Raw genomic sequence first — 144179 nt, forward strand, 5'->3', positions numbered from 1 at the left:
AGGAACTGATATAGCCCTGAATGACGCTGTGATTCACAACCTATTTCCACCATCATAGATTGGATTTTAAAGGGATGAGAAACTCTACTCACTAAAGACATGAAAGTTGAATTTCAACTCCCAGCTTGTCACTAGAGCCTAGGTTCTTCTGTCACCACGTCAGCATTTTATCCATACCTAATACATCACTCCACAGCCTGATGATGTGGAACTTCCTGGGATTCACCTAAACTCCAAACCTGACTATTCAATTGTCTTTGATACTTCTCCTTAGAGATAGCAAACACCTGTACTTTCATAAAAGACATATCTTAAACTTAACACCTCAAAGATTCCTAACAAGGCTCTACATGAAGTGCACCCACCTTTCTGCAGCAGGTTAAAAGGAAGTTTCACTCTTTTGGTGCATAAGAGAAAAATCATCTTACAGTTGACCTGTTCTTGAGGTTCTTGATGCATTTCTTGAGGGCTGGAGAGGAGGTTCATAGGTTAAACACATCAATTGCTCTGAGTTTGGTTCCCAGAACCCACATCAGGTGATGCATATCTACCTGTAACTCCAGCTCAGGCATCCAATGATCTCTTTTCTACAGCTACATCCCTAAACAGCTACACGTACTTAAAAGTAAAAATGTTAAAGACTTTTTTTTTTTTCAAAACAAGATGAGATTCATTTTTGAGTCTGAATTTGACCTTTCTAGTAACACTACGAAACTGTATCTTTGAAATACATAAAGAATTTAATTATCTCCCAAGTCCAACTGCTTCTTCAGGTCCTCTTCACTTCTACATTCAGTCACTGGTGCATTCCTACCTGGATCAAACAAGGCTGTAAGTGCATTTCTACCTTGGTTCTTGTTGCCTTTAAACATACCCTACGTGCAAGAGTGGGAGTGATCCATTTAAAATAGAAGCCATGTGATTATACTTCTCAGCTTTCTGAATGTTTCCCTTGGTGTGGATGGAATCCTCGCTAGGGCCTCCAGGTCCTTTGTGCTGAGGTCTTTGTTTCTTCCCAAGTTCCCAAGATCTTTGATACTTTTTGGTGGTGGTGGTAGTCGTGATATATGTGTGTGTGTGTGTGTGTGTGTGTGTGTGCTCTGTGTATATGTGCCTTTCATCACATTCAGATTCTAAGTACAGCCAGGAAGGAAGGAAGGAGTGGGACCTGCCACTTGACTCCTAACTGTCAGGAGCTAAGTCACTTAGCTTTCTTGCGTCTCAGTATTCTTATTCCCTAAGGTTCTGGAAATAATGCTTCTCACATTGGAACCATGGGTGTCATAGGTGGATCTTTAGTGTCCCGCCAAAGGCGCGTATTATTTCCGATGTGAGTCTAGTGGGGCTCATTGCAGGAGTGCCCTTAATGTGATGAGACTCCCGGGGCTTTGATGTTCCTCATTCCTTCTTCACTTCATCTAGTCGTTCAGTCACTTCATTCACTCATTTGTTCATTCACGTCCTTCCTTCCTTCCTTCCTTCCTTCCTTCCTTCCTTCCTTCCTTCCTTCCTTCCTTCCATCCTTCCTTTCATTCCTTCTTTGCTTCATCCTCTCATTGATTCACTTCATTCATTTATTTTTTCACTTCATTCATTTGTTCTTCATTCCTTCTTTGCTTCTTAGCCCCCTTCAGGCAATCCTAATTGTTTAGATTCCCACCGTGACCTGCTCCCATGCAGGACCCACTTCCCTAAAAGCAGACTGAAGTCCCCAAAGCTCTGAGCTTAACAAACCTTTCTGATTTACAAACTACTAACAGGAAGCTCCAAATTCATATCACCTTCATCTCCTTTTTCATCCTCATCACCACCACCATCGCCATCATCATCACTACACTTGTTTGCCATTTCTAAATCATTGTAGTTTGATAGAAATACAGTATTAAAGAATGGTTCTGGGCTGAAATCACTGGTTTAAGATTTGGTCTACTTGTGTGAACTTGTGCAATGTATCTAGAGTTTTAAGGTATAAGTATTTAATGAGATGGTAGACAATGCTTGAAAACTTGCCTGCCTCAGGGTGTACTCTCCTTATATATTACTTTTGCTAGAATTCTATCATGTTTTGCAGCTTTCAAGGGCTAGGTATACCTGATACATCTTTATATTTCATACAGGAATGAATACTTCCAACATAGAAGGTTCTAAATGTATTAAATTTGGAGTTATATGACTAACTTGAGGGAAGGGTGAACCGAAGAAATGACAAACAAAATACAAAGAGGACATGCTAAATTATAATCAATGTTGCTGTTCTTTGGGCTTTAATGTCAAGTCTGTGAAGAGTTTGAGTTCAGAGGTTCCAGGGCAGTGCAGGCTGAAGGTTTTATCTAGTGTCTCCTTTTCTCTAATGATTAGCCATCTCACAGAAACCTTCTTGTCTGAGCCATCTCAAGGTGATCTTTACTCAACATGATCTGCACAAACATACATTCAGAATGAACTTAGTGAACTCAAAAAACATTTGAAGTTTCAGTTGAAGAGCAAGTAGGAACTAAACAGAGGTAAGGAAATGAAAACTGGACCCTGTGTGTGTTTGTGCATATATGTGTAAGTGTGTGTGTGAATGTGTGTGTGCATGTGTGTTTGTATATGTCTGAGTATGTGTATGAATGTGTATAATTGTGTGTGTTTGTTTCTATGTGTACGTGAGTATATGTGACTGTGTGGGTACACATGTGTGCTTGTTTTTATGTGTGAATGTGTGTGTGTGTTTTTCTATGTGTGAGAGTGAATGTATGTCCACATGCATATGTTTGTTTTTATGTGTATGAGTATGTGTGTGTGAGTGTGTGTGTGCACGCGCGCATCTGTGTGCTTGTTTCTATATATGTATATGTATGAATGTGTGTGTGCATGTGTGTGTGAATGTGTGTGCATGCATGTGTTTGTTTCTATGTGTGTGTGAATGTGTGTGTCCACATGCATGTGTTTGCTTTATGTGTATGAGTATGTGTGTGTGAATGTGTGTATATGTGTGTGTTTATTTCTATCTATGTCTATGTGTGAATGTGTGTGTGTGCTTGCTTCTGTGTGTATGAATGTGTGTGTTCCTGAGGACTTAAGGACTGAAACCACAGCCTTGCTCACAGTAGGCAAGCACTCTATCATTGAGCTACACCTCCAAAACTCCCTTGTAACTTTTTATTTCCAGATAAAATCTCACTAAGTTGCTTAGAGTGGCCTTCAACTTCCATCCCCCTGCCTCAGACTTCCATAGCTGAAATTACTGACTTTATCACTGGGACTGGCTTTAAGGACTGATGTGTTTTAAATTGTATGGTCCCTGTGCTCTCTGTTCTGTCTCTAGGATTGTGTTTGTAAGGATCTTTGGTTTTTTTTTTTTTTGTTTGTTTGTTTGGGTTTGGTTTGGTTGCTATAACACAATGACTCAGTCTAGAATTGATAATGAGTAGGTCATTATTCTTGCTGCTTTGAAGTAATGCAGAGAGCAACACTGATGAGACAGAACAAGTGTGCCAGAAGGAGCTCACCTCTCACAATGCCCGCTCCTGAGGCAGCCGGATGACATCTTACTCTATGCATGGAACAGCCTGTTAATGGCAGTGGGTGGGGCTTCTTGATCTAATCACCTACCCAACATCTTGCCTCTCAGAGCTGGTCACCTGAGTATGGACTCTCCAAATCATGAACTTCCAAGGGACGCAAACCACAGCAGTTTGATCATGTTTGTGATGTGCTAGCAGCTGGTTAGATTGTAGGCCAGCAGGCAGGGTACCTGTGTGTCAAGAATCGCTTTGTTTTCCACTGCTGTTTCAGAAATATGTTTATCATGAGCCACCGAGGCTTCCTCATTTGTCCAAAGACACAGAGTGTTTTAATTGCAGGTGACCGACAAATAGAGAGAGACTAAATATTTGGTGAGTTGGTGAGGGATGCGCCTTCGTGTGCTTAGGTGGTACTGAAGGTCTCCGTGTTGCATCTCTTAGTTCAGGTGATGTATGCGGAGGTAAGGAGCAGGAAGCACCCCTCCTGTCACAGGGAATCTCACAGTTCCTGGAAGGAGATGGGCCGTGATGAGGCATGTGTTTGCCGTTACATAGTTCCACTGTATATGAACATAGTTACACTGTGACATAGTTTACATGCCACAGTCTTTCTCCAAGTCCCCTGTTTTAAGAAGGATGAGCAGAACACAGAGTAATTTAGAGCTCGAATAACTGATGTAATTTCTTTGGTTACCCACATGGTCCTTTGTGAACTCAGTGTGAAAATATCATTTTTACTTGTGAACTCAAGTCTGCAGAAGGCAGTTTCGATTAAGAAGTTGAGTGAAAGACATAGCTTTAGTAAAAAAAAATAGGTGTGCGGTTAATTTTATTCACATTAATTAAAAGTTCACACAGTGGGAAGGCTTTAGATAAGGCTGAGTTTCTGCTGACTTGGTCTCCATCTATTTATTTACTGTCCTATTCACAAATTTCTTTGTTGACACAGGGTCTTACTTTGTAGATAAAGTTAGCCTTTAACCTGGCATCCTTGTGCTTCAGCTTACAGGTGCACACCACCATTCGTCAGACCAAGTTTCTTAAGACAGACTTGAAACTGAGTGTGGTCCTACACACCTACCATTCCAGCAGTCCTGAGAATGAGGGAGGGACATCCTGAGTCTCTCTCTCTCTCTCTCTCTCTCTCTCTCTCTCTCTCTCTCTCACACACACACACACACACACACACACACACACGCCAGTTTATAGTTCAGTAAGTGTTAACTATGACCGTGAAATCATCACCAGTCACAATATGAGTATCAGTTTTTGCAGATAAAGATTTTGAATTGAAAGATCATGACAAGGCTAAGGTTTACATGTCCGATTATGTACATTTCAAAGAAAGGAGACTTTACAATGTGACCATTTCACAAATAGCAAGGTGTCTTAACATGTCAAGTAAGTCATTAGGTTTTGTGGACAGCATGGTTGAATGTCTATTTAAAAATCTATAACATGAAACCCTACAAAATCTGTAGCTTTTTGAATGCTGACAAGATTGTACGAGTGGAAAACTGACCCAATATAAAGGATTGCAGTGACAGCACAAACATACCAAACAACATATTACATTCATGCAAGTATCCCCAAGTATGGGTGGAAGAATCCCAAACTCCAATGCTTTAGGTCCTAGGTATTGTGGAATGCAAACGCGAAGCCAGCACCATCTAGTGTAGAGTCATTCTCGGGTTCCTGTCCAGCAATCAGCACAGGCTATGCTGATTTCGTATACCTACACTAGGACTGTCCTGTAAGGAGAGCACTGGCGCCCTGCTGTGGTACCAGGGGACCACTACCACTCACAAGCACTCCGTATCCCATTCATCTCAGGGAGAGTGATGACACACTCAGCCCTCTAGAATTCTTGCAGAGTGATTTGCACAATTGGTAGGGTATGGAGCCCCAGGCTGTTTCTTCACATGAAAGATCTAGGTACCCAACTCTTCCCCCACCCAAACTCTGCATGGCTGTTAACCTAGGCATCCTCCAGAGGTCGCTGAAACAGAGGCTGGGGTATAAGACTAATTTTTTGTTGTTCTTGTTTTGTTGGTTTGTTTGTCTTTTAATGTTTGATAATGGCTCTAATCTCAACACTATTATTTTTGTGGGCACCTTTTCTCTGGATAATTTAGGATTATTTTCCTAGCTGCTTTCTCTTGTATCTAGAAACTGTACTAAATGCCTTGCCATTTCCATCTTTCAATAGTCCCAGGACTCTGGCCTGCTTGAAGGCTGTAGAAGTGATTCTTGTCAATGACCTCTACTAACTGCACTGACGTTGCAACAGACCAGTAGGGGTGAAGAGGTGATGGAGTCGTGCATCACTGAGAAGAATTGTAAGCACTTTGGTGTTACTCGAGGGAAAGAGTCTCAAACCTGTGATTATAATTCCTGGAAATATCTAGAGTTCTTCTAGTGTTGTCAGATCCTCACAACATCTTGGAAGGGAAGGATAGAGACATGAAGCCCTCAGTATGAGTCAGAAAGCACTAGACAGAAATGTGTCATGGGGAGCCGGAGAGACCTTGTGTCTATCTCATGTGTGAGGGTGCCCACCATGAGGAAGAACTGAATCCTCATGGCTTCTTGTCAAACTATACTTGTATTGATCCAGACGTGCATGATAATCTACTGTTCTTCACACTGTGCTTGGAGCCAAGAGTAAATTACATCAAACAGATCAACCACCTGTCAACACTTTTACACGAGCCATGTAGTGTGGGAAAATACAGTGATCAATCACTGAGAAGTTACAAGAGATATATCTAAGTGTGTTAAAGCAGGTGTGAGGTAAGATTTCCTGGAGTTAGTTACCTTTGAGTTGAGTCCTCCAAAAAGACTCAGCAAAGTGTGAGGCGATGGTGAGCAAAAGCTGCTTTGTACCAGTAACAGAATGAGCAAAGGCCCTGTGGTAGGAGCAAATGAGACTGTTCATAAAGCATGGGGGTGATAGAAGGAGACTGGGAGGAAAAAACACAGGCCACACTGGGAAAACCATTGTAAGATTGTGGTCTTTTTAAATGGTACTGAAAAAGCCGCTAACAGGTTTTAAGTTAGTTCAGACAATATCTGACTGTTGCTTTCAGTCATTCTGTGGAAACAACTGAAAGCAGAGGTCTCAGGGGCTGAGCTCCTCCATAGGACCCTTTGAAGAAATGGCCAAGCCAATGGTAACATAGGTGCCATGTTAACTTTCCTCACTGAGGCAAACATCATAGCAAGGAAAAGGATAAAGGATAAAAGTTTTTTTTAGCCTTCGATGAAGAGCATTCAGTCTGTGGAGTCTGTGGTTAGTTGATGCCATTGCTTTGTGGCCTGTGCCAAAGCAGCAGGATGCAGGATAGAGAAAACTATATATCTCACAGTGGCCAGGAAGTGACAGAGAGATGTGCCAGGGTCCCAAAATGCCCTTCAAGGTTTTGCCATCAATGACCTAACTTCTTACCCTTAGGGCTCACCTACTAAGGGTCTGCAGCCTTATAACCAGCTTAGTGACCAGCTTTCAGTTTATGGAGACTGATTTAAGATATAAGCATAACAGGATATGTGTAATTGCTTTAGGGAAAAGATGGAAGTGTGTGTGTGTGTGCCTGTGTGTGCCCTTGGTGCAAGGTTGAAGTTCACAGGACAGCCTCCAGTGTTTGCTGGTCCTCACCTTGTCCCTTGTTTGACAGGGGTCTATTCTGTTCACTGGTGTATATGACAGTCTCTCTGGCCTGGGGATACCTGAGGATTCTCCTGTCTATGTTCTTTCTCCAGAGGAGCACTGCGCTCACAATGTGTGGTATTGCACCTGGCTCCACATGGATTCTCAGATTGAAACTCAGGTCTACATGCTGGCTCTACATGGCCTGAGCCATTTCCCCAGCCCCAGAAGGTTGCTCTTTAACTCACCTCTTTCCCTCAGCATTTGTCAGGCACTAGCAGAGCCTCCCAGGTGGTAGCTAAATCCAGCTCCAGTCAGCCAGCACTTAATGGGCATCCACAATAGTGTCTGGGTTTTGAACAACAATATGAGTCACCCAGTACTCCCAGAGCTCCCAGGGACAAAAACCCGTCAACCAACGAACACACGGAATTACCCATGGCTCCAGTCTTATATCTTGTTAGACACCAAAGGGAGGAGAGGCCCTTGGTCCTGGAAAGACTTGATGCCCTAGTGTAGAGAAATACTAGGACAGGGAAGCAGGGGAGGGTAGATTGGAGAAGGGGAGATCGCTTATGGGATTTTCGAGGGAGGGGGAACCAGGAAAGGGGGCAACATTTGAAATGTAAATAAAGAATATATCTAGTTAAAAAAAAAAAAACCTCCCCTCTTTCACCCACACAACTGAATAAAATGATTTTCCCAAGTTTTACAAAAATCTTTGCAGTAGCAGAGTTTATAGAGAATAGTGAGTCCAGCATCTGTGACCTGTGTAGACACTCTAGACAGTGGTGTACAATGCCATTTATCCTGTGATGCACAGTCGTTCTCAACAGCTCATGTCTGTGGGCTTGCCTTCCTGTGATGCCACATGGCCAAGGAATAACTGGGTGTGTGCTTGCCCTCCGGTGATGTCACAACACCTAGGAATAACTGCTTGACCGTGTGCTTGGCTCCTGTGGCATCGCCATCCTGCAGAAACTGGCTGCTTACTCCGCAGAACTTCATCCTATTAAGAGTTATGTTTTTAAACAACCGTTAAACATTGTCCTATTTGATAAATAATCTAGAATTGGTAGAGTGGGGTGGAACCAGCTTTGGCAAGGTCGGGCCTGGGTGTGGATACCTTCTAGATATTTAATCTAGAAGGGTGTTCCTCTGTGTGTTCCTGTGTGTGTGTGTGTGTGTGTGTGTGTGTGTGTTCGCGCTCAGGCAGTGCTTCACCTGTAAAACAGATACAGTTTCTCCCTCCCAACTTCCCCACTTCGGTATTTGTGATAACCAAAAATTCAAGTGAAAATGCTTTCCTGGCACCTTTTCTGGAGAGACAGACAATGGGGAAAGAAAGCACCTACTTAACAAGTCCTTTCTTAGAACGGGTGAGAGATCAACATTGATATGCAAATGCCCAGCAGGGAGGAAAAGGGTTGAGCTCTGCCTGTTTTGGTGAATCTTTACCAGAAAATAGAAATATCTTCACAGCCAGTTCCACTTCAAAGCTGAAAAACTGATACATCAACAGCGACATTGTGTCTCGATTCCGTATCAACCCTGAGATTCACTCCGTTTCGGGCTAGAATGGTCCCTGCCTTTCCAAGACTCAAATGTTCCTTGCTCGCCTCTCCTCAGGTGGCGTCTGCTGACAGACATCTCACAGATTCTGTTAGAACTTTCTGTGTCGGACTGAGGGGGTGTAAACAAACGCCGGAACCATGTGAAAAAGATAAGAATTTTATTTCATAAATTTAGGGGAAACCTTGTGGGTTAACTGGGAGGCAGATGGCTTGTTTTCTGTTCCTTTCAGTTTCTCACCGTGAGGACACCGGGACCGTGGGATCACTGGCAGGGCACCTGGCAAGGCCCCTGCGGAAGGTCGGGCTCCGGAGAAGGGCCAGTTGGCTCTGGGAGAATCCCGCTTTTCCAAACCGCAGTCAGTCCTGTAATTAGCCGAACAAGTCCGTCTAAGCTAGGCAAATCACTGGTTTTTCACGAAATAGTTATGTTTCTTATGATCTCAGACAGATTCACCTCGAAGCCTAAAATCAGAGACTTTTTCTTCCCCAAAGCTGGGGGAGGGAAGAAACGTGGAGTCCACACTGATACAAAGAGTGGAAAAGGGTTCCGGGAGAGCGTGGGAGCGCTGAGATCTCAACCGGGAGTTTCGGTGTGCAGAGAACAGGCTGTGTTCAATGTGCTTTTCTCCCGAGAGGAGCGAAGCGCAGCTCTTCTCATCTTTCCGAGGACCCGAGCGAGCGGCTCGGCTGGCTCGGTGAGTCGGGCTCTGCAGACCCGGCAGTGGCGAAGGCTCCCCAGTTCCGCCGCGCCCGGCGTCGCCTCCCTGCCTGAGCCCGCGGCGCCTCCTCGCGTGCCAGCGCCCCGGGGTGTCTCCTTGCAGGAGCCTGCGGGGGGAGGGGGCAGGGCGCGACGCGTGGGTCGCGTCGGTCCCGGCCCTGATGGACAGCCGACGCTGCCTCCGGGGCGGGGACAGCTCAGGCCACCGTGCGCACCGCGCACCTAGTGCACCCACAACTCCCGGGCTCCCAGGGGCAGCGGCCCTTGGTCCGCGGTGCAGGCTGGAGAGCGGCGCGACCTTCGCCCCCGCGTTGACCGTGGGCTGCGGCAGGTGCGCGTCGCACCCGGTTCCCGCGTCCTCCCGCCCCGCCACCCGGGCGCCGCGCCCGCCCCGCCCCCGTCCCCGTCCCCGCCCGCCCTCGGGCCGCCCCGGGCAGGGCCTGTAGCTGCCAGGCATGGGAGGGCGGCCGGCGGCGGAGGGACCGCGCAGTGGCCTCCCGTCGCTGCGCGCTCCCCTCCGGGCCCTGCGAGGTTCACAACCACGGAGCTTGCTGGCGGCAGGGCCCCGACCCAGTGGAGGCGGTGGTCTGGTACTTTCGCCGTCCCGTTGAGTTAGTAGTGCTGTCCACCCCCCCATCCCCCGCGATGCGCTGAGGGAATCCAGATCCCTACACCGGCGTCCTCTGCTGCGCCCATAGCCGCCGACCCCATGGGCCCCCCGGGCACCGCGCACAGCATGCGGGCGCCACTGTCTTGGCTGCTGCTGCTGCTGCTGTCTCTGCAGGTGGCAGTGCCGGCGGGCGCGCTGGCCGAGACCCTGCTGGACGCGCCCAGGGACAGGGGAGCCAGCTCCAACCCGCCAAGCCCTGCCAGTGTGGTGGCCCCGGGAACGACACCGTTCGAGGAAAGTCGGTTGCCCGTGTTCACCCTGGATTATCCCCACGTGCAAATCCCTTTCGAGATCACTTTGTGGATCCTACTGGCCTCCTTGGCCAAGATTGGTAAGGAACTGTACCCGTGGGTGGGGGCGGGGACGATCGGACTGGGGATCCTGGTGGGTGACCTGCCAAGTAGGCAAGTAGTTGGTCTCAGATAGTGGCCAGCTCCTCCTGCACCAAGGCAGCCTTGGACAGACAGATTAGCTTCTGTGGTTGAAAGATCTCCTGTTTTTAATCCTACACTGGCCTTGGAAAGCTGGGGAAGACTGGCCCATAGCATAGAGACCCAATGGGGACTTCTGCTTTGAATGTCAAGTTTGACAGCTCTGTGCCAACAACGTTGAGGGGGACTTGCTTGCTGAATGACGACGCAGTGCACAGCTAGATTGTATATCATTTACAAGTAGAGAGGAGAGCGGAAATGGGCAAGATCTCGGAAGGGAGAGGGTGCATTGGTGGGACATAGACCCTCCTCACGGCCCTGACTGATGAGGTGCTTAAACAGGGACTGTGGACACCTGAATGCTTGCCGCTACAATACCAGCGCCCTGTTCCTTCTCTATGGTCTCTCTGGGCTCGTTGCTCTCTAGAAAGCCTTTTCCTTGGAGCCAGAGAAACCAACTATTCACAAATAATTAACCTGTCCCCAAGCTCAGTCCCTGTTTTCTCATGTTAGCCTGATCACTCCATCATAACGCACGCTCACAATTTTACTCTGTATGTAGTATTAACGTACATTCACTATCGCTGTGCTGTTCAAAATGTATGAGGTCAGAAGAACATGGTGTTTTCTATATTTCTGTATTTACCTTGTGGGATGAACGTTTCCATACATCTCAGCTTTTGTAGGGAACCTTTCTGATGAGCAGGGAGAGGCACGGATGGTTACAACGCAGAAAATGCTCCTTGAACAGAGGAGTAGAGCGAATGCTATCTGGTTGTGGAGAGATGCAGGGGTCCCATCCTGGCCGGACTTATACAGACTGTTTTCAAGGATGACTGGAGTATGGCTAGTGTAAGCTGCTCATCAGAAACAACATTCTAGAGAGAAACGAAAAACCTGACTGGAGAAGGAGTGGGTCTTAGCAGGTGGCAGGGATGGATTGTGAGAGGGTAGAACTTGCAAGCTAAGCCTGGAATTGACTTCCGAGGTTAGATTAAATCTATTAGCCTGTAATGGTGGTAAGCAAAGGTGTCCTATGCTACATAATGACTCTGCAGTCTGGAATTGCTGGCTTTGGCATGACTGACTAGCTGTGCGTGTTTTAATTCCATCTGAGCAGTGGGCATGGACTTCCCTATCAAGCAAACGGCCACGTAAGCTCATGGTCTCTAATAATAGCCTGAGATGCTCTCTCTTCACATTATCCTTCACAGCATCCCTGCCCTGTAGGGATGTGCAGGTGTGAATACGCTCACCTGAGAGAGGTGGAAGCCAAAGCTTTGGAAAGTTCACAGTACGACCGACAAAGTCAGACTCACTAAATGCACACAGGTAGTTTGGCTCTGGTCCCTCCCTGTGCCTGAGTCAGAGCCCAGGAGGGCTGCATTTGTGACCTTCTCCATCACTGCTTTGCCACTCTGACATCGTTCTTCTGTTCTTCACCCCTGATTATTTTAATCAGATTAATTACACTAATAACAGCCGCTAGTGGGCACTTAAACTCATTATCCCTCATTTTCACAGCCTTCATCCTGGGTAGATAGGATGGCCCTGCTTTGGGGAGGAAGCTGAGACAGGAGGAAGCTTTGCTGGTGGCTGAGGAGACCCGGCTCTAGGCAGGAAGAGGGCCTGGTGCCGCCTTTGGTGCTCCCCTGAAGGCCTGTTCTGGAGTAAGGATTAGAGGAGAGTGGATTTGTCCATGAATCCAGATCGTCAAGGCAGGCATGCTGCTGGTGACAATGGCGACCTTGCTCCAGAGAGCCACCGTGCCAGCTGGCACTTTCCTGCTGCCTCTGTGCTTCTTGTCTTCCATCTTAGTCTCTGAGCTCTTGTTCTCTTGGGTGGCCTTCGGGAGTCTCTCAACCCAGCGGTGGTATTCCAGTCATCTTAATGGACATCATCATCCTAACTGTGTGGAACTTGGTCAAAAGTGTCCGCGCTTGTGTGAGTCAAAGTTCGCACACAGGCAGGCACCTTCACGGCTCTGTTAAGCATGGTCTTAGCTCCCTTCCGTTTCACAGGCCACTATGACCTCGCAGCCCAGCTCTGACCATCGTCACAGGACAAGCACCCTCCCAGTCCTTTCGCTTTCCTTGGATTCTGTACTTCTCTGGCCACTGCAGCAGGGCAGAGATGACAACACTCCATTCTTGTCTCTTTCTCAGAGAGAAGTTCAAGTTGTCAGGTGCTGGCTCCCTGATGTAAAGGGAAAGAGACAGATATCAGAACTGCAAGTGGAGTTTTCAAGTTAAAAAGGAAACCTGTTGTTTGGAGTATTTTGCTATTTTTCTTTCTATTTTGCAACCCAGACTTCCCTTGCCTTCTTGACTGCTTCTGAAGGGATGTGCAAATACCCAGATATACTGAGGTCTCCTTTCCACATCTTACCTATCTCCAAGACCAAGGTATCCATGCAGAATTAGAACAACAACAACAACGATGACGACAACAACAACAAAACCAAAACCATTCCTGTAGTAACTGCTCAGCTTCCGCATCTAATGCCAATTCTAACTGTATATAAGTTTATTAAGCTGTATAGTCTTTGGTCTGGTTAATGTCAGTGAATGATGCTTTTATTTATTTACAGGATTTTATTTTTAAATAGCAAGGCTTATTTTAAGATTAGCCAGGTTCTGTTTTAGCTTGAGGGTGGCCCACTACATAGGTAGCTGAAGTTGCTCACATTTGGGAAAGGTGGTGGATTTCCACACACATGAAGATTTGGAGTTACCGGGCTCCACAGATGCCAGCTCATATAGAAATCACGGCTTCTGTTTGGGGCATTTTAATGGAAGTACCTGGTGTGCCAGGACTTACCTGTTCAGAGAACAGGGAGAAACATTCCCAGTGATTAATCTAAACAAGGATGAACAGGTTGCACCTAAGAACATTTGTAGGAGGTTTAAATACCAGTGGTGAACTTAGAATAGCTATCTAGATTGCAGTGCTTCAGGTCTTGGAGATATTCTCAGAAATCAGAAAGCACGCCTGTTCGTCTTGTTCCACAGAAGGCCTAAGTCAGCTTATCTTCTCCTTGCTTTATCTGGCTACTGGGAGCGGGGAAAGTCAACGTCCTCAGTATTTGGCTAGAGATGTAGTTCTGCGGTTATAGAATGTCCTGCAAGCCTGATCGTAGAACTGATGAGGTGGGTGTGTGTAGCACCATTTAACTGAATGAAAAAGAGAGCTTATTGATTTCAGCCCACCTTGGGGCAAAGCAGTTCCTCAGGATCTTTTTCCTTAGGGCCTCATGTCTATACACTCTAGAGTCTCACTGGGCATGCGTTGATTCTTTTTATTTGTACAGAAAACTCCGCACACCTTGCCTACTGAATCTAGTTTGTCCCAAGCTTATGTGCCATCTGGAGAGGGGCATGGATGAAGTTCACGGTCTTTGCACCTTGTTCTGTACATACCGTGTGCCTGCCACCATGCGCTCTGACCTAATAAAGACAACAGAATAGCCCGGGCTCTTTTCTCTTGAAAGCATGTTCAGGGTCACCCAGACATTTTCAGTCTGAAAAAGGAAGACGAGAGATTTTTCATTTCCTTCCAAAGATGACTTCAGGCATCATAAAGATGGTGTCAGGACATCAAAGTCACAGCATCCTCATCTTTACAATAACAACAGATTTTAGGGGGTTTGTTTTCCATGATGTTTGCCAATTGAAAATCTTACTGTTTATCAACTTTAACAAGGATAACTTTATTTACCATTAGTGAGGTGCTTCATTCTTGTAGAATTCTCATGTGCTTTGAAGCCTCCAAAACATACCACACACACACACATTTTCTTTGTAGGTCTATAAAAACTTACCTGGAAGTTTGGTAGTTTTGCTATATGGATACATTAGATTTTGGCTGATGATTCTGTTATTTTAATATCTATAGTCATAGTACTATTTGGTTTATCTGTGCATTTTTGAATCACATATATGTTTATATCATTTGAACTTTTGCTATTGCTTAAAGAAATATTTTTTTAGAGACCTTAAAGTTCTCCTTCTGTATTCATATGCCCCTTTTATTCTTTTTTTTCTTTTCTTTCTTTCTTTCTTTCTTTCTTTCTTTCTTTCTTTCTTTTTTTTTTTTTTTTTTTTTGTTCTTTGGATTTGTTTTTTTCCAAACAGGGTTTCTCTGTATAGCCCTGGCTGTCCTGGAACTCACTCCATAGACCAGGCTGACCTCCAACTCAGAAATCCTCCTGCCTCTGCCTCCCAGAGTGCTGGGATTACAGGCGTGTGCCACTACCGCCAAAATTAACGTGTACTTGTGCTGAAACAACCCAATAAAATGGGCAAAATACGCTTCTTACCTTAGTTATTGGAACTCCTAAATAGTTCTTTTGTCTTCATTCTCTCTAAAATATTAACGTTTTCTTGAGCTCATCAAAGCTAGGACATAGGGATTCACGGTGCTTTACCTTTATATGTATTAACCTTCATTATGAATAAAGCATAGTTCAGAATTTATTCATATCATTGACCATATCACAGCATGTTTATCCCCCAGAGTCAAAGAAATACCTTCTAAAGTAAAATTATTAAATGTCAGTCTCCCTGCCAGCTATAATGATCCAAAAGGGTATCTCCTGGCATGGTGGCAGTACACACACTGAGAGGCGCCCTCCTTTCTGTCCTGCTTCAGGCTCACCGTCATCTTTGATATACATACGGTCACTGTCATCTTCCCACAGTAAAAAAAGTCATATCAATAAACATAACGAGACTGTTTTGTCCAAGATTTACTTACTTTTTATTACATTTATTCACTTTATTTTATGTGTAAATGTTTTGTCTGCACGTATGTATGTGTACCATGTGCGTCTTGGTGCCTGTGGAGGTCAGAGGAGGGCACTGGAGCTTCTGAACAGTCTCCTAGTTGCTAATCTCTATGTGCACGCTGGGAATCCAACCCAGCCCTCTTCAAGAAAATCAAGCCCCCTTAACCACTGACCCGTCCCTCCAGCCCCACAGCTGTGTTTTATTTTGATTTTTAAATTCATACAGCATTAATTACATTTTGATTGGAATGGTATGCTGATGACTTCTACAAAAGTCTCAATTTGTATGAACAAGTCTAACTTCTTCATACAAAATGGTTGTCAGTGTTTTGTTTCAGTGTGTATTTCCCAGTTCTCCCTGGCCTAGAGCCACAGAGAATTGTCCTCTTTCCTTTTTCCCTGGCTACAGGCATTTTTTTTTTTTTTTGAAAAAGTAGTTCTTTGAGAGTCAAGAATTTAGGCAAGAATCCTTCTACTATTAGTTTAAGTCTTATTACGTCTTTTCTTTCTTCTTTTTTTTGGGTTTTTTTTTTTTTTTTTTTTTGAGACAGGGTTTCTCTGTGTAGCCCTGGCTGTCCTGGAACTCACTCGGTAGACCAGACTGGCCTCGAACTCAGAAATCTGCCTGCCTCTGCCTCCCAGAGTGCTGGGATTACAGGTGTGCGCCACCACCGCCCGGCTACATCTTTTCAATAGGTGTTAAAAATACCAGGTGCCAGCACAGGGGGCCTGGATGTAGCTCTGTCTGGGATTCCCCTGGTGACCTAAACACCCACTGCCATCTCCTGCTTTGATTATGTCCTTATTTCTGTTCTCCTAGGTATTATCTTCTATGTTGACCCAGGCAACTGGGCATTGATATTATAATCTATATTAAGAGGAGGATTTCTTTACATCTATATTGTTTGATATTATGATGATTGTTTGTATGAGATTTTAAAAAAGAAATAGCTTTTTAAAAATTGTAATTAACTGATTCACTAATTTATGTGTATGTGCACATGTGCACGCGTGTGTGCATGTATGTGTGTGTGTGTTTGATTTGTATGTGTTGTGACAAGATTCATTGTACATGTGTGGAATTCAGAGGACGAGTTTATGGAGTGCCTCTGTCCACCCAAGTTTAAATGAGTTCCAATGGCTCAGGTTAGTTCGATTTGCATCTTAAGGCAGCAAGCGCCTTCACCCCCTGAGACATTTTGCCTTTATAGAAAGATTTTCATACATTGTTTAGAGTTAATGGCTACGCTGTGATGATTTCTCACGTTTAAGAAGAAATACCTGTTCTTTTCTCACTTAAAACAGTTGGGCCTGCAAAATGTGATTTGCTGCCTTTGTTTTAGTATCTATCTTTCCTTGCTTATGCTAGCTCAGGAGCGGAAGATGTGTCAGAGGAGAATATACCCTGAAGGACATTAGAAGTAGGGCAACCCAGTTCTGTGTTCCTGTTCTGGTCTTAGATCTCTGTTGTGTCTTCACCTCCTGGGTCTTCCATCTGATTGGTCAAAGTCGGGCCGTATGTCTGTCTCTTATGCTTACCAGGTCTGTTTGGATAACGTGAAGATATTGTGGGTAACACAAAGCTTTCGAGTTTTAACAAAGCAATAGGAACTGAAGCCAAGAGAAATGTGTGTTTATTTGCTGAAAGCAGTGCGTGGCCATGGGTGGGTTGTCATTGTGAATGGTGCCTACTCAATTGCAGCTTACTCACTGGCAATTAAGTCTTCTTAAAGTAATGAATCATAATTGAGGGGCTTCCTGAAATAATTCCTTCCTCTCTCCATCGCTGTCATGGGCTTTCTCATCTTGATGTATGAAGTTCATTCCTTGTTTGGAGATGTCTTTATCTTCTTTGACCTCTCCATTCATCTCACAAGCAGAGATGGTGATTCTCTAAGCTCTCATCACAACTGTGCCTGACTCACACTTGACAGGCCAGTGCCTTCGTATTTCTTCGTGTCAGCATATAGAAGCTTACATGGAAAAGAGAGGTAGGTAAAGGAAGGCATGATTGATTTGGAAACTTATTCTGAAGGGTTCAGGGTATGTGGCTTGCTGGTAAATACTTCATTCATTCATTCATTCATTCATTCATGTATTTATTTGTCTAGTCATTAATAAGGACCTGGGTTTTATCTTTTTTGAAAACCTCTTTAGAAATATGTACAGGTTTTCTTTTGTTGCTTTTATTGTTTGAGTCTCATGTAATTCAGGCCTTCTGTCCTTGACTCTTCTATAGACACAAAGGACTCTCTATTCTCCTGCCTCTGCCTCCAGCCGGGATTACAGACATGTGCTACCACGCCCTGACAAGATTTACTTATCCATGTAAAGTACCTTAGGCAACCACGGGGTGTGAAATAGTTCCATTTCCATATTTCTGTGTTTCCGTCACTGATAATTCTGCTACTCCCAATTCCTGAACTGGTTTCCTGGGATCCCAAGGCTGGGAACCTGAGCACTATAGTGAGACCAGCCTTGTCTTTTCTTGCCCCATCGCAGGGAAGAAATGGAAGAGACTCTCATAGTTTCTTTCATAAGATAATAATAGCTGAGCAGACACAACATTAGTTCCGCCAGCTACTGGCTACATGCTTAGTTAAATGGTCCCTATGTTACTCAATTCTCAAGTAATGCAGAAATGTCATCCTAAGTTTCAAAACACAGAAGAAAGCACGAGGTTCAGGGAGCTTATCTACATTCCCCCAGACAGCCCAGCTGCCGAGTGGTTGGCCTGGGGCTACAATTAGTTCATCATTCATCTCTGTGTGGTGGTACCTGCCCACTTCTTGGAAGAAAAAGCATATTGGATTCCTGGTAGGTCTCTGTCTGCGGGGCCAGCTTCTGTGCAGAAACAATAGATCAGAAATACCACAGAAGTACTGCATCTATATCAAACACTTGGATATGAATTGATGTCTTGTTATCATTACACTATAGTATAGTTTAAATGACATTTACATTTCTCATGGGTTATAAGCCATCTAGAGATGGCTTAGCGTGTGCAGGGAGGAGGTGCCCGAGTGTATGTAAATGCTATACGAACGCACGAGTGTATGTAAATGCTGTAGGAACGCACGAGTGTATGTAAATGCTGTATGAACACATGAGTGTATGTAAATGCTGTACGAACGCACTTGATCACTCTCAGCCTTTGCTGCTGGAGAGGGATTCTGGAGCCAGTGTCCAGAAACCTCGAAGACCAAGAGTGTCATATGATGACCTGTGGTCTCCAGAGCGTCTTGGTGGATGTGACCTACCCATTCTTTCCTTGGAGACAAAGAGCTGTCCTTGAGACTCATGCTTGACCCTTTCATCTCTTTTGACCAGGTTAGACAATCAGTGTAAAACCAGACCACAGTGGTCATTCCATCTGCTTCCTTCACACGGCCATTGTGGAAGCCAACTGGATTAATACACAGAAACAGCTGGTGCACTAAAGTGAAGAGTGATATGGTTTCCTAGCAACACTCGAAGTTGGGTGGGATGGAAAGAGCAAAGAGGGAGAGTGCATTATCAGCACCAAAGCTGGAGCACACATGTAGAATTTCAGAATCTTGATGATGCAGCCTTTTCTTTCTTGTGTGGTATAGAATGTTTATGCGTTGAGATATAGCAATCCTCCCTGCTCTGTGATTTAAATCCCACAATTCCATTTACCTGTGGTCACACATAGTCAGGGGTGAATCATATCATTAATTTCACTGTCTTATTTCTTTCAAGAGAGAATAATTGCATCAACCTAACGACTCAAGCAAATTCCTGTAGCATTCTGTTTATTGGTAGCAATTGTTGCTGAACTCGTACCTTGTCTAATTTATAAGCTCAAAACCGGCGAGAATGTGCGTGTGAAACATAATAGCCATGTAGGGCTTCCTGCTACTTTTGGTTTCAGACAGACCTGGGAATATGTCCCTGGGGATCAGAGGGGGGATGCTGAACAAAGTTAATACATTAAGGAGTCACAGTGAGAGGAATATGGGCTGCTGTCTTCGTCAGGGCTTCTATTCCTGCACAAACATCATGACCAAGAAGCAAACTGGCGATGAAAGGGTTTATTCAGCTTACACTTCCACATTGCTGTTCATCATCAAAGGAAGTCAGGACTTGAACTCAAGCAGGCCAGGAAGCAGGAGCTGATGCAGAGGCCATATAGGGATGTTCCTCACTGACTTGCTTCCCCTGGCTTGCTCAGCCTGCTCTCTTATAGAACCCAGGACTACCAGCCCAGAGATGGCACCACCCACAATGGACCCTCCCCGCCTCAATCACTAACTGAGAAAATGCCCCACAGCTGGATCTCATGGAGGCATTTCCTCACCTGAAGCTCCTTTCGCTGTGATAAATCCAGCCTGTATCAAGTTGACACACAAAACCAGCCAGGACAGCTACTATATGAATTCTAATGAATATTTAATGTGGAAAATTCTAAATACGCTTTTTGTTGCCATTGCATACATGCATCCTATGTGACAGACCCCCGTGCACATTCAGGCACATAAGCACAGACAAGTGGCATGCATTCAACGGTGTGGTCATTATGAAGGAAGGGACAGTGTCAATTTAACTCACGGTCTGGGACTGCATATGTTACATAGTAAAGCGCCAACAAATAATTATTAAGTAAGTGAATAATAATGAGAAAACCTTTTTGTTTCTCCACAACCACATTGTACAGTAATTAAGGTAACAACACACCCTGTATGACACCTGTGGTTTGAATTTATTGTCCTGGCACATATATTATTCATTTGTCATTTCACTCTCCAAGATCTTAGCCTATCTCCTTGCATATGATGGCCACTCTATTCTTGAATGTACCTGTCCTCTAAACTCTGGTGCCCAGAGACCTAGCCCTGCCACTCAGCCAGGAATCTGATGTCACGGGATCGCCCTCACTTGCCTCTGGTATTTCTCCTGCGAAGCAGGATACTGATGATGGCAGCTTCGTCGCTCATCTGTGGTTACAGCGGAGTCACGACATTTCCAACTTGCTGTCTTAAAGACCTCAGACACGTGGCTAGCCTCCGGAAGAACAGATGCTTTTCTCCCTTTCCAAAACATAACAGCACACCACAGAAATCCATCCTGTCTGCTCGTACCACGGGAAGTTGTTCGCTTATTTAGATGTTCTGGCCTCCTGCTGCTGGTGTTATGAATAGGAGTCTATCCAAGTCATACATATGTCAGGTTCCAAGGTTGCATAAGAGAAAATGAGGGAATTCTGGGGCGGGTGTGTGTGTGTGTGTGTGTTAGTTTTTATGATTGTTGAGACAGGATTCTGTATCCTAGGATAGCCTAGAACTCATGATCTTTCTGCCTTCGACTCCCAGTAGGTGGGATAGCTGCTGTCCATTAATGAACTCAGCTGTATCTTTTCCATGTGGCTTTCACTCCTAGTTTTCATGATCAGCAAGAATGCATTGCTAATGTCAACCCTTAGGAGAGTGACAACCAACTTCCAGTCTGGAAGATGGTGCTCACTGCAGCTAAAGGGACTCAAGAGTTTCCAAGAAAATCAGAAAACGTCCTGTCAGTGGGAGACAGCTCTGGCCCCTGTCATCTGTGTTCTGCTGCCCAGGACAACCTTCTCAGCTTAAGACGCCTGCCCATAGTTGGCCAGTGTGTGAGTGAGCGACAGTCAGCTGCCTCCACAGAGGCTCTGCACACAGGCCTCTTATTTTCTTCTGGCTACAGTGTTACAGTTAAGAAGAGAACTTCCTCTTCTGCTCAGTTATTTCACAGCTACAATCTCTGTTCCTCAGGATAGAAGAGACTTTCTCTTGTCTTGTGTTCCTGCTGATATTCATTCATGTACAGACACTCTAATGCAATGTTTCTAACCTTCCTAACCCTATGACCCTTTTATAGAGATCCGCCTGTTGTGGTGACCCCAATCATAAAACTGTTTCGTTGCTACATCATAGCTGTTATTTTGCTACTGTTATAAATCATAATGTAAATATCTGATATGCAACCCCTGCAAAAGGGTGGTTTAACTCCCAAAAGGTTACATCCTCAAACAGTTCCACCAACTGGAGACCTAGAATTCAAATGTATTGGTCTCTGGGGCCATTCTCTAACCACCACCTTCCACTCCCTGGCCTCCAAAGAGTCACAAGAGTACAAAAATCTCCCCTGCCCCTGCAGTGGCTGCTGTTGAGGGCTTGCAACCACTTAATTGAGAAGTGAGATTCGGCGGCAATTACTGGCAATTGTGGGTTCCTTTCCTAGACTTCCACCTATTTATTTTAAGTAACTAGTCACTTTACTTAGCAGCCAGCCTCCTGGAGGAATAAAACTCAGCCATAAAAGAAAGTTTCCACCCAAGGTGGTTACAGGGGTGGGATGGCCTCCTTGGAAAAACTTGTATAACCTACAAGGTCATCAGGATACAAACAAGGAAACCCATCAATCATTTGGTAACACGTGGTCTGAAAGAAAGGCAAGTCCCAGGTTTAACCTCTGCCCCAGAGCAATACAGTAAGAGCGACCTTGAAATGTTAGCCTTTGTGGAAGGTTTTAAATTCAACTCAAAGCATACCTAGGTCCTGTTCCTACCGGTTGAGCTCCTTCCCTTGGATAAACTGCAAAGGGAGGATTCAGAAAGAATAGCTGGAATTTAAGGACATCAGAGCTCTATCATCCCATCCAAAAAATGCCTCTGCACTGGCAAGGGTCACCTGGCAGGAATCTTTTCAGGTTGAACTCTCTTTTCTTAAGCTCCTTTATCAAATGGTATTTCTAAAATTCGTGGAGTTGGGTGGGGATGCAAAATACACACCGTGGGGGACCGAGAACAGGAGGAGAAACTTTGATAATATAAAAATGCCTCAACAGGTTCCCCACACGGTGACCTCTTCTCGGACTTCTCCCATGAAACATGAGACCCGCTACTTTTCTAAGTAAGAACACTTAGCATGCCCAAGGGCAGCACTCTCCGTTCTAACAGCAGGATCTCATTTCCCACCTGGCTATATGAGAAATTCCCCTGGCACCGTGGATTGCCTTTCTCCTCTTGAAGAGGTGCACATTTCACACCCAGAGAGGATATGTACAGAAAACTTTGCAGACTGTCCAGGGTCATTACTGTTATTTTCTGGAGCTGAACTAGAGTGTGACAGCACTCAGCTGTTTTTAATTACCAGGCTTTCTTAAAGGTACCTCTTCTGTATTTTGCTTTCCCTGTGCTGTGCTCCCAGAGGATTGTGCATAGTTCCCAGGATGGCAAGAGAATCGATGCTCTTCTGCTCAATGCTGAGGTCTGAGTATGCTAGTGGAAAGCACTGGCAGCCTTCCAAAGCAGAGGATGGCCTTTACAGCCTTCCTCACCCCTGACTCACAAGTAGATTAATTTGAGATGATGCCCATCAGCAGGAAGTGGCTACCCTGTCTAGGTACTTAATTGGTTTGCATTTCATATAAAGTTCAGAACTATTAATTACCTTAAATCAAAAATGAGTATGTGGTTGACAGAAAAGCCAAATGCTCCATTGTTTATACATTTCTGTCTCCCACCTCCTCTCTCCTTCAGTGGGAAGCTCAGCTTGTTTTCGTAGTTTGAAAGGTAAGAAATCAGTTTACTTTGTACAAGATCGAGATACAAAATAAACCAGTACCTGTGGAGAGATGTTTATTAACTGCTCCTTTACATGTTATCCTAAGGGGGTAGGAAGAACTTAATGAGGGAAGGGCTTTTGGGATCATCATTTGGAGCAGGGGGCATAGTCTGTGCTGGTAGGGAAGCAATGCAGTGGGGTGGAGGTGCCCGGTCATGCTGTGGCCACTGCCAGGAAGGCTGGGACGTGGACATTCCTATGCAGCTAGCTTCCTCCTTCTGTCTTTCACATTTTTACTTAGACTGTGTTCCCAGCCCATGATATTGTGTCATTCCCATCCAGGGTGGGCTTTTCCCTTCGAGTGACACCTCTCTGGAAATGTCCTCACAGACATGCCCAGAGCCATGTCTTCTAGGTGATTCTAAATCTGGCCAATCTGGCAATGAAGATTAAATGTTAGAAGTCGACCCTTTCTCAACTTTACACAAAAGCACATCACTTCAAATCATAACACTCCCTCTCTACTCAGTCCCTATGGGCTATTTATCTTATAATTCAAAAATCTCTAAAAGTTTCTATAATCGTGAGCAGCTCTTTTCAAAATCCCTGTGTCAATAAATTCTGACACCGAAACTCAAGACAATCTCTTAACTGTAAGCCCCCACAATACAAAGCAAAGCAAAACATCTAGTATATAATGGCAAAGGGCTTTATTTTTGGGTTATTGTTTGTGGGCCTTGACAGAGACAGAGAAGGCATGGTAGCAAGATGGCTACCCATATAATGTCCACAGGAAGCAGAAAGAGATGAATGGTCCTGAACTTGATTTCTCTTTTCTTTCTTTTTCTAGTATTCTAGGACCCCAGCCTGCAACCATCAGGTTTGCTTCCTGAGTTAATCTTCTCAAGTACTCACAGACATCCCCAGAATTCATCTCCTAGGTCATTTCAAACCCAGGCAACCTGATAATAAAGATTAACTGTCATGGCTGCTATGGAGCATGCCTAGAAATCAGCTCTGATGCTGCCTGGAAACTGTAGTTGTCACTTCATTGAAACACATTTAGGTTTGAACTAGTGTGACGCCTTGCATTATGTTACAAGAGAAGGACTCCAGCAAAGGAACTGTTCCTTTTGCAGTGTGCTTTGTGTAGGTTCAGCAGGCTTTGTTCATAGGGGAGCTTCGTCTGGAACTTCTTACCCAGATTGACTTGAGCAGTAGGTGCCAGAAGATGCCCTGGCCCTGGGGGTCCTGCTTAAGTCCTCTATGAGCTGATGTATTCAGTATCAGGTGTTATACCCAGCCCCCTTCTCCTGTTACAACTCAAAATTTCAAAAGATCTCAGTGTGTGAATGAGAGCTCCCTGTTATTAGAGGGCAAATGGAGCATGTTTTCAGTATCAGTTATGAATTCAGGGAATTGCATGAAGCTTATGAACCAGAGAGGTGTAAGGCTTTATAATTTTTTCTTTCTCTCCCCAACTACTTCCCTGCTTCCCTGTGTGTATGTATGTGTGTGTAAGTGCACATATGTGTGCGTAACTGCATATATATGTCTTTATATGTTCCATATTCAAAAGATTTTGATTCTCTGAAGAGAATTACCAAATTTATCTTTGAAATTCTAAGTATAAAGTTTCTAATTATAGATATTGGAGGAAATCTACTGAAAATTTTTTTTGACTCATTTTATAGATGCTTAATCCATTGGACCAAGCTCTTTGTAAACAAAAGAAAATCCTTCTGAGATTTGATCTAATTTTTTCTAATTACCTTGACTGCAAATAATAGTTTGAGATTGAAGAAGGGATTAAATGTAGCCAATAATTAAACAGGGGCATGAGTCAAACTCTGTTTCCAGCCTTGACTCTGTGATCCAGTCAGGTTTCTGCTGTTGTACATGGAGAGGGGGTGCCAGGATGGCTGTTCGCTGAAGAAGTCCTCTAATCTCACGGATGTAAATTTCAACAACTGTGTCATGCCCTGGATCTGCAGTGGCCTCATCCATTGATAGAGAGCAATCAGTTACAGATGCAGACCTGAGAGAGACACCCAGGGCTAGGATCAGCCAGACCTTCCCTCACATGGCCAAGGTGCTGAGAGGGAAGTCTGTCTGATAAGTCATGGAACAGCAGAGATTAAGCATCACTCCTGTTGAAATGAAGATTAGGATTCTCAAAAGAACAGAGAGAAAAATGGAAGGCTTTGCCCAATATCAGCTCGGATCACAGTCAGAGCAGAGTTTGTGGTGCTTGGTTTTCTCAAACTTCAGTTTAGACACAAATCAACCAGCGGGAGCCTCCTAGGTGTCTCTCTCTGTTCTCTTCAGGATGGGAGAGAGGACAAAGGAGTGGGAGCAGATGATCTGCAGCACCGTCTCAACCCTAACCTGGCTAAAGGGCACCCTTGCTCAGTCTTGATGGTTGACATCTTGCAGAAGTTAGCATGGAGTGTGTGATAGAAGACTGGTCCAACAGCTGATTTTTTTTTTCAGGGACATGTAGGAAATTCTCAGTTAGAAATCTCTCCATTTCTAAAGGTGAGCTCCTTTGTAGAACTTCATCAAGTCTGCGACTTCGTACACAGTTATATCTGAGGAGTCTAAGCCTATTCTGTGGGATGTGAGTGCCCTCAAGATGAGTGGAAATTTATTTGACATCAAGGCTAACACAGATGAAAAATAATGCATTTTCTTGCATGCAATTAAAAAGATAGAAGCTGTTCCTTTACTCTTACTAAAAAGAGGCAGATGCCTTTGGCTAGGAACAAACATCAATGAATTTTGTATTTGTAAGATTCTTATGTTGTAGCTATTCTTATGTTCTTTTTCATTGAACATTTTTATAAACTTAAGCAAGAGCGAGAGAATCAGTACTGAAGCTGTGGGAGGCGGGGCTATCATGGCAGCTTATTGTAATCCACTCAAACATTTCCCTCTTTCTTTCCATTTTGCTTTGCATATTTTTATAAATTATGTGTTCCTTTGAATTGCCAACAGTTCTTGTGTTTTCTTTCCCTCTTTTAAATAGTCCGTGCTCCTGCTGCACACATTGCAAAATGGACTCCAAAGTGCCTTAAAGAGGCTCAGCTCATGTGGTCAGATCAGTCAGGGTGAATTTTTTTTTTTTTTTTTTGGTTTAGCACATCTTCCTGCTTACCATCCGAGCAAAGCACCCTCTCTTCTGCCTGCTTGTTTAGCAGCATTTACACAGTTAAATCAATATTTAATGTTGTATTTACACCATTATTTTATAACGATGGGAAGGAGGAATACAAATGAAAGTCAAGATTATTTTCTTCATGATGATATACCATAAAAAATTGGCCTTCTTGATGTTAATGAAATAATTTGATGACAGGGTCAGCAGTCATCTCTCACAGCCCTAGAGAGTTTGTACCTTCCTTTTCTTGGGCAGGGGCTGGGAGTGGAGTATAGTCCCGTAATTAATGTCCTCAGAGTTGGTTTTACTGACTGGGGAGGGTTCATTGCCATGCAGGAGAAAAGAGATCCCACATCCGCCCTTCTGATGCTGCAGGAATGGCTAGGCCAGGGGTTTCCAGAACTCCCCTGTGGGAGGGATCTAGATGGCCTGCTGGGGCAAGACCTCAATTTCTTCCGTAGTGTTTGGCTGGAGTAGAGCCGTTAGTATTTGAAACTTTTCTTTCAGGATAGGTGGATTCTTTCTAGGTCTCTTGTCTAGATAAAGCAGATCTGTGTTAGGTCTTTGGTTGTTTGTATCCACTGGGATTTCCCAGCTGCTGGCTTCTTTAGTTCAAATGTAAAGACATTAGAAGGAAAAAATATAATACCAAAAAATCCACAAACAAACAGGAGGCCAGACTGGTGGCTCAGTGGGTAAGAACTCTGATCCCCTACAGGGCACCCAGGTGTGGCTCTGGGTTCAGGTTGGTCTGGGAAGCAGAAACAAAGCCCCTTAGTGCTTCAGACCCGGGCTTGGAGCCACGATTCTTCTCTTCCATCAGTCCTGCCCATTTTGCTTCATGGTTAGGGTCTGAAATTTTCAGGTGCGACAAATGAAAAGAATATATATATATATATATATATATATATATATATATATATACACACATATACATATATTACATCTTATTGGGGATAGACATTTGTTCATCTTCCTTTAACCTTAATTTTCTTACCCTTTATTTTCTTTAGACATTTAGTAAGATGAGTTTAAATATTACCCTTGTTTAAAAATGTTTACTTTCATGAATTTTTTTGTTTGTATTTATTTTAATTTTATTAGAGTTACATGAGGCTGCTTCATGCAAATGCATAAGGTACTTCGAGTGTATTCCCCAGGTCCTTCACTCCCTTCCCCACCATCCCACTCCCGCCCACTACTCCCCTCTGCTCCCTTCATAGGGTTCTCCCACCTTTTGAGTTCTTTGGTACATTGTCATCCGCAATGTCCATGTCCAAGGAACATGCAACTGGTTTGCCAAAAATAAATAAGTAAATAAATCTGGTAGTGTTTTAAATAACTTTATCATTTTGTGTTGGGCTGAATTCATAGCTACCCTGGGCCACATGTGTGCTGAGGGCTGTATGTTAGACACTTCTCAAACAATATCATTCTTATTTTTTGGTATTTATACAATATTTGACTTCACATATCTATAGAGATCAGAACTCACAATTGAGGAAAAGCCTGCAACATTTTTCCCCTAGGACTGGCTTTTAATCCACTTATTATTATCTCCAATTGTATTCATTTTCTTACAAACAATATAATTTTGTTCTTCTAATGGGTGAATAAAAATCCATACCATAAGAATAAATTGTATTTTCTCCATCTATTCTTCTGTTGATGGCCCCTTATCTGGACTTACAGTTTCATTCTAATGAGTCATTAAAGGTGCAGTAAAATCAGATGTTAGTATATGAAGCAGTTTCTTCTATGTTTGTTTGTGAATTTTTTAAAAAAGATTGTATTTATTTGATATATATTATGAATACACTGTAGCTATCTTCAAACACACTAGAAGAGGGCAGCAGATCCTGTTACAGATGGTAGTGACCCACCATGTAGAGGCTGGGAATTGAACTCAGGACCTCTGGAAGAGCAGTCAGTGTTCTTAACCTCTGAGCCATCTCTCCAGCCCCGTGAATTTTTTTGTATTTTTTTCTTTCTAATATTTTGAACCCTAACCTGACGAAGCCAGGAAATGCCAGTGGGGACAATCAAAGGCTAACACTGGTCTGCTTTGTCTGGACAAGATAATTGTAAAGAATCTGTTTTGCGTATTCCCCATAAATTAATGTGAATCTTGAAATAATGCACACTGTGTGTAAGTATCTGTGATATGTTGACTTGAAGTTCTTCAGGCATATGCACAGGAGTGTGATAGCTGGGTCACATGGCAGGTTTTATTTTAGTGTTTTGAGGAACCCTCGTGTTGATTTTTATAGTGGCTGAGCTAGTTTACACACCCTGCCCAGAAGTACAGTATGTAAAAGGGTTTCCCTCAGACATCTCCTTATTAGGGCAACATTTGAGTATTATTTGTTTCCATGGTGACTGCCATTCTGACTGGGTGAGATTCAATCCCAATGCCGGTTTTTCCTTGCAGTCTTTTGATCCTTTGAGAACAGTCTGTTCCTCTCATTAACCTGTTTGTTGTGTTGTCCCCTTTTGCTGTTTAGAGTTTGGGCTTCTTTGTGCACTCTAGCTCTGCATTCTCTGAGAGAGGCTACCTCTTTGTTGGATTGCTTCCTAACGTGAAGTTTCACCTCTCTACTGTTGGCCATTGCTTAAGCAGCTGACGTCCTGTTCAGATAGCACTTGCCCACACCTGTCTGTGTGTTAAGGAGTTCACCCTGACTCTTCCTTAGCAGTTTCAGAATATCAGGTCTTACATTAAGGTCTTTGATCCATTTTATGTTCATATTCATAAAGAGTGAGAGGCCAAGACCTATTTTTTATTCTTCAGAGTACAAAATGTTCCGTTTTAGCATCATTTGTTAAGGAGGCTTTATTTCCTTCATTATATACGTTCAGAATCCTTGTCAAAAGTGAAGAGGTTGGAGCTGTGAGGATTTACATCTGGGTCTTCGGTTCCAGTCTGCTGATCCACACGTGTGTTTTGGTGCTAATGCAAAGGCCTGAACATTTCCTACCTTAATATTCTTTATGTTCTTCATGGTAACAGTATTCTACCTCTTAAATTATGACTACCTGGGAGTTCTGTTGTTTTCTATTTTGAGATCAATCTCAGGTAGCCTAGGCTAGCCTTGAACTTTCTATGTGGCTGAGGTTGACCTGGAAATGCTAATCTTCCTGCCTCCTCCTCCCAAATGCTGTGATTATAGGTGTGGACAACTGCACTCCACCCAGAGTGTAGTTCTTTTTACAGTTGAACTATAAAAGAAACGTCTCTGTGTGGTTTTGTTACATCTTGCTATCTACACAATTCTGTAACACCCATTAAGTTGTGCTGTCTGTCCTCATTGCTATCTGGCCTCTTTCTTTATGAGACATTCTTCTGCCTTTATATGCCACTATCTGGATTTATAGTTTCATTCTTATGATTCATTCATGGTGCAATAAAGCCAGATGGTAGTGTGTATGGCAGTGATTGAGAACAAGTATGACATCACATCTTTAGGAAGCCATGGCTCTTCAATAGTGTTCTATACATACTGCCTGCTGTTTTTTCTAGGTAAATATTTAAGCAGAATGATGCTATTCAAGAACATTCTAGTTGGCATTTCTCTCTTTCTGTTGTTCTCCATCTCAATAATATCCTACTCAATAATTAGTTGATCAAACTAAAACTGTGGATCCCTGCTTGACCACTCTCCCCACCCCCATCTCAGGACTCTCCAGGCTGGCATCATATTAGGTTGGTTGCACACCTTCCTCTTCAAGAGGGCCACTTCTCAACTGCTCAAAAATGCACTGAGAACAGCCAAACGACCCTTTACAATCATGAATCCAGTCATACCTGCCTCTTTTCACGAGCCTACTAGCTCTCTACATTATTCTCAGAACAGATCCAAAATCTTCTCCTGGCCCTAGAATTGGTATATTCTAGCATTTGCTGGTTCTGTTCTTTCTACTGCACTCTTCTTTACTCTCTGAGCTCCTGCCAGACTGGCCTGGTCGACCAGAAGTCTCCCAGCCCAAGGCCTCTCTGTTCTTGTTCTTTTCATTCATGTTTTGGAAAGAACTTGTACCATGTATTGACTCCTTTACTTCACTTAGGATTTTTGTCTCTCCTGGACCACACAGATATGAATTATCCATGAGAAGGACTCCCTCACCCTTCCCTTCTTCCCTCTATGTCCCCATTATCACCTGCTTTTGTGCATTCACTTAACTTTTGTGTCTTATCATTGGATGGCCACTACTACCCTTGTGCCAGCTGTAATGACTAGTGTATGAAAGAGTTACAAGAAATATAGATTAGATGAAACAAAAATTTGATGGAATAATGATTTCTGCTTCCTCCAGTTTCTTCCCATCACACACAAAACCATAGTAAATATCCCGAGTACAATATTCTATGACTTTTCAATCCTATGAGCACAGTATATGAAGAAACAGAAATCCTCATTATCTGAGATTTCCTTTTTATTGCTAAGTGCCCATTCTTTCATCACCTCCTCCCTGTGCTGAGACCATCTTTGACAGAATTATGGGAAGGCTATGTGTAGTCTTGCCTATGCTAAGCACCTCAGACTTATGTTTATAGACAACTTTTTTCTTTATACTGATGGCTAATTGTATTCATTTGTTTTGCCTCTTTGGGTGATTTGATCTTCTTATTTCTAAATTCCAGTCTCTTGAAAGTGACTTTTTTTTCTGTTTTTTTCCATGTATGAACATGAGGAAATGCCAAGATCTCTTTACTGGTTTCTTCTCACCATGGTAGAGAGGCTGGTCAACAGGTGCTTACATTCTGAGCAGTGTGGATCCTTGCTGATGGGTTACAGTTTCACTTCCCTCCAAACCAGTCACTGCACGTCCTTCTGGACCTAGTCCCTCTATCTGAGCCTTCCTTTCTGCTTCATTATTAGAGGAATTTAAAAATTCCTCACCAACCAATCTTAACGTCACCTTCACTCATGAGGCTTTCTTGTGTCCTCATCTGACCTGTTTCTCACTCCCATTTCTCTGGTATCTGCTGTATCCCTTTTATGATGACATTGATTGCCTTTCTTCCATCATCAATTATTATGAGCATATCTTATCTACTGGACTAGAGATATGTTCACTGAACACAAGGTGTATGCATGATCTAAGTCATCCAACCCTCATTGACAAAGGATGCCCAATAAATCTATGATTAATTCTTGTCTTTGTACCTTTTCAAAGTCCATCCTGGGCAGTAATGCATTAGCTTTTCCTTTCCTTTAAGTGGCCAAGTCATCTGGGAGAATTAAGTAGCATCTGAGTTCTACTCTAAGTGATTTCAACATTGTTTGACATTTCATTTCTATTTTCAAAGTTTACAATAATTTTATTAAGATCAGTGCATTGTGAACCCAATAGGTGTAACAGTCAATGCGAAGAAAGCCTGCACCCATAGAGCTAAGTTATGATTGAGGGTGATTGTTAAATTACTCTTTCAGCTTTAATTTATGAGTAAATGTTATGACGAGTCTACATGCCTGGTAGTATGCTTTTAATATATCTTTATTATCTTTAACAAAATATCTTTATTTTAAATAAAAAGATATATTTTAATGAAATACTTCTTTAAGATAGTTTAAATTAAATTTCTTTTATTTATTGAATTCCATGTATTTTGCATATTATTTATTTCATGTCAAGCTTGTTTTCAGGCATTGAAAGGAATAAGCACTTTTCTATATTTTTCCCCTTTTCCCCCAACCAGGTACGCATGACTTACATGTATTATTAAGTCTGAGGATAGCCAGCCCCAGATCCCAGGGCTGGGCCAGGCAGGCATGATCGCTGCACAATAGCACCCTGGAGTCCACATGTGATTGTTCCATGCTTAACTCAAGCTTGGCATATGCTTGTTCATCCAAGAGATGCTATTATGTACTTCTTCAATCCACTTTAAAATATACAACAAAAATACAATCAAATTGGGACATTTGCTAATGCAGCAACCCAGAGAGTCTCAACTACTTTCTGCTAATCCCCTGCCTCCCTTGACCCTTGAGTAGTGTGTGTGTGTGTGTGTGTGTGTGTGTGTAAAAACCTGCCTTGTCTGGTTAGTTTTTATTTTGCTGTTGTTTGTAGGTTTATTTTCTATGCTTTTCTCTGATTCTGACTTTGGCATTGTTGCTCTTTGGTAGGTCCTGCTATCTGAAGCTTCCTGTAGGGTTTTCTTCCCTTGCCTTCTTCCCAGAATTTGACAAAACAGGTTATGGTAGCTACAGTGAGAAAATAGAGTAAATTAATCTTACTGATTTTTTTATGCAGATGTTGAGTTTTTAAGCTCAGTTTATTTCTAGACTTATATGTAGAGAGAGATTCAATTCATGTAACTCTCGGGAAGGAGTATTGTACATTGTATTTTTATGTGAGTACACTCCTGTTCTCCTACTGAGATTTGTTACAATAAAAATAAAACGATAAAAATTTAAAGCCCTATCATTGCAGAGTTTTATATGCTGGTAATAAAAATTGAATGAAAAGAAAAACGATATCCCTCAAACAATAAACAGAAGTTACCAGAAACTACAAATAGCCTGCACCTGGGTAGGTAACCACATAGCTGGCTGCAGCCCAAACATCGTCCATGGATTGGCTTTGTATGGCCCATGGACTAAGGATCATTTCTAAATGATCAAACCAAATTTAAATAAGAACATAGCAGCATGTGGAACTGTATGGGAGTCTAGTTTCAAAGCTCATGAATAAAGCTTCATTAAAACATGGGCACAGGAGTTCATTTTGCTATTACCCATAATGCATTGCTTCACAGGCCCTATGAAGACAAACTAAAATTCAGCCTACATGCTAAAACTATTTACTCTCTGGTACTATGCTGAACATCTTGGCCATTCTTTGAACTGCACAGTATTATTTCTGTGGTAGTTCATATCAGCGTCATAAAAACCAGCAACAATTTCATTTGGTTTTCCTCTCCATTGCCCGGTACATTACTAATACTAGGAGGATTGAATATCCAGGCACAGTGACTTCTGTCTGTTAGTTAAATTTCACATTCACAAAATATCTAGAGAGAGAAACAAACATATGCACGTTGTGAATGGTGATTAGTATGTGTGTGTGTGTGTGTGTGTGAGTGTGACTGATATTTAAGAAGTCAGTTATAAAACAAAACAAAACTATAAAAGCTGCCCATTTTGGTGGTCAGCTGATTCCATGTGCTCACTGAAGCACAGACGTGGGAACACAACCTCTTGTCTACCAGGCTGTCACAGTGTGCCCTTCATGCCTCTGCTTCAGTGCCCTAAAGGGCACTAGGCTGAGGACTCCTGTGACCGCCCTTCACTTAATCCCATCTTGATCATGGAACAGCAGGACAGATTCAGTAGCTACTGTCCTATTTCAGGAAACAGTCACTCAGTCCATTTTGACAGACAATTTGTATAAATTCCCAGTTGACTCACATGTGTTCCAGTCTGATGCTGCTCACACTGGGATTTCACCTTTGGTTGATTTTCTTCCCTGCATCTATTTGCACAGACCTGCCCTCCTCCTTGGGCCTTTGTCCCATTGTCCCATTGGCCTGGGGTTCTGATTGCCTCTTTTGCTCTGTTCTGTTTGCTTCCCTGCTGCTGTGTCCTATTGGCTGAGGTCTTGGTGAGAACCTGGCACATTGCTTGGATTGACAGGCATTCCTGTCTGGGATCTATGGACACCTTTTCTGTCTCTTGTCCCTTACTTCAGCCCATATGTCATTTCCGATCCTCCACTCAGAGGCCTTAGGAGGTGCTTTCCACACTGGGAGAACTTCCCTCCTGGAGTGTGAAAGAGCCCTCGGTCTCCCAGAGGCTGAGTTAGGGAAAGGAAACATCAGGAACAGGAGTGGGTGTCTCTGAAAGCAAGCCTCCTCCAGTGCTGTTTTGCCTCCAGGCTTCGTGATGTTTGTCTGCAAATCATTACAAGTGTTTTCTCCGGCTTTTTCCTATGAAGTGAAGGAGGCAGCTACAATTCTGTGCACTGGAGAGGTTGCACGGACCGTTGCCGTGCTGTGTGGCCTATAACCCAGTTATCGCTGGGGATTTTTCCCCCTCGAGGTAGATAGTTCACTCTCTCGCCCATGAGTTAGCCTGGGAACACTAGGCGCCCAACCACAGTCCTGCACCAGAAAGCACTGGGGAGCACACTCCGAACCAGCATGGTAGTCCAGAGTGGCAACTTGAAGGCCCATGTCTCTGCTCAGAGCTGAGTTCCAGGAGGCAACGGACTGTGCTGGGATCCTGGGTTCCCCAGGAGGCTGTTGCTGGCATGCTCTTATCTTACAGGAAATGCTGGCTGTGAAAGGAGGCAGCATGTGGGGAGATGGGGTTTTGGAGGACTTCTCATTCTGTTTCACAATGAGGTCAGTGGGCCAGAGGCCATGAGCAGGGGACAGCTGCACCCACTGGCTACATTAATTCCACTTAGTACTCCAGCCTGCTGGGCTGTAGCAATAAAACAACCCACAGTAGGTCATTTGAATACCTCACATACAGATGTTCATTTTATTGTGTAAAAATTACTATTTTATATTCTTCCAGATTAAGTTGCTCCAGCTCATGGAATCTCACAACATAGTATGTCACGCATTTGTAAGAGAGTTTCACTTATTAAAACAACCGTGGTGGCAGTGGGTCTTGGGAATGTATTCCAGCACATCCATACGCCCTTCCTATAATTTTGATACCTTTCTGTCTTAGACCATTCCTGGTGCTGCAACCATACCATAGACTGGGCAATTTTTTAAAAAGGCATTTATTTCTCGTGGCTTTGAATGCTGGGAGTCTAAGACTAAGGTTCCAAACCTTTGCTTCTAGTGATGATAGTCTTGTGTGGCAGAAGGTGGATGGGGAAGGAAGGAAGGAAGGAAGGAAGGAAGGAAGGAAGGAAGGAAGGAAGGAAGGAAGGAAGGAAGGATGGATGATGATGGAGTCTTCCAAACACTGAAGGGGCCTCTTTTTTAGCTCACAGAGTGCACACAGATCCGTAAGTCTCCTGTCTCCAAACAGCTTCCTGTCCTACCCTTTTCACAAATGAAGTGGGCTGGTGCAGGGTGGACAGAAGAGAACCTTCTTTACACGGGGGAAAGCAACTGGAACAAGGGAGAGGGTCACTGTGTGGGAGTGAGGATCCAAAACAAAGCAAAACAAACAAAAAGCCTAAAGACATGGGTGTGTGCACATGTGTACACACACATAAAAACAAACAAACATACACCCAAAAGACAAAACAAACAAACAAACCCCCGGGAATCTCTGAGCAGAAATCGGAGAGTCCCAGTCCTAGGCCTCTAGGGCCGGCCATGTGCTGTCAACTGTGAGCAGTTCTTCCTGTTACAGACCCACAGAGCCAGTCCGTCCCAGAACCTCTGGGGCTCACAGACCAGGAAAGTTGATCCTAGGAGCAAGAACAAATTTCTCTCTGGAATCCTGAGGGAGGAAGGAGCCTGAGATCCTTCAGCAACAGGCTGAGTTTTGAGAGTCAGCCTCTGGGGGTTCTCAAATATCAGAGCAGTCTTCCTGTTTGAACAAGTCTCTCGTTATGGAGGGCATTCTAGGATACAGACGCAGGTAGACCATATTGATTGGGTGTGTGGAGAGAAATGAGGTGAAGAGATGAGAACAGTGAGGAAAAAATCCGTCAGGCCTGAGGGGATGTGGTGTTGAAGGGCAGTATCTCTGTTACTGTCACTGCAGTGGTAGAGAAGCACACATACGGTCCTGAGGGGCAGAGGTTGGCACCTCAGATATGCCTGACACTCTCCCAGAGGGTGCTACAGATGTGCCTGACATACTTGGTCCTCGGAAGGGCGCCACGGATGCACCTGGCATCTGGACCCCCTTTCCACTACTATGGTAACTTTCTGATCATCTTTGTACCAGTACAGCCTTTGCCACAGTGTCCTGAAGTTTCCTGTTGCTGCCATGCTGGCTTCAATTGACCAATGCTGCCCAGTGTGTCCTGTTTCTAGTTTAAGTGTCATGGTCCTAATTATCTCTCAAAGTCCCCTCCTCTGCACTCTGTTATATTGGAATGGGCTTGACTAGAGCCATAGCCTTTTCGTATTCTGCTTTGATTTTAAAACATGAACTGTCTCAGGGAGATGGCCTATTACTGTGCAATCATAGGTTCTCCCAAAGACCCTTTAGTTAATCTCCATGAGATAAGTCACGTTCAGTGCTGCCCTCAATTGCTTGCCCAGTGAGCACGCCCCTCCCATTTATTCTGTGACAGCCACTTCTGGGGTGTTCTTTTTTTTTTTATTTGATATATTTTTATTTACATTTCAAATGATTTCCCATTTTCTGGCCCCCCACTCCCCGAAAGTCACATAAGCCCCCTTCTCTCCCCCTGTTCTCCCACCCACCCCTTCCCACTTCCCTGTTCTTGTTTTGCCTTATACTGCTACACTGAGTCTTTCCAGAACCAGGGGCCACTCCTCCGCTCTTCTTGTACATCATTTGATGTGTGGATTATGTTTTGGGTATTCCAATTTTCTAGGCTAATATCCACTTATTAGTGAGTGCATACCATGATTGATCTTTTGAGACTGGGTTACCTCACTTAGTATGATGTTCTCCAGCTCCATCCATTTGTTTAAGAATTTCATGAATTCATTGTTTCTAATGGCTGAATAGTACGCCATTGTGTATATATACCACATTTTTTTTTGTATCCATTCATCTGTTGAGGGATACCTGGGTTCTTTCCAGCTTCTGGCTATTATAAATAGGGCTGCTATGAACATAGTGGAACATGTATCCTTATTACATGCTGGGAAATCCTCTGGGTATATGCCCAGGAGTGGTATAGCAGGATCCTTCAGAAATGATGTGCCCAGTTTTCTGAGGAACTGCCAGACTGATTTCCAGAGTGGTTGTACGAATTTGCAACCCCACCAGCAGTGGAGGAGTGTTCCTCTTTCTCCACATCCTCGCCAACACTTGCTGTCTCCTGAATTTTTAATCTTAGCCATTCTGACTGGTGTGAGGTGAAATCTCAGGGTTGTTTTGATTTGCATTTCCCTAATGACTAATGAAGTCGAGTGTTTTTTAAGATGCTTCTCAGCCATCCTAAGTTCTTCATGTGAAAATTCTTTGTTTAGCTCTGTACCCCATTTTTAATAGGGTTATTTGGGTTTCCAACCTGACCAGGAGGTTATTAGCAGGACAGACTCTCCCAGCACTTTCAGGGAGTGAGCGCACGCCACCATCTTGGCTACCTGACAGAACCAATTAACAGTCATAGCCTAAGGCGAACATTGCTCAGGCCTAAGCCGGCCAGCCTTTTGCCAGATAGGCTAGCCTTGTGTGCACCAACCTGGTTGGGGGTGCTGCTGCCCTGCAGAGAGAACTCTGCTGATCCCTGCAGAAAAGTTCCCCGAAGCATACACCACCAGCACCACCTGGTTCACAGACACAATCTGGGGCAAGGAACACTAAGGCTCCAAGGGCACCCAAGAGGAAGGCAGCATGTCAGCAATCTGTGAAAATGGAAACCCAGCCATCCAGTGTTGCAGAAATAGCCCTGCAGCCTCACAGAAGGCTCAAACATCAGCCAGAGACAAGACCAACTAACACCAGAGCTAACAAGATGGAAAGGGCAAACGTAGGAATGCTACTAACAGAAATCTAGGCAATGGCAGCGTCTGGGGTGTTCTTTATGTCAAAGGTACACTGAATTCCTGCATGGAGTAAGAGATAGCTATTTCCTACCTTTCCTTTCTTGTGAGGCTCTTTTGTCTGTGTAGGAGTTTATATTTGAAGTATGCCCAGTACTGGCTCCTTGTGCATGTTTTCTTTAGCAAATAGCTATAGTCACCTGAACTTACGTGTACTAGTCTGAAGTAATTCAGAGATACACCTGTGTCTCCACTTGTTTGGGGACTCTTCCAGAGGTGGAACTCATGGTGGGTGTATATTCTTCATAAAATAGTTACTTAACATACCTTTTTTTTGTCTCTCTCTCTCTCTGGTTTTTTTGAGACAGGGTTTGTCTGTGTAGCCCTGGCTGTCCTGGAACTCACTTTGTAGACTAGGCTGGCCTCAAACTCAGAAATCCGTCTGCCTCTGCCTCCCAGAGTGCTGGGATTAAAGATTCCCACCCGGGCCTCCACCCGGCCTTTGGTTCTCTTTTTGTTTTGTTTTGTAATTTTCTACTGTATACTTTGGTCCTTCTTAGAAGAGGTATGAAATACCCATGGGAGGAAATACAGAGACAAAGTGTGGAGCAGAGCCTGAAGGAAAGACCATCTTTTGGTTTTTCCCTGACAGAATTTCTCTGTGTAACAGTCCTGGCTCTCCTAGACTCAGACCAGACTGGCCTTGAACTCACAGAGATCTGCCTGCCTCTGCCTCCCAAGTGCTGGGATTGGAGGCATGTACCACCACAAGCACTTCTCAGTGAATTTACTTGATTTTCTCTTAACGATCCTACATCTCAAAAATTTAACACATTCTGTATTAAAATGAAAGGACCTGAAATTAAAGGTAAAGAAAATACTATCTTTTATTAACAGTAGAGAAAGAAAGCAAAAGTCATCTCTAAGATGACTCTTTTTTATTGTTTTTTTAAAATTAATTAATTATTTATTTCTTATATTCCATATTTTATTCCTCCCAACCCCCACCCACCCTCTGACTGCTCCACATCCCATACCTTCTCCTCACCCCCCACCCTAAGATAATTCTTGACCCAATCACCTTGGTAAGAAGCTGGAGGGCTTTGAGCCTTGGTTATCACTTTGGATCTGCATTAAAAACAACTGCCTTGTCTACCTACAGAGGTTAGGGTAGGATGGAGTGAAATGTGATAACCAAAGATATTCAGAATGGAGTTGAATTGTTTTAAGTATAAAATTGCATGATTTGGGGCTGAGGAAATAGCACCATTAAGAAAGTACTTGCTGTCCAAATAAGAGATTTGAGAGAATCCAGGAGAAAAATCTGGGTGTGTTAGCATGTGCTTGTAATTTCAGAGCTGGGGAAGCTGATGGGTTACTAGTCAAATTAACATGTCCTTGATAGTTAAAGACCCTGCCTCAAACAAACAAGCAAACAAGCATACTAAAATAACAACAAATAGATGTGAACAGCTCGCTCCTGAGAAGCAACACCAGAAGTGTCCTCGGGCCTGCATAAGAGCCTCCCAGAAATTCTCCTGGTGTGCTCCTAACATATAGGACACATGAGCAGAAGGGTATGGTGAAGAGGGAGGGAAATGCTGAGTGCACACACGTAGGCAAAGATATGTACTGGCATTCCCACAAACAGAAGCACCAGCACACATGGGGGCACACACAACACACACAAATCACATAGATCTATTACATTTCTATAGCATTTTAGAGAAACATAATAAAGGTATAAAAACCCTCACATGGTGCCATGGAAACAATGGGTATTTATAGCATTTGATTTCTGGCTTAAAATTCAGTTTATGCTTCAGTAGTGTCTCCTGCATATATGTGAATAGGTAAGATTACGAAGATTGGAGATTACGAAATTGTATCCACTGTTGCAATGGGAAATCACATCCCTTCTCTTTGACTCCTGCATAATCCAGGCTCTGTGTTTCTCCTAACCAGGTTTCCACCTGTATCACAAGTTGCCCACGATTGTACCGGAGAGCTGCCTCCTCATAATGGTTGGGCTTCTACTAGGTGGGATTATCTTCGGTGTTGATGAGAAGTCTCCGCCTGCAATGAAGACAGATGTGTTTTTCCTGTACCTCCTGCCACCCATTGTTCTGGATGCTGGCTACTTCATGCCCACTCGCCCCTTCTTTGAGAACTTTGGCACCATTTTCTGGTATGCTGTGGTAGGCACACTGTGGAATTCCATTGGCATTGGGGTGTCTTTGTTTGGCATCTGCCAGATTGAGGCATTTGGCCTCAGCGACATCACCCTGCTCCAGAACCTCCTCTTCGGCAGCCTGATCTCAGCTGTGGACCCCGTGGCTGTGCTTGCTGTCTTTGAGAACATTCACGTCAACGAACAGCTCTACATCCTGGTTTTTGGCGAGTCTCTGCTCAACGATGCAGTCACAGTGGTGAGTGAACAGATCTCAGATCACATAGGATATGGGAACTAGTTACCACTCACACAGTAGAAGACTCTGCAAGGATGCAGAGGAAACAAAGAACCCCGGTCATCATCTCTTGCTGCATTGTAACAATAGTATAGAGAAGTATCTCCTCACCTGATAATGGAGCAATAAATTCTATAGCAGACATCAACTGGCTTCCCTCTAAACCAAACCATTTCTGATAGTGTCTACCTGGAGATAGCATCAGATACACAGGCTAAGAGCTCAGTCCCCCAGACTGTCTCTTCTCATCCTCGGAGGGTAATTACAAACCCCAGTGTGCTGTCTTGTTATTTTAACCAATGGGCTGTACAATAGAGTTCCCACACCTTCTCCTTACTGGATTAGCTCACAGAGCATCTATCTATCTATCTATCTATCTATCTATCTATCTATCTATCTATTGGTTTAATGTATCAATGCTGCAAAAGATACAGATGAAGTGGTGTATCATGCAAGATACAGGGGAAGGGCATGAAGCTTCTACCCCCCATCCAAAACATCAACTCCCCACATGCAAGCTATCTAAAAACCCTCAGAACCTGCCCTTTTGGATTCCTTTTACACAGGCATGATTAATACTATCATTGGCCATAGGTGGATTACATCATTGGACAAAGGTTATCAATTTTATCTTCCAGCCTTACCCTTCCATGAGGTTGGGACGTGAGGATAACAGTCTTAGCAGTTGAACTTTGCCTTGGTCTTTTCATGGGCAGATCCCATCTTGATGAATCTGCAGCCATCAACCAATCACTATCACTCAAAGATGTTGGCCACTAAGAAGAGTCTACAGCCTAGATGTCTGGGAAGGGGTCGGAACATTGAGAACATATTTCATAATATCATTCATAATATCAGAGCCCTTCACTTTGATTAATGAGCTTATGTTGTGATCTTGTAACTCTTAACACATTTTAATTACCTATTTATTAGGGTATATATATATATATATGTGTGTGTGTGTGTGTGTGTGTGTGTGTGTATATATATATAGTACTATTGTCTCCTTGTTTTCATTTTGCAGTGGGAACCCCAAAAAGTGTGCAACCAACACCTTCATAAAATACAGAGCACAATTTATAGAGTATAAACATGATTATGGCCATTGTATCTCTGATGGCTTAGCACTGGGATTTTTTTTAAAGTAATGGTCTTTGATAATAATTTAAGATGTCTCAGATCCTTGTGAGAAGGGAAACTATTAATATATACAAAGTGTTCAACACTTGTGAAGTGATGTTTATGAGGGAATGTTCTCTCTGGGAATAGTTTGTCTGCTGTTGATGGCTGTAGAGAAATCTTTTTTCTTGTGTTCTTTCTTCTACTACCAAACCAGCACACCCCTGACCCTCATAGCATTCCCATAGGCAGAGAACACCCTGGCTCTCATCATGTTCCCATAGGCAGATTTTTTAAAAATATGTAAAGCACTAATTATTTTAATTATTTCTTAATTGTCACACACAGTCAAAAGTTGCCACTAATTTACACCTTGCCTTCTGAACTCAGGCAAAGAGTGGGATGGATGAAGCAAGATCCTTCCCTGATCCCAGGACCTTCAGAGATCTCTCCCTTCAGTATTTACAGTCACATGATCCTGAATTGGGAAACTGGTTCCTTTCTCCTAGTGGTGTCAGAGGGAGACAGGAATGGTAGCCATTAACTCCTAATGAACAGTTTTCTCTTGCCCAACTCTTTACACAACCTATGAAGGCAGTCTTACCACTTTGTAGACTAAACTGAGGTGGACAGATTAAAGTGTGTTCACTTTGCATAGCCTCAGTCCTCTCCCCATTAGCTCTTGCCTTTCAGATTCATGACTCATTTGATAGTGTGTATAGGAACAGGCATGGCTCTCTTAGTTATATTTCACTGCGAAAGCAGCTCCCGGAAGTAAGGGAAGGTATTTTTTTTTAAATCTGAAAGGATGAGCATTAACCTCAGGTGGACATTATTATGGAGAAAATAATTTGATAGCTAATAAGTTATATAATTTTAGAACAGCTCCTAAGATGGATATTTTTTCAGACAGCAAGTTAATGTACTCAAATAACTGAACTCAATTCATACATTCTATTATTTATTAACAGTGATTGGTCATTAACTTGCAGTATTAAATTTTAACTAGGAACTGCCATAACAGTGAAGACATTTTATAACTCATTCTCATTTCCTCAGACTTCAGGTTTTCCCCTGGGACTTATATTTATATGTAAATTTTACCCTTGCTAGAGGAGATTATAGATCTGTGAATGTGGAATTGTTGGAGTAAGTCTATTTAACATAAAAGAAAACTTAGAAGGAAATAAGAACACCTGCTGGATTCCTTCTAAGAGAAAGTCGGTTTGCTTTCAGAATGACGATCAGTTTTTGTGGTCTCTCTGTCACCCAGAAAATGCCTCATCCACTTAGCTCAGTGGTCCACTCTGAGTTTTTCCAGAGTCAGATTTCAGGAGGGATCTGGATAACTCACAATTCAAAGTGTGCAAATGCAGTGGGAGTTCCCAAGGCTCCTCGTGTACTTGCTCTCAAGGAGGCACAGCCATGAGCTGCTTTGTGGATAGAGATGGATGGCTGTCCCGGTCAAGGCAAGAGACAGACAAAGAAAGCACGTGGGTATGTGTTTAAGTGGAAGCTCTTGTCCACTTAAACACACGACAACCTATTGGTTTTCTGTGATAGACCCTGTCTGGACTTCCAAGCGTTCTCAAAACATACACTCATGGAACATCAGAATAGTCTCCCAGGCTTGCTACCAGATGATGCCAAAGATAAACTCCTTGATATTATTTCTCTCATAGAATTGATTTCATATCGCACTGAACTGAATCCATGTTCGGAACATCTAGACTGATGATGTAAACAGTTATTTGTCTTCTCCCCGGAGTCCTTCAGAGGACAGAGGTGGAAACATTTTACTGATGATCCTTGACCCAATCCCAGAGGCATAGCACCAGAAAAGGTTTTACTAACTTGTAGAATATAAAAAGTTGTGAAAATCTGGATCATGATGCTTAGAGCCAAGCTTAGCATCACCAGGAGTGAAGACTGAGGGATACCAGTCAAACACAGCAAAGCTGTGTTACATCAACTAACCCCTTCCTTATTGTGAGAAGCTTCCAGAAAGGTTAAAGAGAAGAAATTCTAGCATGAAAGCATCCCAAGCAATACTGAATCTATAAGTTACAGACCAAACTTACTCTGCTATTATCAAAGGCTTGGGTAAACTAGAATCACAATTGAAAGATTGAAATTGTTTTCAGCTAGTACTTGTATGTTTGCACTGTTGTGTGAAATATAATAAATATATTTATAATTATTATTTAATTAATTAGATTAATAAATCTAATAAATGAATCTCCAAGTTCCTGTGCTTCATCCAGTGACTCTCTCCCCACCACTCTCTGGTGGGACCAGAGCTCCCGAGTTCCCTTCATTACCACACCAGCCCCATGCAACCACTGTCCACCCTGCAGTCAGCTGCCACAACACCCAGCAACCCAGTAGAAACAAAACTCTAGAAGCCTATAATTAACAAGTTGGATTTATATATTAATAAATTCTCAATTCGCAAAGATGTCCACACAATAATTTCAGGGCCAATTGATAATGGTACAAGCTACTTACCTAGATTAGACAAGTTATCTCAATTATTCTATTCTTTATGACTACCTATGGCTATTTAAAACCATGCAGGATCAGAATCTTATTCGTGTCTGTCCACCTCCATCTTGGCTTTCTCTCTCTCCTGAGATAACTTTAGTCTTTGCCATTCCCCACTCTGCCTCCCTTTTCCCTGTCCGATTACAGACTTCCTGCTGCAGGAATATTTTTTAATGTAATTGGACAAGGAAAATCCTGCCTCATAACCCTTTATGTTATTTTTGTGAAAACACTTACAAATCCAAAGATGGTTCAAATTCCCAGACATCAGACACATCCTACTGTTTCCATGTGGGCTTTGACAAATTGACATACTCTGAAACGATAGTGCATAGCATCATGCCTAGAACCCAGTGTAGCCATTGAGTGTTCTAATTTTCTAAGAAGATTCATAGAACTTCTGTAGCTAGGCTTGGTGAAGGGCAACTGTCTTTGAAGACAGAAGTTAATGGTACATCTTGGTGGTATCTCATCGTGGGCTGTGGATGGTAAACGGGTAACATTGTACACTGCTCCATCTAGATCTGGCAAATCACAGAATTATTTCAAATTCTTGATATAAAGTAACTATACTTTGTGTTTCCTAATAAAGTGATTTGCATGCTAGTTTCTGGAATAAACAACCATATTTGCATAATTTGCTCTATACACCTTCACTGAATCAGTACACATTTAAAATCTGAATTCAAATTGTTTAATTCATAATTTCACATGCACATATATGTAAATAATCACAACAAATGGGCCTTAGATCATATGACAGGCTAGAGAGCACTCAATCATCACATTGGTCTATTAGTAGTTTATTGCAGAGTTGTCATTGGAATTTTAATTTCTTAAAATACATGTCAACTTTGGGCCAACACCTGAGATATTTGTATCACCTACATACATCATTATAATACACATATGCATTCATATGTAAATTAAAACTACAAATCCTTTTTGTATATAAATTACCTCAGATAAAATTGGATAGTTTAACTGAAATGAACTACCTGTACAGTTATAATTAGTTCCAAAAGATCCAATATAAAGGTAGTTAAATATTATAAAGGCTCTCTGATCATAGATTATGATTCTAGCTTTCCATTTGCTCCAGCACGGCGCTGCTATCTTGACAGTGAACTGGTCAAACTGGACATTTTGCCCATTGCCCCAAAGTAAAGTATTTGCTATTGAGCTTCACTCTTTCAATATTTAGAGCGGTATTTGAAGCAGAACACCATTTGGTACACTAGATGGGTTGAGTAGCTAGGAAAACAGGTTTGGAAGGATTGTGACTGTATAACTCTGCTGATAACTGTTATTTCATGTACAAACACATTCACACTCCCTGTGCAGTCTTGTCAGTGTGATAGGTAGAGGAAGGATGAAGGAGGAAAAGACTGTTTCTATCTCCCTCTGGGATTAAGTTTCTTATCTTGTTCAGGGAAACATAGTACTCAATGAAAAGGTAGCCAGTACAAAATGGCAAAGTGCCAACTGGTTTTGGGTTCTTCTGTGTATTGAAGGTCAGAGGTAACAATTCCCAAAGGCTGTAGGAGTCTAGAAAGACCCTTGGGAAGAATGGAAGCTTCAGTAATGATATCTTGGAAGACAGTTCCAAGGCTCAGGGAATTGTCTTCTTTAGGGGAAAATGACAGTAAAGCAAAGTTCAGGAAAGAATGGGGATATATGTTATGTTTTGTAGGCTAGTGGGGAAGCCTGCCTCTGTCTTTTCAGGGTGTTGTGGAAAGCAGTAATTTGGGAAGGAAGGAAGGAAGGAAGGAAGGAAGGAAGGAAGGAAGGAAGGAAGGAAGGAAGGAAGGAAGGAAGGAAGGAAGGAGGGAACCAAAGAATCAAGGAAGAGGGAATGAAGAATGGGAGGGACGGCAACTTCTGTGTATTATGTTTCCCAAAGCTGGGCAACCAACCAAAGATTTTTAATATTGGGAATAAAAATGAAAAATCCAAATGAATAAGGAAAATATACCAAGGAAGAGATGGGCTCTCTAGTGCAGGCTGCTAGAGTCTAGGACGGGCGTCCAGAAGAAAGGAGAAAACATCCTTATGTCAAGCCTGTGAGGTAGTAGAATTTGTCAATGGCTGAGATTGAGTCAGTGGTGCAGAAGTGCTGGACAACGCTTTCCAGGGGGCGGCTGGTGCGTGAGCTCATGTCAAATCTTCAACACTTCATCCAGGTCAGGAAACTTCTACTCTGACATTTTGTGTCATTTGATTTTTTTTTTAAACTTGATTGATTTTCACGTTCAGAGTGCCAAATGAAGGTACATCTCAGGCCCTTGTCTGCAGTGCCCTCTGAAGCTGGCTTTTAAAAATTCTGAATGTTGAATTCCACAGTGAAAACAGTACAGAAGACTGGTTTGAGTTGAACATGTCTCTGATTCCGTGGGAAAAAGCAACGAGGCTTCAAAGTCAGTCCATCCCTTCCCATATAGCGCTGGGGCTTCCATATGCAGGTGAAAATATGTTGTCGGATGTAACACTGGGGCTCCCCCACACAGGTGAAAACACATTACCCACTGAACACGGAGTAGCACTCTTGAAGTCTATTTAAATCAAGACTTCTAAAATACAAACAAGAGCAGTCCCATTACTTTAGAGGCATAAAGTGTGTGAAGCTACACGTTTACACCACACATGATCACATATCATGTATAGATGACCTCCTTAAGAAACATCCTCAGGCCTTTACATGATATTAGGTATGATACGTGAGTGGAACTAGACTGTGGGATATGGAGTAAAGACGAGTTTGCTGGAAGGAGGAACTCTTCAGTGAGGTACACGCACCGAAGGGCGTGCCCCTCCCTGTTACAGTTCTGTGATAGGACCTTGTAAGATAAGTGCATTTTCACAGCAGGCTGATATGTTTCCCTGTGACATACGACTTCTGAGTAATGACTTATGAGCAGGTATGGCAAACACGAATTTGTGAATATCTTTCCAGGCAGTAGCTGGAAAAAAAAATAATGATTTAGGAATAATATGAGTGCTGTTCTTCTTTACTTCTCAAAGTATTTATTTGAAAAGACACCAAGATACTTTTCATCAAGGATTTTGTTTATTGAAATCCAGAATATTACTATATGTGGCAAATAACTACACAATATTTTCCCTTGACATTGATAAAATCTTCAATGATTTTGTCTGTATCCAAGGTGATCATAGGGAAAACTAGGAGGAATATTTTTATGTTTTTTCATGTGTATGCATGTGGTGTGTGTGTGTGTGTGTGTTTGTGTATGTATGTATGCATGTGTGTACATATGTATGTTCGTCTATGTGTGTGTGCATGTGGAGGCCCAAGATTAACACTGAGAGTTTTCCTCCATCATTCTCCACTCTTTTTACTGAGGCAAGATCTCAAAGCTGGACCCTGAGTTTGATAATGGCCGCTGCCTTCTGAGCTTACAAGCAGGCCTCCGTGCCAACTCAGAATTTGCAAGGGTGCTGGGAATTCAAGCTTTGAACCTCAAGCTTGTGTGATAAGCACTTTAACCCTGACCTGTCTCCAGCCCCAGGGGGTTGACAATGTGCTTTCTCATCTCCCCCAGGTCCTGTACAACTTGTTCAAGTCCTTCTGCCAGATGAAAACCATCCAGACCGTAGACGTGTTTGCTGGCATCGCTAACTTCTTCGTAGTGGGGATTGGCGGGGTGCTGATTGGCATCCTCCTGGGATTCATAGCAGCGTTCACCACTCGTTTCACGCACAACATCCGGGTCATTGAGCCGCTCTTTGTCTTCCTGTACAGCTACTTGTCCTACATCACTGCTGAAATGTTCCACCTTTCGGGAATCATGGCGTAAGTGACTCACCACTCACAGCCCCTGATTCCTACATTTTGTTGAACTCCAGCACTCTAAGATATTAAGTTGACTAGATTTTCTTGTCCTGAGAACAACTAGAATTTGATTTCTAGAAAACCTTTTGTTACACTGAAATGAAGGTATCTACTATCCAAATGTATGCTAATGAAAAAGGTGATAAAATTAACTCTTGAGTTTCCTATGTAGTATAACCATGAACTTGATTGTTGATCTGGACCAGACACCAACATTTTGAGTCTAATCCCCGTGCTTCTAGAGGGAGGCTGCAAAATATTCCAGCAAGGTTGTGTCATCGAAACTGCTCGTGGTGTTCTAGAGCTGTTTTTGTGTGTCCAATTAAATGATCTTACACAAAGTAGGTTTGTTGGTAAGAGTTTAAACCCATTTAATACAGGATACAATGGATATAAGATTCTATAATTTCAGGATAAATTTGAATGGATTTTTAATACATAGATTTTAAAATAGATTATTTGAAATATGGAACTTAAATTTCTTTGATGAGGAGTTTAAATTATTTTGAAATAAATAATTTTATAAGTTAAAATTATTTATAAAATAACATGTTATTTATAAAATAACAATTATATAACATTACATAGTTTTATATAAATAATAAATAAGCAATAATTACTGTTTTTGTCACTGAGAGGAAGGCTTTTAAAATCTTGTCCTTGTAAGTTGCAGATTGGTAGTGTTTGGATCACACTGGTCTTCAGGGTGTTACTCTGAAGAAAGCTAGTCAATGGAGAGTTTTACCCAAATGATGCCATTATTTGATGGTTGCATTTTTCCTCGGGCCAGTGAACAACACCATAGTACAGAATAGTAGAATTCCAACCTCGGTTTTGCTTTGACCTTGAGCTGCACCCTACAAACTGTAGTCTGTGTGTCAGGGTGTGGGAATCTATTTAGAATTTGCTGTGCAGTCTAGGCCTACTTCCTTCTGCAGTTTTCCCCCTGACCTGTTGTGGATGGGACCTGGATTGAAAAGCATTTGAGGTCATGCCTTCTGGCAATACATTCATTTCAGAAGCAGCTGGAGTCTGTGGGTCAAAGAGGCAAAGGGAAGAAGCTGAACTCACGGTCATAAAAGCCACGAGTTAAAGGTTGGGTGGTTTTCCCTTTCAAAGAGAACCTAAATAAAGCAACATATTAATCCAGTTTGACCCAGTAATGAAACGTTCCTGGTTGCTATTCATATCACGGTGTGACTTCCAGTGTCCTCAGACACTGTTGTGTGAGCAGAATCATGGAAAACATATGATCAAGCTGGTTACAGGGTCTGCAATGGAGTGTGGGCTTGCTGTGTCTAGTTCTAGAAGGTCTAGAAACAGGTTTATAAGAACCTTTGATTGCAGAATCCATCTCTGGACTGTGTATATAACATGTTTAAAATGCTCAAAGCAGCCATCAATAATCAGTCATTTTGTACAACGTTTGAGAGTAGAGATGGGGATCTCCGAAGACGCTGAAAGATGGAGAAGTTGGGTGAGGGAGGAAGTGGCTGTGGGGACAATGTTAGGGAGTCCTGGAGTACATCGGGCTTAATCCTCCCCAAATCACCACCAACTGGAGACCAAGTATCCAACCTCAAACTTATAGAGGACATCTCATTCAAACTACCACATCTACATTGTAACAAAAATAATAAAAGAACTATTAAAGAGGGGATATCAAGAGATTAAAGCTCCCATGTACAGCCATTATCCTCTGATGGTAGATGGAAGGGTGGGTGTATTTACATCAATGCAATGATTCTTTTATGTTCTACAGCAGTGTGGTCAGCATGGAGCAGATATGGTGCTTCTGTGGAGTAGATTCACGGGTGCATTTGCAGGCACTCTCCGTGAGGTTCAATGTATGAAAGTCCAAGCTGTTGTTACTGATATCCCTTGCATACTGGTCAGGGTACACTACATATCCATATCATGAGTATTCATCCAGACTCTCCTTATGGAACTAAGAAAGTCTATTGAACTTAAATTGCACTGACCTTAGAAATTATTCTCATTCTTCTGTTACCTAGACTCTTATCATTAAAAACAAATTCTAAGTTTAATGGGACTTAAGATGTCGAGGATGCTGAACAGGCTGAGTTCTCTCTATTGTTTGCTGAGATGAGAAGAGACTGTTGTCCCAGGAAGGCAAATAGGCAGGAGGGTTACCAGGTGATTTCAGAGTCTGCACTTTTTCCTAAGGACTTCCTTACTATTTAGGAAACTTCTGCCTTACAGCCTTTCTGTCTCTCTCCTAACATCTTCCATTATTTCTCTCCTCATTTTGCCTTTGTGGACTCTGGCTTTTGGTCCAGGAGTTTGACCTTAGCTGAACTCTTAGAAAACTAATCCTGGAATGAGCTTGTGGAATGATCAGGTAGTCAACACAAGGGTCTGCTTGGAAAGAAACTTGCTTTGTAGAACAAAAGACTTGGCTTTAGGCTGAAATAAAACCCAGACTTTTGGGGTGGAAAGTTGAATTTGTGAATTGATTATAGTGAGACAACTGAGGCAAGTGTGCTCTGGGCATTCAGAAGGTTTATTTCTGCTGCTTACTGTCGTGAGACTGTAGTTTAATATCCACTCAAGACAACAAAATCAAACACTATGTGATGGAGGTATAGCTGTTTTCTGACCTTCCCTGGCCATTCTTAGATTCAGATTTGGATTCCCCTTTTGTGGTGTTTCACTGAATGTGAAAGCATCATATCTGCCTATATACCTCTGTATTTTCAGGTGGGATTGAGGGGTGTGTGTATGTGTGCATTTTTGTCAGTGTGTGTATGTGTGTGTTTGTATGTGTGTGTATATGTATGTCCATGTGTGTGTGAATATGTATGCCTATATGTGTGTGTCTGTGTATATATTTTTGTGTGTATATATCTGTGTTTCTGTGTGTGCTTGTATGTATATATATGTGTGTGTCCACATTTGTTTGTGTGTGTATATATGTGTATTTCTCTGTGTGTGTCTGTGTGAGTTTGAGTATGAGTGTGTGTATGTGTGTGTAAGAGAGAGAGAGAGAGAGAGAGAGAGAGAGAGAGAGAGAGAGAGATGCATCTTTGTCTAGATGGTTCCAAGTTTTCTTTCCATGACACTAGGCTTAAAATAATGGGAAGGTTTTCATATGACCCTCTACACAAAAGGTGCTATATATCAACAGTTCTGGACACTTTTCATTATCAAAGCACCGTTGAAGAGACAGGGAGGCAACTAACAGTTCTTTTAGGAATCAGAAATTCTTGTGGCTTCATGCATATGCTTTGAACTTTGTCAGCACACACCCATGGTAGCTGCCCAGGTGATGGGGAATTCTACCTTCTTTTCTTGAGGGTCCTCACTGATGCTTTCACTCTCCCCAAAATAAAATCCATTAAAAAAACGACCTTTCATGGAAGTTATCTCCCTTTGGATTCCAGGTTCTGGTTCCCAGCTTGTACCACACACAACCCCCTGGGGACAGATAAACATGTTATACTGCAGAGAGGTACTTGGCCTCTATTGTACTTTATTCTGTATATAAGCACAGGAAAAGGATGGCTTCTTACCCCCACCCACCCACCCCCAGTCTCCAGGAATTTCAGAAATGCCTCATTTCTTCAGAGAAGAGAGTTGGATGTTTGGGTTTTCTTCATTTTCTAAAAGGAAAATAATTCCTTAGAGTTTCTCCTTTGAAGGACTTCCTAAATATTTTCTATTTGTTGTTCAACTATTGTGCCAGATTTATTGCAAAGAAGGTAGGAAATGGTAGCTGCTTAGCATCATTTATTGGATGTGTACATTATGGCCCTATTTGGCTGCAGGCTGTCTTGGTGGGTATTTATAGCTGTACTCTGGTTCTCTAGAGGCCGAACCAGGCCAGTCCATGTTAAGAAAAATGGGGAAGAGAGAAGAAAAATGAAAAAGAAAGGAAATGGAAGTTCTGGAATGCAGATGTTTCTAGAATATTTGCCTTGGAGGGTGCTGGTCCAGCATGTGGCTGGGGTTGTCCCTGCTGCAGCAAGCAGCCTCTTCTCTCCTCAGGTTTTCCTTTGTAGGCCTGGCAACCACCCTCTGTTTAACACTTTGAGAGGACTGAGAAAGCTTATATGTTTTCTATGCTGTACTGAGTCTGAGTTCCTTTATTAAGTCTTCAAAAGGCTTCTAAGGAACCAGGGACATAGGATGTTGGCAAAGAACACCCTTCATTCACAAAAGGGGAAACACTGAGCAGATCAAGGTCCTGAAAGGCTGTAGTAATGTGGGTTTTAGCTACTTCAACTTTAGGTGGAACTAATTGAGAGAAATGTGTGATTTGTCCATTTGCATCAGATCTGGAGTGTGAAGAACCATGTTGGAGGAGTTTTGGGTGCTGTGGGCTTTGCTGCTGGTTCAAATGATGAACTAGGGCGTGGCACTTTCTAGGGAAGGGTGGCTGTGCGCTCCGTTGCCCTCAGCTCATCCCTCACCATGCTTTTCAGCATTCGGGAGCTTCTCAGCTCGAGACTCATAGGTATAAAGTCATCTTCCTCCCTGATAGAGTGAGTGGGTCTCTCACTGCTGCTGTCAAAAAATGTAAAAACCTAGGAAATCACAGGAGCCACAGGGCACACATAACACATTGCACAAGGTACCACAATTATTTTAGATACAGGAAGCATCTTGAGCATCTATCTACCCGCAGATAGACAGAGCTGGATAGAAGGACACAGAGACCAAGCCTGGACCCCAAGATCTCTGACGTCATGGCCTTGCACCTCTTCCTGGGTTACTGTGCGTTTTAACATTCAAGAAGCACTAATTGTATTTCAGCCATGGTTTATCCCTTCACAGATATCATACCTGGTCATGACCAAGCTCTTTGAAATCAGGTATGACTAAGCAAGTACAGTTAGGTATGCAGTAGAAATTGGCAAACAGTAGAAATTATGTCAAAATCAGGCAGCAAATCGGCCAGACAGTAGCAAAGTAAAAAAAAAAAAAGTACTACAACCATCTGGAAAACTTTAGGGAAAAGAGAAAACAAAGAAATAAAGAAAAAGCTTATTATCTTTTATTAGCCCTTGCCCAAGTTAGCTTCAACAACAGGGTAAGCATATTTTAAGAGGGAATTTGAAATGGGATAGCCCAGAATTATGTAGGTAAGTTAAGAACTCTTTTGTATTTATTTCTGTGGTTTTAGTTGTTTACTTGGAGTCAGCTGATGAATAACAGAATTTATATGATATTAGTTTTTCCTTGTAGCCTGTCTCATAGGGTGGTTATCACCTACACATGGCTTTTGAACAAGAGACATGCAGTTAGCAGAAATTAAGTAGTACCCTAAGAGGAAATCTTTGTTATCAGTAGTAAAAAGAAAACAATTATAGGAAACTTCATTAGTGCCTTTTATTTTAATTGGATGTTAAAAATCATGATATTTAGCAATTTTGGCTATGAAAATCACCAATTTGTATGCATGTGTGCTAAGTTGTGTGGGACTAAGGAACCCCAGTTGGAGCATTGCCTCTATCAGCGTGGCTTGTGGGCATAGTGGTGGGACAGTTTCTGGATGATTGATTCATTTGATTGATAAAGGAGGCCAAGCCCACTGTGGGCAGTGCCTCTCATGGACAGGTGGTCCTGGGTTATATAAGCAAGCAAACTGAACAAGCCATAGGGAGTCAGCCAGTATTCAGCAACCTTCCATGGTCTCTGCATCCGTTAGAAACCTCTTGGGGGTTTAGATATAAATAGCTTCAACATTCCATCTGGACTGCAGCTCTCTCTGGGTGGAGCTTGTGACTCCGGTAAAAATCAGCGAAAGGAACCAGAGTCTGTAGCCTGAGCTAGCAGCTATTTTTGTGAAATTGACTTGTAAAGCTGTATAACTTTCAATATTAAAAATACATTGGGTTGCCTCCTCTTCTTAGAAAGAGGAGCATTTGAAAGGACCACCATGAGTTGGAGCACAACCTGGCCTACAGAATTGATATCCTGAAACAAAAGCCCAAAACAAGGAAAGGGCATTGTTCTTGTTTTCATCTTCTTTATAGATGGCTGGGAAATGATTAGTGTAGCCCAGCATTGAAGATAATCAAGGCTGGGCTTTAAAGCTGATGGGCAGCCTTCCTTGCCTCCGAGCACACTTCTGATTCTGCGGGCAGCCCACCCTGGTGTGGGGATGACTGTAGTTTCCCAGAATGCATCGGTAGGATGACTCAAATAAACAATAAACACTCTGCCTGTCCAACTTAAGAAAATCAGTACTTTCCCATGGTGACATTTGTCTAAATGAGCACATCACTGACGCCATTTTCCTGGCAGGACCTGGTTACTCTGCTGGGCTCCTTTATTATCAACACTAGGGCAGATATGGGGTGTGACTGGAAATTCTGCAAAGAAAAAAATATAGTGATATTTGCCTGCTAAGTTAATTAGACAGTGCTGCTACCACTACTGTTGGAAGGTTTCTTTTCCTATGTTTACATCTTTTTAAAGAAAAGATTTGTAACATCACTGTTGACTTCTGTTTCAAGAATGCTGAGTTAAAGAAAACCACATTGCTTTCTATTAACATTTAATCCAAATTCTAAAACAAGATCATGAATTATAAGTAAAGTTTATTGATTTATTGCTACGAAGTCATTATCTTTTTTCCAAAACTGTTCTTTTTTTGTAAATTGATAATGAAGTGACAGTCACTTTATAACTAGAATAATGTTTGACTTCATTTTGTTACTGATTGCTTGACTCTAAGTAAATAGTTTAAACCACAGAACAAAATGCAAAGGATTTACTTGTACAACATTAAACAAGTTAGAGTAAGGTATTCAAATCCAAGGGTGTCATAGTTGGAATCTTAAAGGACTCCCTAAAACCAGTCTGCTGAAGGCTTTGTTGTCAACCTGTAGGAGGTAGCGAGCCCTTTTGTAGGTGGGGCTTAGTGAAAGGAAATTACATCATCTGGGGTGTGCTCCTGAAGAGAATTCTGGGACACGTGCCTACTTCATTTCTCAGCCACCATAAGGCAGCGCCTCTGACACATACTGCTCTACTTTCCCACAGACCCAAAGCCAGAGGGCCAGGTGACTCATGACTGAATCTGTGGACCAAAAGCAGCATCTCTTCCTTTAGGTTACGTATCACATGTTTCTACTGATAGACATCCATCTAACACAGGGTCAAGGTGTGGTCTTCCTGTGACCTACTGGGCACCTGAAGGCGATTACCTCACCTTGATTTAAAGACCTCAGTTTGTTTCTCATTTGTCCTCTGCCATGGACAGAGGCCATGGCCGGGGTGATCCTGAGGATAAGCTGTGTCCCATGGTGAGCAGCCACCTGAAGTTCCTCCTCACGCCAAAGCTCACCTCTCTCTCTGTGCCACTTACTTTGCCTCAATCAAAGTTCCGAGTTTTCACTCTTCCCAAGAGAACTGGCCAAGTGGCCAAGCCTGCCTTCCCACACGTCCTCACACTTAATCTGAAGCTATTTGAGGTAACTTGAGTCATCTGGTGCTCTTGTAACCAGGTGCCCAGTTCAAAGAGGAGAGCAAAGCTCTGTGAGTAAGAGGAGTAGAAATGCGGAATAAAACACAATGAGGGCTTCTGGATTATGCAAATAAGTAAATCCCCTACAAGGACCTGAATGGATGATTGCGGACATGACACCAGAGACTCCCTTGCTCTCCAAACCATCCCATTGTCTACACTGCCTGCCTTCCTCTGCGTCATGGTTGGGTACCTCAGAAGCATTGAGTCATACTGCACATAGAAATCAGGTTTTATGTGCCTGCAACCCAGCTGCTTGGAAAGTAAGGAAGATTCTTCCAGCCAGCTCCCATTAGGAAATCTTTCAAAAGAAGGGTAGTGGCTTGGAAAAGTGATGGATGAAACGATGATGATCATTTCATTCAACTCTGTGTCATGAAAAAGCAAGGGCTGTTGCCAAGAAGGCGATGGTTTTATAGCTGTCTTGGGCCGGACAGCCACCTAATGCACTCTCACTACATGTTTTCAAGGGGAGGGGCAATCACTTTTTAAAAATAGGAGAGAAGTGATGGCACTTTGGGGTGAGCTCTCCCTGATGAAAAGAAGACCATTCTGAGAGGATGAGGAAGCAGGGGGGAGGGGCTCCAGGGTGAGCACTGGGGGGTCTCCAAGGAAATGAACTCTGACAGGGGAAGAAGACTATCTCTCTCCTTAGCCCCTTGCGAGCCTGAAAGCCATTCAGTGCTTTCCCCCCCCTCCCCCCCCCCCCGTCCTCCCCCCCCCACCCCACCCCCCCCCCACCCCCGCAGAAAAATTTGTTACTGTTACAATGAAAACAGCAGCAAATGTTACAATGAAAACAAAGGGTTTCATTTGCATGTAACTGACCATCGTACTGTCCTGTGGAGTAAAAGTCAAGGTCACATAGCCTTAGGGCTACTAAGAGGGTCAGCTGCCTCAAGGGCTAAGGAACCTCCTCAGGAGAGGATGTGCAGCTGCTATCAGGAGGAAGATGCCTAGTTGAGACTGAAGAAGGGGGAATAACTAGGAAACAGAATTAAAACATGGTGGCCCTCAAATCCTGAGTTAGCCTTTAGGCCCACCTTCAAATAAAAGTTTAAATAAGGCGGTTCATCTCATTTCCCTTCCCTGAGCCCTCGGACTGTGTCCCACCTGCTTTCTTTAAAATGATGGCACATTTAGAGATCACGTAGACGACCGTTGTATACAGATATCCTGACGCTCGTGGATGAAGCAAGGCACCTGCGGTTTTCCCAAGTGCTTCCACTAACTCTGTGGCTAACGGGCATTCTCTTCCAACACACATGCCATAGGAGACTCCAGGAAGCAGCCACTTGAGCTCATGTTTCCAGGACACAAGAGCAACCTTGAAAGTACTTTGTACCTAACAGTGTTGTTGCAAGGGTCTTGTGTGACATCTCCCATGCCCAGTGCCACGTGCAATCTTTCTTTGCCATGCCATGTGGAGGACTCCATTTTAATTTCTATGTTAAGAGCAGACCAAATTTTTCAGGCTCTTTGAAAATCTTTCTCAGCATTCTCCAGCTAGTCACTCAACGCCATAGTCCTGTGATTCCTTATGGCTCGTTGAGTTTTGGACAATGACTTCTGATCCTTTGTGTACTTCTACAGCTCGAAATCACATTTACATCAGGTCCCAACAAGTGATACGTAAGCAAGGAACTGAACTAAAGTTGAATAAGTTGACTTGAAAGCATTTACAAAAGGTTGAAGACGTGATACGGGGTCTGTGGGAGAGGAAAAGGTTATAGGAGTAACCCACCATTTTCAGTCGTTAAGATGATTCACATTTTTCATATTTTACAGGACATTCAGTTTTTATGCTTGAGTTTTCCTCTGAAAACAGTTTTTATTTGCATTTTATAATATGTCGAACTCACTTTCTCTTGGTCGCTGGGTTTCCTGGAAGAGACACCTCACTCTATAGTGAATTCATGCTCTGGAATAATTAGTTTACTTCACATGAGTGAATTCTTTTTCTGAGACCATACACTGTGCCTAGAGGCACCATAAAATCTGGATTTAGACAATACAGAGAAAGCTACTGAACAGGTCTTCATCACTTCAAGGCTTGACTCTAAATATCTTCATGTTGGCAAGGTTTACATAGAAAATATAGGATTTTTTGTGTTATTCCTGTGATTTTATTTACATATTTTAGTACCACATGCAGCATATTTGTGCCATGCTAATTTGTACCATGCTAACCCCGTATCACTTCCTTAACCTTTTGTAAATGCTTTCAAGTCAACTTATTTCAACTTTAGTTCAGTTCCTTGCTTACATATCACTTGTTGGGACCTGATGTAAATGTGATTTCGAGCTGTAGAAGCACACAAAGGATCAGAAGTCATTGTCCAAAACTCAACGAACCACAAGGAATCACAGGACTATGGCGTTGAGTGACTAGCTGGAGAACGTTGAGAAAGATTTTCAAAGAGCCTGAAAAATTTGGTCTGCTCTTAACATAGAAATTAAAATGGATCCCTTCACATGGGTATGGCAAGGAAAGATTGCATGTGGCACTGGGCATGGGAGATACAATTAGCAAATCAACCATGCAATGGTCTCTCTTCCAGAACACTCCAAAGTAGCCCTGATTCTAGAAAGAACCTCATAATGTTAAGATCAAAATTGAAATTAGAACATTGGCCACTCTATTTTTAAATACATTTATTCCTATAAACTTCCAGATAATAGATATGTCCCCTATAAAGACACACAGAGGCATGTCTATGCACATCTGCACAGAAATGATACATGCATTATCTTTATAACATATATACACATTTATATGTGTGTGTACACGTGCGCATGCACATTATCTTTACAACCAGAAATCTGCCTCCATCCCCTACTTTCAATACTGATGCTCATCCCCTTGGGTTTTAATGAACATGACTATCTAGACAAAGAAACTGAACTTGGTAGCAACTCAGGTACATGACCAAGCTAAGCAGAAATTAATACAAGTCTATATTTTCTCAAAGTACATAGAGATAGAAGGAAAATGCAGTCTACAGAAGGCTGCTAGCTTCATGGGATGCTATGACAGAATCGTAGCCTCCTACAGACAAAGGTAATCACTGGAAGAATTTTCTATTCACAGATGGTTGAATGACAGATTGTTTAAGTAGAAGCTCTGTCTCACCCTTGAAGACCCTGTTGGGGTAGTATTAGCTAGCATGATTTTTGCCTGTGCTATATTTTATGTAATGCAAGGATAAAGAAAACCTCAATTGCCAGTGACTGCAAAACCCACTAATTACAGTGCTTTTACTTTTCCATCTCTAAATTGGTGGTAATCACCATACAGTTATGTTAAACCGAGGTAAGATGATCACAAAGCAAAACAGCTGACCTCTATGTGGTCTCTCACGATGAAACCTAACACCTGTCAAAACATGGTGTGTTATATAGTCCAGGTGCTGGAAAGGGTTTTGAAAATGAAATGACAAGCTATCGAGGGAAACCAATTATCTGCATCCTTTTGGCTTGTGCCCTTCCAAATGTGTCCTCTGTCTATGGGCCGCTCCTCCAAAGGTTCTTGTCTAGAGTATAATTCAGCTCGTGTCAAAGTACTATTGAGAGTTTATCCATGTAATAACTGAGTCAAGATGTATTGATGATGCCTGGCATTTACAGAGTGGGGACGTTTTTCTTATTTCTCGTGGACTTAGGAGATATACATGGGGCAGAGATGATGGAGACTGGAAAGAGTTACATTCACAGATATAAAACCCAGTGTCTCATCCTGCCTTCAGAGCCGGGTAGAAACTCATGATTGTTATGCCTAACTATCCTTTTCTAGATCACGATGTCATTTCTGATCTTTCAGGGTTGCCATTCCACTCTTCTCTGGCATCCAGGATTTTCCAGCATGCCAACCTCTTTCTTCCAACCTTCTGTGCTTTCCTTAAGTTACGCTTGTCCATCTGTGAGCTCCTGTCTATGCACTGCACCGTGTACCAGATGAAGGTGATGGTCACTTACCCATTGTGTTAGGCATGATAAGCCATCCAGGGACAGTTTATAATGTACAAGGGAGTATGCTTAGATTGTCTTCAAATACTGCCATTTTATGTAAGGGGCTAAAAACATATCTTATTATCTGCAGGGACTCTTCAAAATGCAGTAACACAGGCAGGGAAGAGAAGCTCTGCTTCCCTCCCATTTTTCATTCTTGATGGCTTAAAACTGCACAAATGCACCCTCTTCTATGGGGCAACTAACAATATCCTTCCATAAACTTCTAATGCCTTCTTTCTTTTGATTTACATTATTATTTAACCCTTGGGGATTTCATAACGTGTACATGGTGTGTTCCGATCGCACCCACCCTTACATTTCCTTCTGTAGCTCCCAACACCATATCCTTCTCCAAACTTCATGGCCGATTCTTTAAGTAAACATAGAAAACAATAATCCAGAGTCTATATAGTGCGGTCTTTATGCACATGGGTGTAAGGCCACCCACTGAGGGAAGAACAACCCACCAGGAACTAAATCTCTGAGAAAACTGATCTGTCTCCCCGAGAAGTCATCAACCAAAGTCTCATGAGCTCCTCCCACTGCGTGCTTAGTAGAGACTGGCTTGATTTCGAGAAGTTCCTGTGCAGCAGCCGCAGCTGCTATTCACAAGTGTCATGGCATTCGGTCATGAAGACAATGCCCACACAACCTTTCTGCTCTTGTGTCTAGCACCTGCAGTGTTGGGCGGCAGTGACCATTTCTCCCTCAGACTAGGAGCTTTTGGAGGCTGAATCTGTGCCCTAGTAGCCTTCATAAATCTTCATAGACTACAGCTCAGAATTTCTCACCAGTAGAGGCTCAGAGAATTGTGGTTGATATAAAATGTCTATTAATAATCATATTGACTACTGTTACAGATGGGCGAGCTAAATATGCATGGAATAAGGGATAGTTCAATGAAAAGAGCTCTAGAGTCAAGTCACACTGGGAATACTAAAGGCCAATATTTTTTAATGACATGGGAGTTAGGAAATTCAACTAGAACTTCCTAAAATGTGAAGGCTCTAGTTAGACTGTTCTTTTGGTGTGGGCATTGTCACACTAAACCCAGGGACACACACCTGAGTCAGATATTTCTTTGAAACTAAGGAGAGTTGGACACTGCTTTTTATATGTGTGTCCTGCAATTCTGTAGAGAAATGAAGGGAAAGCTGATTTACTGCAGTGGTTAAAATCCATATGCTCTGTACTGTGACCTGTGAGAAGAGGCTAAGAGGGTTTAATTCCTCTGTTCATATGACACTGGTTTCTTTGTACCTCCTTAAGAGGAGCTTCCTTGTTTTGTGTCCTTGTGACATGGTTTGATCTGCAGTCATCAGAGCAACAAAATCTATGTGGTAGAGAAATAGCTTCCACCCTTTGATTGAGTGGCCATGGGCAACAAGTTTATGTGGTTAGAGAAGAACAGCAACATTTGGAAACTTTTCTCCAGCCCCTTCCACGCAACAGTACTATAGATGAACATGTACTCCCAAGCAAGGCGCTCCTGGGTACCAGGACTGCAGTCATCTCCCAATGCGTTCCTCCTCCTGAAACGATGCAGAAATGAAACCGCTCCATTACAGTCCAGTCTGGCCAGCATGGACATCACTCTCGGTCATGTGAGTGATGCAGCATTACAGAAGTCATCCACTCTTTATTCCTATGTCCAGACTACATCTTCAATCATATCTGGATGATCGGTGTTTGTCAAGTTGCTTCCCATCAGGAACTAAATATTAATTTTGCTTTCATCATTGACTTCTTGCTTAAGTAATATGGTGTTCATGATTCGGGTGGGGGGATGGGTAGCACACTCACAGCCCTATTCCTGCCCCCCCCCAAAGTTTTTCAAATGATGGGTGAAAACTTTGAAAGCCAAGAAGAGAATATCTTAAGGCTGGGCTGAAAAACACCACAGAGATTTAACTCAATAGCAGGTGGTGATTCCCTTTAAAAATAAAAGTAATGGAGGAAAATTAAGTAATAAGAACTTGGTAATCATTATTCTCCATAGTTGTTTATATATTTACATATCTCCTTGAGCACGAAGCATCCTGCCCATGGGATTAGAATATTTTAAGAAGTATGAGGCCATTATAAGTTACATCCAAATTTTCTACTTTCAACATTGAAGCTCCTTTGTCCTTACCACTGACCTCTCTCTTCTCTATAGGCTGCATTCCAAACAACTTAGAACTTTTGCTTAGCTTTTGCATCTTTATTTTGTACTAGGGAATCTTAACTTCTAAACATTTAATTTTAAAAGTTAAATCTGAGTCTGGGGTTATGGGGCTGTAAATTCAGCAACCTAAAGGAGGCTGAGGCAGGAGAATTGCAAGTCCAAGGCTGGCGTTAGAGAAACTTCAAGGCTAACCTAAGCAACCTAGTGAGACATTGTCTGGATATTACAGGTGATGCTCCTCTGGGGGAGTTTGCCTGGTGTGTAGGCGCCTGCGATATAACCATAGTTACTCCCGCCATATTATGCCAAATCAAGAAAAACAGCTGGATTTCTGAGACACAATTAACTAGGAGTACAGTACCCAAAGACTTCTATATCCTGTCATAGAAGTTACTAATAACTTACATATAAGACACATAGGACTTTGCAAGTGTGATTCAGTTAGGTTATTGGGATGGGGAAGCAGCAATGAATGATCCTGTGGCCTTGGTATAATCACAAGACTTAAGCGTCAGAATCAGGGGAATGTTAGGGCCAGGCTGACGTGGCCGCAATCTAAAGATTGTGAGCAGCCTTGAGAAGTTAGAGCACAAACAGAACAGAATCTCTTTAGAAGCTTCCAGAAGGAGCACAGCTCCCATCACCACCTTGGTTTTTGATTTTGACTTATGCAAGTAAGATCAAATAGAGCTTGGAGTGCTAATTTCTTACAGTAGACATAGGAGACAAATACAGATTGCCTTATTCTTGAGAGTAGAGGGGTCAAGGCTTGGCAGGAAGTGGAAGTCTTCCCACCCATAAGACCGCTGGGATCACTGAGAACTCCCAGGAGTGAGGGTCAGGTGGAAAATAGCGCTGACTTCCTGAATGAGCATTTGGGCACCACTGTTTACTAGCTGTGAAATCTCGAGTCCACCTTTTGTTCTCCCATCTCCAAACGTGTGGGGTGATAATAGAACTTTCCTCATAAACATGTTATGAGGATTAGCTGACATAACCCATACAGAGAGTTTACTCAGTCCTTGGCTCCAAGGAAAGGTTCTTCAAACATGAAACTGTATTGTATAAGAACTCAGCTATGCAGAGGCTTGGCTATGTTTGTGGCTGCCCGGTTTTATTAGTTCATTTTAAAAGCTGCCCTTTCTTTTGGAAGGGGCATGAATTATACTGTCTTCACCCATATAAATCCAAAAGAAACACTTTCTTGTTCTGGCGGTAGCATTGTATCTAAATGCAGGATCCTCACCAAGGTGGAGTATTTGTTTTGTTTTCATATAAAAACAATATGAAAATGTTTATGTGAGGAACGAGTCTGTTTGCTGCAAGGACACAGGCGTGTGGCTCTCTGCTGGCTCTGGTCTCAGATCATCTCAGTTTTGTAATATTCAACTGTCCCATGTCATAGGAGGAAAATTTCCTTACAAACACACGTCCTGGGTTAAGGAAGCCAGCACACAAGCAGAAGGCAGTGCAGGCAGCTTTGGTGTGGCTCGGGTTGGAACCGAATACAGTGTGCCTGGCAGTTAGTTGTCTTATGGCTTGGTCTCTCACAGCGGAAGTTGGGGCAGCTTAGCAGAATCAAGTCTGTCTCTGTTTCCCCTTTAGCTCCTTATGATGATGAAGTCCTTCGGTACTAAATGGGGAACATGCCTCTTCATACAGGACCTGGTGTGTGTTATAACACAACAACTCCATCCTTCAGTTGCATTTGAGTTAGTTAGGGGGTGATACTCTGGGAAGATATGCCCTTGTGTGTCACACAACAGATGATATTCAAGATCATGGCATGCTCTTCAGGTGATGGGCAGTCGAGGTATGAAGTGTGGACCAGATGTGCCAGGTGGAGCAAGGGAAGGATAGGAAATGGATAGTCCAGTGAGGGAAATGCACAAGGAATATGAGTGTCCACCTTGCCAGCATGTGTCTGATCTGATCTTTCTCTGAGATATGCCAAGACGCCATGTCAGTTCTGCTACCACAAGACTGGAGCAAGGAGCACGTGGCCCCAATATTGTGAGAATGCTAGAGATGCTGGAGAAAAGAAACAAAAACTCTTTTACTTAGGGATTCTTGGGGCCTACTTTGAATTTTGTGGAAACAGACCCAATAGACTAGTTGAGATGACACCTAGAACGCAGGCATTGTGGTAAGTGGGTCCAAGACACGTTCCTGAGGAAGAATAGAACATGGATGACAGCCAGTCAGCCATACGGAGAGGGGTTCAGTGAGGGAGAGTGCATCAGAGGGCCCCACTGCAACCAGAGAGAGCGTAGGGTTCTATTTTGCAGTCAAGTTTTTTTTAGATAATATAGGAATAAAATATGTACAGGTGGAAGAGTTGCTTTTGTGGGATAATAGTGGGTTTCAAATTATTTTAGACATTTGAAATTTTGGATTCTCAAAAGAGTTTCGATGGTGATGGTGACCATGGGTTGGAAAGAGAGCATGGGTGTGGAGTAAGTGGGCTGAAGGGACTAGAAAGCCGGATAGAGTAGGGTGCTTCACACCATGTGTGTTGAAGACCTTCAGAGAGGGTGAAGGTTTTAAGTTTGCATGCAAATCCTGTTTCTTTACAAAACCCACAGGCCATGAGCAGAAGGTAGAGGCCTTATTTAGGTGTCCGGACAAGCGGGAGGCAGTGTGATTGTCTGGGGTTTAGGAGCCAACTCTGGCATTCTGACTGTGGGAGAGGCGACGATTCCATTGACGCCACATGTCACCCTAGGATCACGGCCTGTGCCATGACAATGAATAAGTACGTGGAAGAGAACGTGTCTCAGAAGTCCTACACGACCATCAAGTACTTCATGAAGATGTTAAGCAGCGTGAGCGAGACCCTCATCTTCATCTTCATGGGCGTGTCTACCGTTGGGAAGAACCATGAGTGGAACTGGGCTTTCGTCTGCTTCACCCTGGCCTTCTGCCTCATCTGGCGAGCACTGGGTAATGGACAGTCGTTTGCTCCATGAACAGTCGGTGACAGTGGCACAGGGGAGCTCGGTCTACTTTTGTTGCCTATTCATTTTCATTTCTTCTCCTCCTCCCTCTTCTTTACCTTCTTCATTTTCATCTTCTTCTTTTTGTCTTCTTTCTCTTCTCCGTCTCCTCCCCCTCCTCTTCCTCCTCCTCTCCTCTTCCTCCTCCTCTTGCTCCTGTTCTCAGCTTCTCTTCCTCCTCCTCCCCTCCCCCTCCCCTCCCCCTCCCCTCCCCCTTCCCTCCCCCTCCCCTCCCCCTCTCCTTCCCCCTCCCCTCCCCCTCCCCTCCCCCCCTCCCCTCCCCGACCCCTCCCCTCCCCTTCCCCTTCTTCCTCATGTACTCCCTGCTCTCTTCCCTTCATTTTTCCCTCTGACTTCTTTCCCTAACCTTGTTCTGTTTTCACCCCACCTTTATTTTATGACTTCCCCTTTTCTTTGTGTTCATTTATCTTTTCCAGGCTTTTACTGCAAATAAAATTAGCCTCTCTTTTTGTCTTTGATCATGATAGGTGAAAACATGTTATCCTTACTGAACTCAAGAGTCCCCAGTGGTTGCAGTTCATGGGGCAGGGTTGGGGGTGGGTGGGCCTCGTGGGTCTTTTTTTTAACACTTTCCACGGTCACAGAGACTCAGAATCCCCAGTCCATACTCACGAAGTCTGCTCTCTATCCCTAGGCGTCTTTGTCCTGACTCAGGTGATTAACTGGTTCCGGACCATCCCGCTGACCTTCAAGGACCAGTTCATCATAGCCTACGGAGGGCTCCGTGGTGCCATCTGCTTTGCACTGGTCTTTCTCCTCCCTGCTACAGTGTTTCCCCGAAAGAAGCTGTTCATCACAGCTGCTATTGTCGTTATATTCTTCACTGTCTTCATCCTGGTGAGTGTACCTTTTCTCTAGAAAAGTCTCTCCCTTCCACAGGAGACACGCAAGTTCTGATTACCCGGATGGACGCTGTGGGTAGACGCAGAACTGCGTAAGTGCGTTGAAGCTTTGGGAGCCATGCGGATGGGTAACATGATATTTCCTGTCAGGGTTCATGTGCTGGATTATGCTGGACTCTTGCGTTACAAGAATCCAATTTGGTCACTTGGCCCCACAGAGGGAACGGTTATTTAAAGAAACTCAGCTCAGGAGCAGAGTTTGCCACTGGAAACTGATGAACTGCACTCTAATCCTTGTCATTTGCCTTGCGCTCCGACCTCATAAATGTACTTGCTAAGTGATGGTTGTGAGCCATGACCTTCCAACAGCTACTTGACAGGAAGTACTGGCTGCTGACGGTGCTTTCCCTGGAGCAGGGGAATGGTGAGCCCAGCACGTGGTGGGGAACCAGTAAGCAACTTCGCCAATATGCCAAGCTCTCAGATTGTAATTTGTGCATATTCATTCGGCAGATATGTTGTGTCTTGTGTTCTGTGGCAGGCACTGTTTCCAGAATTTAGGATTCTTTGTGAGCAAAATGTTCTTGTCTTTGCAGAACTTCCATTCTTGTCAGAAGTTAGGGGAGAAACCTGGTAGTAATGCATGGAATAAATAAAGAGGGAAGATACCATCTAATAAATGATGAGGCAGGTATGAGGAATGGGGAGGGAAACCTAGACAGAGGTAGGTTACAATTCTAAATTGATATTTGCAGAAGGGAAAGATGAGGATTATTCCATTTGCCAGCAGGAGGTAAACACATTATCCAAGCTGAGGAACAGTCCAGGCACACGTGCTGTGGTTCGTCTTGTTTCCTGAGCAAAGTATTCTTGGCTGGAGTGTAGGGTAGTTAGAGTAACATAGACTACGTGGTGGGAGCTTGTAGTATTTGGGGCTGTGAAGACCTTTGCTCTTTTTCAAGGAAGGGGGCACAGTGTAGAGACCAAGGAAGACTGCATACAAATCCTGATGGTAGCTGGAAAGGGGTAAAGTCCCAAGATACATTCTGAATGCAGAGCCTGCAGGATCTTCCTAGATGGCCTCTCTCTCTCTCTCTCTCTCTCTCTCTCTCTCTCTCTCTGTCTGTGTGTGTGTGTGTGTGTGTGTAGGAGGAGGAGGAGGAGGCTTTGCTGATTCCCAAGGCTGAGTGAGCAGAAGAACAGACTTGCCCTCAAGTGAGGAGGGAAGGTCTGTGCTTGAAGGACACCAAGACTAAGGGGTTAGCAGTTCAATTGCAAGCTTTATCAGGCTCAGGGTATCCATGAGACTTATAAGTACAGAAACTGATGGAGAAGGTATTAGGAGTTCAGTTCAGTAAAGAGGGCAATCCTCGGCCCATGGTATCTGAAGCCATGAAATAGAACCGATTATCCAGAGAGTGAGGTTTTACAGCGAAGACACAGAGGACACCATGGTTGAGCCTTGAGGCCACCTGACCTTTAAGGTCTTGGCAGAGAAGGAAACAGTCACAGAAACTAATTCGATGTTTCCATCCTGTCTAGCATCTGCAAATGCTTCTTAGATACCTTTTCCAGAGTATTATATGCACTATTAGTTCCTGTAACTCTCAGAACTGTTTTTGCCACATAATTCCAAGAGCTTAATACCCTTGTTGTTGGATAAAGGAAGTAAGGCCCAGAAACTGGAGTTAACTACTTTTGTTAAGTTTCTCAGCCCTGGGGGCTGGAGGAGAGGTCTTATCATAAAATGAGACTCTGAAAAAAAAGAAAGAAAAGGAAAAGACAGGTGTGCAAAGAGTCCTCAGCATTGCGGCGCAAGCAGATTCTTTTTAATGCTTATTATTATTTTTATTAGATATATTCTTTATTTACTTCAAATGTTGTCCCCTTTCCTGGTCCCCCCCTAAAATCCCATAAGCCATCTCCTCTCCCGTTCCCCAATCAACCCACCCCTGCTTCCCTGTCCTGGTATTCCTCTACACTACGGCATCAAGCCTTTCCAAGACCAAGGGCCTCTCCTCCCTTTGATGTCTAACAAGGCTATCCTCTGCTGCCTATGCGTCTGGAGCCATGAGTAACTCCATGTGTACTCTTTGGTTGATGGTTTTTGTCCCTGGGAGCTCTGGGGGTACTGGGTGACTCATATTGTTGTTCCTCCTATGGTGCTGCAAATCCCTTCAGCTCCTTGGGTCCTTTCTCTGGCTCCTCCATTGGGGACCCTGTGCTCAGTTCAATGGCTGGCTGAGGGTATCTCCCTCTGTATTTCTCATGTACTAGCAGAGCCTCCTGGATAACAGCTATATCTAGCTCTGGTCAGCAAGCACTTGTGGGCATCGATAATGGTGTCTGGGTTTTGTAACTGTATATGGGATGGATCCATGGATGGGGTAGCCTCTGGATGGTCTTTCCCTCAGACTCTGTTCCACACTTTGTCTCTATATCTCCTTCTGTGGGTATTTTGTTCCCCCTTCTACAAAGGACCAGAATCCATACTTTGTTCTTCCTCCTTCCTGGGCATCATTTGATATATAAAATGTATCTTGGGTATCCCAAGCTTCTGGGGTGATATCCACTTATCAATGAATGCATACCATGTGTGTTCTTTTGTGACTGGGTCACCTCACTCAGGATGATATTTTCCAGTTCCACCCATTTGTCTTAAGAATTTCATGAATTCATTGTTTTTAATAGCTGCGTAGTATTCCCATTGTGTAAATATACCACATTTTCTGTATCCATTCCTCCATTGAGGGCCATCTGGGTTCTTTCCAGCTTCTTGCTATTATAAATAGGACTGCTATGAACATAGTGGAGCATGTGTTGTTAATTACATGCTGGGGAATCCTCTGCGTATATGCCCAGGAGTGGTACTACCGCTACAAGAATATTCTTAGAGTCAGTTCTCCACAAGGCAGCTGAGATTTGCTGTGCTCAGACCTCCCAGCATGAGGACAGTGGACTTTGTGGAGTCCTGGTCATGGACGCTTAAGAGACCCTATTAAGTAGAGATGACACTTTCTCTTACAATCTTTGTCATCCAAATCTTTATAGATCCCTTCAGAGGCTACCACAGGCTGGTGAGCATGTCAGGTGTCAAGTTAGAGTTTTCTTATGTGTGTCATCTCATTTTTTCTTCAATCAATTCTTTGAGATGAAGACCATCATCACCTCTCAGAAGCAAACTCATTCTCAGAGAAGAAAATGACCCCAGGATGAAGTACTGAGCCTGAGGGTGACCACAGCCTCAAGAATACCAATTCCTTTTTGCTCAGCACCCCTAACCCACTGAAAGAGGCAGCATTCACTAGCTTGTGGATATGTGTGAGTGGTGGTAGGAACATGTGCAGAGAAAGGTATTGGAAATTCCATTGTTGTGTTGACATCACCTGGTTGGTGTGAGCACACAAAACCACTTACACATCCATACTTTGATATAGCCTATTTTAATGTTTTATTTCTTTAAACGATTTCTGTTGAGGCAAGGCACAAGTACACACATTGGCTTTGGACAAGACCATCAATATCTTTGTGTTCTCCTCTCTGGGTCAATGAGAGACCTTCAGGGATGAGAGCCTTCATGGTGTTGTTGCCTCCGTTGGTAACAAGGCTTCCTCAGATCCTCTAGATCACCCACCCGAGGTTGAGTCCAGTAATTTATTTTTATAATGAGTACAAGAAGTTTGTTTAAAAGTAACAGGGAAATATGATACAGATTACAAGCGAATGAACAGTGTAGTATGGTCACCACTGTTCTTGAGGGTTATGTGTTCTATGTAGCTATACGGATATAGTCTATAGTATACCTTTAAGCATCTCAGTAGCTCCATTTGCTGTAGTTTCACCACACAGGAGATTGAGGTTTTCAGTTTTGAGCTATGACATCACTGATCAAGCTTCTCAGCTTCCTGTTATGTGTACAGGTGATTGCTGATCACATCACACATGTGGAAATACTTTCATTTCCATGAGAGTTGTACTATAGTATTAAGACTCAGATTGGCTTGAACTGCCCACTTAAACGGGGGAGGACATGGTACATCCTCTGTGTACTGTGGGGAGGAATGTCCCCTGATTTTATCGCATCTCTTCAGTGTCTGGATCATTTGTACTGAGCCATTCAAGCTGCTCCTTACACATATGGGGATAAAATATAATCCATGTGGTAACAAAATTTACCACATGGATTTCTACCTGTGCATGGCCTAGGGCAGGATACATGTAGATATAAACCAGGAGGGGCTGGAGATTTTCCCATGATTCCAAGACCTGATCATTACCTCGCCATCATCTCCCTAGATTCTCCCAACTCTACAGTGCACAGTACCAAGGGGCTTCCCTCCTCCTGGAACAGATGCCCTCACCTTGGAGTACTAGACACAAATAGAATCAAATCACCCCAGTGGGACAAGGAATTAGGTCACTGGGAAAGGACCACAGTCCCCAGCACAAATTCTCAAGAGGCTGTAGTACAAAGCAATCCCTTGCCCCAGACATCACAGGCTAGGAGCAATTATAGAACACAATTGGCATAACTTCATAGAAAGACATTAATTCCAGACAGGGCACATCAGACAAGCTTAATTTTTCAGGCATTAGTCTCATCAAACATAAAAATTTAGGCTTACAGTCAGAGCATCACAAATGAAAAGAAAATTACTGTGAAACAAATACCATCAGCCACAGAATGTATGCATAGATTGGTATTAACACATTAATACAGTTATCAGTAATAATTTTGGTCTATTTGGGGTTGAGACTCAATCAAGAAAAATTAGAAAATTATCGACTACCTACATTATATGCTTTTGCACTCACTCTGCTTTTTTTGATGTTTTGTTTTGTTTTGTTTTGTTTTGTTTTGTGAGACAAGGACTCACTATGTAGCATTGCCTGGGACAGTATTCACTTTGTGGACAAGGCAGACTTCATGCTCATAGAGCTCTGCCTACCTCTGCCTCCTGAGTGATGAGATTGAAGACTGGTATACTATGTATGGATATTTGGTGTTTAATATTACAGACAAGCTTGCTCTTTTGACTTGTAACAAACTGGAAGAGGAAACTATACCTGCTGCTGACTTGTAGCTAATTGTCTACTGACCAGCAACAGCCCCAGGCAATGTGCTACTCTGACCAGCATCACACTGGACTTTCATGTCCTATGACTTAGCATTAACAATGACACTACAGTAAATATGTAGGACTTAGGACAAAATGTACAGACAATATCATCCACAGAATCTATGGTTAGCAAGCTCTTTGTGGACATGATTATGAATATAAGATATGAATGATAATATTGATGAATCTAAAGTAGGAAGGGTGGGACAGCAGCTAGCATCTAGGCAAAGACCACTCAAAAGTGGAAGGAAGAGCTTACACAAAGATGCCGAGGCAGGGCATGTACAGAACTGCATGATGACCCAGGTGAGCACACTGAAGCAGCCAGGTGGAGGCAAACATCGCTGAGTTCAGAATGTCTGGGAGAGTACGCCTTTAACTGAAAGATAGTAAGAAGTGCCTGTAGCACGGGACTCTACTGACAGGCTTGCTCTTTGATGGGAGAGTGAAATATGGGAGATAAAAATAGAAGCAGGGAGACTGCCATGGGTGCTTGCACATGAGGTAAGGCGTAAGGATCGCAGTGGAGGAGAAGGGACTCAGTCAACAGGCAGTAGGAGCCATGCATTGGCTACTAGAGTATGGTGAAATGTCAAGCTGACTAACCCTGTAGTGAAGGTGCATTTTCGGGGTCAGTATTTAGACCATGATCGTGCACACAGGCCAGTCTTTTCCATTATAAGCTAGAGGGTCATTTGATCAAGCCAATTCTGATAGCCATACGGAAGGAGTTCCCATAGTTCTCCATATTATATTAACATTCCTTTTTGTTCCAGTGTGTGCACACCAGTTGACTATGACCACCTGGCTCCTTCCCATATTTCTCTCACCACTATTTCACTAGACAAAACCAGATACACATGCTCATGCATGCACACACACACACACACACACACACACAAATTTACACTGACATCCTTCAAAAAGAACAATGGATTGGTGAAATAAATCTGGAGAGAAATATTAATGAGTTATGAATGAGTAAGAATTGCTAGTTACAACTACATGCAAACACAACCATATCTGTGCCTTTCAAATAAGATATCTATTCTCTTCCAAATGACAGCTTTTAGGTTGGTGGACCTATTATCAAAAATTAAAAATTACTTATTTGCATGTGGGTGTTTTTATGCATGTAAGTTTGTATACCACATGTACAGCTGATACTCTCAGGAGCCAGAGATGGCATCAGGTGTGCTGGAAACCGAGTTACAAACCGTTGTGAGCTGCCATGTGGGTGCTGGGAATGAAACCCTGGACCTATGTGGGAGCAGCCTGTGCCCTTAGTGAATGAACTGTCTCTCCAGTAATTCCAATTATTAAATTTTAATATCTATTTCCCTCTCCTTACATCGGAATTTGTGAAGAATAAATTCCTCCAGCCTGATACATCATTATGGCTGTCTTCAAAAACAAGTTATGTGTGACATCATTTAATGTTTATCATAACTTGTCATGATAATTTAAACATTGCTTAAATCATACGGCCTTAGAATGCAGTATTACTTATGGATCTACAAAGGAGAAGTCTTGATGTCTAGACACCTGAGTTCATTTTTCTTTCCACAAAGTAATGTTTTAACCAATAATATTATTTATATAGAATATGTTCAGTAGGTCATGTTCTAAAATTGTATTAGAAATTTGGGTCTCTGGAACACAGAGCAAAATGAAAAACAAGACTTTAATAAGGACAATCTGATCTGCTCTGTTGGCCTTGTTCCATGTATGTTCTATCAGCCTCAGTTTACCTAGCTGTAGGATGTAGACTGTGAGACCTCTCTCTCAAGTATTGTAGGAGAATACATATTAATGGTGCCATACCTGACATAGAGTTTGATCCCATGATTTCATGTACAATATTAGGCTAAACAATAATAGAAGAAAGAGAAAAGTTGGCACCATTCAGTATACTTTGATTTGAGCTGAAAGGTAGAGCACAGTAATCTTTATTCAGTTATCCCTACAGTCATGTAGAAGATCCCAAGAATCCTTTAAGTCTGTCCAGAAGCTACCTGTAAAAGAATGAACTAAATGTATAAACAGCAATGCCATCAGCTCTCTGTCGCCATTGCATGTCAATGATGTAAGTCGCATCCTTATGCAGACTGTGAGGCAAGCAGGTGGGTACTGACACCAGCCTAACGATTCAAAGACCGAAGACTTTATTATTCGTGGCAGAAGCAATAGCCAGAATATTGTGTCAATTTCCCTTAGCCCTTAGTTCCATGAAAGTGGCACAAAGGGCTCTTGAAGGACAGATGCCTGTGTAATGGCCTGCTTCACAGGAGGGGTATGGAGCTTAGGAATTCATCACTGTCTGTGAAGGGTGATGCTATTTTATTTCTCAAGACTGTCCTTTGCTCACACCCTTAGGAATGCCCCTGGTAAAAGACTCTCTGTACATGCAGAAACATGGGGATGCTTAGAGCCCATGTGCCCTTAGTGATAAATATTTGATAGTGTTGCCTGCCAAACTGAAGTGATGGTGCTCACTATCTAATAGACACTGTAAGGCCCCCTACCATGTGCTTTCTTTTATTATATTAAGTGCTATATTTAATTAATGTATCATTACCAACTGGGTAGGATTCATAGACATTGGGATATTTAATATAGTCCTAGATAAACTGAATAGAAAGATGCAATTTCTTAAAAGAAAAAAAATTGTATGGAAACAACTTAGGATGTGAAGAGAACAGTGAAATTTATTGCCCAGTGGTTTAAACTGAGCAATCAGAGTTAATTTAGTGATGAACAACTAGGGGGTTATTGGGTCTGTGTAAGGGGCAGGGGCAGAAATCATTTCTATGTAACTATGTAGGGTTTGTGATCAGGAATTCATGTTAGAGCCCTGGAGAATGGGAGACCCCAACTCTGGAATCATCTGAAATAGACACCTTTTAAAGAATGAGATGGGAAGAAATTACTCACTATGAGGGAAGAGGAAGAGGAGGAGAAAAAAAAGGAGGAGGAAGAAGAAAGAAAGGGAAGGGGAAAGGGAGAAAGAAGAGATAGAAAAGGAAGAAGAAGAGGAAGAAGGTGAAAGGGAGGAAGACAAGGAGGAAGAGGAAGAAAAGGGTGCTCTGAGGGCAGAGCCTAGACACACAGCATTAGTTGATAAATTGTTGAGGAAGCTGGATAATCTCAGAAGAGTGAACAGAGTGGCTGGTGATGAATGAAGTGTGGGGTGGGGAGGCAGAAGCCAAGGGGTGACAGACTTTGCAGAGATCAGTCCACGACCGTAGGAAAAAGCAGCAGCATCCCGAGTGAGGTGTGCCATGCTAACAGGATCTCTATGATGAGGGTGAACCTGTGACTAACCAGATGCAAAAGAGAGACACTAGGAGCAAACAATCTGCCAAGAGAAGGATTACTGGCAAGGGACACTTGACAAATGTGGCTCTCATTCCAGTTTCTATAAGATGAGAGCTTCAGCCACGCATTTGATTGTAGAAAGTGTTTCTTTTAGTTTTCTCACAGAGTCCAAAGACAGACTTCTGGTATACCCCCTATATTACTCACAGTGCCTTATTCCCTTGAACTTGAAACAGCATCTGGTCTCTTACTGAACCGGGACCTCCTCTTGTTTTGGGTAAGCTGGAGGGCAGCAAGCCCAGCAATCCTTCTGTCTCAACTCCAGCAAGCACAGCACTATTACTGATGTATGTGTCTATGCCTAACCGTTTCCATGAGCTCTGAGGATCTGAATTCAGCTCTTTATGCTTATATAGCAAGAAGTATTTCCCACTGAGCCATCTCCCCAGGCGAACAATGATAGTTTTTGTACATACATTACTTGCAAGTTTGCTAGGGAAATCCTTGCTAACTCAACATGGAAATATTAGAAGTTCCTCTTTGTCAGTATTAATTCCACAAATAAGAACTTAGTTTTCCCTGCAAATGGACCAAAAGAACGCTTATTTTAACCAAACAACAGGTTAGGCTTTTCTCTTTTCTCTCTTTGGTGTCACGAAGCACAGATAGAACAAGGTAGAAATGTTACTCTCAGCAATTCTCTATCCTTCCAGTTAGGTGACTCTGAGGAAGACCCCAATTTGTGGTACTGTATTTGTTGTGCCAAACTTGAGTGACAGGTGTGGATTTATTTGTACTTTGCAAAGATTTTTCTTTTCATATTTTGTTGCAAGACTCTGGATTACATTTTAGCTTTTTCATCCTCCACAAATAATAACCAGCTATCTTATTCTTAGAAGTCCTATCTAATGGCTTACTGTGTAACCTAAATTAGAAAATTTCCAAAGGCGTAAAATGGGTGTCCCATCAGAGGTATCGTCTCTCTCTCTCCCTCTGTTCTTACAAACCAGAGGCTTTGGCTCATGTAATAAAATATCCTGATTAGTTAGGCAAGGCAGGAACACATGCCACATGTTCTGCTTCCAAATGCCCCAGAAAGGAAGAAGTGAGGGAGGGAGAGGAACGGATCAGTGTCTCACGAATGATTTCTACTTGGCATGATATGACAACTGAAAGCAGTCCCCAGAGAGGAATACATATTAAAGGAAAGTGATTTTGATTAGACACACAATCTTTCAGTTATTAATTGTGAACTTAGATGTTTTACTTTAACAGCTTGAATTTATCTGGAGGTCTCTACACTGCTTCCTGGATTTGGTCAGTGTGATTTACCCATTCAGTTCATTGACTTTCAGTCTGTCTGGCGAGTAGGAATCAACATCACGATTGGAGATACCCATTCTTACTTTCATATACCATGGTTTCAAATACAGGATTTCCCCTTTAACTTACTGAATAAATGCTGAAAGTGGGAAGGAATGTGTGTAATCCCAATTCATGTCTTCAGAATGTGTTAGACATTTTCAAGGTTGAGAATGGCACTGGCTTTCTTGTTTTGATCTCGAACTCCTAGCATTTCATGCGACATGAAACTCACTGAGGCCACCATCTCTGAAAATCACAATCTCATTCACTTTTCATACATTAAAAATTCCAGAAAGTGTTGATTGGGAAACTGTTATTAGCTCCTGTGTGATTTCCAAGTGGCAGACTGACACATAAATATGACACAAGAGATGTCTCATACAAAATTTATTTGAAATTGGTTTTCACTTAAAAAGTAAAGGAAGAAAGAAGGAATTAAGGAACGAAGGAAGAAAGGAAATAAGGAAGGAAAGATGCTAGAAAAAAATGTTCTTACTGGATTGATGGAACAAAACTTTGAAAAGGGATGTGTGCACATAGAGGTATTATGTAATCAATACCATTTTTTTAATTCATAAATTTATTTATTTCTTTTACATCCTGATAGCAGCTTCCCCTTCCTCATCTCCTGCCAGCTATTCCCCCTCTTCCACTCCCCCTTTCCATTCCTCCTTCCTTTCTCTTTAGAAAAGGGGAAACTTCTCATGAATATCAACCAGCCTTGACTTGGCATGTCAAGTTGCAGTAACACTAGGAGCATCTTCTCCTATTGAGGTTGGATAAGGCAGACCACTTAGAGGGAAAAAGGCAGGCAACAGAGTCAGACAGCCCCAGCTCCTGTTAGGAACCCCAGATGAAGATCAAGCTATACAACTCTTGCGTATGTTTAGAGGGCCTAGGTCAGTACCATGCATGTTCCTTGTTTGGTCGTTCAGTCTCTGTGAGCTCCTATGGGCTCAAGTTGGTTGGTTCTGTGGGTTCTATTGGTGCTCGTGGCCCCACTGGCTCCTATTGTCCTTCCTTCGCCGTCTTCCCTAGGACTCCCCCAACTCCGTCTAATATTTGTTTTGGGTCTCTGCATCTGGTTCCATCAGTTGCTGAGTGAAGCCTTTCAGATGACAGTTATGCTGGGCTCCTACTGCAGGTATAGCAGAGTATCATTTACGGTGTCAGAGGTGGACTCCTTCTCATGGCACGGACCTCAAGCTAGACCAGTCATTGGTTGGACATCCTCTCAATCTCTGTCTGAATCATTTGAAAAAACTAAAATGCACTAAGAGTGATGGCTCACAACTGCAATTTTAGCAAATGAGAGTCTGAGGCAGGAGGATTTATAACAATGTAAAGGCTAGCCTGGGTTACATCGTGAGTTCTAAGCTAGCATGGGATTGACTCAACACAACATCTAAATACAGGGGAAAGGTGAGATGAAAATCAAATGGCATACAATATACTTAAACATAACCACTCCTCTCATCAAGGAAATAATTCATCTCATGCATACAGCCTTCATGCTATGTATTCCCAAGCAAGAACCAGGTGTTCTTCCCCCACACCACTTCTCTTGCCTTTTTTGGTGCCAATATTGCACCTTATGTATGTCATATCTGATAGATTATGTTGTGTCTGCAAATTTCCCTTTACTTTTGTTTTTGAAAAAATAATTCTGGACACCTTTTCTGTTGCAGGTTAGTTAGATTGCCCAAGTTCTGTTTCACATCTGAACATCACATTATCATGTTGTGTTATGTGTAGCCATTAGTTAAGTTGTCATTATAATCTATTTTCCTATTTAAAATTTTAAATGTATTTTTAGATTTCAATTCTTCCTAATATTCTTCAGTCAAGTTTTACCATTCTCCATATAGGGGTTTTATGCAATTGTCATAAGACTCTGTATATATGAATATAAAAACATAAAATGTATCTAATATGAATGTAATATGAACAGTGTATATGCCATATTATATAGTAGTATATATTAGTTATACAAAAATACCCTGTAGCCATAATATGAAGTAATACATAATAAAATAAACATTGCAATTATGTGATTATTGTTTATGCTCTTTAAGGGATGGGCCCTGTGTGTTGATTTTCTTCTAGTCACTTTCTTGCTGGTTCCATAGGGAAGAGATCTTTTATGTTTTAGAACAAAGATACAAACTGTCCATCAGCAATGAATTCTTGCCACTTTGTTGTCAGCACTTCCTGCCTTTTCTCTTGGCTCTGGTTGTAGTGTAACAGGTGAATCTGTGCCTGACAGCAGAACCGAGTGCCTCTGCCCTCCATGCCTTTAATGGAGATGCTTTTAATGTTTCATTTTTGAGTGAGATGTTGACTGAGATTTTACAGAGCTCTTTGTTCAGAGGATGGAGTTTTCTTTATTCCCCTGCTTTACTCAGGAGCTTGTAATTTTCTCAGGTTCACCTCTGAGTGTGCCAAGCTCACCCTTGCAATGTTACCCATGGCTGCTCAGGGGCTCTCCCGAAGTCTCTGCCAGGCAGTGATACCAGAACCTTCCAGGATTCTTGCTGAGCACTTCCTTGGTTTGAAGCTCCCTTGGCTCTCTCCATGTGTCTGCCTGTCACTCCTTTGGCCTCCTTTGTGGCTGTGTTGGGATAGAGATGACCTTCTTTTAGACAAAGCCCTAGAGCCACGGTCCTTTGCTGTCCATCTTCATGTTTTTATGCCCAAGCCCCATGCCAGGCATGCAGAAGCAGCTTAGTGAAAACTGTCTCTGTAGAATGAGCACATGGGAAGAGGAGAGTTTTCCTCTGGGTAACAACACAGCAAGTAGCCAATTCCTCAGAACTTCATTATTTCTTACAGTTATTTTCCAATAATTTCCATTTTTGGCATCTGGTTTGTGTTGAAAGTGGTCTTATGAGAATCAGACATCTGTGGAAATGAAAGATAAGAATAACAAAATTTTGCATTTACCATCTTAACCCTTAGCAACAGTCTAGCTTTAGTCGGTGGTCGGTGATTCTTAGGAGATGTTAAACTATGGTTTGACCGTTTTCTTATGGGAAAACCCATTATTTATGTGCATATTTTCATGCAGGGAATAACTATCCGGCCACTGGTGGAGTTTCTTGATGTTAAGAGATCCAATAAGAAGCAGCAAGCTGTCAGTGAAGAAATCCACTGTCGGGTAGGTGCTGACCAGGGAACAGCTTAATAAAGAAAATATGTAGTAATGAGAAAAACGACATTGCACTATTATGCACTGCTGGAAAGGAAAGGGAAGAGTAGAAGTCTCAAGGGGATGGGGGAGGCCCCAGGAAGGTCTGTGATGGGAGACAGACTTGTCATAACCCCATGGTATCCAGTCCAAGCCAGCTAAAGTCCTGAGCCTGCAGACAGAATAGAAAGCCTTCAACCTGAAAATGTTTCTACCAGATATTTCTTGTCATTTTGAAAAGTATGATCAGAATTAGGATAATCAAAGTAATTAAAATATTGCTTTAGGAATTGAAGATAAATGGTTGGCTGACTGCTTCCAGCAAAACCAACTGTGAGCGTCCCTGGAGTTAGACATGATGTCAGTGGAGTACAAGGACCACTTGCAAGGAAAAGCCAATAATTAGCCCATCTTTCCTTCTGTTTTAGTTTTTTGATCATGTGAAGACTGGGATTGAAGATGTTTGTGGACACTGGGGTCACAACTTCTGGAGAGACAAGTAAGAGGCCAAGGAACATTCTATCAAAGTGATTCTTGGTCACTATTGGAAAAAATACATACAGGCCACTATTGGAAACAATACACATAGGTGTACTGTTTTTCAGCCTGGGGATCGTACGCTGTGTTACTGTGTGTCTTTTTATGGTTACTCTTAGCTATAGACAGGCATAGCGATATCCTATGATATCGCTTGTGATCCCAGAGCCCTAGAGTCTAAGGCAGGAGGCTCCACATTGTTGTCTGGGCCAACTATTACAACAACATCTTAGGTACAGCAGAGTTATAAAGTGTTAGAAATGAGGCAGGAGCTTACTTCCCTATATGAATAATGTGAAGCAGGAGACCCTGGCTTAGCAGATGAGAATGTCACTTCATGTTCCCATTAACTGGGAGTGGCCTCCATACTTAGCCTAGAGGCAGAATTACTCCTTCAATGTCACCTATTTCAGGTGCAAGATGGAAGAGAGACCATCTAAAGACAGGACATCCTCTGCTACCATTAGCCAGGGTCCTCAGAAGCAGTCAAGTAGCTTTTCCATGCAAATTTCATGACTAGGGAGCTTTGTAGCCATTCCTCACTGCAGAGTAACCAAGAGCCCCAGTCAATGAATTAAAAGCCAAGGGTCCCATTACTGTCTATTCTGCCACATTAGCTAGAGGGGCATACCAGAGGCAGAGACTCACAGCACCAGCGGGTAAACCTGAAGGAAAAAACCCTTACATCGAGGGATTCATGTACCTGAATGTACCCATACATTTTATAGAAAGCACACACACACACACACACACACACACAAACACACACAGTTGCTTCTTTTTGTTGTTGTTTTGTTGCTTATATTTGTTTTGGTTTGGGTCTTAATTTTTTGATACAGGCTTTTTCTGTGTAAGCCCTCACAGTCCTGGAACTTGCTCTGTAGACCATACTGGCCTTGAACTCACAGAGATCCGCCTGCCTCTGCCTCCCAAGTTCTGGGATTAAAAGCATGTGCCACTACTGTCCAGATATAATTTAGCAGCTGTCTTCATGGTGGTTATAAATTGAGGTTGGAACCGATGACCAGGTAGAGCACTGAGATCAAGAAATGAAGGGATTCTGGCAGCTGCATTTGAAACATGAGTCCCAGGTGCCATCCCTTATCATCAAATGGGAGCCCATGGCAGGTGTCAGAAACAGCCATGCTGGCATCGTGGCCAATGCTACCAATAGGCCTCTTTATGTGCAGAGTGATCTGAGAGCATTTGTGCATATATTGCTGGCTAGACCAGACTTCTCAAAAAAAAAAAAAAAAAGCAGCATTTAAGCTGGACCATGAAATCAGAGGGAAACATTCTAGACTGTATTGAAATATTTCCTCTTGCTTTTTCTCTCTAACTGGCTCACAGAAATTTTCCTCCCTAATAACTCATTGATATAAAGTTGGCCTTTTTCCAATCTACATATTTAAGGTGGAAGAATCCAAATGCTTCTGTTTGCTCACACAATGTAGTGCAGTATTGGGCTATATATGATGTGTATGTCGGCATCAAATTTTATAATTCAGAAAACAAAGAAATTATATAGTAGACAGGTGTGTGTGTGTGTGTGTGTGTGTGTGTGTGTTGTGATTGGAAGTGGAGATATGGGAGACAGCGAGCCTTTAAGGAATGCATCGAGTTAAAAAGATATTAGTCAAGAGCAATTACAAAGCTTAAAGCGTTGTCCATGTTCATGGACGTTGGAAGGTCTCCTGATCTTAGTCTTATTTTATAAACTAAGGAGAGATGTTTTTGTACAGGCAGAATGCCCTGTTGGCTTCCTGGGAGCACAAGTTAGTCAAGCTGACTGCGTCTGCTTTGTAAAACTCTGGACAAACAGCCATTTCTCTTGGGAAGCAGTCATTTTTTTTTCTACTGGATATGGATTAAAGTTAGCCTTGTTCAGCCCTCTCCAGCTCTATTATGTAGTCTAGGAATTCCCTCACATAGAGGATTCCGTTTATGCGCCAAACCAATACAACAGACTTTCTTCTTCTCTTCCCCTGCTCTTTTATCTTCTCCCTTTCAACTCCGTCACCTGTTTTGCTCTGTAGACTCCGAGCAGCAGTCTCTCCACATGGAGAGTGGGAGGCATGCTGCAGACAAGAGGGGAGTGTCCTTTCCATGTGAAGACTTGGTTTCATGTGCGTCCAGTACAGAGAAACAGACATGTGTAGTTACTCAGTAGATTAGCAGCCCCTGGGCACATTTAGGAACAAAAGGGGACATCCTATTTCGCTTTCTATTGCTGTGATGGAGACCAGGACCCAAAGAAACCTGTGGAGGAAAGGGATAAAGTCATCGTATAGCTTCAGTGAACTATGAAGAAGGGAGTCAGGGCAGGAGCTCAAGGCAGGAGCAGAGACCTCAGAGAAGCATGGCTCCCTGGCTTGTTCCTAGCTAGCCTGCTTTTCTACACCACCCAGCAGCACATGTCTAGGAGTGGCACAACCCACAGTTGACTGTGTTCTGCTCAGGAAATCGATAATCAGGAAAATGGCAGTCTTATGAAGATGCTTTCTTAGTTGGGGTTCCGTCTTCCTAGACAGTGCTAGTTTGTGTCAAACTAACAGCAGCAGCAAACACCTAACCAGTGCCGAGAAGGTGGTGGTGAGGCTGAGATCCTGTGGGTTTGAAGTAGAATCCGAGTGAGACAGGGGAAATCCACGTGTCACTGAGGTCCACGAATGTCTTGCAGGCAAACCTTTCAAGGAAGCCATAGCTGAACTCTGAGCATAAACAAGAAGAGCGCTGACATGTCTGGCTGGTCTCTGGAAGCAAATGTTGCTTTTCCATGATGCTGTTCACCAGCCAAAAAATAGTTTTAATTGATCCACAGCATTTTACAATCCCATGTTCAATTCCCACACAAACTTCAAAACAGTTTCTTGAGTGTCTACTGCACCGTCATCAGGAAAGTGGATACGGGACACTGGGTGCTGGCACAAGCTGCTTTCATATCAATTATGAATATCCTCTCAGGTCTGTACAGAGCCCTGGACACCATCAAAAAAAAAAAAAAGAACATACAAAAAGAAGTTGTGCTTTGAGCGTGTTGGGTATCTTTCCTTTATTCCAAAGCCTCAGTGCTATAGATGCTCATTGGCCCTGGAGGAGAATTCTTGAGGTGCTTGATCAGCTGAGAACAGAATGAAAGGTGACACAGTAGTGACATAGCTCCAGTGATATGAAAGGCAACACCTGTGTGGAGCTTGGCAAATTGGGTGGGGGAGAAAGCAGTAAGAAAATAGGCACTCCCCATGCAGGACAGAGTGGCCACCCCTCCCATCTCCCTTTGGTTTATCTCTGGTAAAAATTTAAAGCAATAATAGTCATATGAGACGTGCTAGAGGCCTTGTATTACTGCAAAGAATCCTGGCTCAGTGAGCCTGGCACCAAATTCAAAATAAACATCGGAAAGAGTAGGCCCGGCCTTCTAATAGTTGTGGGCCACTAGTACAGCACATTCAGGGTGTCTCCTTAATTATTCAGAGCCCTCCAGCGCTCAGAATAATGGAGCAGTGCCAAGGAGGCGGGTGAACGTCGTTTTCCCTCATGGCACAGGCACGCCAGCCAGTAAACCCCTTTGGGTCTATGGTGAATCAATGTTATATACCTATTTCTTTCTCAGCAAATATTTATTGCCTATTGTTTTACTTATACACTGGCATGTGGTGTTGCATAACCACGTTCACAAAGCCAGCTGATCAGAATAGCAGTCATTTATTATTAACCCGTGTGAGTCTAGAAGCTCCCCGTGGGCTGGACTGGGCTGGGCTCATCTGGGCTGGGTTTGTTCTTGTTCCTGCAGGGTGGAAGGCAGTCAGCTGATCCTGCCAGAGCTTGTCTCATATGGCGGAGGTCAGATCAGGTCATCATTTGTATCCTGTTTGCCTTGGTTCATAGATGTGATGCTGTGCACTTAAGGTGGTGTGGACACGCAGGATCTGGGATTCTGTGGCAAGCCTCTTTGATCATTGTGTCAGGAGGAGGCTATTCACCAAAACAAGTAACATGACCACCATGAGTAGGAAAAGGCAAAGGCCATCTAGATTATAACAGAAAGCTATTATTGGGTTTTGGCAGATCTAGATCCAAGAAGGCCCTTGGGCCAACTGCTATATCTATAATGTAGAAGCTTAAACTGTGCCTGGCTCAGTTCTCTTCATCGGTGATACAGAGGTGGGGAGAATTCCTGTAATACAGATTTCATCTTTGACTGCAAGAGATGGACTGTAAGATGAATAAGAAGACTACATACCTTGTTACAGAATGATAGCTGCCAGGGAGGAAAACCTGTCTGGACAGGGAGAGAGGAGATGGAGTTCAGAGGAGTGGGGAGCAGAACAGAGTGGGCGTGGTTGCCTTTGGAAACATGGCACACAGATGTCTGGCCCATTGAGGTTCTTTTGTGATAACTACTGCTGAATGTTACAGAAGGAAAGATGTGAGAGCTACCCGAGAAAGCATTCCTAGTAGTCGATGGGACAATGACTATAACGACCCTCAGAGTACAGGTGCCTAGGGGCAGAGGGAGGAGGGAGCCCACGTGGGCAGTACTGGCATCATGCTAGTATTCACATAGCATTTCCAGAGACTCTAGTTTCTGTGCTGAGAATATACTAAGGGACAGGGACACCTTGTAGGTGCCTAAATCAGTTTTGAAGTCCAGGAGGAAAAAAAACAACACAATAGCATTTGGGACCCTAGTGACGGCACTGGAGGTGCCGAAAAGTGGCCACACTTTTGGGTATGTTTTGATGGTGATCCTGACCGGGTGGTGTGGAGTGTTAGCTGGCCAGGCCTGCCATCGTGAAGATGTACACAACAGGAGGCTCAAACAGTAGAAAGGGGTTGTCTCACGTTTATGAGAAGTGTAAAGTCAAACACAGGGTGTTAACAATGGCTGTTCACTTCGAGGGCTTTAAGGAAAGGAGATGTTGTTCTTTGCTTACAGAGGGTTCTACACTCCGAGACTCTTCACACTCATGTCTCTTTGAGTGTCTGTGTCTAAGGATGCCCTTCTTACCAGTGTGGCAGTCACCCTGAGAGGACCCCACTCTAATGACATCATGTTACCTTAGTCATGTTTGTGAAGACCACATCTCCAGATGTGGTCTCTGTCTGACACACTGGGAATCAGGAATTTGACATGGGAATGACATCCCATATCGTGGAATGTAGAAGAGAAAGATTACACAGGATGTCAAAAAGTTTGACATGGTGGGGGGCAGGGGAGCAGCAGGGAGATCTGTTCCATTTGAATAGAGTTTGGACGCTCGTTAGTTTCATCATGCATATGTGCATATATATGCACACACAAAAGCATATATAAAGATAAAAATATGGTAAGAATGGTTCAATTTTGTTAAGTTTTCACTTTGGAATACTTTTCTTGTTCAATGAGATATTCATTAATTTAAAGTGACTTTACTTATTTGTAGGTTCAAAAAGTTTGATGACAAATACCTTCGGAAGCTTCTGATTCGAGAAAACCAACCCAAGTCTAGCATTGTGTCCCTGTATAAAAAACTTGAGATAAAACATGCCATTGAGATGGCAGAGACAGGGATGATAAGCACTGTCCCCTCTTTTGCATCTCTCAAGTGAGTACCACATTGTAAAGGGAAGCGAATATAAGTAAGTGTGCATTGGTATGGTTCTGTGATAGTAATGGACCTGTGATAGTAATAGTATTATAGTAACATGACACTATGTACATTATAGTATACATATGTATATATCCTATATACATGTATATATATTATATACGTAATATATATAATTTAAATGCTATGTAATAACATAAGATATATTATAATACATTGTATAATATATACAATATTTATGGTATGCATGTATAATACATTATAGTATATGTGTATATATAATATATATGATATGTGACATATATATGCATCATAGTATATAACATACAATATATGTGTATATGATATATGATGGATAATAAATGATGTGTGATATATAACATATAACATATGACATATATAATGTATAACATATAACACATAACACACCACACATCACACATCACATATCATATAAAATATATATAATGTATGTATATATAATATGTTATCTGATATACAATATATGATATATTATCTATGCATATAATATTGTATAGGTACATATAATATACAATGCATATTATACAATATAATATAATATGTAATATATAATGTACAATGTTATGTGTGATATATACATTATAGAACATAACATATATTTATATATTATATATGTACTTAATATATGTATAATATTGTGTATATTATACAATGTGTATCATATGTGATATATACTATTATATATGAAATATATATTTTGTTATGTATAATGTACATATTATATACTTTATATATTATATGTTTATAAGTATATACAATAGAATAAAATGTAATGGTATATGTATAGTATAATAACAGTATTGTTGATATAAATCCTAGAGTGATGGTTTGAGATCTCAAAACAAGAGTTAGATTCTGGTTAAACCCTAGAGCTCTGGTTGTGTAGTATTTCTATCATGTCTTATGTTACATTATACTGTATGTTGTGTTATATTGGGAATGGAAAGTCCAAAAATACTGTCATGTTTAGGGTGTCCATGTCTTTGTCAAATTAGTTTTGGGAGGTTCAGTAAAACTCTCTCAGCCTTGCCAAATGGACTGTTCTCAGTGGGTGCTAGATTTGTTCCTGTGACTGTACCCAGAATGCATCTGTTTCCTTATTGAGTATTCATAGCAGTGTGCTTAGGCCTGGGGAAACTCACATGGTTTCCGAATGCAGTGGTTCCCAGCCACGGCTGTACATTGGAGATCCCTTGGGAGTATAAAAGACTATAAAGGCCTGGCTGTCTCTCTGCAAGAACTCAGTCCAGAATCCCTGGATGGGGACTAATAAATTAAATTATATTTTTAATTGGACATGTGCTAATTATATTTCTATTGGAACTGATAATTCTGCATTACTTTTTTGCTAGGAATAATGAATAGTTAATACTGTGAGTCAGTCTTTTAAAACCAATCACATGAGAATCTGGCTGTGGCAACAATGTACCTGCAGTCACAGTGTCCCGGCATGGCCAGGGTCTCAGGAGGGCGAGCTCTGCACCAGCCTGGGCTACAACACAGGAGATCAGATGCAAGGGAAGCACGACGTAATGGTTAAACTAAACAGGAATGGTTTTATCACTGAGATAAGTTTTAGAAACTTAATTCTTCTAAACTGAGTACTTTAAAATATTTAGAATGTTTGGAAATATTGAACAATCCCTAATTGCTCCTTTTAAACTAAAATCTTACTCTGAAGCAATGACACTATAACACTAAAGCGGGAATTGATGATTCTAAAATACTTCACAAGGTAAAACACATTTTTCCCCTAACCATTTGCAGTGACTGCCGTGAAGAGAAAATAAGGAAGCTCACACCAGGCGAAATGGATGAAATTAGAGAGATATTATCAAGGAATCTCTATCAAATCCGTCAGCGGGTAGGAAAAATTTATGCATCAGAATACTTAATTTTGGCTAAAAACATGCTTTCCAGCTGGGCTCCATGAATATGTTTCTCTGTAGATAACTGTCCTGGTGAGTGTCACATGGGTCATACACCCTTGTTCTCCCAGAATCCCATTCTGGGGACTTCCTAAATTCTCCCAGACACCCGAGCATGAAAGGCCCAGGGGTTCTGATGCTTTGGTTTTAGAGATGAAGGCTGATGTGCTGGCCAGGTATGGACAAAGGAGCTGATTGCTTTATATATTAAAGTACATGTGGGTCTCAGGGCACACATAGCACAGCAGTGAAGAGGGTGCCTGCTCTTGTAGAGGACCTGAGCTGTATTTCCAGCACCCAGGCAAGGTGACCTACAATTGCCTGTAACCAGGCTCCAGAGGGATCCAGTGCCTCTTGGACACCAGCACACATGTGCACATACTGTTAGCATTCTGTCTAAGCTCCACCCCACACTTACCTGGCAACAGCCAGGTATGCCCTGCCCCATAGACCTGGCACACTATAAAAAGGGCTACTTGCCCCTCCTCTCTCTCTCTCATAGCTCTTGCCTCTTGACACTCTCACCTATCTACCCTTCTTGGGTTCTCCTCCCTCCCCATCTCTCCACGTGGTCATGGCCACCCTCCACTTCTCTCTCTCTCTCTGCCTCTCTAACTCCCATCCTCTGCCCCGAATAAACTCTATTCTATACCATGTCTGTGTGTGTGTGTGCTCCCTCAGGGGGAAGAGGTGCCTGGGCGTGGGCTCGCCTAGGTACCCCTTCCCCCACACCACCATGCCACACTCCCTAAACCCCTTTCTCTCTTTTTATGCCCTCTTTATTGGTGCTGAAACCCGGGAACAAACCCATCACGTACCCCAACACAAACACATATAGGTAATAAAATACTCTCTTAAGAAGAAAGTCTTATAGGGCTGGCGAGATGGCTCACTGGTAAAGAGAACTGACTGTTCTTTAGAGGTCCTGAGTTCAGTTCCCAGCAACCAGCAACTGCACAGGGTGACTCACAAACATCTGCAATGAGATTCAATGGCCTCTTGTGGTGTCTGAAGACAGCTACAGAATCCTCATATATAAAACAAAACAAAATAAAACAAAACAAAAACACCTTTTAAACAAATCTTATTTGCTTTGACTGTAAATGTATCAACTCTTCATAAAGTGCTAGAATTTCTCCATGTCTTCTGAGCTCCTTTCACTGTATTTCCATCCTTAATATCCTATTTTAATAGTATGCAAATGGTAGGTTAATAATATGCCAATCATCCAGGAGTCTTGCCCTTTGCCAAGAGTCATTTAGCACACAACTTGTGTTAACTCTTTTGAGCCTCTCACACTGCTAGGTGTGATTGTTTTCTCCGTTTCGCAGATGAAGAAACTGAGGCATGTTCAGCCTGGCAGAGAACATCTCCATTTCTTCAGAGTCTACACCTATAGACTTGGCTGTCACCATTTCATCCATATTTGTCTTCCCACTGCTTTCTCTATGGCTCTTTAAAGGGCAAGCACCTTCCTGTTTAAAATGAAACAAAACAACGGTTATTGTTTCCAGGATAATTTGGGGCCTCTACTGCCAAAGGTCTGCTTTCTCTAACATGACTCCATCCATCCACTCACCTCAGACTCTTACGGAACGTCAGATTCTCAGCTCAAGCCTTGCCCTGTGCAGGGCGTCCTGTCTCTCTATACTTAGAGCCCGCCCCTGCTTCCTGTTAGCTGGCCTGTAGCACCCCCAGGCTTAGGTTCTTATGAAGGACTACCATCCCAACGCTTTTCTAGATCAGATAACACACAGGGCTTACGCAGTGCATCTGCTTGAGCATTTGCTTTTGTGGTTTTATTAGACTCAAATGCCCAACTAGGTAGTAAACTCCTTGAGACGGAAGTAGACGCTAAACCTCATCACCTTTTAATTGGCCTGCAGGTCCTAATATATTTGAGAACATGGGTTACTTCCAAGATGTCCATTCCAATTCTATCGGGATATGAACTTGGGCAGCAACTATGATGTATGTGGGATCTGGAGAGCCTTCATTTGGAGGTGAAAGTTGCTGTGGTAACAGAACATCTCACTATGACAGCCCTGAAATTAGTCAGAAGGGTTGGTGCCACCAAGTGTCAGCACAACTAACATTTATGACTGCAATCTCTATCCGGTAGACAATGTGTTTGAAAATGATTTTTGTTTTGTTGTTAATCATGGTTGAAGCATAAAAAAACAGACAAGGTGTTTGCAAATTAAATTCCTTATCTAATGTACAGAGCCTGTTTCTTTCAGTAAAGAAAAGCATACTCGATTTACGAAAGAGTTAATCCTTTTAAATTCTGAGTGTTAACTTTGAGACTGGCTTTCAGTTTTGGTTTCATCCTACTGATGTAAAGTTGAGGAGAACGTATGGATCCTTTGATAAAAATGTCCCAAATGCTTTTGTCACTTCAGACCTTATCATATAACAGACACAACCTGACGGCAGACACAAGCGAGAGACAAGCCAAGGAGATCCTGATTCGCAGACGGCACAGCCTTCGGGAAAGTCTCAGGAAGGACAACAGCTCGAACCGAGAGCGCAGGGTAAGCTTTGCCCCCAGAGTCACAGGACTTCCAAGGGCAGAGCCCTCAGCTGTTCCTCTCACCAGCTGACAGGAAGAATCTCTGGCACTGCTGGTTAAATGGCTGCCAAAGGCCAATTCCCTTGGCCCTTGGAACAAATAATAAAGTCTTTTTACCATCTGTAGAGTCATGCTCCTATAGCCCCAACTGCTTGAAAGACTAAAGAAGGAGAACTGTTTGAGGCCAGCCTAGGGACATACCTTAAGAAAAAAAGACAAACAATAATTCATTCCTTTTATAGTCTTCCTTTTGCTTTTGCTTCATTTACTTTAAACCTTATGTAACCCAGGCTGGCCTTAAACTCCCAATATAGCCGAGGGTACCTTTGAACTCCCAATCCTCCTACCTCATATGTGTAGGGTCTATAGGCCTGCTTGCACCAATCCACCCATTTTATATTTAAAATCTAGTTTTGTCATAAACATGTAGCTTCTGGCGGACATTTGCGGCATTTCTGCCATCTGAGCAACCTTTTCTATTGCCTTTACAGGCTTCCACTTCAACCTCCCGATATTTGTCCTTACCTAAAAATACTAAGCTTCCTGAAAAGCTGCAGAAGAAGAAGAAGGTTTCAAATGCAGGTAATGATTATGCCCGGAGCAGAAGCACCTTCAGATATGTTTACGAATGCTTATGAAATAAAATGTCCTAGATTTTTTCCTTAAGGATGAAACCAATCACTTGTGAACCTCAAGCAACAACAGCCTGTCTTGTGTGAGCATTGCGACCTTACTTGACAGATGTCTGTGCATATTAGAATTAATCTAACCCTGTGTTTTTCAGAATTGTCCTTTAATTATAGCAAAAGCAAGTCCTTTTACTGTGGACTTATTAAGCCATAAATACAAAGTTGTAAATAGGAAGATATATAACACTTACATCCACACACTAATTCTAATGTATTTTCATGGAGTAGACCATAGATTTAACCTCCTTGTTTGATGATAATCTCATCTACACAGACAAGCTCACCATTGTAAACCACAGCACTACATTAGGATTCTGTTTTGCTAATATATAGGAGGCAACAATTCAGACCCCCTTTGCAAGCACCTTTGCTTGTTTTTTGTTTGTTTTTGCTTTTTGTTTTTGTTTTGTTTGCTTGAGTTCATTAAGAAGAGGTTACTTGTGGGAATGGAGAGAGAGGGGGACCAGAAACAAGAATCCAGGAAACAGAAGGCAAGAGGGTGACGATTTGTAACTGTTTTATTACTCCTGCATTTCCAGAGAAACATTCAATTCTAGTCATGCCAGCTGGTAGGCAAGGGGTGGTTCCCATCAATGGTCTTCCCATGAATTCTAGCCCCCAGACAGGGGTCTAATGCCTACTTACACTTCTTTCTTGGGCTTAGAAAGTATACATTGATGCTTGAGTCCTTCTGTGGGCACCCAGAGTGCAAAGATTCATGTGAAATTCCAGATGAAGGACATAATCTAGGCAGCAGAAAACTCTGTCAGATTGCTGAGCCCTCTTGAGAGGATCCTGGCAGCAGCTGAAGACAGAACCAGAGCTCCTCAGACGGAATTTCAGCCCCAATACTTACTTGCTAATATCTGTTGGGCGATGAAATGCGGTCAATGGGGAAATGCCTTTAGCAGTTAAAGTACATGCTTCAAAATTAGCACGGACGTGCTCTGCTAACATGGAAGGAAGTTCAAGTCCACTCAGTTGGGGTTAGAGTGAGATTTTTGGCTTCCCGCTTTCCCCAAACTCTCCCGGGAGGGGATGAGACTCACTGGGGTTTTGCTGTGACTTGTGCTGCCTCTGTTCTGCTCTGCTTGCCCACACTGCCATTCTATTCTGTGACAGATGGAAATAGCAGCGATTCGGACACAGATGCTGGAACCACCGTGCTCAATTTGCAGCCCAGGACCAGGCGCTTCTTGCCAGATCAGTTCTCAAAGAAAGCCTCCCAGACCTACAAAATGGAATGGAAGAACGAGGTGGATGTGGGTTCTACTCGAGTGCCCCCCAGTGTCCCTCCAACGCCTCGCAGTAAAGAAGGGGGCACCCAAACACCAGGGGTGCTGAGGCAGCCCCTGCTCTCCGAAGACCAACAGGAATCCTTTGGCCGGGGCAGGGAAGACAGTTTGACTGAAGATGTTCCACCCAAGCCTCCACCAAGGCTGGTGCGACGAGCGTCAGAACCCGGGAACAGGAAAGGCCGTCTCGGCAACGAAAAGCCATGATAGGAAGCCAAAGCCGGCTTGGGGTGAATGGGCTAGCATGGTTGTGACTACCATGGAATCCATTTAGAATCCTCTATCTAGAGGCATTCTTTGGGAAGTAAAGTCAAGCCACTGATTCACTGATTCACAGAAGGAGCACTGCTTATCTATCCCAAGAAGAGGAAGGTTCAAAGGAAGGAAGTCCCCTCAAAATGACTTTTGTGACTCTTGGCTAGTAAATGTTTTCTTTCAAGGCCTGAAAGAAGAAAACACGTGTGCCTTTACTGAACTTGAATGACAGAACTTGAAAATTTTAACGCGCCTTTGTTGGTGAAAATTTTAATATATTACAAATATGCCTCAGATTTATTTATGAAAAATGTGTTTATCTGTAGTGATTTTTTTTTAAAGGGAATAAGACTAAAAGTGGTGAGAACATTTTTCTAAGGGTGTGAAGGTCAGCTCCTAGAGGTGGGTCCCAAGTTCCAGATCCCACCATTCCCATTCTGAGCTGATGGGCCACTGGGTGAAGAAGAACTTTGTCCCTGGAGGAGGCCATGGCTGAAGGTAATAGGGCACAGGTTGGAGTGGGTAGGCAGATGAAATGGCGTGACTCTTGAGAGTGGGGGAGGGACGTCCCTATACAACTTTAAACCAATGAGGTTCGGACTGCTCTTGGCCGGTCCCTGTGTTTTCCATGGCTTTGGGTAACTTGTACTCACCGCCTGCCACCCACCTCACCCTCCTTTTTATCTAGGTACAGAAAGATTCACTTGGGCAAAATCAGCCCATAGTGTTTAAAGACTTAGTGGCAGCTTCCGAGAAGTCTTACAAGTGAGGGCCTCTTGTGGCCACTGCGGACAGAGCAGCCACTAGCTTGGGTTTTGTTGTGTGGTCCTGGGAGGAAAGGCAGGAGGCTCCTTTCACTGGGCATCCATGGCTACCCGTTTTAATACCATGGTCCTGTAGTGCATTCAGAACTGCACGCTGGGAAGGGTCAACGCTTCTACAAGCCGCCTTCCAGGGTTGGAAGAAATGGCGAGTCTTCAGGTTTGACTTTGGATGAGGAAACACTTTGGAGAAAACCCCCACTTTTTGCACTAGTCCGTAATTTGTTACCTCTTCGCCTCTGATAACGTAGTGACTCAAATTTATCATTAAACATTAGATTCTATTCTCTGGAATACTTTGGAGTATGGCAGAGAGAAACAGTGGGACGCAATCATTAAAGATTCATATTTAAACCAATGTCTCTTAAACTGCAGATTTATTATTAAAGATTCATATTTAAACAAACATCTCTTGAGCTGAAGATTTATTGGCTTCTCATGTGTTTTCTGAATTTATTCTTTAACACTTTCCTGTGGTTACATCTTAAAGGAAGTCAGTGATGTAGTTGTTACCAGAGCTCTTTTGACCACAACAAAGGATTCAAAGAAGCTTGGAAGGGTTCTTTGCTTTTTAGTGACTGTGATAACCCCCTCTGACGGAGAAGACTGTCTTGTTGGGGATTGCTGTGGGAAGCCCCAGCCCACTGTGACCCACACCATGCTGAGTGGGTGAGCCTTGGCTGTAGAAGGCAAGCATGTGGCAGACCAGCACGCCTGGAATCCTCCCCTGGCTTTTGCTTCAGTTCTTGCCCTGACTGCCCTTGGGGATGGACTGTGACCCAGAAGCATAAGATGAAATAACCATCTTCTTAGACATGGCTGGCCACAGGCCAATCTGATCCAGACAATTCCTCAATTGAGATTCCTTCTTCCCAGATGACTCTAGGTTGTGTCAAATTGACAACAAACTTAGCCAGGACAAGGGTAAGAGCTTAGGGGAGTATGGGAGCAGCTCTGTGGCCCCTTCGCCACTACAGTTAACACAGCTTTCCCTGTGTTTTTGTCTTGAGAGGCTGCTAGGCCATCAGGTGAGCTTGAAAATAATGCACAGTCAGAGCATGTCCTACCCCAGAAGTCCAAGATGGATTCGTGGGAAACCATATAAAACACAATTGGAAAGCTATACGCTTAGAGCCCTGTGCCAAAACAATCAGTCTCCATTGTAAATGACTATACTTTTTATAAACCATGTATTCCTTCTGAGATGAAATCAAAACTTTTATAGGTATTTTTACTCTAGAAATAGAATTTGCAAAATGCTATGATGTTTATTTTCCAAAATACATCATCATTGTGCATACTACTAATAATTTATGACTTCTAGCAAGGAAGATGTTGAAAATAACCTTCATATAATTTTACTGGTTTCTATATTAATAAATAGTATAAAGAATAATAACTTTCTAAAACTGAAGGAAGAAACATGTTGTGACATTTCAGGCTAAATTGACCTAAATTCAGCTTTTACTAAGGAAAACATCATATTATGTATGAGTAATGACATGAATTTTAGAAAAGGAATACCCAAGTAGTTTTATTTTAATTATGAGTTAATTTTTAATTTGATATTAGCCCTTTCTCTGTTGTTGCTTCTTTTGATAATTACTTGATTCCAGTCACAATAGAAAAGGATAATATAGACAAGAACTTCACTAAACTTCTCAGGAACAGTAACACTGTAAACTTCTGAAGTACAGAATGAGCCTTCGTCCTTGGTAAATAAGTCCTCTTGTCCAAACACCACCTGGACCAGTGAAAACTCTCTAATTCCTGGAGAATTTTGAGAGCTCCCTGTCCATTGTAAGACACTGTGACCTGCTCTGGATGTGAGAGCAGAGTCAACCCTCTCAGGATTGATGAAGACCTGGCACCAGATCAAATACTTTTGATTTTTTTTTTTTTTTTTGATTTGGTTTTTTTCAAGACAGGGTTTCTCTGTGTAGCCCTGGCTGTCCTGGAACTCACTCTGTAGACCAGGCTGGCCTCGAACTCAGAAATCCGCCTGCCTCTGCCTCCCAGAGTGCTGGGATTACAGGCGTGCGCCACCACCGCCCAGCAGATCAAATACTTTTGAAACTGTATATGCCTCCAAATGTCTGGGATGGAATTTCATTACTCCGTTTCTGTGTAGTGAGGGTTTGTAGCCTGGAAGTCATCATGCCTTCCCACATTCTGCATTTGGGTTAAAACTAGCATATCATCACTGGTTGTAAGAACAGTAGCATTAGTACCAGTTCAAGTGCACATCACTAATACAGCGTTGTCTAGAAGTGACAGATGGCACTATCTACAAGCCCTGAACACCACAAAGGCATGAACTTTGGGGCCCCTTAAGGACATGAAAATCTTCAGAGACCCAAGTCCCTTGTATAAAATGCTACAGTTCACACAGAAGTCAAGCATGTCCTCTGTATATTTATTGATCTTGAGATGACCCCCTAACATGTCAAATGCTCATGCTCCTTCAAGTGTACTCGCTGTGTTCAGGGGAAAATGGCCGGATAAACCAATCTAAGTGTGTTCAGCAGAGGTGAATGCTGCTTTTTGGGTTTTTCGAGACAGGGTTCCTCTGTGTAGTTCTGGCTGTCCTGGAACTCACTCTGTAGATGCTGCTGCCCTCAAACTCAAAGAGATCTGCCTTCTCCTATCTCTGAGTGCTGGGATTAAGGACATGGAACACCAACACCAGGCTTTTGTGTTGTTTTGTTTTTTCTTTTGCATCTTTCATAGCAAGTGTCTTGGAAATGCAGATGCAGACACAGTAAGCAAGGAGATGTGAACTGTGCACAGCCCCCACCTTGCCAAAAAAGCAAACTTAGGACGCCGACTGATGACCCAGGCTTTTGTTTTGTTTTCTCTTCTTGTTTCAGTATAATTGCTTTAATTGTTGAGAATTTTATACATGCATATAATAAAATGTGATTGTATACACCTCTTAAATTTCCCCTCTAACTCTATATCCCTTCAACAAAAAATACTCTTCCCAATTCTTCCTATCTCTCCTCTTGTTCATATCTGATAACCTGCTAGAACCAAGTATTGCTAACTGAGCATATTACATGGCTGGGTGGTTATTCATCAGAACATGGAAAACCTACTGGTAGTCACAGCCTCACACTCTCCCTCTCTCAGAAGCTGTAGTCTGCCAGTAGCTCCTCAGAAAGGAGTGAAGACAGTAGAGCCCCTCCCCCATCCTTGCTGGACTTTTCACTGGCTTTACTTTGTAACCACATCTGCTATGAGTCCTAGAGTACTACATCCATTCCATGTCTAGAAGAATGTATCTGTGTATGTATGTGTGTATATACATATATGTGTATATATATATGCATATATACATATGTATATATATGTGTGTGTATAGTGTACAAACACACACACACATATATGCACATACATTTGCTAAGCAGGTAACACATTAATGCAGCTTCAAAGGTCTTTTTCTGTTTCACTTTGTATCAATGTGCAAGCTGAGCACACCTGGAGCCCAGCCTGGCCACCATTTTAACACTCCACATGTGTGCTCTAAGGACTTGGGGTAACCACATCCCCAAGTGGGTCTACTTTCTTACAATATGACTGTAACTGAACATGAACTGGAATGCACCCACCCTTAAAGAACCCATGTGAATACATACAGTTCCAAAGAAGTTCCATTTGCTTCTGTTGTTCAAGAAGACCATTGCTTAAATCCTTATTGTAGACCAGTGGTTCTTGACCTTAAGGTTGCAATCCTTTGGGGGTTGATGGGATTCTTTTACAGCATCACATACCAGATATCCTGCATATCAGATATTTCCATTGAGATTCATAACAGTAGCAAAATTAGAGTTATGAAGTAGCAATGAAAATAATTTCATGTCTGGGGGGTCACCACAACATGAGGAGCTGCATTGCAGGACCTCAACATCAGGAAGCAGAACCTCTGCCTTCAGCTCTCTCTCATCATGGCTGTACTTACTGTGATTCTGCATTTACAGGGATGTGACTATTTTCAGTTCTGAAATTTTAATTCATGTTAGACTGGCATACAACTCTTTTAATTTTTCCTCATTTTTGCAATTTGACAAGGTCTTTGCATCTAGGTCAACTGCTTGCCAAACAGATCTTTTGTACATGTACACTGTTTAAGAAAAAAATTCCTGTTTCGATGAAAAACATCACATCCATCTCTGGAGCAAACGATGTCATGGGAAATTGGTGCACCAGAGCACTCCAAGAAACCCCAGGATTTAGTGTGTCGATTTGACTCTTGTTTGCACCGGACAGGTCGTGAGGGCTGCAATTTTAGAATACTAAAAACCTTGAATATGACATTATAGGAATAACATGAGATGCCTCAATTTTATGAATAAAGTGATCCTACTAAAGGACTCAGCCTGCTCCTGAGTATGCTACCTACCTAATACTGCCTACCCTCCAGTCAATGGCAACTATTGTCTCCTCAAGTGATTTTCAGAGTTTATGAAGTCTTATATGAACCTACCAATTTATATGTTTTTATCAGTGCATGGCATGGGACATGTGACTAACATACCATGCGACCAGCTGCTTCTTCCTTTATCCCAGGGCATCTCTAAGTGCTTATGCTTGGTTAGAAAGTTTCCAATGCAGGTACTGCTTGGCACACTGAGTGTGCCCTCCATTCCAAAGAGAGGGTCCCATAAAAGTACTCTGACAGTGACTGAAGAACAGTCACCCTATCAGGGACACCACTGACTGGCAGTGCCTAAACCAGGATCAGTGTTCAGCCGCAAAGAACAAACTGGCATTAGGGATAAATGTTCCTGGTGATAGCAAAATCACAACCAGACATGGCACTAGCAGATTTAGCTTGCGCATTTCATAAAAGTTTTCTTTCAACAACTAGATTTGGGACAGGTTTAGTTAGTCAAGCCACCACACCAAACAATTCATGGCCTCAAACGTCAACAATTTAGAATGGAATATAGTTGTCCCCTCCTTAAATAACTGAAATCTCTCTTCGTGTAATTTCAGATTTTTTTTTCTGCCCAAGATATGAAACACAGTAAGTGAAAATTATAGAAATAAATAATACATGAGTTTTAAATGCACACAATTGTGGGCAGAGTGATGGGCAGCTGTCCTGGGCTGCTCCGTGCTTGTCTCCATGGTAACCCTGCTTGCTCCTCATATACTAGGACTTAGCAGCTACTCCATCACCTGCACAGGCATACATTGTTTATGTTCCTCTAGGTCCCACCACTCAGAGGGTGCAGTTTAGATCTGCCAAAAGGAGGCTAGGAAGTGCTTGCTGTTAGCCTGTTAGTGAATGCTCTTAACTTGGGACAGAAGAATAAACCTGTTAGTAACGTTGTGAAGCAGGATAGAGACCGCCACCCTGCGTTTGCTTTAGTGCCTCAAACTTGAAGCATTATGGTTGTGAAGATGAAAAATTTGATATCTGTATAGAGCAGTGAGGAGGGGGACAGGTTGTATAAGATTTGATACTCGATATAGTTCCAGAAATATCCTTTGGTTCTTAGAATAAACCAATTGCTTGTGGGCACATAGGGCACATAGCAGTGAGTCCTAGACAAGACTGAAGAGAGGTGACCCCTGACCTCTGACCTCTGAACTGACCCCACCCATGTCTCCAATTGCCACCTTTCATTTCAATTGTAATTTTTTTCCTTCAGTGTCTGCATAGAATAAGGGATTATTATTATTATTATTATTATTATTATTATCATCATCATCATCATAATCATTATTATTATATATTTACTTTATTTACATTTCAAATGGCATCCTCTTTCCAGGTTACACCTCTGAAAACCCCCTATACCCTCCCCCCTCCTCCTGCTCACCTCTCCCCCATCCCCACCCCACACCAATTTCCTGACTTGCATTCCCCTGTTCTGAGGAATCAAGCCATCACAGCACCGATGGCCTCTCCTCTCATTGTTGTCTGAAATGGCCATTTTCTGCTACATATGTAGCTGTAGCTATGGGTCTCTCCATGTGTAGTCTTTGGTTGGTGGTTTAGTCCCTGGGAACTCTGGGAGTACTTGTTGTTACATATTATTGTTCCTCCTGTGGAGTTGCAAACCTCTTTAGCTCCTTGGGTCTACTCTCTAGCTGCTCCATTGGGGACCTTATGCTCATTCTATTGGTTGGCTGTGAGCCATGGGTATTTTGATCTACTTTCCGATAAGGATCAAAGTATCTACACTTTGGTATTCATCTTGAGCTTCATGTGGTCTGTAAGTTGTATCTTGGATATTCCAAGCTTCTGGGCTAATTTCCACTCATTAGCTAGTGTGTTCTTTTGTGATTGGGTTGTCTCACTCAGGATGATACTTTCTAGTTACATCCATTTGCCTAAGAATTTCATGAATTCATTGTTTTTAATAGCTGAATAGTACTCCATTGTGTAAATGTACCACATTTTCTTTATATATTCCTCTGTTGAGGGGCATCTGGGTTCTTTCTAGCTTCTGGTTATTATAAGGCTGCTATGAACATAGTGGAGCATGTGTCCTTATTACATGTTGGAGCATCTTTTGGGTATATGACCAGGAGTGGTATAGCTGGGTCCTCAGCTAGTGCTATGTCCAATTTTCTGAGGAACCGCCAAACAGATTTCCAGAGTGGTTTTACCAGTTTGCAATCCCACCAGCAATGGAGGAGTGTTCCTCTTTCTCCACATCTTCTCCAGCATCTGCTGCCCCCTAAGTTTTTGACCCTAGCCATTCTGACTGGTGGAATCTCAGGGTTTTTTTGATTTGCATTTCCCTGATGATTAAGGATGTTGAACATTTCTTTAGGTGTTTCTTAGCCATCCAGTATTCCTCAGTTGAGAATTCATTGTTTAGCTCTATATCCCATTTTTTTTAAATAGGGTTATTTGTTTCTGTGGTGTCTAACTTCTTGAGTTCTATGTATATGTTGGATATTAGCCCTCTATTGGTTGTAGGATTGGTAAAGATCTTTTCCCAATCTGTTGGTTGCTGTTTTGTCCTATTGACAGTGTCCTTTGCCTTCCAGAATATCTGCATTTTGTGAGGTCCCATTTGTCAATTCTTGATCTTAGAGCATAAGCTATTAGTGTTCTGTTCAGGAAAGTTTCCCCTGAGCCCATGTGCTTCAGGTTCTTCCTCGCTTTCTCTTAGATTAGATTCAGTGTATCTGGTTTTATGTGGAGGTCCTTGATCCACTTGGACTTGAAGTTTGGACAGGGAGATAAGAATGGATCAATTTGCATCCTTCTACATTTTGACTGCCAGTTGACCCAGCACCATTTATTGAAACTGCTGTTCTTTTTCCACTGGATGGTTTTAGCTCCTTTGTCAAAGATTAAGTGACCATAAGTATGAGGGTCATCAATTCATTTCTGGGTCTTCAATTCTTTTCCATTGATCTGCCTGCCTGTCACTGTACCAATACCATGCAGTGTTTATCACTATTGCTCTGTAATATAGCTTGAGGTCAGGGATGGTGATTCTTCCAGAAGTTCTTCTATTGTTGAAAATAGTTTTCTCTATCCTGGGTTTTTTGTTATTCCAGATAAATTTGAAAATTGTTTTTTCTAACTCTATGAAGAATTGAGTTGGAATTTTGATGGGGATTGCATTAAATCTATAGATTATTTTAGGCAAGATGGCCATTTTTACTCTATTAGCCTGCCAAGTCATGGGAGATCTATCCATGTTCTGAGATCATCTTTAATTTCTTTCTTCAGAGACTTGAATGTCGTACAGATCTTTCACTTGCTTGGTTAGAGTCACACCAAGGTATATATTTGTGGCTATTGTAAAGGCCATCATTTCCCAAATTTCTTTCTCAGCCTCTTTATCCTTTGAGTATAGGAAGGCTACTGATTTGTTTGAATTACTTTTATATTCAGCCATTTTGCTGAAGTTGTTTATCAGGTTAAGGAGTTCTCTGGTGGAATTTTTGGGGCCACTTAAGTATACTATCATATCATCTGCAAATAGTGATAGTTTGACTTCTTCCTTTCCAATTTGAATCCCTTTGACCTCCTTTTGTTGTCTAATTGCTCTGGATAAAACTTCCAGTACTATATTGAACAGGAAGGGAGAGAGTGGACAGCCTTGTCTAGTCCCTGATTTCAGTGGGGTTGCTTCAAGATTCTCTCCATTTAGTTTGATGTTGGCTACTGGTTTGCTGTATATTGCTTTTACTATGTTTAGCCTTGAATTCCTGATATTTTCAAGACTTTTATCATGAAGTGGTGTTGGATTTTGTCAAATGCTTTCTCATCATCTAATAAAATGGCCATGTGGTCTTTTTTTTCAGTTTGTTTGTGTAGTGGATTACATTGATGGATTTCCATATATTGAACTATCCCTGCATCCCTGGGATGAAGACTACTTGATCATGGTGGATGATCATTTTGATGTGTTCTTGGATTTGGTTGGCAAGAATTTTATTGAATGTTTTTGCATTGATATTCATAAGGGAAATTGATCTAAAGTTCTCTTTCTTTGTTGGGTTTTTGTGTGGTTTAGGTTTCAGAGTAATTGTGGCTTGGGTAGTGTTCCATCTGTTGCTATTTTGTGGAATAGTTTGAAGAGTATTGGTATTAGTTCTTTGAAACGTCTGATAGAACTCTGCACTGAGCCCACCTGGTCCTGGGCTTTTTTTGGTTAGGAGACTATTAATGACAGCTCCTATTTCTTTAGGGATTATGGGATTGTTTAGATCATTTATCTGATCCTGATTTAACTTTGGTACCTGGTATCTGTCTAGAAAATTGTCCATTTCATCTAGATTTTCAAGTTTTGTTGAGTATAGGTTTTTGTATTAGGATCTGATGATTTTTTGGATTTCCTCAGTGTCTGTTGTTATGATTCCCTTTTCATTTCTGATTTTGCTGATTTGGATACCATCTCTGTGCCCTCTGGTTAGTTTGGCTAAGAGTTTATCTATCTTGTTGGTTTTTTCAAAGAACCAGCTCCTAGTTTGGTTGATTGTATAGTTCTTTTTGTTTTTACTTCATTGATTTCAGCTCTGAGTTTGGTTATTTCCTGTCTTCTACTCCTTTTGGGTGCATTTGCTTCTTTTTGTTGAAGAGCCTTCAAGTGTGCTGTAAAGCCATTAGTGTATTATCTTTCCAGTTTCTTTTTGGAGGCACTCAGAGCTATGAGTTTTCTTCTTAGCATTGTTTTCATTGTGTTCCATAAGTTTAAGCATGTTGTGCCTTCATTTTCATTAAATTCTAGAAAGTCTTTAATTTCTTTATTTCTTCCTTAACCAAGTTATCATTGAGTAGAATGTTGTTCAGTTTCCATGTGTATGTGGGCTTTATGTTGTTTTTGTTGTTATTGAAGATCAGCCTTAGTCTGTGGTCATCTGATAATGTGAATGGAATTATTTCAATTTTCTTATATCTGCTGAGGTCTGTTTTGTGTATGGTCAGTTTTGGAGAAGGTACTGTGAGGTGCTGAGAAGAACATATATTCTTTGGTTTTAGGATAAAATATTCTATAGATATCTGTTAAATCTATTTGGTTCATAACTTCTGATAGGTTTTACTGTTCCTCTGTTTAATTTGTATTCTCCTGATCTGTCCATTGATAAGAGTGGGGTGATGAAGTCTCCCATTATTATTGTGTGGGGTGCAATGTGTGCTTTAACATTAGTAAAGTTTCTTTTATGAATGTGGGTGCCCTTGTATTTGGAGCATATATGTTTAGAATTGAGAGTTCATCTTGGTAGATTTTTCCTTTGATGAGTATAAAGTGTCCTTCATTATCTTTTTTGATTACTTTAGGTTGGAAGTCAATTTTATTCACTATTAGAATGGCTACACAAACTTTTTCCTTGGGGTCATTTGTTTGGAAAATTGTTTTCCAGCCTTTTACTCTGAGGTGGTGTCTGTCTTTGTGCCTGAGGTGAGTTTCCTGTATGCAGCAAAATGTTGGGTCCTGCACATGTATCCAGTCTGTTAGTCTATGTCTTTTTATTGGAGAATTGAGTCCATTGATATTAAAAGATATTACAGTGATTGATGGTTCCTGTTCTTTTTGTTATTAGAGGTGGCTTTATGTGTGTCTCTCTTTTTGGTTTGTTAAAATAAGATTAATTTTTTGCTTTTTCTAGTGTGTAGTTTCCCTCCTTTTGTTGGTGTTTTCCATTTGCTATCCATTGAAGGGCTGGATTTGTGGAAAGATACTGTATAAATTTGCTTTTGTCGTGGAATACCTTGGTTTCTCCATCTATGGTAATTGAGAGTTTTGCTGGGTGGGTATATAGCCTGGGTTGGCATTTGTGTTCCTTTAGGGCCTGTATGACATCTGCCCACGATCTTCTCACTTTTATAGTCTCTGGCGAGAAGTCTGGTGTAATTCTGATAGGTCTGCCTCTATATGTTACTTGATATTTTTCCCTTATTGCTTTTAATATTCTTTCTTTGTTTAGTGCATTTGGCATTTTAATTATTATGTGATGGGAGGAATTTCTCTTCTAGTCCAAACTATTTGGAGTTCTATAGTCTTCTTGTATATTCATGGACATCTCTTTAGGTTAGGGAAGTTTACTTCTATAATTTTGTTGAAGACATTTACTGGCCCTTTAATTTGGAAATCTTCACTCTCTTCTAAACCTATAATCCTTAGATTTGGTCTTCTCATTGTGTCCTGGATTTCCTGGATGTTTTGGATTAGGTGGGTTTGCATTTTTCATTTTCTTTGACTGTTGTTCCAATGCTTTCTATGATATCTTCAGCACTTGAGATTCTTTCTTCTATCTCTTGTATTCCATTGTTGATACTTGTATCCAGGTCTCCTGACTTCTTTCCTAGGTTTTCTATGTCTAGGGTTGTTTCCTAGGGTTGTTGTTGTTTTGTGATTTCTTTATTGTTTCTACCTCCATTTTTAGATTCTGGATGGTTTTGTTCAATTCCTTCACCTGTTTTATTCTGCTTTCCTTTCATTCTTTAAGGGCTTCTACCTGTTTAAATGTGTTCTTTTGTATTTCTTTAAGGGAGTTTATGTCTTTCTTGAAGACCCCATCAACATCATGAGCTGTGATTTTAAATCCAAATCTTGCTTTTCCAAAGTGTTGGGACATCCAGGACTTGCTATCATGGGAGAATTGAGTTCGGATGGTGCCATGTTATCTTGATTTCTGTTGATAATGTTCCTACATTTGCCTTACGACATCTGGTTATCTCTTGTGTTAATTGGTCCTGCTGTCTCTGGATGGTGCTTGTCCCTCCTATGGGCCTGCAAGCCTGTCTCAGCACCCCTGTGTTACTGGCTCTTCCCTGGCACAGAGTGCTGTGGTACTGCCCAGCTCCTGGGTGGAGGAGGAGCCTGGACTGACTCTGTCTGAACTGCTCTGCTGCTCCTGTGTTCCCTGTGCTCCTGGCTGTATTCACCTGCTCAGTCTCCAGAGAGAAGATGGTGGCAGCCTTATCTCCAAAGCAGAGAGTCAAATCATTCTCTGCCAAGCAGTTCTCCTCAAAGAAGGGATTTTTATTCATCAAGATAGAGGGGTTTCAGTTGACAGATAAAAATAGTTTTTCCACTATTGAAATCTAGAATTACCTTCTATCATTGGTCCATGTTTTGACAAAATAGCAATCATTTATTTTAAAATATTTTCATTATCCTTTGAGAATTTCAAGTGTATTTTTTAAATTGCATTCACTCCTCCTATGACTTCTCTCAGGGATCTCCACCTCTCTACCCAACCAACTAACTGTTCTCCTATTTGTATTGCCCAAATACTCTTGGGTACAAGGCAGTGAGGTGGTGGTGCACCTACTGGGGGTTATACTGTTAGAGAAAGATTCTCCATCCCCACTTCCAGTGGCCTCCTACCAATCAGCAGTTACTCCTCAGCTAAGACTGGGTGCTTCTTGCTTCACCCCAACCCCATTCCCTTCTCTATCCAGTGATTCTCAACCCCGTGTGTCAGGTGTGTGTAGGGGGAAAATCAGGCATATATCCAGATCTAGAACAAGCGTTATCTTGCTCCTTTGGTGGGCTATAGGAAGGATTTAGCTACCACATCACTCTTCATGCTGCTCAGCTCATGGTTGAAGCCTTCCAAACATGGATCCCTGGTCCTCATCTTTTACTTGTCTCTCTAGACTGAGCTGTGTGCCTTCTGCTCGGTGGGAAAGCCATGCCTTTGGAAACATACAGTTCCATGGCATCTATCTGTGGCTGGAATGTTGGGGGTGGGTGGGTGGGTAAGCTCCCTTCACAAACACTCCATGTCTGTAAAGCAAGTTTCCACACAACTATATGGAGTAAACTATACGGAGGTAATCTTCACTTATAGAGGGGCAAATTGATGTGGCTCAACCTGATACTTCAGGCAGAGTTAGGGACCTTACACAAAAGAATTTAAAGAACACAGCACATGTTAACTGAGCAGATTTACTTTCAGCTAATTTCCCTGAGATTTTACCCCATAAAACAATATAAACTACACTCACCAGACCAGTGGTTGCTAAAGTTTTCTGTGTAAACAAATCAGCTTCATGGCTCCTCAAAGTGGGCCCTAGCAGGAATGTGCTGGGGCTGGAGCATGGCCACATCCCAGGATGTGACGGTCTAGGGACCACACTTTGAACAAGACACTAGATAAGATGAAATGTGGACAACTCTTCACCAAATAATAAGTCAGAACAGAAAAACAACCATCACATTAACAAATTCCCAAAGTCACTAATACAGGGTAATACAAGATGAAATGTGGACAATTGTTCACCAAATAAGAAGACAGAACAGAAAAACAACCATCACATTAACAAATTCCCAAAGTCACTAATACAGAGTAATAAGTGTTTTTTTGGATACTGATTGGTTTGTGTTTTCAGTATCTCCATGTGTCTTGCCAAGTTTAAAATCTCACTAAATTTGTTTCACTTAAAAAATAAAGTGCTATGGTTTTAAGAATATAAACATGGCTTCCATAAGCATTTGGAAGAAAAGTCCACTGTCTTTGAGAGTATAGTCTTGGTAGAAACACTTCTAAAACCTTAGTTCATTATGTCATACCATCAGTTCAATCACTGTCCGTTAGACGCCAGTCTCCATGACATTCAGATGCTGTGTGAGGACATGGCCACTTGCCTTGGTCCCTTAAGAGTTCTTAGTAACTGTGTTAAAATTCACAGTGGAAACAACTTAAAAATGATTTTTTTCCTCAAAATCAGAGAGGAAAGGGGATGGCATTCAAGCTAAAATATACTTCCAACAGTCATAAATATTTGAGTTTATCCCACATACATCAAAGCTATGAAAACATTCCTTTTTGATTTATAAATAGTAAATATTAGAGTTATGAAAAATCAGTGCATTGAAGTACCACTCACAATTACACGTTGAAAATGGGCATAACACACTAAAGGAATAATCAAGAGGATTATATGGAATGTGGATTTGAGGTCTGTGATCCCAGAAGTTGGGGCTCTGGGGGTGGGGAGCGTGTCCAAAGTCCAAAGTGACTGAGTGCCAAAGAGGAGAGACCATAGCCCTGAACGTTGCTTGTTCCTGGTGCAGTCTGACTCCTGAGACATGGGAAAGGGGGTGTACCCAAGTTGCAATCAGTAGGCTTAGGGCCCATGTACAATTAACTATTAAAAACAGTGCAGTCTCCAATTTCTACTTTAATCAAAACTATCGTGTTTCAGTGTTTCTCCCCCCTTTATGAGAAATGGCTACTGGGGCTTCAAAGCCCATAGGTCTGACTTTAGCAAGGCCTGTGTATCTAAATGTCTGGAGTAAGGGTTCAGCATCTGATGCTGCCAGCCCAGAAAGCAACAGGCTGGCTTAAGTAAAGCAGTGGTGTCGGTCTCTGGGACTTGGGCAGAGAAGCGGCTTTGGCTTCTGGGATTCTGGGGAGCTGTATTCCAGACAGGTGGCCAGTCTATGATTAACACTGAGGCTTCCAAGTCCCTCTCCCGCCTCTACTAGCATGCTGCCTTTCCCCAGAAGCAAATGTTAACTCTGCTGTGCCCAGGTGGAAAGGGAACTCTCTCAGGCAAGCTCTTGATACGGGTCCCCCTTTCCCCCAGCAGGGTTGTGCTCAGTCTAGACTTCCCTATCTGTAGCTGACTTCTGTTGGTTCTGCTGGCACGCCTGTGCAAGTGAGGACCGGGCACAGCCATCTGGGAATAACTAACTGCACTTGGACCACCCACTGTCTCTGAAATGACCATCTTTGACTCCGAGTTGTCTGATTCTAAATCTGTTTCTCCAAGTGGTTCCGATGCTACTCCCGTTTGAGTCTCTCACTCCCATCCCCACTGAAGGGAGGTCTGTTTAGAGTCATGATTAAAATAGCCACCAGGGCTAAAGCAGCACCCAGGCTTGGGGGTCCACAGGGACTGATCTCCTGGGCCACTCCAGAGAGTAGCGGGGCAAGGATGCGGCCCACTGCAGTCACAGACTGGCCCACACCTATGATGGTGCCACTGGCCTGGGCTCCGCCCACACTCAGTTGGAGGTCTGTGATGCAGGTTCTTCCAATGGCGGTGGAGAAGGAGAGAAGTGTTGAGGAGAAGACCACCATGGCCACGGAGCCAGTCGTCGAGTAGACCAGCAGCAGCAGGCAGGTGAGTGCGCTGGAGTGCAGGAGGACCATGTATGAGTTGTTCCTATACAACCGTAGAATGGGTCCCACAGCAAAGCCAGCCAGGGTACCCAGGGCACTGGTGTAACTGATGAGGTACCCTGTGGTCTTGGGCCGTACCCCAAAACGCTCATCCAGGGCCAAGACAAAGTTACTATAGTAGAGCATGACAGCCACCCCCATCAGCAAGCGTACGAGGAATATGTCCCATAGTGCAGAAAAGATCAGGTTCTTCATATCCTTCAAGGCCGACATGACTTCAGCCCAGGGCACCTGCACTTCCGTCTCACTCTTCCTGGCTGCAGGGGTGGTAGCCGCCCCCTGCAGTGAACCTTCTGATCTTACAGGTACTATAGTGTGCTTCCGATCCAAGCTCCAACCATTGTCTGAGATGTTGAGACTTGCTTCTCTCCAAGGTAAGAGCCAGACTAGACCTATTGAAAGGGTGAGAGACTTGTTAAGGTGGCCAGTGTGCTGGTTCTCACAGTGGCTCCTGGGGCAGTATAATGATGGGAAGAAGTATTTGTGTTAGATCGAGCACCCAAGCCAGTATGCTGAATTCCTACAGTGGCTCCTCATGTATGCCAAGTATTTGTGTTAGGTCAATCACCTGTGTTTTATACCAGATTTACTTGGTTGTGTGGAGTCCAGCTTTCCCACTGTCCCCACAGTTCTGCTGTGGCCTCAGGATCCCAACAATGGACCCTTGAGATGTAGAAAAGCTATTGAGACTACACAGGAAATAGCGACTGTCTTCTTGCTCATGTGCTGGTTTCTGTGGTGCCACTGCATAGCTACTCTTATGTTCATCAAAGTGTCCATCTAAAGTATCCATGTTCATTAAATGTATCCATGAGAAACTTTCTCAACAAACTTTCTAACTACCTAACTACCTGTCCACTCATCGATCCATCCCCGCGACCGTACATGGTTCCTAGAGTGCTTTTCCAGTGTGCTAATGACACCAGAAATATACAAACAAGCAAGTCAAAGCCCAGTGAAAAAAAGCCTGCTCTCATAAAACCCAGACCTAAAAATAGGCTTAGAGAGAACAGGGGCAGGAGGTGCAAAGTCATCTTCAGTCTCATAAAAAGTTGGAGGCTAACCTGGGCTATACTGACACTTGGGTAAAACTGCTTTTGTGTAAAATCTTCCTGGGTCCTGTAGCCAGGCCACAAGTTTTGCTAGCACACCTTAGACTAGGAGAGAAAACAGGGATGTTCTCATGGTTCACACGGATAGACAGCAAGGCAGGAAATGAGCTTGGGACTGTGAGACACCATAGTCTAATTTCTTATCTGGAGAAACACAGAGAGGTGGAGATGCTCGACCCCTGGGATGAGAAAACCAGAGGCGTCTCACTCATGCCTACTGAGAACAGCTGGGAGCACCAGGAAGCTGCACTTAGCTGGATCCTTCTCCCACCCCTCTGGTATGCTCTGCCTTGTCCCAGGACTGCCTATTCCCAGATATCTAAAGTGGGATAAAGAGATCTCTACTATTTAGCCAGCATAGTCAGGAACATGTGCAACTAACTGAACATTGCTAGTACACCCCACATGAGACCCCAGGCTCAGGCTGAGGCACTATACCAAACAGCACCATCACTGGGATCTAATAATGCAGAATGTGGTTCCCCAAGCAAAACAGCCACCGCCTTCACCACAGCATCTGTGTCCACGTGCAAGAATTCATGACACACGTATGCAATCATACATGTGTGCCAATAACAGTCAGAAAGAGGAGAGGCTATGAATTTGAGCCTAAGTGTAGAGGATGGGAGGGCTTGGAGGAAGGGTCTGGAGATAGGACAGGGAAGGGCCAAGTGATATATTTTGATTAAAGTTTGTTTTAAGATAATTGTTTTAAAATAAAAGAATCAATCACCATGCAGACATTCCCTCATAGGAGGAGCTTGAGATTCCAGGGCTCCTCCCAAACCATCTGTGTATAATTCTACTTTAATTAGATAAGATATCAAGAAGTGTCAAAGGAAGTTCTAGACCATGTAGGCTGGGGGAAGCTGATTAAGAGGGTCTGCATCTATGTCGCGGTTAGAGGGGGGGCATCAGCCATGCCACTGCAAACTTCCCAGTGTGGCTGCTCAGAATCACGTAGGCTACTGACAGCCATCCTCACCCAAGCTCTGCGGTAAGAAAGCACTATAGTCCACTGGCTTCCCGGGCTGGACTTTGGTGTTGCCCTCTGCTTCCTTCTTGGAACGTTTTAAGGATGGATAGGCATCCTTTCGTCTTCCCTGAGAAAGAGGTCTGTCTACAAAGAACCTCCACAGTCATGCTTCGAAAAATATCAAACATTTATCTTTTCTTCTATCATAAACTTGTGTTTATAACCTGGGTGGAGGGGTGTGTGGGTTCAGATCCTGATAGAAATTATAAAGTGGTTCTGTTACAACTGAAATTAAACACATGGACTTCGCTTCCTGGATCTGAAATTAACCCAGCATGGAGTGTACTGCTTATTATCATGCCCCAGGTGAAGGTTCAAACCCCCAAGCAAATTGGCATATGATTAAACAGATGGGCAAACAAACAGTCTGCTTGGTTTTCCTCTCATTTGCAAAGCTGTTCATCTAGACCTGCCCATGCCATGGTCTCTGGGCAAAGAGGAAGAGTCTCTGAGAACCTAGCTCACTCAAGGGTGGCAAAATGCAGGGGTGTGTGTGTGTGTGTGTGTGTGTGTGTGGAGGGGAGACAGGGCAGTTTTATTCATCGACTATCATGGAACATGTTCAGGGACATGTATAGAAGGGAGGTCATTCGGCATAATGCTAGCCCTTGTCCCGTATGTTGCAGAATGTAAGCAGGATACCAAAATAGCAACAAAATTCTGGAAATTCCTGTTTGTTAAGAATGACCAGGCAAAGAGGAATGAAGCAAATGTCTGAAGCGAATGGTGAAAGGAATGCTGGGAAAGACAAATGAGAAGAATCTGGGCTGCAGAGGAGTACTCGGGCAAAGCCTTCCGGGGGGAGCCAACCTGCATGTGTGAGGTACAGCTGTGCAGCTGGGGGAAAGAACATGGCGCCACCTGTCACTAGGTATCAGGATGAATAAGGCCTGACATTACCCCTGACCAAAGGGACCAAGAGAATCTGTGGCTAAACATGCATAGATGCTCTCTTAATCAAACAAACAAACAAACAAACAAACAAACAAACACTTCCATACTTTATTGAAAAACTTAACAGATCTATTAAAAATGGAGATGTTTTCATATAGACTATAATAACTAAGATAATATACTATAGAACAAAATGATGGAATCAGTCCCTACCTTTGCCATACCCCCAAAATGAACTCAAAATGGATTGGAGATGAATCCCAGACCTAAACACACAATGCCTTGAAGAAAAGGGAGAAAGGCCACTTGCCAGAGCTGGGCTTGGCAAGGGTGTTTCCAGTACATGATCACAGGGACAGGTAACAAAAGCAAAAGCTGGGAGAGCAGACCCAGGCGATCTGAAAGGCTTCCACACAGCAGGGCAACAGTCTCTGAAGTCAATGGATAATGTAAAGAGTAGGTATTATTTGCAGTACTCAAATCTGATAAAAAGTTAATATTACGTCACACAGAACTGAGCCATGGGACAGAAATGCGGGCACAAAGTCGCACTTCATGTGAGGGATTATTAGGAGCTGATGCTGGCCAGGAGAGGGAGAATTTGCTCTAGGGGTGTGGCCACCGGTAGGTCTATCACCCTGCAGTGAATTAACACATGAGTGTATGCGCTGCACTCATGACATTATGCTGATGTTGTTCTGTGTTTATAAAGGTATAAGCTTACTGGCTATAAAATGGAGGGGTGAATTTCCTCAAAATACAATGTATGGAATTCTTAAACAATTAAAAAAAGTAAAACTATTTTATCTGAAGAATAAGTGTATCCCAGATCTAAGGCTGGAAGAAAGGATCCAAAGTTTAACATTTCTCACTGTTACCTGACACATTTGTATCCAAAGTATTTCAAGTGTGTAACAACATTATAGCAATTAAATTTTTGTAAATTCTCTTTTAAAAGTTAAAATCTGAGCTATACAAGGTGTTCCTTCAACCAATAACAAAAGGGCCAAAGAAAATAAGAGCAGGACTTATGTAAACACATTTGTTAATGGTCAGCAAAATGGTGTCCAACATCATCACTAGCAAATAGAGTCCAAGTCATTGCCATACTAAGGTTTTAGCTCCTCTTCTAGGGGATTACTGTATGACGGCAATGCTGTGATAGTGAGAAAGCCTATAGAGTGCTGGTGGGATGCAGACCTGTCCAGTCACCATGTGAGCAAGAGAGAGTGCCTATGGAAGGGACAGGGTAACACAGTCCCCATCTCTGGAACAGGGCCAGCCGGGTATGGGCCTCTGCGAGTGTTGATAGTTTCTTGGAGTAAGACTTGTTTGTATAAAAATATACATACTTTATTTCATATTCCTCCTTTGGGAAAATATTCCCCCTGACAAACTTATCAGAGAATGTCCTTCTCTGCCAAGGTTGATGACTTCATGATAATCAGAGACAGCATGAGTCCAGGAGGCAAGCATGTGTCTCTGTTCTTAGCAAAAATGGTAAACACTGTGACCTTCAGAACAGTCCTTAAGGCTGTGGGACAGAACTGTGAAAACATGAGTTCAAAAATATATAAGTTCTCAAACTATGTGAAATGTAAGGATGCAATATGAATTATTTGAGGGGCTTCACAAACCTCAAAGAACAGAGGCAGCTGTACTATGAGCCAGCTTGTCAGAAAGATACAAAGGCAGACAGACACCCCAGTTCAAGGTCAGCTTGGGACACAGAGAATGTAGGTCCAGGCATGGTGATCAAGGTGATCTTAGAGCTGGATCCCACCCAGCTAGTTTATTGTCTATGTTTATAAGGCAGGCCTCTGAATTCATTTGCAATGTTAAGAAAAATGTAAATGCTGTCTTTTCCTAGTAATCAAGGGGCTAAGGTTAAAAAATGCTGATTGGTGGGATAACCAAGGAAACCTGGGGTGGATGATTGAATTGATATGTAAATAAAAGACTGGGCTTTGGTTGGAGAGACCGGAGCTGTCTAGTGATCTTCAGAAAGCTGTCTCAAGCAGAACACAGGCTGTCAGCTGGTACCTACAATTTGACTTGTAGTTTGCTTTTTGTTTTTTTGTTTGTTTGTTTTGTTATTCCTGAACACACCTTCCTCAGGCCTCCTCTCCGAGCTGAGACTGGTCCTTAGCAAGAGAGGATCATCAAATTAACTTTCATTCTTGAACAACTCTGTCTACTCTGTTATGATTGTTTTATTAATGTGTATGTGAGTGTACGTGTCTGTGTGAGTTATATGTGCACAAGTTGGGTCCTGAACTGCTATCTGGGTTTGTGGGGCTGTAGCATCTGGAGTCTGTTACCAGCGAAGGCCTGGTGGACGTTCCTGTTCTGGACTGCCTCCTGAGGCCATGTGGATGTCTGGGGATTGTGTAGAACTGGCCCCACTCCTGGCCTGGGCTTCATGGGAGAGCTGTCCCATAGAGGAAGAGAGCTGATCCTACCATTCACCAGATGTAGTTCCAAGGAGAGCAGGGTTCACACAGGGTCCAAGAAGCATAGCAGAGCTTGCTATGACTTGTGAGTCAGCCTTGAGGGCATAAGTATGTGACACAGGGCTCTGCCACCTGTCTGCTCTGCTTGTTTGAATATTCTTGACCAAGGGAGTGGCACTATTAAGAGGATGAAGTGTATCACTGTGGGGGTGGACTTTGAGACTCCTGTGCTCAAGCTCCAGCCAATGTAGAAGACAGCCTCCTCCTGGCTGCCTGCAGAATCCAGTCACCTTCTACTGCCTGCAGATGAAGTTGTAAAACTCTCAGTTCCTCCAGTACTATGTCTGCCTGGATGCTACCATGCTTCCTCTCATGATGATGATGGGCTAAACGTTGAAACTATATACCAGACCTAATTAAATGTTTTATGTATAAGAGTTGCCTTGGTCATGGTGTCTCTTCATAGCAAAAACCAAAACAAAACAAAACAAAAAAAAACCCTAACTAAGAAATCTGCTATATGGTGCTATGGGCAAGGGAAAGATGCCCTTCCCCATCCATTGCCCTCACCTCCTGCAGTGGGTGGGTGAGCTAGCCCTGCCCCTCACCTGCTGTTGCATTCAGAGGAATGGGCTCTGCACCTTATCTGGCCAGCACCATAGAGTTGGCCCTGATTGTGGGGGATGAAAGTGAGTTATCCCCAAGGGTATGAGAGTAAGAAAGCTGTCCTAGCCCCTGGACTGCTGCAGCACTTGGTAGAACAGGCCCTGGGCCTCATCTGGGCAGCACAATAGAGCTGGCCCTGATGGCTTGGATAGGGCTAGAGAGTTGGTTCTGCCCCTGGCAGCCATTTCATTGGATGAGCTAGGCAGGCCAGTGCTGGAGAGCTGGAGAGCTTGCCCGGGTAGTGAGTGTGCAGGACAACTGGCAGGCTGACCAGCTCAGATACCTCCCAGGCCCAGATTCAGGGCTTTGAGTTGGCCCAGCCCAATATCTACCCAATCTATGAACTGCTGGAACTCATGAAGAAACCAGTCCTGCAGATAGATCCAAAGCTGGATCTCCATGACACAGGGCACCAACAGGATATTCAAGAGGGGTCCCAGTGTATCCCAGTATTGGCAGCATAGCAGAAGTCAGGGACTCAAACCAGACCAGCAACTCATCGCAATCAGCATTTGCAAGCAAAAAAGTATAGACAAAAGGGTATACTGTCGGACACACTGTGACACATTACAGCTTCCATACCGAGATATTTTTTTCCCTGTAGGGAGATGAGGGGAATGGGGTGCATGACGTGACACTCACAGAGAACAGATAAAATGTTACGAAGAATCACAAGAAGATAGACTTGTGGGTTTTAAGTATACATGCCCAACCGGGAACTCACCAGCATTGAGGAGGAAGACAGAGCAGCAGATGAAGGCTGTCACATAAAATCCACCATCCAGTTCAGTCAGATACCCACCAACTACAGGGCCCAAGATGAAGCCTACACCTGAGGCTGTGTTGAACTGTCCCAGCACAAGTGGTCGATCCTTCTCTGTTACCAGGTCAGAAAGCAGTGCTCTGGAGATGGAGAGGGTGTGTTTAAAAATACCTGCAAGGGAGAGGATATGTGTTCTGTAACCTACAGAACTCCAAAGGTGCAGACCCCTCTGGGTTGCTCTTCATCTCTAAGCCAAATGGAGTTCTGGATTCCATTTTCTCTGAACCACTGTGGCTTGTAGGAATGGACTCCAAAGCCAGCACGGTTATGTGGCTGGTCACATCTAGCACTGAGTGCCTCAGACTCATATGCTAGATGAGATATGCTTACCCGTATCTCATCTTGACACCCCAACATTCTTTGTCATCTGACTGAAATTCCTGGTGGCTGTTAGTTTGCAGGTAGTCCAACTATCCAGAAACGACCTCAATATGGACTACAGGGCGGATTTCTGGTGTTTAAATAAACTCTAGCATTTCTCAGGAATTTGTGAAATTGGAAACAGTTCCCATCTGTGAAAGAAGTCATTTCCTTCAGCTTTGGCAGAAGGAAGAACCGGCTACCTGTGGTCGCATATGGGAGGCCATGCTGGCCTTGAGCGTCCCTCAGTATCACAGGCACCAGTTATACATCTCCAGGTCCATGTGAGCACCCTAGCACTCCTCACCAGCCTTCCTCTCCTCTTTATAACCCAAGGTTTCCCCACTACTGCTGTTCTCACTATTTTCTCTCTCTCCCTCTCCCTTCCCCCTCGATATCTACTAACTCTTTCTCAGTATGCTCTACTCAGTATCTTACCATCTGTCTGTCTCTGTATATCTACTTACTGTTTCTCACTATGCTCTATCCTCCATCTCTGTCTCTCTGTGTCTCTCTCTGTCTCTGTCTCTCTTTCTCTGTCTCTTGCTATCTTGCTCTACTTTCTATGTTGTCCCATTCTCCACATCCAAACTGCTGGCCACGCCCAGTCTCCTTTCTCTCTCTGCTCTGCATATTCTCTCTTTTTCTTTTACCCCCAATTAAATCCATAGCCATACAATAGGTCCATCATGTCGAACGTCTCTTTACTGCGCCCTCTCGCACACAGTGGCTTTCTCACAGTTACCTGATTACCATGGTTTCTTTGCTCACTCACTACAAATTATTACTGCATGCTAGTCTACACCACCACTGACCTACCTGTGGTTAGCAATGAGCTACCTAAAAACAAATAAATAAACAAAAAATAAAACCAACCAACAAATAAACAGCAAAACCCACCCTCATGGAATGTAGATTTTTCTTGGGGTAAAGTATACAGGATATATTACAAGGTAATGAGGGATATGAGTGGGAACAGTGGACAAGAAACTTATGAGAAGAAACACGAGGCATCTTCATTTAACTGGCGCCAGCGACCACATACTAGTAAGACTCTAGTGCTTTCATATAACCAGTGCCAACTGCTTCCTACTGGTTAGAGACTTGTGAGTTTGTGTGCTGATGACCTGATGGCTCTGACATGCGGATTATTTGACATCCATGTGAGGAATACTTAGGAATATATCGACGAGCCCTGGGAATGGTTGCCAGACATTTTAGTCGACACCTATGAGTTCCTTGCAGATCACTGTACATCATTCCAAGCTGTAACATGAATAGTGGAGTAGAGTGAGGTGTAGTACTGAAGACACACCATCAACCAAACAATAAGATAATAAATGCAACACCAGGATGCATGTGAACAGCTATATTTAATTTAGAATGTGCTGGTGGCATTGGATAGTGGACCACATTTAACAAGAGAGCTTCTAAATGTACAGCCAAGAGCAAAACCACCGATATGGGGGAGGGTGGAGTCAATAACTCTCCTGTCCCACATGCGTGACAGTGCCAAACGAGCAAAGCCTCAGCTGTGTTCGAGTGGTGGAGCGCTCTTCTCGGTGGTGTTAATGGAGCGAGAAGTTATGAGGGAAGACCTGTGGTCCAGCAGCCTGGTGACTAGGGTAACAGAGTCTGTCCATGCTATACTAGCTAAGGAAAAAAAAAAGGTGAGATCTGGAGCTCTGGATGCTAACAAAGGCAAGGAGGGATACAGTGTTCACAGCAGGTCCTCACCCACCAGACACCTATGGGTGCCGTTTCCAAGAGTTGATAAAATGTCTCCCTAAAGGCCCAAGGTGAAGGCTATCTCAAGGTGTTAGAAATAGTCAAGAGCAATCTGGAGAAAGGAGACCAACTCCAGGTTCTCTGACATAGAGATACAGTCAGCAGTCAGATCTCCAGGGTGCTTCAGCAAGACTTCTGAGCCACATCTCAGTATGAATCACAGTGCTGGCTGAAGGCATTTCACATGGTCTTAACTGTCCAACATGGAGAGGTAGGGCAATAGAAAAGAGATAGATCAGGTACGACAGATTAATTCACACTAACAAGTCTGAGAGGCTCTGTTGCAGGCTAGGATGGGAGCTTTGGATAAGTTACCAGAGGGGCTGCCAATAATAAATGCTCAATAAACAGCAACAATAATCAAGTGATCACTGCCGCCATTACTACAGCCATTGGCCTCTGTAGGTGAGCACTTGGTGAAGAGGAATTTTGGAGCAGACTCAGGTTCACACAGAGATGTACCCTGTGAACACAATCCTCTGGGATCAGAACTCACCCACGGGGACTCTAGCAAGCGTAAACAGGAACACGTTGGTGGACATTCCAAGGAGGAGATAGCCCAGGGCACTGAGCAGGATGCACACCAGCAAGGAGGACCGTCTTCCGACCACATCACTCCAGCAGCCCTGAGAGGAATAAGCAGAGGCCAGCAATAGCAACGGGCGCCACACAGATACCAACACAACATGGCCCAGGAGATGTCAGGGAGTCGGGAATGTGTATGGTTGCATCATGCCCATGTCTCATGCTATTTTCTCTAACACCAGGTGAGACATGATGCTTGATGCTTCAGCAGCCGAGAAATTCACTGGCTGGTGAGGTAAAAGGTCAAGTTCCAAAGCCTCGTTTCCATCTTCATTTTTATTGGTTTATGAAACAATAAAAAGCTCCTTGGAAACCAGGTTGTTTGGGAATTTAGAAAATACTGAAAATGGAAGTGAATGGGAGAAATAGCCCCCATGTTCCCAGATCTATGCAATCGCAGGCCATCGTGGAAGAAAGAGGCTCAGACAGGGGTGTGTTGGGTAAGGGGCCAGGTCAGCCCTCTGTTCTCATCCTTCCTCTGTCCCTCACAGAAACACCCCAGCTAAGACACATCAAGCCCTCTAGGCAGATGACAGAGCTAGTCAGAGAATGCGGAGTGTCCGCCTGTGGCTTCGCCGGCCTGTCCGCTCTTCTTTCTCTTCCTACAGTTCACAGAACCCTCAACTGGGATATTAGGAAGAGTCAACATTGTTAAAAGATGTATTATTATTTTATGTGCCTGAGAGTTTTGCCTGTATGGATGTCTGTGTCACATATTCATGTAGAGCCCAAGGAGGACAAAAGAGGACATTGGATCAGGCTGGGCAAAGGGGCACATACCAAGCCCTTGAGAAGCAAATCTCTAGGTTCAAGGCCAGTCTGGTCTACCTAGGGGCTTCCAGGATACAACTAGCTGCACAGAGACAGCCTGCCTCCAGTGAAATACAACAAAAGAATAGAGGGCATCGCGTTCCCTGGAAAAGGGGTCACAGGCAGTTGCGAGCTGTGCTGTGGTGCTAAGAACTGAGCCTGGAGCGGAGAGCGCTCTCAGCTGCTGAGCCCTCTCTTGAGTACACGCCAATTTAGTGTCTCAAAAACCTGAAATAAAGATAAATCAAGGAGTAATTGTTTACGCACTTGACAATATTTGTAGACTCTCATTCAACGCCTTTTAAAGTAATTCCTTGATCAGGAAGCAGCCGGGAAAGCACAAGCCAAAATGCGATGCCAGCCACTTGCTTCCTGGTAGCCTGTGAGACTAGCTGATTACTGAGTTTACTGACTGCGGCATTAAGGCCTCCAGACCTCCAGCCTGCTGCCTTGGGGGGCAGGGGGTGGGGGGCACGGTTGGGGAGAGAGGGATGGGATGCTTACTGACAGTCTGGACTTGAGACTACCAAGTGGCCAGAAGAGGGACAGAATCCCTTCTGATTCCCCATGTACCATCTTTTGGATCCATAACCAATCGATTTAAAAGTTCTACCAAATACTCTCATAAATAATGAGACAATTAGGTCAGTGTACATGCTTCCATACAGAAAGCATCCTAGAAATGCAGGTGGATTTGACTGCAATCCATTACATGAATCAAATAATGGGTGATAGCTTCTGTTTATATTCTTTTTCTCAAAAATCAGCACTGAGTCACAGGGTCAGGGTATTATGATATAATACATTCCCCCCTCAACATGTTCGAGAGGCTCAGTGTGCCTCACAGAAGACAACATCTGCGTCTTTGAAGCACACATCTGCCCAGAGACCAAAGGGCAGAGAACAGGATTCTACCTAACAAAGCTGCATTTTATAACCACCTGCACAGCCACTGTCCAGTAGCCCTGAGCCTCTGTTTCATAAGCACATGGTGGAGGACCCACGGTGGCCCGTGCCTAAGAGCTGGAGATGGGCTGCTGGATAGAGAGGAACTTACTTGACCGAGGACAGCTTACCACAAAAGTGCTGGAGAAGAGTTGCAAAATGCCATATGAGGAACCTGAAAAACAATTGGTAATGTTAGAAAAGGCGTGGGTGTAGCTAAATGAACGCGGCAACAATCTGGTAGAAATCAGCAGAACACTAAGGGGAGATGGCATCTCCAGGAAGCTAAACTGTTCTGCATCTTCTCTAAAACAATTTAAAGGCCTCTAAAATAAAATGTCAGCAAGCAGATGAGAAGCAGAACAATGGCCTGTCTCGTCGGGGACCCGGAAGTAGCCCTGTGCTATCTTAGAGAGCAAACCTCAGAATCCTGGAAAACTGCGAACCAGCACTGAATCCTTAACACTCACTCATGAAGCTCGAGCATTGTAGAGGTAAGAGAAGAATAGGGCCTGCTGTGTTCATGACTAGACGCATCACAAACAATGTTCGCTAACACCAATGACAAAGGGAGTGCCAACAAAATGGGCAAATTTTAAACAGAAAAAGCTCTAGTTATTTAAGGAACTTACAGAGTTCCTTCCTTCCCACCCCTCAGTATGCAACAGGTCCATTTGACCTTTTTCTTTTAAAGGTCGACAAGTTACTGGGTGGTCAACATAATTAATGTACACATCTTGAGTGGGAAATAATAAGCAGAGCAGGGATCAGGATATATAAATATAGATATAGGTAGAGGTAGATATGGATATATATGTATGTGTGTATACATATATACATGTGTATATGTGTGTATACATATATACATGTGTATATGTGTGTATACATATATACATGTGTATGTGTGTATACATATATACATGTGTATGTGTGTGTATACATATATACATGTGTATATGTGTGTATATGTGTGTATACATATATACATGTGTATATGTGTGTATACATATATACATGTATATATGTGTGTATACATATATACATGTGTATATGTGTGTATACATATATACATGTGTATATGTGTGTATACATATATACATGTGTATATGTGTGTGTACATATATACATGTGTATATGTGTGTGTACATATATACATGTGTATATGTGTGTATACATATATACATGTGTATATGTGTGTGTGTGGTGTGTGTAAACCTACACCACACACACACACACACACACACACACACACACACATACACACACGATGTGGGAAACTGCCTAACTTCTTCTCCAACTTATGGAGGACTCTAGGGCAGTTAGCATTAAGGGTGTTTCAGTGCACATTCTAAACCCTGGGGCCTCCTGTCTCTTTTACAAATGGAGAAAATTTGGATGGAATTTCATGCTGCATGGGCAGAAGGTCCATGGGCTTCTGGGATGTGCTGGTGGTATGGGATGCTTACAGCTAGTTTTCCAAAGTGGCCACCCAAACAAACCCTTTCCTGTTAGGTGTCACTTCCTTAGGCTGCACCTTTGGACTCACAGTAAGTTGCAGAACTGTGCTTGTGGACAGGAGGCCAGAGGCTGCGCCTTGCCTGTAGCATACCCAGTCCAAACTACCAGAGGCCCAGGAAGCGGCCCTGCCATCAGTATGGGTAGTGGAGATAACTCACACCTCAAAAGCCTTCCTGAAGGCGGGCGATTGGGGAAGGATTTCAGTGTTTTGCAAATAAGCAGGTTTATAACCACTCACCTACTATTCCAGCAATGATGGGACTTACTCCAAGGGATCTGACATGAAGATTCAGCAATGGGACCACCATGCTGACACCAAACAGGTCCTGTGAAACCAAGGAGGGGCTCGAGTTAGTACTGGAGCTTGGCACTATTTAAACTGCTGACCCTAACGCTATAATTCCATTTCAAACACAAAACCTGTATCTAAGCTTCTGAGTAAAGAAGAAACCATGGCAGTAGACCACCGCAGCCAGGTTAAAAGTTATGATGGAATCCAGGTAAGTCTGAGTGCCTGACTACTGTGCAGGCCAGGGTCAACTTTCATTTCAGCTTCTTTGTGACTGGCCTTTTACATCAAGGAGGATGCACAGTGCAAGTCCCCCACCTGAAGCAAAACAAGAATGAACTGAAACCCCAGTGTTGTGCGGATGATGAAGAAGGGTGGTCTGCGCTTATTGTTAAAGCTGTTTTTGCTCCAGTAAGAATCTCAAGTTACAGAGAAGAACTGACGGACCACAGACTGTACTTTTTAAGACAGCCTCATTATGTAGCCCAGGATGACCTCGAGCCTCAGCCTTCTGAGAACTGATGTCACAAGTGTGCTTCAAAATCTGTCACATATCAATACCTGAGCCCAGGAAAGCATGCGGAAGGAGGCAGGCTGGTGAAATACTGATATCCTTAGACTAGGAACTATGGAAGGTATAATATAGGCTCAGAGCAGGAGCTGGCAATATCACCTCAGCACTCAGTGGCTCTAAAATATCACTCCTTTTACCAGGAAGGCTACAGGCTGACTCTTTCTTGGAAAGTTCTAATGTAGGAGCTCTCCTTTAGTGCAGTAAGCACTTCCTGATCGACAGTTCCCACAGAGCTACCATTTTTCACACTATGCATCTGACAGCCCCTGTTTTTGTGCCTATTTATAAGGAAGTCAGCATGATGGGACCACCTAACCTTCCTCCATGCCTCAGCCTTTCCCAAGGGAAAACGATGAACACATCTGAGCATCTCTGCCTTGTACAGGGAATGGAACCCAGGGTTTCTCCACTGCTGGGCTACCTTGATGAAGATAAATTGTCACCGGCTACAGGCTGGGAAGAGGGAAAAGAAACTGACCAGGTATCTGGAGAAAAGCAGATGAAATCAAGAGACCTCAGCATCATCCCAGTTCAACCAAAATGCACCAAAGAAATCGGTTTAGTATTGAGAGCTAAAACTACAACATTTGACAAATGACTTCTCCAATCTCATGCCCTTCCTCTTCCAATCAGAAATCATTTTTCTGAAGCCTTTGGGGTCTCGGAGTACATGAAAACAGTGACTAAACTGTGCACAATATCATCTATTACTTAAAGGTCAGCATAAGCTCCTTCAACAATACATCAGCTGTCTATGATAAGGTTCTTTGCATCATTTCTCATTGAAAAAAATCCTTAACCTTTTAAAAACTATTTGGAAATGATATGTATTTCCCTCAAGATGTGCTCTTGGGTATATTATTCTCTTAAATATATTATTACACTTCTCAAAATTTTACATCAGACTGGATTTACCCTGTGCGCGGCATATGGAAAGCAGGAGAGAGGCTATGAGTAGCCAGGTCTGTGCTGGACAGCTGCACGGAAGGAAGAGGGGATGAACTGCTTGGTTTCACCGTAATTCCCAAACTATCCTGAATTCCAACTCCTGAGAGCTGCCATTGTCCTCTGGGTGAAGTCTGCATGTTCCAAGTGAGGGTCTTTTCCACAAACAACCTAGGTGCCCTCAGGTGGGGCCTCAGCAGGTTGGAGACAGGCATCGCCCGAGTGGTGGCATTCAGCATCCTCTCCCAGAATAACCCAAACTCAGCAGCTTTGAATTCTGAATAAGCAGACTGCACAGAGGAGGAAAGTGGCGTCTGCAGCCCTACAACGCACGTTAGACTCCAGAGTCACGGCATGGAGCCTGCGTGAAGGGGACCTGCAAAGTGCACTTTAGGCAGAGATGTCTCTCAGGCAAGGCACTCAATACCGCCCAGCTCGGTAAATACAGGCATTTGGTGAAATCTCCTTTCTTCAAGATTCTAACACGTATTAATTAAACAGAACCTCTACCAACTATTGGACAATTTGAAATCCGAACAGAGGCTGCCTCTCTGCTCCTCAGTTACATAGCTCAGCCCGCCAACTCCTAATTTCAGCAACCCTTCAGTCTTAAAAAAGAGTAGACTTACTTCATCTGGACAGGGAACAATTCCTGTTTGTCAGGTTCAGGGAAATCAGATTGATACTTGCCACAAAGTCTTTTCCCATTGATCATTCAACTAATTGGTTCTGACTGCTGGATAAAGAAATCCTATTGAAAGATTTTTTTCCTGATGCTTGTAACCAGGCCTATTGAACCAAACCTAGCCTTGAAGGAGGAGCCAGTGTGAATCAGGATCTCTGCACTGAAAACGGTCCAAGACTACGACTGTAAATTCTCTGGAAGCAGAAGCTGCTTATGATGTCAGTGCTCCAGGGCATGTACCACTCGAGGTTGGGAATTCAGAAACTTCATTAATAATAAAACTTCATTAATAAACGGATGGATGAAAGAATAACTCAAGCTTCTCATTCTACAGGGCAAAGGACCATTTGTGAACCAAACCAATACACACATGCACATAAATTATAACAAAACAAAAACACGTGCCATTTTGCCAAAGGCAGTTGTGTGCAGTTCACCCGTGAGTGACTTCCAATCTCCAACTTCAAGGCCTCCAGTCAAGAGTCAAGGAGTCACACCTGAGGTCGGTGGTGAAAGGACAAGAGAAGGGACCTCACAGCATGCGTCAAGCCCAGGGCTGGAGCTGTGTAAATGCCCGGAAAGTTGAAGTAAGCGCAGCCCTGCCAAGACCCCAGGTCTGCAGAGACTGCTTTTCCCCAGCCCCGGGGCGGGCACTCACCAAGAAGCCTACCAGGTAGAGCCAGAGCAGGAAGCGGCGGGAGCTCACAGCACTGGACGATGCTGTGGCCGTCACCGGGGTCTCCGAGACTAGACTCTGCCCCAAGGCCCCACGTCCCCGGACCCCCAGCGCCATTACCCTGCGGGCTGGGGGTGCGGACAGCTTAGCCGCCTGCAGACCACGCCCCGCCGTGGCCACGCCCAGGATTGATCACGCCCATCGCGGAAGCGATCTGTGTGCGCCTGCGCAGATGGAAGGTTGCCGCTGAACAGGTCGGCAGACTCCTCTACCGCGGGTGTCTTAATTCAAGATCGCAAGTTCTGTGACAAGTGACTGGTGCCATCTTTTCTCGCTCCCTGGTGGTGTAAGGCAGGAAGGAATTGTGTCTTTTTGCTAGTACCAGGTTTTCTTCAGTGATAGCCGTTCTGGCTTTAAGGATCACAGACCCAGGGCCCTACTTCCTACTTGGCTTGCCAGACCTGGAACTAGTTAAGGTGGCTGTGGAAGCTTTCCTGTGCATTTGGAAAACAATGGGTAGTAATTTAGAGCGTTTTCTAGATATCTGAGAAGCCTATATAGTATTAGTGAGCACTTTGTAGCTCTACTAGGGAAACTGGACAGAAATAGGCTCAGAGTTGGGCGTCGGGGAGAACAGCAGCACACCACGAAGAGCAGGAAGACTTGGAAATAATAAAGGTACAATAGAGAAATACACAAAGTTATAGAACACGTGGCATAAGGAAGTGTACGACTTGGAGGGCTTGTTGTGGCATCTGCTTAATCCAAGGGAACTCAGATTTCAGGTTGATGTAGAAGACAAAATCTGTAATCTTGAACTACTGATGGATCAGCATATTTAAAGCCGGAAACCAGGAAGAGAGGAGGAGCTGGGCGGGCTGTAGCATTGCCAGTCCTTAGTTAAGATAAAGGGTTGGGCAAGGGTGTTTCCATCAATCAGGATAGGAGTTGGTTCCTGGACCTGGGAACATGACATTTGTTTGACCCAGCCAACAAGGTGGACAAGTTGTCCTTGGGATGTCTGGACTCAGACAACTGTTTCCTCACAACAGAAGCTGCTCAGCAATGGGGAAGTCCCCAGCTCCCTAGGGCCTGGAGCCTTGAATTTACTTTCTCCTTGTCATTAAATGGAATCTGGAAACAAAATGGTAGTATTTAGAATAAGTTTATTTTGCTTGCTCCCAACGTGCCGACCAAAGAGGTAGAGTCTTAATGCCTTAGGCTTCAAGATGGGTGTGACCAAAACATCCAAACATACAGCTGTGGAATAAACAGGGTTTCAGTCATCTGTAGCCTAAAATGCCTTAGCAGAGTTTGGAGGTTTCATTCTGAGGTCAGTGGACAGAAACAAAGTGGATGTGTGATATTTAATAGTTAACGAACTGCTAATCATTGTCAGTAGCCCCTCTTTAATTGTGTGAGCACATGTGTGTTCAAGCGCAAGCTCCTGTGTGTGTGTGTGTGTGTGTGTGTGTGTGTGTGAGAGAGAGAGAGAGAGAGAGAGAGAGAGAGGTAAAATGCCCTGGCCCGTAGGAATCCTTGGCTGTAGCTGATTGCCAAGCATTTCTTAAGTATTGTTACAGAAGAGACTAAAATTAAAATTTGTAGCTCAAAGTCTGGCTTGATTCTCTGTAATTGAAAAGAGTCACCTCTGCACTCCCTCAAGTTACTAAAACCATAGGACGAGCATTTTGAATGAAGCCCTTCTGGAGTCCTAAGGCACTTACATGGCTCTAGACCATCAACCTTCACATCTTCCTTAGGCAACCACAGCCCTATGGCCGTGTGTCTGTCCACAGCCCTATATGGTAGTGTGGCTGTCCAGTTAGTGCTCTGTCATCACAGCAAAGTGACAGAATTATAAAGGAAACTGTCTCCGTAGGCTCACAGTTTGGAGCTTTCTAGTGTTATAGGCAGGGGATCTGGGTTTAGAGAACTCTCGGTAAAGTGTCCATATTCTTTTCTCCCAGGGCAAAGGATTGCACAACTATAAATGGAAATGGAGAAAAATTTTTGAGAAAGGAAAAGCAGTTCCAGGAATAGGAATGACCCAGTGATATGGGAAAGACCTGTCTATGCTCAGAAGCACTGAGCCTTGAGGTGTGTGGACCCACAATCACTGACGCAGCAGGGCTCTGACCCTCATTGTATATTGTGGTTTTACTCATTCAGGCTGCATATAGCCTGGCTAGCAGCAAAGAGCCCCCCCTCTCTCTCTCCCTTCTCAACTGGCTTCTTTTGTATATTCATCTTGGGTGACTCTTTCAGGATCCTGGTCTCCTGGCACACTAGCCCAGGATCAGTCGGCCCTGCTGCTCACAGCTTATGCAAGGCAACATCATTGGTGCAGAGTGTAATAGAGCAAAGGTATCACTTCATGGAGCACTTCTGAAGCAAGAGTAAACAGGAAAAGTGCAGAGGTCCCACAGTCTCATTAAGGACCTTACAGGCATGTGCATGATACAAAAATACACCTGTGGAGGATAGCATGCAAAAGAGATCACTCTGGTTTGCCAAGAATTACTAGACGTCTGGAATTGACTCTAATTCTTAGGGGTTCAGAATGCAGTTATATTCTACTAGTCAAGGTAGAATTATTTGGGGCGTCCCCAAGTCTATTTCCCTAGATTCAGAAATCTTGAAGTCACAGACTTCATAATATAGCTGCGTTGTAACTTAATTCTATTATGTAAAAATGATAGACTGTTCTGGTCTGCTTCTTTTGCTGTGATAAACAGCCATGACCAAAAGCATCTTGGGGAGGAAATAGTTCAGCTTACAATTACAGCACATCATCTCGGGCAGTGGTTCACAACCTGTGGGTTGTGACTCCTTTAGTGGGTCACTTATCACATACTTACATTATGATTCAGAACAGTAGCAAAATTACAGCTACAAAGTAGCAATGGAAGAATTTTATGGTTGGGGTCACCACAATATGAGGAGGAACTGTATTAAATGGTTGCAGTTCCGGAGGAAGCCTGCACAGTAATACTAGCCTCTCTATTATTTAGGCTGCATAATCACTAAGGCCTGATACTGTTCCTAATGCTATTCAGTTCTTTTGTTAAACTCTAGGATGAGAGACACAGAGCAGCTCTCTGAGTTGCCATGCAAGTACGTGCTTTCTTACCACATGCAGATTCCTCAGGATTGCTTCTTGGTCTTTGCAGAGTAGGCAATCAACGATCAGACACTCCCTTCACAGATTGTGTGTTCTCTGTGTCTCTGCACTTGCTTCTCATACATGCTACAATAAATTACCACAGACTCAGTGATTGAAAAAAGCAAATAAATTGAATTCACATTATACAATAGGGAAAAAGGATCACATCTGAGAAGTGGGTCTGGGGGCTGGGAAGGGAAAGTGCTGCCTCGAGACCACAGGAACACAGATTAGTCCCCACAAATGCTCTAAAAAGGCGTGTAGAGTTTGTAAATGCAGCTCTGGTGCAGCGGAGATGGCTGGATCCCTGGGGCTCCCTGGCCGGCCAGCCTCGCCTCCATAGTGAGTTACAGGCCAGTAAGAATCTGTCATAGAAAAGGATGGCAACTGTGGAACTGCGGCCTAGGTTGCCATCTGTTTCCACGTGTATGTGCACAGGTGTCTCACACATGCACACACACACACAAATACACACATTCACACAGGAAACAAGCACACATACATGCATGTGCATACACACACAAACATACCAATCTATTGAAAGCAGTAGAAGAGCCCAAGAGTCAAGCTTTCCACGAACAAATGCATCTATCACTCAATACATTGCAGAATGCCAGCCACAAAGCCCTTGGACTGAGGTCAGGTGAAATGCAAAATATGAAAAGAAACTACAGATATTGATGATGTCCTAATGGCCAGGCAGAGACTGGACAATTGTTAGCATTACCGTTTTGTCTATTATACATGCATGTATATCTATACATGACAATGGACTTTTCCTCCTGTCTTCTCCGAAATATAATTTTATACCCAAGTGTTTGGGGCTTAGCTTAGTTTGATAATGATAGACACTTGCATGAGACTGACTGAATCTGAGGTCTAATCACAGGCACTAAGTGTAGGAGGAATGAATCTCCATACCCTGACTAGTGGCCCATAATGTCCCACGCATGTGCAACAGCTGCAACCACATTTTACAACCTTAAGATCTGCCTGGCATATGGAGATCTGGCCAGCCAATCCGATTGTGGTGCCAGCAACAAGGGTCGAAATGTCGTGAACTTATGGACATGGATGGAGGATTAAAATCACACTCTGATCCTGCAATAAACAAGTCGGCTTCCCTTCCCTTCTTACCGACTACCAGAGTCTGTATCATTGATTTTGTGCCTTCTCACGCCCTGGGTCCAAAGGCCAACCAGAGGGGCCGAGGGCTAGGGCAACAGTTAAGGAGTACAGATTTTAACCTTCTTTGTTAAGTACAAACTCAGAATCCTATTTGACTAAAAAGAGTGTACAGGCGTGGCAGCATATGTCTGCGGTCTCTGTATTTGGAACATAGAGACAAAAGGATCAAGAGTTCAAAACTTTCGTGTTCAAAAGACACGAAAGTACAAGGGGGGATAGCTGAAATGAGGAACAGGCTCAGTAGGTGTGGGAGGAAGACAAGAGACAGTAAAATGGAATGAATATGACCAAACTACACATGCACATAAAGGGAATGCCCGAACGAAACCAGCTATTGAACATAATTAGCACACGCTAAAAAGCACACTTAGAAAGAATTTGAGGTTACTCTCATACATACCGAGTATGAGGACAACCTAGACTACGTGAGACCATGTATTAATAAGGGAAAATAAGAAAAAATAAAGAGGTAACTAGAGAATGCATTTGGCAGCTTTGTAGGCAAGAGATAGGCAGAGACATCATCAATTTTGTCCTCGGCTATGATACCCAACCAACTCTTTAACCTTTATGATATGGTGTGGTGTTAGGCTTGGCCAACAGATGGCGCTGTGGGCAACTGCCTAAGCCAGGAAACTTAAAGGGTGTGCATCTCTCTTGTTTCAAATGTTCGGTAGCCAGGAAGAAGACTACAGGGCAGAATGCGGTCCGGAGTCTTCAGTGACTTTAACTAGGAAGCAGCAAAGGGGCTTGCAACAGCGCAACAGCGGTCAGTTCATGCCTCTGGCTGTGCTGTGGAGAACCTTGTCTCTGACCCCGCAGTTTCATTTTCTGCTGGCAATTATGATTGTCTGGTTTTAATTGTTTTTGCTTTATTTTTTGAGGCCGGCTCACCAGTAGCCCAGTCTGACCTTAAATGCATCATCTTCCTGATTTTATTTCTCAGTTGTTGGGAAGGCAGGCACTACCAGACCAGCATTTCTTAGTTTTTAGTTATAAGATCAATTTAAAGAGACACAACTGACACCTGCACCTTGAACCCTGAAAATATTGGAAAGAAATAATTTAAAAGACAAAAAAGTTAATGATAAAGATATGTTTGTAGAATTATCATGAGAGAAGAGTAAATATTATAATAGCCATTCATCATTTTTAAGGATTTCTTATTTTTTAATTATTTGTCTCTGTATGTATATGTGCACATGAGTACAAGTGCCTTTGCATGCCATGAAAGGGTGTCAGAGTCCCTGGAACTGGAGCTACAGGCAGTGGAGAGTCTCCTGACAGGAGTGCCGTCTCAAGCCCTTGATGGCCACGCACTGCCTCCAGCACCTGGAGGAGCCATTCTTACTTAAAGTAAAGCCTACCACATTGCCAACTTGTTTTACTCAAGTCTAAAAAAAAAATCTATCTAAATTTCGGGGGACATGAAGTGATGTTGGTGGGGCTGTAGGTCGGCAAAAGCAGCTTGGGAAAGAAGTTTGAAATGTCTTAGAAGGTTAAGGTTAGACACACCCACCACATGACGAACTACAGCTGCTATACCTCGATATGTTTGCCCCAGAGAGCACACACATAAACAAGGCTTTGTATACTCGGATGTCCATATGAGATTTGTCTGTAATAAGCCCATCAACAAGTGAATGACTGAACAAAGGTGGTGGACTCAAAAAACCGAGTGCTTTTAACAATACAAATCATGAACTCTGAACCCCTCGGCAGCTCTGATGTGCCAGCATAGTTAGGAGGAGTAAAGAAGCCGAATCCAGAGAAACACATATTCCATGCTTCCATTTGTTAAAAAAAACAGAGTAGCCAGGGTTCTCTAGAGTCACAGAACTTAAGGATAGTCTCTATATAGTAAGGGAATTTGTTATGATGACTTACAGCCTACAGTCCAACTCCCCGACAATGGTCAGTGAATGGGAAGTCCAAGGATCTGGTAGGTGCTCAGTCCCACAAGGCTACTAGATTCCAGCAGATGTGCTGGCAAGTAAATACAAGCAGGCGAAGAAGAGCAAATCTTCCTTCTTCCAACATCCTTATGTAGGTCTCCAGCAGAAGGAGTGGCCCAGATTAAGGTGTGTACCACCATGCATGCATCTGGAGTTTGTTTTGCCCCAGGTTGACCTTGAACTCAGAGATCTCCTTGCCTTAGTCTCCTGGAATTCAAGGCCTCTATGCCTCAAGATCACCATGCCAAGATCCAGGTCAGAAACTTGTCTCTCCCAGCCTTAAGATCTGGATCACAGGTGAGCCTTCCAATTCTGGAATAGCCATTACAGAGGACTTCTGGATTCCGCTCTAACACGTGAAGAGCTTGGAAGTTCCGCTTTCATTCCCCAAACAAAAGAAGGAAACACACATGGGGTAGACGGGCAGCCTCACATTGCCATGTCAGGGAAGTGTGTCGCAGGGCAAGCCACCATCTGCAAATCCTGAGAAAGACTGGGAGGATTGCAGCCAAGCTTCGTGGGAGCAGAAACTGCTGCAATGACTAAGGCATGGGGGCTTCCATGTGGGTTTGATGAAGAACTAGAGACTCACTGGGAACCCACGTAAGCAGTAACTCAGTCAACAACCTGGGGATGGTGAGGCCATGGACCTTAGGAGAGTTTACTACACCTCTTTACTAGACCAGCATAATTCTAAGTGTGTTCTAAATACTTATCCCTATACTCACAGGTAAGTGAAGCTTGTATCTCTCACCAAAGAAGCTTCTTTTGCAACAGAGGTTGTTGGAGAAAACCATAACTGCTTAAAACACAGATAACAGCAGATGATAGGATTACCCAGACCCAACCGAACATCTGTAGCACAACTTCTCCTAAGAGGTCATTGAAGAAAAGTGAGTGGAAAGATGATATGAATCAGAAGGCCAGTGCTGCAGGATCTTTGATCACACTGTGAACCCCAAGATTGTGTCATTTAGTGGAAAAAAATTGACTTGTGGTATGGCTCAGCCCTAACACACACATGCAATCCAAGAGCTTTCTGAATATTGTAAACAGGATTAAATAAAGTCAACCATAGGTCAAGAGGTGGCTAAGCAACTGGTTGACAGGGAGTGAACATGGGAAAAAGACAGAGTAAAAGAGAGTCAGGAGGATGAACAGAGAGACACACAGGATGTAGAACAGTTCACAGGGGGATTGGGCATTCAGTTAGAATGGCTTTTTGAGGTATAGGAAAAGGAGAGCTTGCTTTCTCCTTTTGGGACATCAGCCAGGGAGGAAAGTCAGCTGGGCGATTTCTCTGACTCTCCAAGCTAGCAGACTTTCTCCCCAGCATCTGGTTCCAGAGTCTTTATTGGTAAAATTAAACATTTGAGATTTTGTTAAAAAAACAATAAACAGGTCAGGAAATCTGTTATGAGACTGCATGTCCTAGAAATGACAAAACTCCATGATGCCTCAAAAATATGGCTGCCTGAACAGGACCTGAACTAGGACAATGATAGACATCTGAGGATGGAAAAGGAAGACGTCAGCCTTGAACTAGGAAATACAGGCAACTAAGGGATGCTGAAACAGGAGACATAGTCTTCCTAAGGATAGAAGTTCTGTAATAACATGAAGTGGTGATCACTGAAATTATGTACATATAAGCAACTGGATAGATAGATAGATAGATAGATAGATAGATAGATAGATAGATAGATAGATAGATAGATAGATGAATTTGAGAGGGATCATGATAGGGAGACATAGGAGGTGTTGGATGCAAATAAAGGGAATTGAAGGAAATGGTGTGATATTTTAAGAAAAAGAAAGAAAGAAAGAAAGAAAGAAAGAAAGAAAGAAAGAAAGAAAGAAAGAAAGAAAGAAAGAAAGAAAGAAAAACCCACCCTTTGGGCTAGAGCTGTCTTCGGTAGCCTTAACACTGCATAGGTTTTATGTCTAAGCTCCACGAGGTCCTTATGGTGAAGAGCTGAGAAAATCCTCATGTTTCCTGCAGAACGAGGACAAAAATGATTGTTTTAAAAAAAGAACTGCAGGCTGGTGAGACGCTTAAGAGTCTTTGGGACTTTTACAGATGACCCACTTTGGGTTGGGTTTGTAACTCAGACTCACGTCAGGCTGCTCAGAAAAACCTGTGACTCCAGCTCCTAAACAGAAGCAGACAGACAGGCAGGCAGGCAGCTACATACACACACACACACACACACACACACACACCACACATACACACACACACAGACACACACACACACACAGGACACACAGGGGTGGGGGGTGGGAGAGAGAGAGAGAGAGAGAGAGAGAGAGAGAGAGAGAGAGAGAGAGAGAGAGAGAGAGAGATACACAAATGAAATCTTTTAAAAAATAAAACATATCTTGGAGTCAATGAATCATTTTAAATATGTCTGTAACACTCTCCATAACAAAGCCTGAGCCTGGGAAGAGGAAACTCCCACAGTTTGAGCTCCCTCTAACCTTTTTGTTATACATTACCAGGAGAAACCATGCTAAAAAAAGATCCTAAGATGTGGCTGGGTAGACAGCTCAGCCACTAAAGGCTGCTCACAGGAGTGAGAACATGAGTCCTGCTAAGCCAAGGGCAAGCTCGGTGGTAAACACATGCAGTTAGTGCTGAGGAGACAGAGACAGATCCCTAGATAAGCTGGGCGGCCAACCCAGCCTACTGAGGTCTGGGTTAATAATAGACTGTGTCTGAAAAGGTAAGGTATACAAAATCCAAGGGATGGCCCCTCTGATACTTAAATACACGTGTGCAGGCACATGAGAGTGTGCAATATGTCCACACATGCATACACAGAGGCACACACACTTCTCCTAAGCACGTGACCCAGGGACTTTCATACCCTGAAAATTAATCATGAGATGACAAACTATTTTCCTTCCTGAATGTCTTATGAAAATATCATCAGGACTCTGGTGTATTGAGAACAAGTGAGAGAGATGTAATGCAAGACTTTTCTTTTTCTTTTTCTTTCTTTTTTTTTTTTTTTGATTTTTTTGGATTTGATTTTTTCGAGACAGGGTTTCTCTGTGTAGCCCTGACTGTCCTGGAACTCACTCTGTAGACCAGGCTGGCCTCAAACTCAGAAATCTGCCTGCCTCTGTCTCCCAGAGTCCTGGGATTACAGGCGTGCGCCACCACTGCCCAGCTTTTTTTTTAAAAGAGGGATTTCCAGGGAAATGCAATACTGTAGGGAAGCCAAATGAAGAGAAGAAGAAGAAACTGAAGTCTCTGGCATCTCCAAAGACAATAGTAGGCATAGCCTGGCTCTTTCCTGCATCACTGTGGAACCTCCTGAGGTTCCGTTGCCCACTTCCTTCATCTTGTCCTTCCCAGGGTCCACAGTGCATGGGGACAGATTGGAGTAACAGTGGAGGAGGAACATCATGCATAAGAACAAGAATGAGGAATGACAACGAGAATTGAGAGTGGCCATCAGACACCCACTTTGTATGTTAGCAGTCTAAGGGGGAGCAGGCAGTATGTGGGAACTGGAGAGATGACAGAATTATGTGGAAACACCATGAGAACACAACCAGAAAGGACTGGTAGGTCTGACTCCACCAATGAAAGAACCTTAGGACTATGAGAAAAGTGAACAGAAAATCCCCAGACTGAGAAACCAAGAGGATTTTATAGAAACGAAAGGAATACTCATGTGTCAGAAGAGTTGGAAGAGCTGTAAGGTGTGCTTATTACAATACATCACCCCGAGGCATGGTCACTACCATGTCCACCTCCACCACCACCACCATCACCACTACCACCTCCACCACCTTCACTACCACCACCACCACCATCACCACCACCTCCAACTCCACCATCACCATCACCACCATCACAATCACCCCCACCACTACCACCACCACCATCACCACTACCACCACCACCATCACTACTACCACCACCACCTCCAACTCCACCATCACCACCACCACCACGATCACAACCACCACCACCACCATCACCACCACCAGGACTACCATCATCACCACCACCACCACCATCCCAATCACCACCACCACTACCACCACCATCATCACCACCACCACCATCATCACCACCACCACCATCACCACTGCCACCACCATCACAATTACCATCACCACCACTATCACTACCACTACCAAACAGAAAATTGTTGCAATAAGCCAGAGGACCAAAACCAGTTACCTACATGTGCAGACCTGTGATCCTAGCTCTTAGGAAACAGATAAAATTGTAAGTTCAAGGTCATCCTGGGTAACATAGCAAATCTGTCTCAAAACCAAAACCAGAAAGAAAATCCTAAAACTCAGTCATGGGCATAGTTTTACAGTTAAATGGAAGATGTGGAAGGTGGGCTAGGGGTTTCCTGTATGTGTCTCCTGTGGTTATAAGAGACAGTCACTGATTCTCATGGTTTTGTTGTTTGTTTTGCTTTTCTGACACTTCTATGTCTTAAGGACATCATGCTGTTGGGTATTCCTTGTAGCACAGATGTTTTCTTTCTGAAATCTGCCATATTGTTCCATATGCCTCATTCCCCTCAAGTAAGATTACATCCTCCCAGATGTCAGAGTCAATATAATGTGATAACTAATGGGTCTTTGTACCCCTAACAGGAGTTGATCCCAGTGCTGGGGAGGGGTCCCAGCTCCGCAGCTTGGGCTTGGGCTGCCTCCTTGTTAAACATTGGCAGTGTGCCCCCTTTCTCCCTGGTCTGTCCACCAACCAATGTGACCCCTGTACTGGTCCCAAAATCTGGGACCCCACTTGCTGAAGGAGTAAAAACCACTGCTGAGTGACTTGGATTCAGGTGCCCTCTTTTCTCAGAGTCCTCAGAGGCGATTCATCTATTGGAGTAAGGAACTCTTTCCAAAGATAATAATACATGTATCTACACAAATAATGCTCTTTATGAAACAGAACATACAACGTTGTAATGTTTCCGTTGGGACTGAAGAGACTCTAAATAGACTCCTGTGTCTCCCCTTTTACTCCCTTTGGCTGCCACGCTGTTGAAAGCCTGGACCTCAAGAAATGGTTTTTCCATTTCCTGGCTTTGTGCATAGAGAAGCGATGAGCCTAGGCCTCTACAGGATGCAGGACCCATCGGGAAGTTTCCCAGGCGTGACACAGCCAGGTCACAGAGTAGACCAGTTTCTAGATTTTTGAGGAGACCCCACACTGATTTTCACAAGGTTGCATCAATTTGTACTCCTTTGCCCACATACATGCCTGCTGGCATTTGTTGATCCTGTGTTGCTTTACTTACCAAGTCTGACAGGAATAAAATGAAATCTCAAAGCAATTCTAGCTTGCATTTCACTGATGGCCCAAAGTTGTTGAACACTTAAAAAATGTGTCTCAGACATTTGTATCTCAGCTTTTGAGAACTTTATGTTTAATTCCTTGCCCTGTTGTTTTGTTTTGTTTTTTTTTTAATTCGAGAGCTTGTCTTCTTGACATTTAGCTATTGAGTTTGTTGAATATTTCACATGCTAACATTCAGTCAGATGTGAAGATGTTCCCCAGTCTGTAAGCTGCCTTTTCCTGCCATGGTTGTATCCTTTGCTGTAGAGAAGCTTTTTCGTTTCATATGGTCACATTCATTAATTGTTGGTCTTAATTCCTGTGCTTCCAGGATCCTGATAAGAATGCTGCTTCCCATGCCAAAAGTTCAAGTGTATTTCCTAGTTTCTCCTCCATGGGAATCAGGGATCCAGGTCTTAAGTTGAAGTCCTTAAGAGTTCTGTACTGTGGTTGATGAAGAGTTTTAGTTTATTCTTCTATGTGCAGCTATCCAGTTTTTAAGGGTGTCACCTTTTCTCCTGCTTGTCAAAATCAGGTAGTCTGTAAGAATGTGAGTTTATTTGGGGACCCTAGAAATGCACTCCATTGATCAGTGTGTCTGTTTTATGCCAGGCCGGTTTTATTACTAGAGCTTCATAAAATGATTTGAAACCTAGATATTGCCTGATGAATTGACAATGAAACTGTGGTACATTTACACAATGAACTATCACTCAACTCTTAAGGAAAATGAAACTATAAAATCTGCAGGTAAATGGATGATTCTGAAAAGAGTCATTCTGGGCAAAGTAACCCAGTCACAGAAAGATGAATATCACTTTTTTCCCCTCCCATACATGGATGTTAGCTTTGAAACTTCAGATACTTGTAAATTGTTTCTTGGGCATTCCAAGCTTTTGGGATAATATCCACTTATTAGCGAGTAAATAGCATGTGTGTTCCTTTGTGATTGGGTTACCTCACTCATGATGATATTTTCTAGTTCCATCCATTTGCAGCAAATTTCATGAAGCCATTGTTTTTAAAAGCTGAGTAACTGTACCACATTTTCTATATCCATTCCTCTGTTGAGAGACATCTGGGTTCTTTCCAGCTTCTAGCTATTATAAATACGGCAGCTATGAACATAGTGGAGCATGTGTGCTTATTACCTGTAGGAACATCTTCTGGGTGTATGCCCAGGAGTGGTATAGCTGGGTCCTCAGGTCCAATTTTCTGAGGAATCGCCAAACTGATTTCCAGAATGGTTTTACCAGCTTTCAATCCCACTGGCAATGGAGGAGGGTTCCTCTTTCTCCACATCCTCTCCAGCATCTGCTGTCCACTGAATTTTTGAGCTTGGCTATTCTGATTGTTATGAGGTGGAACCTCAGGCTTGCTTTGATTTGCATTTCCCTGATGATTAAAGATGTTAAACATTTTTAAAAGAAGTTTCTCAGCAATCTTCTGTTCCTTGGTTGAGAATTATTTGTTTAGCTCTGTACCCCATTTTTATGGGGTTATTTGTTTCTCTGGAGTCCAACTTCTTGAGTTCTTTGCATATATTGGATATTAGCCCTCTGTTGGATGTAGCATTGGTAAAGATATTTTCCTAATATGTTGGTTGCCATTTTGTCCTATTGACAGTGTCTGTTGCCTTCTAGAAGCTTTGCAATTTTATGAGGTCCCATTTGTCAATTCTTGATCTTAGAACATAAGCTATTGGTGTTCTATTCAGGAAAATTTCCCCTGTGCCCATGTGCTCCAGGTTCTTCCCCACTTTCTCTTCTATTAGATTCAGTGTATCTGGTTTTATGTGGAGGTCCTTGATCCACTTAGACTAGAGCTTTGTACAGTGAGATAAGAATGGATCAATTTCCATTCTTCTACTTGTTGACTGCCAGATGACCCAGCACCATTTGTTGAAAATGCTGTCTTTTTTCCATTAGGTGGTTTTAGCTCCATTGTCAAAGATCAAGTGATCATAGGTGGATGGGTTTGTTTCTGGGTCTTCAATCCTAATTCATTGATCTACCTGCCTGTCATTGTACCAATACCATGCAGGTTTTTTTTTTATTATTTTTTTATCACTATTGCTCTGTGGTATAGCTTGAGGTCAGTGATGGTGATTCCACCAGGGGCTCTTTTATTGTTGAGAATAGTTTTTGCTGTCCTGGGTTGTTTGTTATTCCAGATAAATTTGGAAATTGCTTTCTAACTCTATTAATAATCGAGTTGGAGTTTTGATGGGGATTGTATTGAATCTGTAGATTGGTTTAAGCAAGATGGCCATTTTTACTATATTTACCCTGCCAATCCATGAGCGTGGGAAATCTTTCCATCATCTGAGATCTTCGTTAATTTCTTTCTTCAGGTACTTGAAGTTCTTGTCATACAGATCTTTTACTTGCTTGGTTAGAGTCACACCAAGGTTTTTTTCTATTATTTGTGACTATTGTGAATATTGTTGTTTCCCTAATTTCTTTCTCAGCCTCTTTATCCTTTGAGTAGGAAGGCTACTGATGCGTTTGAGTTACTTTTATATTCAGCCACTTTGCTAAAGTTGTTTATCAGGTTAAGGAGTTCTCTGGTGGAATTTTTGGGGTCACTTAAGTATACTATCATATCATGTACAAATACTGATACTTTGACTTCTTCCTTTCCAATTTGAATCCCTTTGACCTCCTTTTGTTGTCTAATTGCTCTGGTTAGGATTTCGAGTACTATATTAAACAGGTAGGGAGAGAGTAAACAGCCTTGTCTAGTCCCTGATTTCAGTGGGATTGCTTCAAGTTTCTCTCCATTTAGTTTGATGTTGGCTACTGGTTTGCTGTATATTGCTTTTACTATGTTTAGGTATGGGCCTTGAATTCCTGACATTTCCAAGGCTTTTATCATCAAGGGGTGTTGGATTTTTGTCAAATGCTTTCTCACCATCTAATGAAATGACCATGTGTTTTTTTTTCTTTGAGTTTTTTATGTAGTGGATTACATTGATGGATTTCGATATATTGAACCATCCCTGCATCCCTGGAATGAAGACTACTTAATCATGGTGGATGATCAATTTGATGTGTTCTTGGGTTCAGCTGGCAAGAATTTTATTGAGTATTTTTACATTAATATTTATAAAGGAAATTTGTCTAAAGTTCTCTTACTTTGTCAGGTCTTTGTGAGGGTTAGGTATCAGAGTAATTGTAGCTTCATAGAATGAATTGGGTATTATTCCTTCTGTTACTATTTTGAGGAATAGTTTGAAGAGTATTGGTATTAGGTCTTCTTTGAAGGTCTGATAGAACTCTGCACTGAACCCACTTGTCCTGGGCTTTTTTTTTTTTTTTTTTTTTTTTTGGTTGGGAGACTATTAATGACTGCTTCTATTTCTTTAGGGGTTATGGGACTGTTTAGATCATTTATCTGATCCTGATTTAACTTTGGTACCTGGTATCTGTCTAGAAAATTGTCCATTTCATCTAGATTTTCCAGTTTTGTTGAGTATAGGCTTTTGTAGTAGGATCTGATGATTTTTTTTGGAATTCCTCAGTATCTGTTGTTATGTCTCCCTTTTCACTTCTGATTTTTTTTATTTGGATACTGTCTCTGTGCCCTCTGGTTAGTCTGGCTAAGGATTTAACTGTCTTGTTGTTTCAAAGAACCAGCTCCTGGTTTGGTTGATTCTTTGTATAGCTCTTTTTGTCTCTACTTGGTTAATTTCAGTCCGGTGTTTGATTATTTCCTGCCGTCTACTCCTCTGTTGTATTTTCTCTTTTTGTTCTAGAGCCTTCAGATGTGTTGTCAAGCTGCTATAGTATGCTCTTTCCAGTTTTTTTTTTGGAGGCACTCAGAGCTGAGTTTTCCTCTTAGTACTGCTTTCATTGTGTCCCATAAGTTTGGGTATGCTGTACCTTCATTTTCATTAAACTCTAAAAAGTCTTTAATTTCTTTCTTTCTTTCTTCCTTGACCAAGTGATCATTCAGTAGAGCATTTTTCACTTTCCACGTGTATGAGGGCTTTCTGTTGTTTTTGTTATTATTGAAGACCAGACTTAGTCCGTGGTCATCTGATAGGGTGCATGGGATTATTTTAATCTTCTTATATCTGCTGAGGGTTTTTTTTGTGACCGATAGTATAGTTAGTTTTGGAGAAGGTACTATGAGGTGCTGAGAAGAAAGTATATTCTTTTAAGATAAAATATTCTATAGATATCTATTAAATCCATTTGGTTCATAAATTCTGTTAGTTTCCCTGTCTCTGTTTAGTTTGTTTCCATGATCTGTACATTGATGAGAGTGGGGTTTGGAGTCTCCCACTATTATTGTGTGAGGTGCAATGTGTGCTTTGAGCTTTAGTAAAGTTTTTTTTTCTGGAAGTGGTCGCCCTTGTATTTGGAGCATATATGTTTAGAATTGAGAGTTCATCTTGGTAGAATTTTCCTTTGATGAGTATGAAGTGTCCTTCCTTACCTTTTTTGATAACTTTAGGTTGAAAGTCAATATGATTTGATATTAGAATGGCTACACCAGCTTATTTCTTGGGTTCATTTGCTTGGAAAATTGTTCTCCAGCCTTTGATTCTGAGGTAGAGTCTGTCTTTGTGCCTGAGGTGAGTTTCCTGTATGCAGCAAAATTCTGGGTCCTGTTTATATATTCAGTCTGTTAGTCTATGTCTTTTATTAGAGAATTGAGTCAATTGATATTAAGAGATATTAAGGAAAAGTGATTGTTATTTCTGTTATTGGGGTGGAGTAATATTTATGTGGCTGTCTTCTTTTTGGTTTATTAAAAGAAGATTGTTTTCTTTCTTTTCTAGGATATAGTTTCCCTCCTTTTGTTGGTGTTTTCCATTTATTATCCTTTGTAAGTCTGGATTTGTGGAAAGAAATTGTATAAATTTGTTTTTGTCATGGAATACCTTAGTTTCTCCATCTATGGTAATTGAGAGTTTTTCTGGGTATAATAACCTGGGTTGGCATGTGTGTTCCTTTAGGGTCTTTATGACATCTGCCCAGGATCTTCTGGCTTTCATAGTCTCTTGCAAGAAGTCTGGTGTAATTTTGATAGGTCTTCCTTTATATGTTATTTGAACTTTTTCCCTTATTGCTTTTAATAATCTTTCTTTGTTTAGTGCATTTGGTGCTTTGATTATTATGTGATGGAGGAATTTCTGCTCTGGTGCAGTCTGGAGTTCTGTAGGCTTCTTGTATGTTCATGGGCATCTCTTTCTTTAGGTTAGGGAAGTTTTCTTCTGTAATTTTGTTGAAGATATTTAGTGGCCCTTTAAACTGGAAATCTTCACTCTCTTCTAAACTTATAATCCTTAGGTTTGGTCTTCTCATTGTGTCCTGGATTTCCTGGATGTTTTGTGTTAGGAATTTTTTGCATTTTGCATTTTGACTGGTGAGTCAATGTTTTCTATGGTATCATCAGCACCTGAGATTCTCTCTTCTATCTCGTGTATTCTGTTGGCGATTCTTGTGTCTATGACTCCTGATCTATTTCCTAGGTTTTCTATCTCCAGAGTTGTTTATCATTGTGATTTCTTTATTGTTTCTACTTCCATTTTTAGGTCCTCGATGATTTTGTTCAATTTCTTCACCTGTTTACCTGTGTGCTCCTGTATTTCTTTAAGGCAGTTATTTATGTCCTTCTTGAAGTCCTCTATCAGCATCATGAGCTGTGATTTTAAATACAAATCTTGCTCTTCCAATGTGTTGGGGAATCCAGGACTTGCTGTTGTGGGAGAACTGGCTTCGGATGATGCCATGTTGCATTGGTTTCTGATGGCAATATTCTTGTGCTTGCCTTTTGCCATCTGGTTACCTCTGGTGTTAGCTGGTTCTGCTGTCTCTGGCTGACGCTTGTCCTTCCTGTTGGCCTGCAAGCCTGTTTTAGCACCCCTGAGAGACCATCTCTCCCCTGGTACAGAGGGATGTGGCTCAGCCCAGCTCCTGGGTGCAGATTGAGCCTGGAAGGACCCTGTTCCAGCAGCTCTGCCACTCCTGTGCTCCCTGTGCTCCTGCCCCTACCCCCCTTGGATAGTCACTGGAGAGAAAATGGCAATCTCACCTTCCTGGAGACCAGTTCTCTCCTGGCAGGACAGTTGCACAGTGGACTGTGGAGCAGCCCAGCTCTTGTGTGCAGATGGAGCCCGGAAGGACCCTGTCCCAACTGGACAGGTTTAAAAAAAATCTGTGAATGTGTGTTTGTGTTTGTGTGTGTGTGTGTGTGTGCTTTGAGAATTTCATACCACATATTATATTTACTGTCCCCCAATCCTTCCCACTTCCTCCCTCTCCACCCTCACCTTCCTACCCAACCAACCTAGAGTTTTCTTTCTTTCATTCATTCTATTTTGCCAGTTAAATCCATTTTGTGTTACCCAACAACTCCTGTGAGTGGGGCCTACAGCAGAGTGTGATTCACCAACCAGGATTTATATCATTAAAGAAAGCTCATTCCCCCTTTCCCTTCATCTATCAAATGCAGACAACACCTCAGCTGGTGGGGGATTTTGAGCCCACAACTCTACCCTAGGATTTTGACTTGCTTGATTTTTGCACATGTATTGAGCATGCTTCACAATCATAGTAAGTTCATATTTACAGTCACCCATCCATGAAGATCCCTGAGTGCCAAGAGAGGGGTGTGTGATAAGTGTGTCTTCTTTAAGATGAGCAGGCTAGGGTCTGGAGAGTTGGCTCAGTGGTTAAGAGCACTGACTGCTCTTCCAGAGGTCCTGAGTTCAAATCCCATCAACTACATGGTGGCTTGCAACCATCTTTAATGAGATCTGATGCCCTCTTCTACTGTGTCTAAAGACAGCTACAGTGTAATTATATATAACAAATAAATCTTTACAGGGCAGTCTTTCACTTCCTGTTGGCCAGTTGAAGGTCTCTGAGTTAATTACCATCTACCACAGATGTGGCTAGAACTGAGAGATACACTGCTCTCTGGGTGTAGGGAAAGCCATTAGTAGTTATTCTAATACTATATCATCTATATCTAATACTATATCTTTTAGCAGAATAGTAGTATTAGGTTCTCCTCTATGAGCCATTATGCATAGGTTCTGGGCTCTGTTCGATGTGCGAGGAAAGGACTCCATCTCATGATGAAGAGCATGGATCAGTTAGAGAGCACAGGGTTACTCCCATAACATTTGTGAAAGGACTGCACCAGTTGGCACAGCTTGTCAGTCCCACCATCATTGTAGCATGCAGGGTTCCCATCTGGGCAATGCTAATGATTACTTTACTCTTCCAATAGCATGGCTATGAACGTTCAGCACCAGCAAAGTCCCTGTTTTGCAAAATTCTTAAAGAACTCATAAAGAGCAAAAAGAAACTGGATCTTCTCAGGGAATAGCACCTTGAGAAGAGGAAAGGGCTGAAGCCAGGAACCAGCCAGCCAGAGAGAAAGAACTTGTCTTCTAGAAAGGGATTTCCCACTGCTCTGACACATTGCAAGACATCTTGCCTGAGAAGCTGGATCTAGAATACGATGAGGGGCTGCCACACTTTGACCAGGATAATTAATCATGCATATTTCTTACCTTCTATTTAAGCTTAAACCGCCTGTCAGGGCTGGGAAGGCAGACTTAAGAATGTATTTGTCCCTCTTCCCAGTGTGACTACTTTGAATAAACCTACTCTTTCTTCTTCTGACAATTAGTTGCCTAATAGGCCTGTTGAAGGTGGATAGGGAGGTGTAGCTCCTCAGGGCTGCCAAGGCCCAAGCTTGTATCCTAAATAATCATTCTCTCCCGTTGGGCAGTCAGCTGTTTTTGAAAAGTGAAATTTCATTTTGTAATATGATTTCCTTTGTGTGAGCTACTGGAATAGCGCTCAGTAAAATGGAGAATAGTGTGAACTACTAAGGCGAAGGCCTCCAGAACCCTTGTTAGAGTTGATATTCAAATGCCAAAATCTCCACGGATCACAGCAAGCAGTACAATGCAATTTTGCCTATGACCAGCAGATGTCAGTGTTCAAACCAGTTAAATTGGCTGTTGCATTGATGAGCAATTTTTTTTTGATATATTTTTTATTTACATTTCAAATGATTTCCCCTTTTCTAGCCCCCCACTCCCCGAAAGTCCCATAAGCCCCCTTCTCTCCCCCTGTCCTCCCACCCACCCCTTCCCACTTCCCCGTTCTGGTTTTGCCGAATACTGCTTCACTGAGTCTTTCTAGAACAAGGGACCACTCCTCCTTTCTTCTTGTACCTCATTTGATGTGTGGATTATGTTTTGGGTATTCCAGTTTTCTAGGTTAATATCCACTTATTAGTGAGTGCATACCATGATTCACCTTTTGAGTCTGGGTTACCTCACTTAGTATGATGTTCTCTAGCTCCATCCATTTGCCTAAGAATTTCATGAATTCATTGTTTCTAATGGCTGAATAGTACTCCATTGTGTAGATATACCACATTTTTTGCATCCACTCTTCTGTTGAGGGATACCTGGGTTCTTTCCAGCTTCTGGCAATTATAAATAGGGCTGTGATGAGCAATTTTTTACAGTTGCAAGAAATTCAGGGAGCCGAAAACAAAGCTACAGGATACCTGTTTAGAGTTTATTCGTTATTATTTTATCATGTATAATAGTGGAATGTCTAGTACTTCAAAATGTGCATGGTGGGTCCGTGGTAGTACAAACCAATGCCTAGTCCCCTTAATAAAAGAATTCTAAAATTTATTCAGAAATAATTCCAAGGATAACTTTATCAAAATTTCAGAGGAAGACAATAAAACACATAAGCTGAAGTTACCAGCATCTTCTGGAGAGGAGGTGGACAGAAGTCCATTTGCATTTCGTGCGTGCTCTTTTCTTTAAGTGACACCCTGTTGACAAATAGCTTCTGATCTTCCCCATCGAATGGTAACCTTGACTTTCGGACTCCTGCCCCAGTGGGGAGCAGCACGTGCACACGAGCCATTAACCACCACACTACTGTACCCGGGCTCACCCTGCCAGCCTAGTCACCACTGCCATTCTCAGGCTTCAGAGCTGGGTAACGGGTAATCACTGCTTGCTGCTCGGACTTAAGGTCAGATTCAGATGAGGAAATTGTGCTTGGTGTTGTAAATCTGGCCAAGAGCCCATTGGTAGAAAGCTCATGGGCTCTAGAGTGAACATACTACTGTTACTAAGGCATCGAACCCTCTTAACTCCTATCTGTTTCAATAGATCAGTGTAGCACTCAAGTCTCATCAGAGAAACGTCTTTATGCAGTGGAGGGCAAGTCACACAGAGGGCCACAACCAGTGAAGGTGCTGAGGATAAAGGACACGAGAGTGCTCAGCCCGAAACAGGATGTCTACGTCATAAACCCTCCTCCCAAAGTGCAGGGAGCACTGAGGAAGGACGAGTAGAAAGACCCTAAGGGACAGAAGTGGTGAGTGACCTCAAGGAAGCAACGTCTTCCTGACACACTAGGGCAGCTGCACACAGAACTCCGGCAGTTGTGACAGCTCGAGTAAGCCTTCAGCAAGCTCACTCCAGGAGAGTTCCACTCCTGTTCATGATGATCAGACAGCCCCACCTGGGGAGCAGAGCATATTGGCAGATTAGACAACTGTAGTGTCCCTGGTTATGTTTAATTTACTGTGCTTCACTACAACTGGGTGTTTGGGAAGAAACAAATATTTGAGGCTGTGACCATCTAAAGATGTTTAAAGGAATAGGTAATTGGTTTAGAAAAACTAAGACTGTTTTTGGGATCTCTGTGTGTGTGTCCGCATATTCCATCATCAGGATTTGTTATCAGAAGGGTGAGAAGCCTCCTCCCGTGATTGGAGGAGCTGTTGTGTTCTTACTGTTGAAGACAGCAGCCAAACGGGCAGAGTCTGAATGACAAAGAGCACACAAATACAGCTCCAAAGCACAC

At 42.9% G+C, this 144179-nt stretch overlaps 3 protein-coding genes across 4 annotated transcripts; 1 reads left to right on the forward strand and 2 right to left on the reverse strand.

Moving 5' to 3' along the window:
* Positions 1–8913: 8913 nt before the first annotated feature.
* LOC127692019 (translation initiation factor IF-2-like) lies at positions 8914–10087 on the reverse strand. The gene is made up of 2 exons (XM_052191897.1): positions 9187–10087; positions 8914–9095 (listed from the first exon to the last, which is right to left on the reverse strand). Exons 1-2 carry the CDS (start codon positions 10085–10087, stop codon positions 8995–8997), a joined length of 1002 nt encoding a protein of 333 aa, XP_052047857.1. The 3' UTR covers positions 8914–8994.
* Slc9a2 (solute carrier family 9 member A2) lies at positions 9813–92279 on the forward strand. Its single transcript, XM_052193547.1, has 12 exons — positions 9813–10451; positions 39630–40093; positions 47356–47606; positions 64044–64261; positions 64970–65172; positions 78048–78137; positions 78596–78666; positions 84131–84292; positions 86105–86201; positions 88668–88799; positions 89329–89419; positions 90649–92279. The coding sequence occupies exons 1-12, from the start codon at positions 10160–10162 to the stop codon at positions 91026–91028; spliced, it is 2451 nt and encodes an 816-aa protein (XP_052049507.1). The 5' UTR covers positions 9813–10159; the 3' UTR covers positions 91029–92279.
* Positions 92280–104520: 12241 nt separating this feature from the next.
* On the reverse strand, positions 104521–122836 carry Mfsd9 (major facilitator superfamily domain containing 9). Of its 2 annotated transcripts, none has more exons than XM_052193185.1 (6): positions 122670–122836; positions 119745–119832; positions 118120–118163; positions 116145–116274; positions 113402–113611; positions 104521–106908 (listed from the first exon to the last, which is right to left on the reverse strand). In XM_052193185.1, exons 1-6 carry the CDS (start codon positions 122790–122792, stop codon positions 106115–106117), a joined length of 1389 nt encoding a protein of 462 aa, XP_052049145.1. In that variant the 5' UTR covers positions 122793–122836; the 3' UTR covers positions 104521–106114. The 2 variants fall into 2 exon arrangements, with proteins under 2 accessions (XP_052049145.1, XP_052049144.1); XM_052193184.1 differs by having other exon boundaries at positions 122658–122836.
* Between the last annotated feature and the right edge of the window lie 21343 nt (positions 122837–144179).

The sequence above is a fragment of the Apodemus sylvaticus genome, chromosome 9 (assembly GCF_947179515.1).
Source record: "Apodemus sylvaticus chromosome 9, mApoSyl1.1, whole genome shotgun sequence".
NCBI classification, from domain to species: Eukaryota; Metazoa; Chordata; class Mammalia; order Rodentia; family Muridae; genus Apodemus; species Apodemus sylvaticus.

Coding starts and splice junctions, on each gene's coding strand:
- Mfsd9 (XM_052193184.1), bottom strand. CDS start 122,792: ATGGCGCTGGGGGTCCGGGGACGTGGGGCCTTGGGGCAGAGTCTAGTC. Junction 116,275..118,119: donor TCTTCTCCAGCACTTTTGTG/GTAAGCTGTCCT, acceptor TATTCCTCTCAG/GGCTGCTGGAGTGATGTGGT. Junction 106,909..113,401: donor TGTCTTCCTCCTCAATGCTG/GTGAGTTCCCGG, acceptor CCCTTTCAATAG/GTCTAGTCTGGCTCTTACCT.
- Slc9a2 (XM_052193547.1), top strand. CDS start 10,160: ATGGGCCCCCCGGGCACCGCGCACAGCATGCGGGCGCCACTGTCTTGG. Junction 10,452..39,629: donor GGCCTCCTTGGCCAAGATTG/GTAAGGAACTGT, acceptor TCTCCTAACCAG/GTTTCCACCTGTATCACAAG. Junction 89,420..90,648: donor GAAGAAGGTTTCAAATGCAG/GTAATGATTATG, acceptor ATTCTGTGACAG/ATGGAAATAGCAGCGATTCG.
- LOC127692019 (XM_052191897.1), bottom strand. CDS start 10,087: ATGGGGGGGTGGACAGCACTACTAACTCAACGGGACGGCGAAAGTACC. Junction 9,096..9,186: donor CTCTGATTTTAGGCTTCGAG/GTGAATCTGTCT, acceptor GGCTAATTACAG/GACTGACTGCGGTTTGGAAA.